The sequence below is a fragment of the Ranitomeya imitator genome, chromosome 2, assembly GCF_032444005.1.
Source record: "Ranitomeya imitator isolate aRanImi1 chromosome 2, aRanImi1.pri, whole genome shotgun sequence".
Classification (NCBI taxonomy): Eukaryota; Metazoa; Chordata; class Amphibia; order Anura; family Dendrobatidae; genus Ranitomeya; species Ranitomeya imitator.
In genome coordinates, this window is record NC_091283.1 from 394,003,337 (window position 1) to 394,106,433 (window position 103,097).

General features: G+C 43.0%; 1 protein-coding gene across 1 annotated transcript; it reads left to right on the forward strand.

Annotated features, from left to right (window-relative positions):
• Nucleotides 1-10,428: 10,428 nt before the first annotated feature.
• LOC138666659 (zinc finger protein 208-like) lies at nt 10,429-92,609 on the forward strand. Its single transcript, XM_069754849.1, has 14 exons — nt 10,429-11,397; nt 14,762-14,841; nt 29,190-29,266; nt 38,373-38,424; nt 38,508-38,605; nt 39,548-39,638; nt 48,605-49,691; nt 53,355-53,461; nt 53,849-54,009; nt 54,131-55,162; nt 80,307-80,418; nt 80,502-80,599; nt 90,161-90,251; nt 91,170-92,609. Exons 1-14 carry the CDS (start codon nt 10,574-10,576, stop codon nt 92,423-92,425), a joined length of 5,166 nt encoding a protein of 1,721 aa, XP_069610950.1. The 5' UTR covers nt 10,429-10,573; the 3' UTR covers nt 92,426-92,609.
• Nucleotides 92,610-103,097: the final 10,488 nt, after the last annotated feature.

A 103,097-nucleotide genomic window follows, 5' to 3' on the forward strand; every position in this document is an offset into this window, starting at 1 on the left:
TGCCCATTACAAGTTGAATCTGACATGGAGTGCACTGATGCCAAGCCACAGCCAGACTACTATGCTGGTCCTTTGACTCAGACCACAACATTGCCCTCGCAGGGTACTGATCCAGAATCAGACCCTGATGAGACTATGTTGCCCCATCACGAGCGCTCTACCACCGACTTACACGGTGACACAGACGAAGTTGCGCACGAGCTAGAAGAGGAGGTTATAGATGACCCAGTTGTTGACCCCGATTGGCAGCCATTGGGGGAACAGGGTGCAGGCAGCAGTAGTTCTGAAGCGGAGGAGGAGGGGCCGCAGCAGGCATCAACATCGCAACAGGTTCCATCTGCCGGGCCCGTATCTGGCCCAAAACGCGTGGCAAAGCCAAAACCTGTTGGAGGACAGCGTGTCCATCCGGTTAAAGCTCAGTCTGCAATGGCTGAAAAGGGATCCGAGGCTCGAAAGAGTGCAGTCTGGCATTTTTTTAAACAACATCCAATTGATCCGCACAAAGTCATCTGTCAAAAATGTTCAACTAGCTTAAGCAGAGGTCAGAATCTGAAAAGTCTCAATACAAGTTGTATGCATAGACATTTAACCACCATGCATTTGCAAGCCTGGACTAACTAACAAACGTCCCTTAAGGTTGCAGCACCCTCGGCCAATGAAGCTAGTCAGCAACGCTACATCCCTTCCGTCACTGTAAGGCCACCATTTTCTGCACCACCAGCAGTATCTGTGCAGGTTTCTTTGCCAGCCCAAAGCAGTCAGGGTCAGAGAATCACCAGTTTCGTAGGAGGAAATACTGCATCTAGGGCACCGGCGGAAACAATACCGTCTCTAACCGTCTCTCAGTCTGCCATGTCCACCGGCACACCCGCTAGTTCCACGATCTCCACCTCTCCAGTCCAGCTCACCCTACATGAGACTCTGGTTAGAAAAAGGAAGTACTTATCCTCGCATCCACGTACACAGGGTTTTAACGCCCACATAGCTAGACTAATCTCGTTAGAGATGATGCCCTACCGGTTAGTTGAAAGCGAAGCTTTCAAAGCCCTGATGGAGTACGCTGAACCACGCTACGAGCTACCCAGTCGACACTTCTTTTCGAGAAAAGCCATCCCAGCCCTGCACCAGCATGTTAAACAGCGCATCGTCCATGCACTCAGGCAATCTGTGAGTACAAAGGTGCACCTGACTACAGATGCATGGACCAGTAGGCATGGCCAGGGACGTTACGTGTCCATCACGGCACACTGGGTGAATGTGGTGGATGCAGGGTCCACAGGGGACATCAATTTCGGGACAGTTGTGCCTAGCCCACGGTCTAGGAAACAGTTGGCTGTAGGCGTTCGCACCCCCTCCTCCTCCTCGTCCTCCTGCCGAAGCGAGAGCTCTTCCACAGACCGCAGTCGCCCAACCACTCCATCGGCAGCTGTCACTGTTGCACACCAGTTGTCCCATTATGGCCCAGCTACTGGCAAGCGTCAGCAGGCTGTATTGGCTATGAAGTGTTTGGGCGACAACAGACACACCGCGGAAGTTCTGTCCGAGTTCTTGCAGCAAGAAACGCAGTCGTGGCTGGGCACAGTAGATCTTGAGGCAGGCAAGGTAGTGAGTGATAACGGAAGGAATTTCATGGCTGCCATCTCTCTTTCCCAACTGAAACACATTCCTTGCCTGGCTCACACCTTAAACCTGGTGGTGCAGTGCTTATTGAAAACTTATCCTGGGTTCTCCGACCTGCTCCTCAAAGTGCGTGGACTTTGCTCACATATCCGCCGTTCGCCTGTACACTCCAGCCGTATGCAGACCTATCAGCGGTCTTTGAACCTTCCCCAGCATCGCCTAATCATAGACGTTGCAACAAGGTGGAACTCAACACTGCACATGCTTCAGAGACTGTGCGAACAGAGGCGGGCTGTTATGTTTTTGTGGGAGGATACACATACATGGGCAGGCAGTAGGATGGTAGACATGGAGTTGTCAGGTGTGCAGTGGTCGAAGATACAAGACGTGTCAAGTCCTTCAGTGTTTTGAGGAATGCACACGGCTGGTTCGTGCAGACAACGCCATAATAAGCATGAGCATCCCCCTAATGTGTCTGCTGATGCAAAGTTTGACGCACATAAAGGATCAGGCGTCTGCACCAGAGGAAGAGGAAAGCCTTGTTGACAGTCAGCCATTGTCTGGTCAGGGCAGTGTACAGGACGAGGTAGCGGGCGAAGAGGAGGTGGAGGACGAAGAGGATGATGGGGATGAGTATATTTTTAATGAGGAAGCTTTCCCGGGGGCACTGGAAATTGGTGGCGTGGCAAGGCCGGGTTCTGGTTTTTTGAGGGACACAAGTGACGTAGATTTGCCTGAAACTGCCCCTCAACCAATCACAACCGCAGATTTGACAACTGGAACTTTGGCCCACATGGCGGATTATGCCTTACGTATCCTCAAAAGGGACACACGCATTACTAAAATGATGAACGATGACGATTACTGGTTGGCCTGCCTCCTTGATCCTCGCTATAAAGGCAAATTGCAAAATATTATGCCACATGAGAACTTGGAACTAATATTAGCAACCAAACAATCAACTCTTGTTGACCGTTTGCTTCAGGCATTCCCAGCACACAGCGCCCGTGATCGTTCTCACACGAGCTGCAGGGGGCAGCAGACCAGGAGTGTTAGGGGTGCACACATCAGAAGTGGCGTTGGACCAGTGGCGTATCTAGGGGGGGGCAGCCGGGGCATGTGCCCCGGGCGCAGCTGGCAGGGGGGCGCAGTTGGGCCGCCAAATGTCTCCCCTGGCAGCTGCATTCTGCCGCCCCTGCACTCGGAGTCAGCTGTTCTCTGTGTCGGACTGTCAAGCTGACATCCGGCACAGAGACGCTGCAGCGCGCGGCTCCCAGTGTTCAATTGTACTCGTATCTTACGGACATGAGTACAATTGAACATCTGACTGCAGGGCCTGTCTAGAATGGAGCTGAGGTAAGATGTCACCGGAAGGGGCGGGGCCTCCTTCAGTCCAGTGAAGACAGATAGCAGGAACCAGGAAGCTGCTGGAGTCGTGAGGAGGACTGAGGGTCTGCAGCATGCAGCCATGTGAGGAGATTACCGAGGTGTGTGGGGATAATGGAGGGATAATGATGAGGGGCTGTGTAGTGGATGATGAGAAGCTGTGGGGATTGGAGGGATAATGATGAGGGGCTGTGTAGTGGATGATGAGAAGCTGTGGGGATTGGAGGGATAATGATGAGGGGCTGTGTAGTGGAGGATGAGAAGCTGTGGGGATTGGAGGGATAATGATGAGGGGCTGTGTAGTGGATGATGAGACGCTGTGGGGATTGGAGGGATAATGATGAGGGGCTGTGTAGTGGATGATGAGACTCTGTGGGGATTGGAGGGATAATGATGAGGGGCTGTGTAGTGGATGATGAGAAGCTGTGGGGATTGGAGGGATAATGATGAGGGGCTGTGTAGTGGATGATGAGACGCTGTGGGGATTGGAGGGATAATGATGAGGGGCTGTGTAGTGGATGATGAGAGGCTGTGGGGATTGGAGGGATAATGATGAGGGGCTGTGTAGTGGATGATGAGACGCTGTGGGGATTGGAGGGATAATGATGAGGGGCTGTGTAGTGGATGATGAGAAGCTGTGGGGATTGGAGGGATAATGATGAGGGGCTGTGTAGTGGATGATGAGACGCTGTGGGGATTGGAGGGATAATGATGAGGGGCTGTGTAGTGGATGATGAGACGCTGTGGGGAATGGAGGGATAATGATGAGGGGCTGTGTAGTGGATGATGAGACGCTGTGGGGAATGGAGGGATAATGATGAGGGGCTGTGTAGTGGATGATGAGACGCTGTGGGGAATGGAGGGATAATGATGAGGGGCTGTGTAGTGGATGATGAGAGGCTGTGGGGAATGGAGGGATAATGATGAGGGGCTGTGTAGTGGATGATGAGACGCTGTGGGGAATGGAGGGATAATGATGAGGGGCTGTGTAGTGGATGATGAGACGCTGTGGGGAATGGAGGGATAATGATGAGGGGCTGTGTAGTGGATGATGAGACGCTGTGGGGAATGGAGGGATAATGATGAGGGGCTGTGTAGTGGATGATGAGACGCTGTGGGGAATGGAGGGATAATGATGAGGGGCTGTGTAGTGGATGATGAGAGGCTGTGGGGAATGGAGGGATAATGATGAGGGGCTGTGTAGTGGATGATGAGAAGCTGTGTGGGGAATGATGATGGGCTGTGAAGTGGATGATGAGGGGCTGTGTGGGGAATGGAGCATGATGAGGGGCAGTGTGGAAAAAGAAGGAATGATGAGGGGCTGTGTGGGAGAAGGGGGGTGATGAGGGGCTTTGGGGGAGAAGGGGGGTGATGAGGGGCTGTATGGGGGTGATGGGCTGTGTGTGGAATGGGGGATGAGAGGCTGTGTGGGTGATAATGAGGGCCTGTGGGGAATGGGGGGATGATGAGGGGCTCTGTGGAGAAGCGGGGTGATGAGGGCCTTTTTGGGGAATGATGAGGGCCTGTGGGGAATGGGAGGATGATGAGGGACTGTGTAGGGGTGATGAGGGGGAGATGGGGTTGATGAGGGGCTGTGTGGGGGATCAGGAGATGGGGGTGATGAGGGGCTGTGTGGGTAATGGGGGGATTTATTGTGTGGGGTTGAATTGGAGTGGAGATGGGAGATTTGAGGACACAAAATGAACAGCAAAGGGGGTGATGGGGCACAGAATAGAAACTGAGTAGTGGGTTCGTAGCATGGGGGCAGTGTAAGGGCACAGCCAGGAGGGGACAGTATACCAAGGAGGGGGAGTGTGATGAGAGAGTACAGTATAAATACTGGGCCCTATATGGGGGACACAGTGTGAGAGGACAGTGTGAAGAGGGGACCGGTATGGAAAGGAGAGGTCAGTGTGAAGAGCATGTACCATAAGAGGGACAGTGTGGGGGTCATATTTTGTGAAGACAATATAGTGAGGGGCAATTTTTCATTCAGGAGCATTATAATGACACTTGTATCTTTAAGGGCATCGTGAAGATGAAGAAAAGAAGAACGACTCCAGAGACGACATCATCTATAAGGTACCTGGATGTAAATGTTAATTGTGATACTGACTAACTCTCATGTTTTTATTTATGTTAGGAGCATTTAAGGGGATGTCCAGGTTTGTAATGAGTCTGCAGTCATTCTTCGTGACTGCAGACTTCTGAGTTCTCACAGTGCTCATTGCACGCTGTCAGGATTCTCTCGTGCTGGCAATTTACATACATGTGGTCACGTGCTGACTAGACATGTGTGGCCTCCGTCTATGAAAATGAACTGAGCGAGGCCGGGCACGTCTAGTCGGAATGTGTTCAGAATTATACAAATCACATGCTTGTACTGACATGACCGTCCACCAGCAAGGGAGAATCCTAAAAGTGTCCAGTGCATTCGTTGTGAGAATTCAGAAGTCTGCGATGTCAGGATTCAGGTCAGCAGGTTCCAGTAGTCGTCACATGGACACCTCACTCATATGTGACTTTCACACTTATGGTCTGGTGACAACGAGCTTTTCTTCTGCTTCTCAGTTTTTCACTGAACATTGAGAGCATTAGGGAGAGGAGCTTGTGGGTACATGACTAAGTGCGCAAATCGCATATGTGCTGGGGGGGGGGGCGCGCCAAAATGAATTCTTGCCCCGGGTGCCAGAAACCCTAGATACGCCTCTGCGTTGGACAGAGGGGTTTTCTGACCAGGTTGTGGAGTGATTTTGCTATGACCGCAGACAGGACAGGTACTGCTGCATCAATTCAAAGTGGCAGGAGACAACATTTGTCCAGTATGGTTACAAACTATTTTTCATCCCTTATCGATGTTCTCCCTCAACCGTCATTCCCATTTGATTACTGGGCATCCAAATTAGACACCTGGCCAGAATTGGCAGAATATGCATTGCAGGAGCTTGCTTGCCCGGCAGCTAGTGTCCTATCAGAAAGAGTATTCAGTGCTGCAGGTTCAATATTAACCGAAAAAAGGACTCGTCTGGCTACCCAAAATGTTGATGATCTAACATTCATTAAAATGAACCACAACTGGATTTCGAATTCTTTTGCCCCACCTTGCCCAGCCGACACCTAGCTTTCCTATGAAAAGCTCTTGCCTGTGGACTACTGTGAATTACTTTTCTAATGTCTTAATTTGCTGCAGCTGATTGTCCAGCATACGACATGTTTAGACCTCCCTAAATGGCCAAACTCCCCACACGGGGGCGTGGTATTGCGACTTGGCGCAAGCACCCGTGAGAGTGCTGTTTGTCTGAAGAGTTGGGTGTGCCCGCTTTTGGTCGACAGCACTGCCACAGGGTCCCTCATAGTACAATAAAATGTCTCTGGCGGTGGTGGTGCGCACCCAACGTCAGACACACTGTTGTAACATGAGGGGCCCTGGGCCTGTACCGCCGGCCACAAGAGAGTTCACCCAACCCCAGGTCAAACATTGCTCTACCACTTCCACAATTATCTCTCACACTTCCACCAATGTTTAGTCTATGCGCTGACATCCTTCCATTCCTGCCACTGACAATACCATTGTGTTGACATGTATGATGGTACTTAACATAGGGGCAGTGTCCTCTCTTTACCCAAGTAAATACTTTGCGCCAAATTAGTAGGTCTGAAACTACGCAGAGGATCCCACCCCTGTACCTAATGATTGCACCCTTTAGTGTTTTCGTTTTGTTTTAATGCGAGACATTCACATTTATGTATTGTTTTGGACTACTAACTGGCAGACACTCATTACAATCGGCCTCCGCTGACCAGACCACTGCTGCCCGTGTACCCCTGGAACCAATTGTAAAGTGCCTACAGCCAGCCCAATTTTATTATGTTAGGCCTTCGAAGCCTGTCTGCGGCCCGTTCTTTCTACTACTCCTACACTGACCAGACCACTGCTGCCCGTGTACCCCTGGAACCTATTAAAAAGTGCCTACAGCCCAATATTTTTTTATGTTAGGCCTTCGAAGCCTGTCTGCGGCCCATTCTTTCTACTACTCCTACACTGACCAGACCACTGCTGCCCGTGTACCCCTGGAACCTATTTAAAAGTGCCTACAGCCCAATTTTATCATGTTAGGCCTTCGAAGCCTATCTGCGGCCCGTTCTTTCTACTACTCCTACACTGACCAGACCACTGCTGCCCGTGTACCCCTGGAACCTATTTAAAAGTGCCTACAGCCCAATATTTTATTATGTTAGACCTTCGAAGCCTGTCTGCGGCCCGTTCTTTCTTCTACTCCTCCACTGACCAGACCACTGCTGCCCGTGTACCCCTGGAACCTATTTAAAAGTGCCTACAGCCCAATTTTATTATGTTAGGCCTTCGAAGCCTGTCTGCGGCCCGTTCTTTCTACTACTCCTACACTGACCACACCACTGCTGCCCGTGTACCCCTGGAACCTATTTAAAAGTGCCTACAGCCCAATTTTATTATGTTAGGCCTTCGAAAGCCTGTCTGCGGCCCGTTCTTTCTACTACTCCTCCACTGACCAGACCACTGCTGCCCGTGTACCCCTGGAACCTATTTAAAAGTGCCTACAGCCCAATTTTATTATGTTAGGCCTTCGAAGCCTGTCTGCGGCCCGTTCTTTCTACTACTCCTACACTGATCAGACCACTGCTGCCCGTGTACCCCTGGAACCTATTTAAAAGTGCCTACAGCCCAATATTTTTTTATGTTAGGCCTTCGAAGCCTGTCTGCGGCCCGTTCTTTCTACTACCCCTCCACTGACCAGACCACTGCTGCCCGTGTACCCCTGGAACCTATTTAAAAGTGCCTACAGCCCAATTTTATTATGTTAGGCCTTCGAAGCCTGTCTGCGGCCCGTTCTTTCTACTACTCCTACACTGACCAGACTACTGCTACCCGTGTACCCCTGGAACCTATTTAAAAGTGCCTACAGCCCAATATTTTATTATGTTAGGCCTTCGAAGCCTGTCTGCGGCCCGTTCTTTCTACTACTCCTCCACTGACCAGACCACTGCTGCCCGTGTACCCCTGGAACCTATTTAAAAGTGCCTACAGCCCAAATTTATTATGTTAGGCCTTCGAAGCCTGTCTGCGGCCCGTTCTTTCTACTACTCCTACACTGACCACACCACTGCTGCCCGTGGACCCCTGGAACCTATTTTTAATTGCATAGAGCATCCTTTTTTTAATAGTAGGCGTACAAAGTCTGTATGCGGTCCACTATTGAAATTGTCCTCCACTGCCCAGAGCAATGCTGCCTGTGTACCCCTGTAACCTTTTTTAAACTGCAGTGAGCCACATTTTTGGTTTAAGGCCTACTACCTGTGTCTGTCTGCGCCACTCAATACAGCTGTGTTCCTATGAAAAAAGCTGAGCGTCAATAGTCTTGTTTTCAGCCTCTAGGAATTTTAAAACTGCATTGGGGCTACAACTTTGGTAGGGCCTACTAACGGTGTCTGCCGCCCCAAGGTGTGCCCCAGGTTTCGTCCACATTGCTTCGATCTTCCTACTCTCGTTTAGTAGTTGTTGCAAACTACACTGCATTAGGCCTACAAATTTGGTATGGGGTGTAGAGAGATGGTGTGTTACACTCCAAGGTGTTCCCCAGGTTTCGTCCACATTGCTTCGATCTTCCTACTCTCGTTTAGTAGTTGTTGCAAACTACACTGCATTAGGCCTACAAATTTGGTATGGGGTGTAGAGAGACGGTGTGTTACACTCCAAGGTGTTCCCCAGGTTTCGTCCACATTGCTTCGATCTTCCTACTCTCGTTTAGTAGTTGGTGAAAACTACACTGCATTAGGCCTACAAATTGGGTATGGGGTGTAGAGACGGTGTGTTCCACTCCAAGGTGTTCCCCAGGTTTCCTCGCCATTGCTTCGGTCTTCCGACTCTCGTTTAGTAGTTGTTGGAAACTACACTGCATTAGGCCTACAAATTGGGTATGGGGTGTAGAGACGGTGTCTTCCGCTCCAAGGTGTTCTCCAGGTTGCCTTTCCTGAGCTTCTATCTTCAGGCTCTTGTTAAATAGTGGTTAAATGGAACAACTGCATTTGGCGTACTAGTTGGTTTGGGGCCTACTAACAGTGTCTGCCGCTCCTTGCTGTTCTCCTGGTTTCCTGTCCTGAAATTCCATTTTCAGGCTCTCGTTAAGTAGTTGTTAATGTTAGACTGCATTTGGCCTACTAGTTGGGTTGGGGCCTACTATCGGTGTCTGCCACTCCTTGCTGTTCTCCTCCACTGAACAAAGCTGTGCCGCCTGTTTACTACTGTGTTACCAATTTTCCAGTTGTCCTCCACTGCAATGCCCCCTGGTTACTCCTGTGTTACCAATTTTGAACTGCATTTAGCCCACTTTATTCTTTGGGCCTATATCTGTGTTTCCTCCTCATCCTGCCCATTGCCCAGCCAGTGATAGATGAGTCTGCTGGTACATTGACCCATAACGCAACATTTCCCGTGCACGCTACACTGCAAGATTGTGACCCTGCTGAAAGTCAGGTCCCCCTTCCCGCATACCATACCACCTTACACGGGGACAAAGAGGAAGGTGCAGATGAAAGTGTAGGTTCCTTCATCAGGTGGGGGGAGGAATACTAGTTGGCGACGTCACTGGCACAGGGCCTCTCATAGTACGCAAAAGTGTTGCTGCCGGTGGGAGGCGCCCCCGCCGTGCAAACACACCGCTGTACTTTGAGGGGCCCTGTGCCAGTGCCAATGCCAACGAGTGGGCCCCCCCTGCTTGCTCAGGATCACAGCACTTGCAAAGTTGAAATACTTACCTCTCCCTGCTCCACTGCCGTGACATGGTCCAGATTTCCTGGGCCCACTAATTACTTGAACCAGCCCTACCCCCCACAACTTTAGCCAAATGACCCCCAATTTCAAATACCTTCCAATTATTATAAGCTAAATTACGATTGACAAGCTTCTGTAACAAGAATTGATGTTTTTGCCATTAAAATGGGCAGTGTAGGTGTTTTCCTGGCCTCCACTCACTGCCGACTATGCTCCCCCATTGACTTGCATTGGGTTTCGTGTTTCGGTCGATACCCGACTTTTCGCGATAATCGGCCGATTCCACTCGACTCGACTTCTAAGATAGTCGGGTTTCGCGAAACACGGCTCGACTCTAAAAAGGTCAAGGTCGCTCAACCCTAGTGAAGATGAATCGAACAGAGAAGTGAAAAACTGAAATAGCACAATCTGGAAACCTAATGTCAAAATCCAATAATCACTGCTTTGTGCTCTGCTCTATTATGCATTAGTAATTTATTTATATTACAATTTGTATTAATTTTGTTTTATAAAATATATAATATTCGTATGATTTTAGCATAATATTATTGGAAAATAAAATCATTTTTATTCTTAACAGATGACTGTACCAGGAGCTCAGTGGGACATCTGCTGCTTTCAGATTTCGTAACAGATGATCATAATATTACACCAGATAAACATGAAGAACATGCCATTATCCCAGATACACCTCAATCCCTTCTCAGAAAAAGTCTTTCAGCCATTCATTTTCAACAAGTCCTTTCTTCTGCTTCATCAATGACTGATATTCAAAACAAAAGTCATAGGAGGACCAATGAACATGAAATAGCTCTTAAAGAGGCAAAACCATTTTCGTGCTCTGAATGTGGGAAATGTTTTAATAGGAAAATGAATCTTGTTACACATCAGAGAATTCACACAGGGGAAAAGTCACTTTCATGTTCAGAATGTGGGAAATGTTTTATGTGGAAATCACAGCTCATTATACATCAGAGAATTCACACTGGGGAGAAGCCATATTCATGTTTAGAATGTGGGAAATGTTTTATAGAGAAATCACATCTAGTTAGACATAATAGAACTCACACAGCAGAGAATGTATTTTTTTGTAAGGAATGTGGGAAATGTTTTAATAGGAAAATGAATCTCATTACACATCAGAGAATTCACACAGGGGAAAAGTCACTTTCATGTGCAGAATGTGGGAAATGTTTTATATGGGAATCACATCTTGTTATACATCAGAGAATTCACACAGGGGAGAAGCCATATTCATGTTTAGAATGTGGGAAATGTTTTATAGAGAAAGCACATCTTGTTAGACATCAGAGAACTCACACACAGGAGAAGCGATATTCGTGTTCAGAATGTGGGAAATGTTTTAATGAAAAATCACATCTCATTGAACATCAGAGAATTCACACAGGAGAGAAGCCATTTTCATGTTCAGAATGTGGGAAATGTTTTTCAAAGAAATCACATCTTGTTTTACATCAGAGAATTCACACAGGGGAGAAGCCATTTTCTTGTTCAGAATGTGGGAAACGTTTTACAGTGAAAGCATCTCTTGTTGGTCATCAAAGGACACACACAGGAAAGTAGTGATTGTCTTTTTTAATAATTTTATTCATAACATGATTGTTATTGAAAAGCAATTAGTATTCATATACGCCTATGTATGAATCACATATACATGTATAAAATATTTTAAATTTACATAAACAAGTTGTCTAATGCTGTTCTCTTCTGTTTGATGTGACATTAGCATTGGATAGATTCTGCTATAGATCAGAACAGTTGCCAACCAACAGCTAGCCTGTCCGTTAACAATTTAACGACCACTGATACATATTAAAATGGCAGCCATATAGCGGTGAGAGGAAAGTAAATAGTGCCCCAGTTGGCAAATATCTCACAACGGTGACAGCTGTATATGACCTCTGTATCTGACATCTGATTAACCCGTCAAATGCCACTGTCAATCATGACTGCGGCATCTTAAGTGTTTAAAAGGTGGTTAAAAAGATATAGAGTGCTCTCAGTGCAGGTACGGACTGGGGCTGAAATTCGGCCCTGGCATTTGAAATCACACAGGCCCATGCTGTCCCCATCCCCAAGAACCAGATGGGATATATTACTAATATTACCCTGGATGGAGGAAAGGGAGATTTACTAAAAGACCAATATTTTTAATGATACCCATGGCAACCTGGGGTAAGTGACCGAGTCTTGAGAACACCGATTCTGTTGCTAATGTAGAAGACAAGGCAGCCTATGACCAGACAGGCCCTTCTGGCATTTGCCAGAATTGCCAGATGGCCAGTCCGGCCCTGTCTCAGTGGGAGAAAGAAAATAGGAATCTTGTGGGTGTGATACCTTTTAATGGCTAACAAAATATAGTGAATGATGTTACAAAGCAAGCTTTCGAGACTGCTTACGTCTCTTCATCAGGCTGATATGACAAGATATTTGAGGAAACCCAATAATATACAGTAAAGAGCACAGGCATGGTGTGATACATGGGCATTTAAATAAACAAACACTGATCTTAAAGAGAGAATCCTTAATTAGGTAAGATTAGATAAGTGGTGTGAAAGTTTCATGGACCCCATATGCATGTAGGATCAAAGGGCTGGTGGTACCTTCATTGTTTTTGGAGGAAATTGCTCAGATTTGGTAGTGGGCCATAAATCCTCCTGACAAATCGAGTCCTGTGTGAACAGACTCAAAGATGGTAATGAATTTGTATTCCCAGACCCTGCGATGTTTCTGTGATTTGAAATTGCCTTTCAAAATCACAACTTTCATATTGTCTATGTTGTGTCCTTGACCACAGAAGTGTTTGGCCACAGGTAAATGGTTTTTTTTTGTCTGTAATTGTATGACGCTGAGACCTCATCCTTGCTCTCAGTCTCTGTCCTGTTTCTCCAACATAGAGGCCCCCACAGGACATACAGTATATTGCATAGAATTAAATACACCACCTTTGAATAGAAACATGTGAATGTCCCGGTGAATGTCATGTAAAGACATGTGAATGGCTAAGGCTAGGTTCACATTACGTTATTGGCGTCCGTTAGACGGACCACGTTACACCGCAGCATAACGCGGTGTAACGCAGTCCATTAACGCTGCCATTATATCCTATGTCGGACGCATCGCTAGCGCGTGCCCACAATGGGCGTGCGCTAGTGATGTGCCTTCATTGAGTGATGGACCCTGGGACGCGGCCTGCAGCGTTTCCGGGTCCGTCACTGCTAGCGCAGATAGAGCATCTGCTAGCTCTATCTGCGCTAGCGCAATGACATATCGGCACTTGCGTTAACAGAAGCCCTTTAACGCATGTGTTGAACGGGCTGCTGTTAATGCAATGTGAACCTAGCCTAACACGGTACCAAACCACTTTTTTTTGTTTAACTAAAAGGTGGTTAAAACGCATATTATATGTAAAGAAGTAGAAAGAAAAAACACACAAACGCACACAGAAATCATGAAAACCCATTTTGCCACTGAAAATGCAGCCTTTGCATTACAACTAAAAAAACTTCACATAATTGGTATCGCCAGATTGGGAACGACCTGCACTATAAAACGGTCTCCTTATTTATACCGTACGGCGAGCAAGGTAAAAAGTGTAATAAAAAGCACTTCAAGAATGTATTTTTTTTGCCATACTGACAAACAAAAAATGTCATGTAAAAAAAAAAATATAGAAAATTGTTCTGCAAAAAACAACATTCGATAAATAAATAAAAGCTTTACATGTCTCAGAATATGCTACACAAAACAAATTAATGTAAAATATTTTTTCTGGTGTGTAAAAGTAGCAAATCATAAAAAAATGTATATAAATCAGGTATCGCTATAATCGTACTGACCCAAAGAATTAAAATATTTAATTGTTCTTATCTCTTTTACTGCACGTTAAATCACACACACACACACACACACACACAAAAAAACAATAGCTGAGTTTTTCGTGTTTGTCCATTCTCCATCTGAAAAATTGTAAGAAAAAGTGATAACAAATGTTATATGGCCCAAAATGGTACCAAAAAATCAAATTGCTGCACAGAAAATAAGCTGTCATACAGCTTTGTTTGCTAAAAAAAAGTCAAAATTTACTACCGTATATACTCGAGTATAAGCCGACCCGAGTATAAGCCGAGACCCCTAATTTTGCCACAAAAAACTGGGAAAACTTAATGACTCGAGTATAAGCCTAGGGTGGGAAATGCAGCAGCTACTGGTAAATTTCAAAAATAAAAAGAGATACCAATAAAAGTTAAAATCAATTGAGACATCAGTAGGTTGTGTTTTTGAATATCCATATTGAATCAGGAGCCCCATATAATGCTACATACAGTTCATGATGGCTCCATAAGAAGCTCCACATTAAAACATGCTCCATATAATGCTGCACAAAGGTTAATAATGGCCCCATAAGATGCTCCATAGAAACATTTGCCCCATAAAATGCTGTATAAAGGTTGATTATGGCCCCATAAAATGCTCCATAGATTATGCCCCATACAATGCTGTATAAAGGTGGATGGCCCCTTAAGATGCTCCATAGATTATGCCCCATACAATTTGGCATAAAAGTTGATGGCCCCATAAAGTGCTCCATAGATTATGCCCCATACAATTCGGCATAAAGGTTGATGGCCCCATAAGATGCTCCATAGATTATGCCCCATAAAATGCTCCATAGATTATGTCCCATAAGATGCTCCATAGATTATGCCCCATAAAATGCTCCATAGATTATGTTCCATAAGATGCTCCATAGATTATGCCCCATAAAATGCTCCATAGATTATGCCCCATAAAATGCTCCATAGCTTATGCCCTATAACATGCTCCATAGATTATGCCCCATATTACTGCTCCCATGTGCTTCAAAACTCCTTGAGCAGCATCTCAATTTTCCTCCCACCTCTCATCTAACTCTCTCCTTAACAGCCTCCAATCTGGTTTCCGCCCCCACCACTCCACCGAAACTGCCCTGACAAAAATTACTAATGATTTACAGCCAAAGCGAGGTAATTCATCCTTATGTTTATAGTCCTTTCACTAGGCACTGCTCCTAATAGCCAGTTTCCTACTCCACACTGATGAGGGGCAAATACCCCGAAACAGCTGTCTGTGGAAGGATACCATGTTTTGGCATAGGTGGTCTTCCTTTCTTGGATGCTGCCCTTCCTGTGGTTGTTCCTTCCCGGTGAAAGACCTGGCTATTCATTGCTTGCGTTGAGAAACACGTGATGGTGTCTCCGTGGCTTTTTTACATGCATTTACAGCCAAAGCTAACAGACCGTTCTCCATCCTCCTCCTACTCGACCTGTCTGCCTTCGACACAGTCGACCACTGCCTACTGCTACAGATTCTTTCTTCCCTTGGCATCAAAGACCTTGCCCTGTCCTGGATTGCCTCATACCTTTCCGACCGCACATTTAGCGTTTCCTACTTCCACACTACCTCCTCATCCCGCCCTCTCTCTGTTGGAGTCCCTCAAGGCTCTGTCCTGGGGCCCCTACTTTTTTCCATCTATACCCTTGGCCTAGGGCAACTCATAAAGTCTCATGGCTTCCAGTACCACCTGTATGCGGACGACACTCAGATCTACCTCTCTGGCCCAGATGTCACCTCTCTGCTGTCCAGAATGCTGGAGTGTTTTTCAACCATATCCTCCTTCACCTCTCACTACCTAAAACTCCATGTAGACAAAAAACGAACTCATCTTCTTTCCCCCATCTCGCGTATCCCCCCTACCTGATCTATCTAGTATGGTAAACGGCATCACACTCTCTTGCACCTGAAATCCGCTGCCTCGGGGTAACTCTCAACTCTGCCCTGTCTTTAAACCGCACATCCAGAGTCTTGCCACCCCCTGTCGCCTCCAACTCAAATATTGCCAGAATCCATTCCTTCCTCAGCCCACAGTCTACCAAAACTCTTGTGCATGCCCTCATCATCTCCCGCCTTGATTACTGCAACACCTTCCTCTGCTGCCTCCCCGCTAACTCTCTTGCACCGCTACAGTCTGTCCTCAGCGCTGCTGCCCGGCTAATCCACCTCTCCCTCGCTACTCCCCTGCTTCTCCCCTCTGCAAATCCCTCGACTGGCTCCCAATTCCCCAAGGAATCCAGTTCAAACTACTAACACTGATCTACAAAGCCATCCACAACCTGTCCCCTCCCTATATCTCTGAACTAATCTCCCAATATCTTCCCTCACATAATCTCTGATCCTCCCAAGACCTCCTACTCTCCTCCACACTTATTCGTTCCTGACACAACCGCCTCCAAGATTTCTCCCGAATATCCCCCATCCTCTGGAATTCCACGCCTCAACACGTTCGATTATCCACCACCCTCGGATCCTTCAGACCGAACCTGAAAACCCATCTCTTCAAGAAAGCCTACAGCCTGGAATAATTATTCTGCCACCTCACCACCACCCGAGCTGCTGCCTCACCACCACCCGAGCTGCCGCACCCCGACCTTCTGTCTATTCCCCATTATCATACATAGAATGTAAGTCCGCAAGGACAGGGTCCTCTCTCCTCTGTACCAGTCTGTCATTGTAAATTTGTTTACTGTAAACAATATCTATAACTCTGTATGTAACCCCTTTCTCATGTACAGCACCATGGAATTAATGGTGCTATATAAATAAATAATAATACTGTGAGACTTTGAGAGACTAGTTTGAATTCCAGGAATGCCTACTGCCTTTCATCAGACTGATGTGACTCACCCTTTTCTCTGATGCATTTCTTTTCTTTACTGACTATGCTCTGCATTGGTTTGCTCCTGCCTGCATTATGTATGGTTTCCATTGGATTGTAGTAACCTCATAATTGCAAGCACCAAATGCAAGCACCACACCTCAAATCAACTCCAGGCCTTTTATCTGCTAAATTGAGAATGACATAACGAAGGGATTGCCCACACCTGTCCATGAAATAGTCTTGTAGTCAATTGTCCAATTACATTTGGTCCCTTTAAAAAACAGAGTGGCACATGTTAAGGAGCTGAAACTCCTAAACCCTTCATCCAATTTTAATGTGGATGCCCTCAAATGAAAGCTGAAAGTCTGAACTTCACCTGTATCTGAATTGTTTTGTTTAAAATTCATTGTGGTAATGTCTATAACCAAAATTAGAAAAATGTTGGCTCTGTCCAAATATATATGGACTTAACTGTATATACAATATACACACACTTCCTTTTTCTTAACTATGTATCTACAGACATTGCATCTACTGCCTCCACATCTACAGATATCCCACCTACAACCTTCACACCTACAGACATCACACCTACTACCTCCACACCTACAGACATCACACCTACTACTTCTGCACCTACACACATTGCACCTACCACCTCCACACCTACAGACATACAGTACCTCCTACTACCTCCACACCTACAGACATCACACCTACTACCTCAACACCTACAGACCACATCTACTACCTTGACACCTACCGACATCACACCTACTACCTCTACACCCACAGACATTGCATCCACTACCTCCACACCTAGACATCGCACCTACTACCTCCACACCTACAGATATCCCACCTACTACCTCCACACCTACAGGCATCACACATACTACCTTCTCACCTACAAACATCCCACCCACAACCTTCACACCTACAGACATCACACCTACTACCATCACACCTAAAGACATCCCACCTACTACCTCCACACCTACAGACATTGCACATACTACCTCCACATCTACAGACATCACATTACCTCCACACCTACAAACATTGCACCAACAACCTTCACACCTACAGACATCACACCTACTACCACACCTACAGACATTCCACCTACAGACATCACACCTACTACCTCCACACCTACAGACATCCCTCCTTCTACCTCCACAACTACAGACATCCCTCCTACTACCTCCACTCCTACAGACATCACACTTACTACCTCCACACCTACAGACATCGCACTTACTACCTCCACACCTACCAACATCGCACCTACTACCTCCACACCTACAGACATCTCATCTACTACCTCCACATCTACAGACATCACACCTACTACCTCCACACTTTTATACATCACACCTACTACCTCCCACACCTACTACCTCCACACCTACAGACATCACATCTACTACCTCCACATCTACGGACATCACACCTACAGACATCGCACCTAATATCTCCACGCCTATAACATACTTTTTGATTGAACCATGTTTTTTCAGAGACAAAGTGACAGCCTGTGTGAACTATTTCTTTGAAGATGTCATTTTGGTGTAAAACTGGTAAATATTTGGATACAATGTTGCTTACTGTATTAATCATGGTGAATATCTTACTTTTTTTAATGGAAGTGTCATAAAGATGATTTGACATGTTAAGTAATGTGGATGTGCTGTTCTCCCTTACTAAATATACAAATTTATTACAGGCTTCTTGCCAGTTATGCTATACCAGAGGGCATGGCACAATAATTCTTATAAAAAATATAGCGGTTTATTAAATTCTCTTTGTAAAGTAGTTATTTTAGAAAAATACAAAATATGTGTAGAAGTTACAACAAAATAGTTCATTTATCCTTAGTAAGTCCATTAAATTGGTAGAAGGTTGTATCTCATCCATCTTTTCTCCATATCCTGAATGGAAGGGTTGTTTCAGCAGTTTGTACCTGTGGAAGTCAGAGTCCAAGTGCCACAGAGGCCTAGTGGCAGCCCCCGAGTCTAGAGAAGAGTGAACCCGAACTGTTAAGTTCGGAGTTTGTACCGAACACCAAACACAGACTTTTTGCGGGATGTCCAGTTTAGTGTTTGGAATCAGATGCCCAATAAAGTTTGTTTAAAGGCTGTAGAGCAGCCAATAAACAAACTTTTAGGCTGACAATAATTGGCATGGCTCTGATTATCCAGCGCACCACATGACCCAGCCTGTATAAATGCAGGATCACAAGTGCCGCCACTATTCTGCTCTGATTTGTGTAGGGAAAGGACGCAGTTGGAGTGAGGGACAGAATTAGACTGTCTGCAATAAAGCCTCTTTGTGTACTCTGCCCATGTCTCAGTGAGACTAATATGCCAAAAAGCCGATTTATGTACTGCACCGATATATGTGGGAGTACTATGCCAAAAATCTGATGCGTGAACTCTGCACCCTCGCCTGTGGGAGTACTGTGCCTTTAAGCCTCTGTGTGTACTCTCCAACCCTATATGTGGGAGTACTGTGCCTTTAAGCCTCTGTGTTTACTCTGCAACCCCGCCTGTGGGAGTACTGTGCCTATAAGCCTCTGTGTGTATCCTGCACCTTTTCTTGTGGGAGTACTGTTTCAAAGAGCCCTTGTTTAATCTGCTGCTCTGTCTATATGAGTAGTGTGCCTAAAACATAATTCTACTGTGCTGCCATCTCTTTTGTTATGATAATGTAATTCAGTACCACAATGGACATAGAGGTCAGAGCACATACCTGACAATAACCCAAAAACATAGAACGAGCTCTGAGACGTGGGAACTCTGCTGACCGCAATCCCTAATCCTCTCCAACCACACTAGAGGCAGCCGTGGATTGCGCCTAACGCTCCCTATGCAACTCGGCACAGCCTGAGAAACTAGCTAGCCTGAAGATAGAAAATAAGCCTACCTTGCCTCAGAGAAATACCCCAAAGGAAAAGGCAGCCCCCACATATAATGACTGTGAGTTAAGATGAAAAGAAACGTAGAGATGAAATAGATTTAGCAAAGTGAGGCCCGACTTTCTGAACAGAGCGAGGATAGGAAAGGTAACTTTGCGGTCAACACAAAACCCTACAAAAACCACGCAAAGGGGGCAAAAAGACCCTCCGTACCGAACTAACGGCACGGAGGTAGATCCTCTGCGTCCCAGAGCTTCCAGCAAGCAGGAAAAAACAAATAGACAAGCTGGACAGAAAAAAACAGCAAACAAAATAGCAAAGCGGAACTTAGCTATGCAGAGCAGCAGGCCACAGGAACGATCCAGGAGGAAACAGGTCCAATACTAGAACATTGACTGAAGGCCAGGATCAAAGCACTAGGTGGAGTTAAATAGAGCAGCACCTAACGACTTCACCACATCACCTGAGGAAGGAAACTCAGAAGCCGCAGTACCACTTTCCTCCACCAACGGAAGCTCACAGAGAGAATCAGGCGAAGTACCACTTGTGACCACAGGAGGGAGCTCTGCCACAGAATTCACAACAGTACCCCCCTCTTGAGGAGGGGTCACCGAACCCTCACCAGAGCCCCCAGGACGACCAGGATGAGCCATATGAAAGGCACGAACAAGATCGGGAGCATGGACATCAGAGGCAAAGACCCAGGAATTATCTTCCTGAGCATAACCCTTCCACTTAACCATATACTGGAGTTTCCGTCTTGAAACACGAGAATCCAAAATCTTCTCCATAATATACTCCAACTCCCCCTCCACCAAAACCGGGGCAGGAGGGTCAACAGATGGAACCATAGGTGCCACGTATCTCCGCAACAATGACCTATGGAATACGTTATGTATGGAAAAAGAATCTGGGAGGGTCAGACGAAAAGACACAGGATTAAGAACCTCAGAAATCCTATACAGACCAATGAAACGAGGTTTAAACTTAGGAGAGGAAACCTTCATAGGAATATGACGAGAAGATAACCAAACCAAATCCCCAACACGAAGTCGGGGACCCACACAGCGTCTGCGATTAGCGAAACGTTGAGCCTTCGCCTGGGACCAGGTCAAATTGTCCACTACATGAGTCCAAATCTGCTGCAACCTGTCCACCACAGTATCCACACCAGGACAGTCCGAAGACTCAACCTGCCCTGAAGAGAAACGAGGATGGAACCCAGAGTTGCAGAATAACGGCGAAACCAAGGTAGCCGAGCTGGCCCGATTATTAAGGGCGAACTCAGCCAAAGGCAAAAAGGACACCCAGTCATCCTGATCAGCAGAAACAAAGCATCTCAGATATGTTTCCAAGGTCTGATTGGTTCGTTCGGTCTGGCCATTAGTCTGAGGATGGAAAGCCGAGGAAAAAGACAAGTCAATGCCCATCCTACCACAAAAGGCTCGCCAAAACCTCGAAACAAACTGGGAACCTCTGTCAGAAACGATATTCTCTGGAATGCCATGTAAACGAACCACATGCTGGAAGAACAATGGCACCAAATCAGAGGAGGAAGGTAATTTAGACAAGGGTACCAAATGGACCATCTTAGAGAAGCGATCACAGACCACCCAAATGACTGACATCTTTTGAGAGACGGGAAGATCTGAAATAAAATCCATAGAGATATGTGTCCAAGGCCTCTTCGGGACCGGCAAGGGCAAAAGCAACCCACTGGCACGAGAACAGCAGGGCTTAGCCCGAGCACAAATCCCACAGGACTGCACAAAAGTACGCACATCCCGCGACAGAGATGGCCACCAAAAGGATCTAGCCACTAACTTTCTGGTACCAAAGATTCCAGGATGACCAGCCAAAACCGAACAATGAACCTCAGAGATAACTTTATTCGTCCACCTATCAGGGACAAACAGTTTCTCCGCTGGGCAACGATCAGGTTTATTAGCCTGAAATTTTTGCAGCACCCGCCGCAAATCAGGGGAGATGGCAGACACAATTACTCCCTCTTTGAGGATACCCGCCGGCTCAGATAAACCCGGAGAGTCGGGTACAAAACTCCTAGACAGAGCATCCGCCTTCACATTTTTAGAGCCCGGAAGGTACGAAATCACAAAGTCAAAACGGGCAAAAAACAACGACCAACGAGCCTGTCTAGGATTCAACCGCTTGGCGGACTCGAGATAAGTCAAGTTCTTATGATCAGTCAAGACCACCACGCGATGCTTAGCTCCTTCAAGCCAATGACGCCACTCCTCGAATGCCCACTTCATGGCCAGCAACTCTCGATTGCCCACATCATAATTTCGCTCAGCAGGCGAAAACTTCCTGGAAAAGAAGGCGCATGGTTTCATCACCGAGCAATCAGAACTTCTCTGCGACAAAACAGCCCCTGCTCCAATCTCAGAAGCATCAACCTCGACCTGGAATGGAAGCGAAACATCTGGTTGACACAACACAGGGGCAGAAGAAAAACGACGCTTCAACTCTTGAAAAGCTTCCACAGCAGCAGAAGACCAATTGACCACATCAGCACCCTTCTTGGTCAAATCGGTCAATGGTTTAGCAATACTAGAAAAATTGCAGATGAAGCGACGATAAAAATTAGCAAAGCCCAGGAACTTTTGCAGACTTTTCAGAGATGTCGGCTGAGTCCAATCATGGATGGCTTGGACCTTAACAGGGTCCATCTCGATAGTAGAAGGGGAAAAGATGAACCCCAAAAATGAAACCTTCTGAACACCAAAGAGACACTTTGATCCCTTCACAAACAAAGAATTAGCACGCAGGACCTGAAACACCGTTCTGACCTGCTTCACATGAGACTCCCAATCATCCAAGAAGATCAAAATGTCATCCAAGTACACAATCAGGAATTTATCCAGGTACTCTCGGAAGATGTCATGCATAAAGGACTGAAACACTGATGGAGCATTGGCAAGTCCGAATGGCATTACTAGATACTCAAAATGGCCCTCGGGCGTATTAAATGCAGTTTTCCATTCATCGCCTCGCTTAATACGCACAAGATTATACGCACCACGAAGATCTATCTTGGTGAACCAACTAGCCCCCTTAATCCGAGCAAACAAATCAGATAACAACGGCAAGGGGTACTGAAATTTAACCGTGATCTTATTTAGAAGGAGGTAATCTATACAAGGTCTCAGTGAACCATCCTTCTTGGCCACAAAAAAGAACCCTGCTCCTAATGGCGACGATGACGGGCGAATATGCCCCTTCTCCAAGGTCTCCTTCACATAACTCCGCATAGCGGCGTGCTCAGGCACAGATAAATTAAACAGTCCGCTCCGGGGACTCCTATCTTCTTACGATGACGTCCTCTTCTTGTCTTTAGGCTGCAGATCCGGCGCAGGCGTACTTTGTCTGCCCTGTTGAGGACAGAGCAAAGTACTGCAAAGTACTTCAGTGCGCAGGTGCCGTGAAAGGTCAGAGAGGCCCGACACCTGCGCACTGCAGTACTTTGCTCTGCCCTCAACAGGGCAGACAAATTAGCCTGTGCCAGAGCCGCAGCGTGAAGACAAGAAGAGGATGTCATTGTAAGAAGATGGGAGGCCCTGGACCGGACCGCAACGCCCATCGGACCAGAACAGAACCGGGACCGCCCCTGGGTGAGTATAATCTAACCTCTTTTTCTCATCTTTCAGGATACATCAGAGGCTTATCTACAGCATTACAGAATGCTGTAGATAAGCCCCTGATGCTGGTGGGCTTAGCTCACCTTCGATTTTGGGGGTGACAGCTTCCCTTTAAGGAAGCTCTGCATCACCAAATTCAGCAGATGCGAGAGGCAAAGGATGTGTGTAAAACCGGCTAGGCCCAGAGCTGTTACGAGATTTTGCCCATTATTGCACACTACCAGGCCAGGCTTGAGGTTTAGCAGCGCCAACAACACATTTGTTTGTTCTTTGATCCTGATCCACAGATCTAGATTTTTTTCCACAAATAGATGAGTTTCAGAATAGCCTACTGTAGTTTATAGAATCATAGAATGTTAGAGTTGTAAGGAACCTAAAGGGTCCTTGTGTCCAACACACTGCTCAATGCAGCACAGGATTCACTAAACCACCTAGTCTGTCCAGCCTGTGTTTGAAGACTTCCATTGAAGAAGAACTCACCACCTCTTGTGGTAGCCTGTTCCACTGACTGATCACCCTCACTGTCAAAGTTTTTTCTAATATCTAATCTGTATCTTCTCCCTTTCAGTTTCATTCCATTGCTTCTCATTTTTCCATGTGCAAATAAGAATAAAGATGATCCCTCTACATTGTGACATCACTTCAGATCTTTGAAGACCGCTATTAAGTCTGCTCTCAACCTTCTTTTTTGCAAGCTAAATATTCCCAGATCTTTTAACTGGTCCTCGTAGGACATATTTTGCCATCTGCTCACCATCCTGGTAGCTCTTCTCTAAGCTTGCTTAAGGTTTTCAATGCCTTTTTTAAAATGTGGAGCCCCTGTATTCCAGATGAGGCCTGACCAAGGAGGAGTAGAGTAGGAAAATTATTTCACGTGATCTAGGCTCTATGCTTCTCTTAATAGATGCTAGAACTGTTTGCCTTTTTTGCTGCTGCATCACACTGTTGACTCATGTGCAGTCTGTGATCTATTAGTATATGCATGTCTTTTTCACACGTGCTGTTGCTTATTCTTTTTCCTCCCATTCTGTAAATGTAATTTTTGTTTTTCTTGCCCAGATGTAGAAACTTGCATTTCTCCCTGTTAAATAACATTCCATTAGTCACTACCCATTGTTCAAGCTTATCTAGATCCTTCTGAATTCTTTCTCTGTCTTCTCTAGTGTTAGCTATCCCTCCTTGCTTTGCATCATCTGTAAATTTGATGAGTTTACCTTTAGTTTGTTTATCTAGATCATTTATAAAAATGTTGAACAACACTGGGGCCAGGACTTAGCCTTGTGGTACCCCACTTGAAACACTCATCCAATTGAATGTGCAACCATTCATTACCACTCTTTGAGCACGACGATCACTAAGCCAGTTATGAATCCACATAACTTTACCCTTGTCAATCCCATACTTGGTCATTTTTTCAATAAGGATAGTATGAGATACTTTATCAAATGCTTTGCTGAAGTCGAGATATACTATATCTAACGCATTTCCTTGATCCTTGATGTATTCTTATCCAAGCATTTACAAATGTGCTGTTTAATAATTTGTTCAAGGATCTTTCCTGTTATAGAAGTTAGTCTCACTTTGTTTTTTTTTAAGATAGGGGCAACATTTGACCTTTTCCAATCTTCTGGTACATCTCCTGTTCTCCAGGATTTTTCAAACAATCTCGCTAGGGGTTCTGCAATTTCCTCTGCTAATTCTTTCAGTATCCTAAGATGTACTTTATCTGGACCAGGAGATTTAAATTAGCTAAGTGTTCTCTCACCATCTCTCTGTTTATAGATAGTGTGGATTATTTTATACCATTGATGACACTGTGAAGATCAGTGGATGTTACAATTGCTTTCGCAGAGACCACAGATGCATTGCAGACATCTGACATGCAGGGAGGAGGCGTGTCAGCTTGTGCTCTGGTCTCGTGGTCATCTTTGGGCCCGGGGTCACTATGGAGACCGTTAATGCGATTGCATAGCTTTGTGCCGATGGGCTCACAGAGGGAGCTTCTTCCCTCTGCTTTGACTCGCGACGTCGTTGTCACTTTTTTACAGCGATACCACAGGGGTAAAACACCCGTGATAAGTGCTAGCACTGATTATGGGCGTCGCTGCAGGGTATCAGCTCTCACATTTCCTTTGGTGGTTTGGAATCGAGGTATCGCTACTTAAATAATAATCAACAGCCATTAACCCCATTTTGGGCTCTATATTAGAGTAAAGCGAATTTACATCTAAAGTAAAGAACAGGGATTCAGTTGGAATGTGGAGTTCACTAAGTTCCGTAACCAGTTGGGATGAATCCCTAATAAAACATGGCAACTCAATCACATACTTTTGAAGAAAGAGGTCTATGTAGTGAGATAAATTCACTGTGATAGACAGAGTCCCCATCAATGTCCACCAATGTATTTTGGCCTCTTACTCTATATAGTGATTATCCTTATTGTTGTTTATTAGTATGGTTATAACTTAATAACCTGGGGGTTCCTTCCAACAAGATGACATAGAGATGAGTGACATACAGTATATACCTGGAAGGGGACCAGGATTGGGGACATTTCTACATAATGGGGGACGGAGGCAATTCGCATGTCCTTATAGTAATTGTAGTTATGATACCTTTTAATGGCTAACAAAAATAAAATAAATGATGCTACAAAGCAAGTTTTTGAGACTTCTTATAGGTCTCTTTCTCAAGCATGGTATAACAAAGTTTCTAAAGAAACACAAATATATGCTCACAAAAAAAACACAACAGAGGCATGAAATAATAAATGGACATTTAAATAAACAAACTGAGCTCAAATAATAAATCCTTAATTTGAATAGATTAGTGGTGTGAAAGTTTTATAGTCTCAATATCCAAGTAAGATCAGAAGCTTGGTGTCCTCACTGTCTCTGGAGCAGATTCCTCATTTTCTGTAGTGAGTCAAAATCCTCATGACAGATTTAGTTCTGTGTGGAGTAAATCAAACACTGTAATAAGTTTATATTTTCAAACCCCATAGTGACTGAGCCAATTTTGACCTTAATCACCAAGCCAATTTTTACAATTCTGACCACTGTCACTTTATGAGGTTATAGCTCTGGAACGCTTCAACGGATTACACTGATTCTGACATTGTTTTTCATGACATATTGTACTTCATGTTAGTGGTAAAATTTATTCGATATGATTTGCGTTTATTTATGAAAAAAATAAAAATTTGGCAAATATTTTGAAAATTTTGCAATTTTCAAACTTTTAATTTTTGTGCCCTTAAATCAGAGAGTAGTGTCACACAAAATATTTAATAAATAACATTTCCCACATGTCTACTTTACATCAGCCAATTTTGGAAACTTTTTTTTGTTAGGACGTTATATGGGTTAAAAGTTGACCAGCGATTTCTCATTTTTCAAACAAAACCATCACAAAACCATTTTTTAAGGACCACCTCACATTTGAAGTGAGTTTTGGGGGTCAATATGACAGAAAATTCCCAAAAGTGACACCATTCTAAAAACTGCACCCCTCAAATTGCTTAAAACCACATTCAAGCAATGTCGAAAGAAAAAAAACGAACATTTTTACTTTTTTCACAAAAAATTTACTTTAGACCCGAACTTTTTTATTTCCACAAGGAACTTTTTTATTTCCACAAGGGTAACGGAAGAAAATGGACTGCAAAATTTGCTGTGCAATTTCTCTAGAGTACGCCGATACCTTGTATATGGGGGAAAGCCACTGTTTGAACGCATGGCAGGGCTCAGTAGGGAGGGAGCAACGTTTGACATTTTGAATGCAAAATTGTCTGGAATCAATGGGGGGGGTGCCATTTTGCGTTTGGAGACCCCCTGATGTACCTAAACAGTGGAAACCCCCCAATTCTAACTCCAACACTAACACAGCCCTACCCCTAATCCAACCCTAACCCTAATCCTAACCCTAAGCATACCCCTAACCACAACCCTAACGTTAACACCACCCTAACTCCAACACGCCAACCGTAACCCCAACACAACCATAACCCAAACACTACAACTGTAACCCCAACACAATCCTAACCCTAGCCGAAACCCTAAAATCCTAGCCCCATCCCTAACCCTAACTGCAAAAAATGAAGAAAAAAAAATTATTTTACCTAACTAAGAGGTTGACAAAGGGAGGTTTGATTTACTATTTTCTTTTATTTTTATCACTGTGATAGGGTATATCACAGTGATCAAAATGAATCAATAGGAAAAATCTCCTATTGTTGCCGGGTACTGGCCAGCAGATCTTGGCGGGTGCACTGCGCATGCGCTGCCATTTTCTTCTATAAAGAAGATGCAGGGTGACAGAGAAGGAGGGTCCAGGGATGGCAGAGGTACCAGAGGTGGCTCGGGGTACCCCATTTCTCTCTCCTCTGGTACGCTAGATCATATCAGAGGAGAGAGAAATTAATGGGAAATCAAACTTTTTTTGCGATCACCGTTATTCGGTGAATAACGGCAATCACAAAACTGGGGACGGTAAAAACCGACCTGAATCATGTTCTCCGAGGTCTCAGCTACCCCTGGTAGCCGAGAACCTGGAGATTTTCCAACGTTGGGGAGCGCTATACCCTTATTTATTTTTTCAGCACCATTAAAAAGAGGTGCTGAGGAATAAACCCTTTAACTGCCACCATTAGTGTTGAGCATTCCTATACCGCAAGTATCGGGTATCGGCCGATACTTGCGGTATCGGAATTCCGATACCGAGTTCCGATATTTTTGTGATATCGGGAATCGGTATCGGATCCATATTAAGGTGTAAAATAAAGAATTAAAATAAAAAATATTGATATACTTACCTCTCCGGAGACCCCTGGACATCACCGCTGGTAACTGGCAGCCTTCTTTGTTTAAAATGAGCGCGTTTAGGGACTTCCATGACGTCACGGCTTCTGATTGGTCGCGTGCCGCTCATGTGACCACCACGCGACCAATCAGAAGCCGCGACGTCATTCTCAGGCCCTAAACTCATTCTAGGAATTTAGGACCTGAGAATGACGTCGCGGCTTCTGATTGGTCGCGTGGCGGTCACATGAGCGGCACGCGACCAATCAGAAGCCGCGACGTCATTCTCAGGTCCTAAACGCGCTCATTTTAAGCAAAGAAGGCTGCCAGTTACCAGCGGTGATGTCCAGGGGCCTCCGGAGAGGTGAGCATATCAATATTTTTTATTTTAATTCTTTATTGTACACATTAATATAGATCCCAGGGCCTGAAGGAGAGTTTCCTCTCCTTCAGACCCTGGGAACCATCAGGATACCTTCCTATACTTGGTGTCCCATTGACTTGTATTGGTATCGGATATCGGTATCGGCGATATCCGATACTTTTCGGGTATCGGCCGATACTATCCGATACCGATACTTTCAAGTATCGGACGGTATCGCTCAACACTAGCCACCATTAAAGGCCTATCGATGGTTGTTAAGGGGTTAAACTTGCATTTTAATATGACAACTTTCATATTGTTAATGTTGTGTCCTGGAGCACAGAAATGTTTGGGCACTGGTAAATGGTGCTTTTTATCTGTAGACCTCATCCTTGCTCTCAGTTTTTATCCTGTTTCCCCCACATCGAGATCCTCAATAGGACATAATAGTGCACAGAATTAAGTACACCACATTGGAAGAAGAACCTGTGAATGCCCCGGAAATCTTATTGTGTTTTGGGGATCTGTATCTTGTTTTTGGTCTCTACATGAGTGTAGGTTTTGCAGCTCTTCACATTGAGTTCCTCTTGGAGCATCCAAGGGCATTGAACTTCGGATCAAGATGTTTCTTAAATTTTGAGGGTGCCTGTAGCATGAGGGTCTTTAAATATTGTCTTCAGCTGGTCATTCTGGATGTGGGGAAGATTTGTATCAGTTTTTCCCAGTACCTCAAGCTGTAGGTTGTAGGTCACCACAAGAGGTACACGATTGTTTTCCTTTTTCTCTGTATTGAGGTAATTGACTTCTAGGGATCCTTGTGGCTCTAATGATCTGATCATCAATGGAGGTGGGGTGGTATATTTAGTTTAAATATGTATTTTTAACATGGGTTATATGTCCTTCGGTCTGGATCAGATACGATTATATCTAAGGGCCTAGCTGTGGACGATGGACTTTTTAATGTTTTTCATGTGGAAGATGTCCCATCTGAGGTATGTAGGACGGTCAATCGGTCTTATACACCGATGTCTGGGTTCAACCATTTAGAATTTTTATGGTGGTATCCAGAAAGTAGATATCCGTTTTTGAGCGGTCCAATGTTAAATTTATGGTGGAATAAAATGTATTGAATTTGTCATGGAATTGTATAAGTTCTTGTTCATCCCAGGTTATTAAGATGTCATCAATGCAACAGAAACAGACCAATGGTTTGTAAGATGTCATCGATGTAACAGAAATAGGGTTTGTATAGTTTTGAGACCTATAAGAAGTCTTGAAAATTTGCTTTGTAACATCATTTATTTTATTTTTGTTAGCCATTAAAAGGTATCATAACTTCAAGATTATTATTGTGTTTTCCCACGGAGAGCAATGTTTTTTCAACTGGATAACACAGTACCAAACCCTTTTTTCTTTTGACTTATAATATCAATTAAAACACTACAGGGGTCCATACATCTGATCAACTTGCAGGTGGAAGGCCCAGGCCCAAACTTTGCACCAGAACCCATCAGTCTCTAGTTTTTTTTTATTCAAATAAATTTTTATTAAGAATAACAAGATAAATGACATGTTACATTCTTATTTTCAATGCAAAGCTTTTTCCCCCCCTTCAAACATTCCCCTTCAATCCCACCACCCCCAACCCCACCCAACAAAGCAGCTCGCCTTGCTTAGCATTTCCATCATTAGACAAATATACTATCTAATCCCTCGGCCAATAATATAAGCCACATTTAACATTACCATTAATTAGGAACCTTAATTAACTCTCCCTCTATAATACCCCTATCCCATAGCAATCCACGGAGACCACATTTTATTGAACATTTCGATTTTCCCTCTTTTTTTATAAAAACCCCTTTTCCAGTGTCAGGCCCTGCTTCACATACTGGAGGAACTCTCCTCTTGACGGCGGTTCTTCCCTAATCCAATTTCGAGCTATTACCTTCCTAGCCATGTATAACAATCTGGCAATAGCTATCTTTAGGTTGTTATCCACTCCAATCTCATCCACACATCCCAACAAGCACACTATAGGATCCCTTGGCACCTTACATCCATACGCACCTTCCATACGACTCAAAACTACCACCCAAAAAGCAGCCAATCTCGGACACGTCCACATCATATGGAGTATATCAGCATCTGCAGTTTTACACCTCGGGCATTCAGAATCATCACGCAAACCAGCCTTATATCCATCAGTCTCTAGTTACGCCAGAGTGCACAGCCCTATTGAATAACATGAGTTGGTGTGCTGTCTGTGTGCTATTTGATTAATACCACGTTCAGTTTTTGGTCAGTATTTTACTTCAGTATTTATAAGCCAAAACCAGGAGTGGAACAATCAGAGGAAAAGTATAATAGAGACATGTCACCACTTCTGTATTTATCACCCACTCCTGATTTTGGCTTACAAATACTGATGTAAAATACTGAACGTGAGAACATGGCCTTAAAATCTGATAGAACACGTCCAATTTAAGAGCTTGTATGTATGAGCCTTAAAGGGACACTGTCACCTGGATTTGGAGGGAACAATCTTCAGCCATGGAGGCGGGGTTTTGGGGTTTTTGATTCACCCTTTCCTTACCCGCTGGCTGCATGCTGGCTGCAATAATGGATTGAAGTTCATTCTCTGTCCTCCGTAGTACATGCCTGCACAAGGTGCAATCTTGCCTTGCGCAGGCGTGTACTATGGAGGACAGAGAATGAACTTCAATTCAATATTGCAGCCAGCATGCAGCCAGCGGGTAAGGAAAGGGTGGATCAAAAACCCCAAAACCCCGCCTCCATGGATGAAGATTGTTCCCTCCAAATCCAGGTGACAGTGTCCCTTTAAAGATGTGCAATATATTGTATAGAAAATAATCACTATCACATAAGACAAAGCTTATATTACACCATGTATAATGGCAGGATATAACATAGTAACATAGTAACATAGTTAGTAACATAGTTAGTAAGGCCGAAAAAAGACATTTGTCCATCCAGTTCAGCCTATATTCCATTATAATAAATCCCCAGATCTACGTCCTTCTACAGAACCTAATAATTGTATGTTACAATATTGTTCTGCTCCAGGAAGACATCCAGGCCTCTCTTGAACCCCTCGACTGAGTTCGCCATCACCACCTCCTCAGGCAAGCAATTCCAGATTCTCACTGCCCTAACAGTAAAGAATCCTCTTCTTCTATGTTGGTGGAAAAACCTTCTCTCCTCCAGACGCAAAGAATGCCCCCTTGTGCCCGTCACCTTCCTTGGTATACACAGATCCTCAGCGAGATATTTGTATTGTCCCCTTAGATACTTATACATGGTTATTAGATCACCCCTCAGTCGTCTTTTTTCTAGACTAAATAATCCTAATTTCGCTAATCTATCTGGGTATTGTAGTTCTCCCATCCCCTTTATTAATTTTGTTGCCCTCCTTTGTACTCTCTCTAGTTCCATTATATCCTTCCTGAGCACCGGTGCCCAAAACTGGACACAGTACTCCATGTGCGGTCTAACTAGGGATTTGTACAGAGGCAGTATAATGCTCTCATCATGTGTATCCAGACCTCTTTTAATGCACCCCATGATCCTGTTTGCCTTGGCAGCTGCTGCCTGGCACTGGCTGCTCCAGGTAAGTTTATCATTAACTAGGATCCCCAAGTCCTTCTCCCTGTCAGATTTACCCAGTGGTTTCCCGTTCAGTGTGTAATGGTGATATTGATTCCTTCTTCCCATGTGTATAACCTTACATTTATCATTGTTAAACCTCATCTGCCACCTTTCAGCCCAAGTTTCCAACTTATCCAGATCCATCTGTAGCAGAATACTATCTTCTCTTGTATTAACCGCTTTACATAGTTTTGTATCATCTGCAAATATCGATATTTTACTGTGTAAACCTTCTACCAGATCATTAATGAATATGTTGAAGAGAACAGGTCCCAATACCGACCCCTGTGGTACCCCACTGGTCACAGCGACCCAGTTAGAGACTATACCAATTGTAACCACCCTCTGCTTTCTATCACTAAGCCAGTTACTAACCCATTTACACACATTTTTCCCCAGACCAAGCATTCTCATTTTGTGTACCAACCTCTTGTGCGGCACGGTATCAAACGCTTTGGAAAAATCGAGATATACCACGTCCAATGACTCACCATGGTCCAGCCTATAGTTTACCTCTTCATAAAAACTGATTAGATTGGTTTGACAGGAGCGATTTCTCATAAACCCATGCTGATATGGAGTTAAACAGTTATTCTCATTGAGATAATCCAGAATAACATCCCTCAGAAACCCTTCAAATATTTTACCAACAATAGAGGTTAGACTTACTGGCCTATAATTTCCAGGTTCACTTTTAGAGCCCTTTTTGAATATTGGCACCACATTTGCTATGCGCCAGTCATGCGGAACAGACCCCGTCGCTATAGAGTCCCTAAAAATAAGAAATAATGGTTTATCTATTACATTACTTAGTTCTCTTAGTACTCATGGGTGAATGCCATCCGGACCCGGAGATTTATCTATTTTAATCTTATTTAGCCGGTTTCGCACCTCTTCTTGGGTTAGATTGGTGACCCTTAATATAGGGTTTTCATTGTTTCTTGGGATTTCACCTAGCATTTCATTTTCCACCGTGAATACCGTGGAGAAGAAGGTGTTTAATATGTTAGCTTTTTCCTCGTCATCTACAACCATTCTTTCCTCACTATTTTTTAAGGGGCCTACATTTTCAGGTTTTTATTCTTTTACTATTGATATAGTTGAAGAACAGTTTGGGATTAGTTTTACTCTCCTTAGCAATGTGCTTCTCTGTTTCCTTTTTGGCAGCTTTAATTAGTTTTTTAGATAAAGTATTTTTCTCCCTCTAGTTTTTTAGAGCTTCAATGGTGCCATCCTGCTTTAGTAGTGCAAATGCTTTCTTTTTACTATTAATTGCCTATCTTACTTCTTTGTTTAGCCACATTGGGTTTTTCCTCTTTCTAGTCCTTTTATTCCCACAAGGTATAAACCTCTTACAGTGCCTATTTAGGATGTTCTTAAACATTTTCCATTTATTATCTGTATTCTTATTTATGAGGATATTGTCCCAGTCTACCAGATTAAGGGCATCTCTAAGCTGGTCAAACTTTGCCTTCCTAAAGTTCAGTGTTTTTGTGACTCCATGACAAGTCCCCCTAGTGAAAGACAGGTGAAACTGTACAATATTGTGGTCGCTATTTCCTAGATGCCCAACCACCTGCAGATTTGTTATTCTGTCAGGTCTATTAGATAGTATTAGGTCTAAAAGTGCTGCTCCTCTGGTTGGATTCTGCACCAATTGTGAAAGATAATTTTTCTTGGTTATTAGCAGAAATCTGTTGCCTTTATGGGTTTCACAGGTTTCTGTTTCCCAGTTAATATCCGGGTAGTTAAAGTCCCCCATAACCAGGACCTCATTATGGGTTGCAGCTTCATCTATCTGCTTTAGAATTAGACTTTCCATGGTTTCTGTTATATTTGGGGGTTTGTAACAGACCCCAATGAGAATTTTGTTACCATTTTTCCCTCCATGAATTTCGACCCATATGGACTCGACATCCTCATTCCCTTCGCTAATATCCTCCCTTAAAGTGGACTTTAGACAAGACTTTACATAGAGACAAACCCCTCCTCCTCTCCGATTTTTACGATCCTTTCTAAACAGACTGTAACCCTGTAAGTTAACTGCCCAGTCATAGCTTTCATCTAACCATTAGGGTTGAGCAACCTTGACTTTTTTAGGGTCGAGCCGGGTTTCGTGAAACCCGACTATCTCAAAAGTCGAGTCGAGTGAAATCGGCCGATTATGGCGAAAAGTCGAGGATCGACCGAAACACGAAACCCAATGCAAATCCAATGGGAATTTTTTTTTTCCTCCTCCTCCTCCTCCTCTCTCTCTCGTCCCTGAACTGAAAAGCTGGTGTTACACAGTGCAAATCGCTACAGCGCACAAGCGACAACATGGCGATAGGCGTCCACGCCCCTAAGACCTATGTCATCACTCTGCCCACGCCCCTTCATTGGCTGAAAAAAATGGCGCCAAGCACGTCATACGAAACGCGACTTTGGCACGAAAGTCGCGTACCGCATGGCCGACCCCACACAGGGATCGGGTCGGGTTTCATGAAACCCGACTTTGCCAAAAGTCGGCGACTTTTGAAAATGAACGATCCGTTTCGCTCAACCCTACTAACCATGTCTCGGTTATTCCCACTATGTCAAAGTTACCTGTAGATATTTCTGCTTCTAGTTCTTCCATCTTGTTTGTCAGGCTTCTGGCGTTTGCGAGCATGCAGTTTAGAGGATTTTGTTTTGTTCCAATCTCCTCGCTGTGGATTGTTTTAGAAATGTTCTTACCTCCCTTCTGAGTATGTTTTCCTGGGTCTTCTTTGTTTGAGTCTAATGTTTTTCTTCCCGTCCCCTCTTCTTCTCGTTTAACGCCCTCCTGATGAGTGTAGCGAGTCTTCTGGCGAATGTGTGTTTCCCAGGTTTGTTGAGGTGTAGTCCGTCTCTGGCGAGGAGTCCATCGTACAAGTAATTCACACCGTGGTCCAGGAATCCGAATCCTTGTTGTCTGCACCATCGTCTTAGCCAGTTGTTCGCATCAAGGATCCTGTTCCATCTCCTGGTGCCATGCCCGTCTACTGGAAGGATAGAAGAAAAAACTACCTGTGCATCCAGTTCCTTTACTTTCTTCCCCAACTCTTCAAAGTCCTTGCAGATTGTCGGTAGGTCCTTCCTTGCCGCGTCATTGGTGCCAACATGTATCAAAAGAAATGGGTGGATGTCCTTGGAGCTGAAGAGCTTTGGTATCCTATCGGTCACATCCTTCATCATCGCACCTGGAAGGCAGCATACTTCTCTTGCGGTTATGTCCGGTCTGCAGATGGCTGCTTCTGTGCCTCTCAGTAGTGAGTCTCCCACCACCACCACTCTTCGTTGCTTCTTGGCTGTACTTTTTGCTGTCACTTGTTGCTGTGTGCCCTTTTCTTTTTTGCTTGCTGGTATTGCTTCATCCTTAGGTGTGCCATCTTCATCCTCTACAAAGATTTGATATCGGTTCTTCAGTTGTGTGGTTGGTGATTTCTCCATGGTCTTCTTGCTTCTTTTGGTCACATGCTTCCACTCATCTGCTTTTAGAGGTTCTCTGACACTTTTTTCACCTTCTGTGACCAGTAGAGATGCTTCTGTTCTGTCTAGGAAGTCTTCATTCTCTTTGATGAGTTTCAAAGTTGCTATTCTTTCTTCGAGACCCCGCACCTTTTCTTCTAAAAGGGCCACTAGTCTACACTTCTGACAGGTGAAATTGGATTCTTCTACTGGTCGATCTGTGAACATGTAGCACATGCTGCAGCTCACCATGTAGGTTGTCACATCTGCCATGTTGCTCCTAGATCCTGCTGACTTGCTGTGTGTTTTCCTTCTTGTGTAATCTACTCAGCCAAGCTTTCTTGCAATAATGTCCTACGGCGCTCGGTTTGGTGATGCTTTCCAAGCAGCTGGTCCCGGCTGTACCCAACGATCTTCTTGCTGAGGGAGACTCTTCGCTTTTCCCAGAAGGCACCTGGAATATGCAAATTATCCTCCTCAAGCTTGAATCCCAGGTTTGGTGATGCTTTCCAAGCAGCTGGTCCCGGCTGTACCCAACGATCTTCTTGCTGAGGGAGACTCTTCGCTTTTCCCAGAAGGCACCTGGAATATGCAAATTATCCTCCTCAAGCTTGAATCCCTGGTTTGGTGATGCTTTCCAAGCAGCTGGTCCCGGCTGTACCCAAGTGATATAAATACACCGTTCTGCTACATACACATCGTTCACACACAGGACTGCTACATAAACGTCTTACACTCTGCTTGCAGCATTTCCTGATTCCCGGCTCCTGCTCCACACTGGTTCTCCTTGACATGAAAGAGAGTTTCCAATTTACGTTATTGCTCTACTGGGTTTCTGCCTACCTGCACCCGCAAAAAATGTCCTTGACAATGACCGTACCAGGTCGAAACGTTAGACAAAATCTTTGACTCCTTACCGTAGGGGTGAGGAACCTCAGGCCCCAGGGCCATTTACGGCCCTCGATGACCTTTTATCAGGCCCCTGAGCAGATTCTCAGGGACCGCATTCTTGGGCAGGAAGGTATATTTTGATAACAACCAGCTCATTAATTTCTTCTTTCTCTGTTAGCACACACATGCAGTGTTCGCTACTGAACACTGAAGGGCATGCAATGAAAGATTACGTCCTGACACCAGTGCCAGAGTCAGGATGCACTTTGTGGGCGGAGTTTGTACGACCCCCAAAGGATGGTATAAATATCCAAATGGCCCTTGGCAGAAAAAAGATTCCCCACCCCTGCCATACCGGATCAAAATTAATTTACACTTCTGTAAGACCTACAGTCTCATTTCATTTTCTTTTGTGCTGCTGAGGTTCCAACTTCAATTAGTCTGGACTACGAGTCCCTTCCTCAAGCACACAATTCTTTCAAAACGACAGTGTGTCTCCTTCTAATCTGCTACATACACATCATACACACATGGCTCTGCATCATACACATCATACACACACAGCTCTGCCACATACACATTATAAACACACGGCTCTGCTACATACACATCATACACACACATAGCTCTGCTACATACACACATGGCTCTGCTACATACACATCATACAAACATGGCTCTGCTACATACATATCATACACACACAGCTCTGCTACATACAAATCATATGCAGACGGCTTTACTACATACACATCATACACACAAAGCTCTGCCACATACACATCATACACACACACAGCTCTGCTACATACATATCATACGCAGACGGCTCTGCTACATACACACATGGCTCTGCTACATACACATCATACACACACAGCTCTGCCACATACATATACACACATGGCTCTACTATATACACTTCGTACAAACACAACTGTGCTTTATACTTATCATATACACACAGCTCTGCTACATACACATTATACACACACAGCTCCACTCCGTACACCTCGTACACACACGGCTCTGCTACATCCACCCTGTAGACCCCTCCTGACCCCACACATAAACTTCCCCTCATCCAGCACCATGACAACCAGCACAGCAGAGTCCTGCAGACACTGAGGCCCCTGATCATGTGACCCCTGACTCCTCCCCTCCTGTGACCTCATCACAGGTCCTGTGCGCACAGAACAGCCATATATGTGGTGTGCGGCTCTGCAGGTGGAGGTAGGTGCTGGAGATTCCCCATTACTGGGCGCAGGGGACATTAACCCCCTCAGTGTTGAGCCTGTGATAAACCTCTGTATGTGGCTATAATGGGACTGTGTGTTATACCGGGGGCAGGACGGGGCCATGACTGGATGTAGTGATCATGTGACGCCGGTAACAGCTCCGGAGATTTCTTACATGGGATCTTTATTCTGTTACAGCGTCATCTTCTCCCCATTCAGGTCCCTACAATATCGGATCCTCTCAGTGGAGATCTTCTATATAAGAGAATTCTCCTGAGTGACCCTACAAGGATGGATAGGGACAGGGACAAGATGGCGGAGAGGATATTACACCTCACCCTAGAGATCATCTTCCGGCTTACTGGAGAGGTGAGAGATTCTGATGACGTCACATTACATCATTCTTATCTATGGGAATAACAGATGGACAGAACTGGAGAGGTGAAGACTCTGGAAATGTCTGTAGTGAGATTTATTAATGTGTCTCTCCATAACCAGGATTACACAGTAGTGAAGAAGACCTCTAGTGAGCGCTGTCAGGCCCCTGTGTCTGAGGGATGGGAAAGACCCCTGAGCCCAATCACGAGGCCTCCACCTCACCCCCTGATACATGAGGACATCAATGACCAGAAGATCCTAGAACTCATCTACAAGATGATTGAGCTGCTGACTGGAGAGGTGACACTGCTGGGAATGCTGGGACATTATACAGTAACGCTATGGAGGGATCGGGGGATGACGGTATCATTGTATGTGTCAGGTTCCTATAAGGTGTCAGGATGTCGCCGTCTATTTCTCCATGGAGGAGTGGGAGTATTTAGAAGGACACAAAGACCTGTACAAGGACGTCATGATGGAGGTTCCCCAGCCCCTCACATCACCAGGTAATAGACAGGACTAAATACACACGGCCTATAATTATCTGTATATAAAGAATGAATTCAGTCCCTGTATGTGTTTCCTCCAGTTCTATCCAGTGAGAGGACAACACCAGAGAGATGTCCCCGTCCTCTTCTTCCACAGGACTGTAAACAAGAAGATCCCAATGTTCCTCAGGATCATCAGGTAGATGGAGAGAAGGTGTCATGAGATCTCCCCTATGATGTAAATATGGTCTTGTGTTCAGTCTTGTTTTATCCACCAGTATTATACACTGAGTTGACAATGTGTTAGAGACACCGGCCCTTTCCAGATTTGATTCATAGTGTGGAGTGAGAGCTGTGACCCTGGAATGTAATACAAAATGAAGTGATGAGTTATCAGCCAGAATTCACTTTGAAATAGGAAGAGTGAGTGATCTGAGCAACTTCAAACACGGGCATTGATGCTACATTAGTCAGAACCAGTATTTAAAAACTACCGACCTTGTGGGGATTTTCCTTAGTATCAAGGCTATATGGAGATTATTGTGATCAAGGAAAAACATCCAACATCAACATTTAAGGCTGGTGGAGGTGGATTAATAATATGGGAATATTTTCTTGGCGTATCCTCGTATCTCTGATATCTGTAGATGGAGGTTTGGACACTAGAGATTACATAAGTATTGTGACTAACCAAATTCATCTCTTCATGGCAGCTGTTTATCTTATGGTAGAAGAATCTACAAGGTTCAAATAGTTAGGGGGCAGCGTGAGGGGGACACTTTGAAAAGGGGGCAGCATGAGGCATGAAATGTGTGGAGATCATGGTCAGGTCGATATTACTCTAATGTGTATGAGGCTATTACTACCTAATAAAGGGTACATGCACATGATGTCTTTTAGACATTGGCAAACCTGTTTTTCAGATGAGTTCCAGGCAGGATCCACGTGGAAATGACGTTGTGTGCACACACCCTTAGTCTGACTTACCAGTAGGGGGCGTGACCATTTAAATTGCCTAATGCACTATGAACGCCAAATACGGTGTCATTTTTGGTCGACATGTTCATTTACTATTTCTGTTTTTTAAATCTGTTTATACAACGTCCCCATCTGTCTGTGACTTTTACCTTATTTCTTCCAGGGTAAAGATCTGACCCATATTGATACTCCAGGGACATATGTGATGGGTGATGAGCGGTGTAAGGAGGAGATTCCTACAGAAAACCGCACAGGTGAGTAGTGACCACTGAAGTCACAGGTTCTAATCAGTCACTGAATGGTATAATTACCGTATGTTTGCATTATGTTAGGTTTTAGGGGTTGTTGCACTGATTTTTTTATGTGGATTTTACACATAAGAATTTCTCGCAAAAACAAAACAAAAAAACCTTTTCACACTATTTTATATAGTTATCTCTCTGCTTTAGGAGGGAGTCTTCTGTGTTCAGAGTCCTGTCTAACACCGGACACTGTTCTCGGTGGATGTCTGTAAATTTACTTTTGACACTTGTCAGTGTTGGGGATTTGAACTCGGGACCCCAATATGGAAGGCAGAAATATAACTAGTGAGCCACAAGCTGACTTTATGTACAAGATAAATTTCTTTACAAGCATAATATTCCAGTATATAAATGGCGCAAGTGTTGTTGGAACGGTAAAAACAATCTCATGATGCAGAACTTTCCATTCTTAAAAAATATCGTAACCCAGACAGATTCCATAATAAATGAGACCACTCTGCTCCTGATTGCATTGGTTGTACAACACATCCGTTTTGAACATAAAACCTGTTTGCTTATTCTTAAAATGGAACAGAAACAAGAAAACTCCCAAACAAAAGTGTAAACTCAGCCCGAGGCTGTCATCCTAAGAATGGAGACGTCTGATTTTCATTTGATTTGTAGAGGAAACTTTCCCGTTCAAGTGATTGTGTCTGTGAGAAAACTGGTAACACTCCGATGTCATCTGTGTTGTCATCTGAGTGCTGTGTATTCTTCACTGAGCAGTTGCTATTAGAGGCTTTGACAAACAAAAAAACTGGATATCACACAGATTGTAAAAACGGACACCGGGACCAAAAATAGAACCAACATATTGTAACAAAAATTGTATTTTAACTTGTTAAAAAACAAACAAAAAACTGATTGTGGCTGATTGAGGCCCAACTCTATATTCACAATGTGAAGAGCGCACTGTCAGGGGGTTACGTCTTTATATACTACAGTAAATTAGTGTGGAACTGTGCCCCTGCCGTGTCCATCAACCCCTTAAGGACGTACCCATTTTCGGTATTGAAGACAAAGTTTTTCATTTTTTTTACTTGTTCCGTTTCATGGTATTTTTATTTTTATGAATTTTGGGGTACATGTAACTTTATTAACTCTTTATAGGGAGAAATTGAGAAAAAACCCCCACTTCTGTTGGTTTTTAACTTTTTCATTTTTTCGCTATTCGTGTGCTGCGAGGTTAACTTTATTTTGTGCATGACACCCTTAATCTGGAAGCACAGAACATTTCATATGAATGTGAGGAGGTGGCCTTAGGGAGATTATTTTACAAATAACGGAATTACAACAAGTTGTATATTACAGATACAGAATTATATTTACATCCAGTGACTTAGCGCTCCTGTCTCATCTGATTAGAGACATGTTCTGTTGTTTCTTCTCCATCTGGTCAGACCTTCATGTCGACATCTCCCAGCCAACACTTGACTTGTCACTCTGATCACCGCAGCCCTGAAAATAACAAGGTCACATCAATTTTATATATACATTTATCTCCTAAATAAAAAATCTCCCACTGCGCTCCTGAATACAAATATGTACCCCACCATTAATATAATATTAGCCGCACACCATTAAATATGTACATTGGTAATTGGAAGCAGGAATCTCCTCCCATACATCAGGACTTATTACATAGAATTAATGATATTCGATGGATGGAACATATGACGGCTCTTCTGAATGCTAGAGTGGAGAATTTTGATTCCGTATAGGCCCCTTGGGATTACTATTGAGCTCAGAGGAACGTTTAGGTCACCTCTTCTCCCCCTTCCTTCCCTTCCTTCTTGTGGGTGTCCTGTCCTCTTTCCGTATATATGAGGATTTTCTCATGATAATCCCCTTTTGTTTTGTTTTTTTATTTTTCTATGTATGCTTTTTGTTGTAACTTTCTAATTAAGGTATAATGGGGAATTCTTGGTATCGGGACTCACTCGAGATTATGGGTATGATTGACCCATTTTATGTTCATTATATAAGCGTCTTATTGTACTAGGGAGTTTCTACATCTATGGTGTCCCACACTGCATTGTCAATGTAACCTTTCTACTTCATATACCTTTGATTGTAATTGTGTGTTTGGACTTATGTCCATTTGTTAAAATTTGTAAAATTCTAATAAAAATGTACAGTTAAAAAAAAAAGTACATTGGTAAGCTAGCATTGTGCCCCCATTAGCTATTGCTTCCGCCACCCAATAAATATAAACTAATCAGTCTCTATGCCTAAGGCCGGGATCACACATGCGAGAAACACGTCCTTTTCTCGCATGTGAAATCCCTCCTCTGGTGCCGGCACTCCAGAGCGGAGCGTGCGGCCGCATAGCAACACATGGAGCCGCACGCTCCGCTCTGGAGTGCCGGCGCCAGAGCTTGGATTTCACATGCGAGACACGGACGTGTTTCTCGCATGTGTGATCCTGGCCTAACACCCCAACTCATTTTAGGGCTATGGGCACACATTGCATTTTTGAGGCTTTTTTTTTATGTATTGCAGAAAAAGCGCAAAGTTTTATAGTATAAGCAAAGTGAATGAGACTCCTGAAGTCTCATGCACACACTGCTTATTTATTCCTTGCACATATGCAGAAGATTAAAATCTGGAGCATGTCTATTCTTGTATCATTTTTGCAGTGTATTTCACCCATTCTAAGAAGTGGGGAAAATTCCGCCAAAACCTCCAAAGTGTTTTTCCAGCCTTTTGAATTTTCTGCTGCAAATACTGAACGTGAGCATCTAAACTTAGTCCCCATCCTGTTTCCACCCCATCCTGCATTCATTATACAGGTGCTTCTCACACAATTAGAATATCATCAAAAAATTAATTCATTTCAGTTCTTCAATACAAAAAATGAAACTCATATATAGCGTGAGAGACACCAGACCCTACAATGCAGACAAGCTGAAGGCTGCTATCAAAACAACCTGGAAACTGTAGGAGAAATCGGCGCAAATAGGGTCTTATCCGAGAAATATAGTTAGTTTAGCACTCAGATTAAACTCACCTGTTCAATTTGCTAAAGACGCATATGATGTAGAAAATCAGCCGCAGCGGATCCACGGGTCAGCAAGTGACCATCAGATTGTAGAGGAAGTTAGTGGACATTATTCCGCGCCACTGACAGAATGGAGACGTATATCCCAGTGTGGGTCAGTAAAGTGGTGGTTTATTTCAACGCGTTTCGAAGTCTATAACTTCTTCTTCAGGAAAAACCACATGCACGACGAGACAGAAGGAGTATCATTTAAATAGGTTAACACTTTGAATGTGGGCGCCAAAAAAACTGAACTCACATGACTATATGTCAGGGTTCAGTTCGGTACCACATGGTTGGACACATGATATATATAAAAATTAACCTATATAGAAATCTGTTTTTATGGAACCGCAAATGGAAGCTTGAGATAAAATACCCAAAAAATGATTTTACAATGTATTCACCTGGAAAATAAAATTCAAGAAATGCCCATGTGTGACGGACCCTGAGGACAACTGCATAACTAAAAGAGCGTCACTGGAGGCACATTGATTAGGGACACTCTTTTAGTTATACAGTTTATAGTCAGGTTAGCAGGAGTTAAATCTTAGATGGACTCAGCTTGTTTATTGCTTGTCATCCCATGCAGGGAAAACCAGCCATGTCTGCTCTTTCCCAATTTAAACTGGCTTCACTGTTCAGATAATGATTCAAAACAAAGTCCTAATTAGGGGGAGGCACTTCATACAATGTATAACAACAAAAAACCCATATGAACATAAATATGGGGAAATGAAGAGATCCACTAATAATATTAAGATATTCAAATTTTATTAAAGATAACTAAAAACACAATGTAAAAAAGCACACAATATAAAGCAGTAATACCGTAGGGGACGCTGGGTAGAACAAGAGGCAGAAAAATATATTATATATATGAGGAAAGTATAGGAAGGATACTGATGTATCAAAAAGAATACACAGCAGTATGGCAATTCCCATCCTTACAAATTAACCTCAATGCCCAAATTGCCACTTTATGGTGACTGGGAGGCAGACCAGGAAAAAATAACAAAGGTAATATCTACCATCTGTTGACATGTTAATGGTTAAATGCGGCAATAACCGCTAAACTAATCCTATTAGTCAGACATAAAACAGAGTAAGTAACAATAATCATTGCCTGAGTGGTGCAGATAGATGTCTAGGCGTCCACTCACCCCGACACACGTTTTGCCACCAGCTTCCTACGGGGGTGCCCAGCATCCCCTACGGTATTACTGCTTTAGATTGTGTGATTTTTTTACATTGTTTTTATTTAACTTTCATAAAATTTAAATATTTTAATAGTATTAGTGGATCTCTTCCTCTCTCCAAATTTATGTTCATATGGGTTTTTGCTGTTGTTCAGATGCCAGCAATAGTTCTGTATCCTGGTCTGAAGATGTGGACACGTTCTGGTAATTAGTGGGTTTTTCTAAAGTTGTTTTGAGTGGTGTTTGGTTAAGCGCTTCCATTTTCCCTTGATATCTTTATATTACTTTGTTGCCTCTTGGGCTGTACACTTTATATTTCTCTGTGTATTTTCTGAGAGAGTGTTGTGTGATTGTGTTTCTCTTTCTGACCTGTCTGTTTTAGTATGCATTTCCCCATGCACAATACAGACTAGTGCTACTTAGGAGCATAGGCAGAAATGAGGCTCCGGTATCTCCACCTTCAGGGGAAATCCTGGGATAGAGATTGGCTGAGACCCGTAGCATGAGGGTCAGTATGGGAGTATGGGTGCACATCAATTATCTCACAGTCACACTGGGACACATTGTCTCCTATGGGATGTGCATTAACCACTCCCGGTGTCTCCTATGTGATGTATATGCATCACTCTCGGTGTCTCCTGTGTGATAAAGTATACATTCAGAAGCCATTATCTCTTATTTGAATATGTGTGTGTGTGTGTATATATATATATATATATATATATATATATATATATATATATATATATATATATATACATACAGTACAGACCAAAAGTTTGGACACACCTTCAGATTTTTCTGTATTTTCATGACCATGAAAATTGTACATTCGCACTGGAGGCATCAAAACTATGAATTAACACATGTGGAATTATATACTTAACAAAAAAGTGTGAAACAACTGAAAATATGCCTTATGTTCTAGGTTCTTCAAAGTAGCCACCTTTTGCTTTGATGACTGCTTTGCACACTCTTGGCATTCTCTTGATGAGCTTCAAGAGGTAGTCACCGGGAATGGTCTTCCAACAATCTTGAATTAGTTCCCAAAGATGCTTAGCACTTGTTGGCCCTTTTGCCTTCACTCTGCGGTCTGGCTCACCCCAAACCATCTCAATTGGGTTCAGGTCTGGTGACTGTGGAGGCCAGGTCATTTGGTGTAGCACCCCATCACTCTCCCTCTTGGTCAAATAGCCCTTACACAGCCTGGAGGTGTGTTTGGCGTCATTGTCCTGTTGAAAAATACATGATGGTCCAACTAAACGCAGACCGGATGGAATAGCATGCCACTGCAAGATGCTGTTGTAGCCATGCTGGTTCAGTATGCCTTCAATTTTAAATAAATCTCCAATAGTGTCACCAGCAAAGCACCCCTACACCATCACACCTCCTCCTCCATGCTTAATGGTGCGAACCAGGCATGTAGAGTCCATTTGTTCACCTTTTCTGCATCGCACAAAGACACGGTGGTTGGAACAAAAGATCTCAAATTTGGACTCATCAGACCAAAGCACAGATTTCCACTGGTCTAATGTCCATTTCTTGTGTTCTTTAGCCCAAACAGGTCTCTTCTGCTTGTTGCCTGTCCTTAGCAGAGGTTTCCTAGCAGCTATTTTACCATGAAGGCCTACTGCACAAAGTCTCCTCTTAACAGTTGTTGTAGAGATGTGTCTGCTGCTAGAACTCTGTGTGGCATTGACCTGGTCTCTAATCTGAGCTGCTGTTAACCTGCGATTTCTGAGGCTGGTGACTCGGATAAACTTATCCTCAGAAGCAGAGGTGACTCTTGGTCTTCCTTTCCTGGGGTGGTCCTCATGTGAGCCAGTTTCTTTGTAGCGCTTGATGGTTTTTGAAACTGCACTTGGGGACACTTTCAAAGTTTTCCCAATTTTTCGGACTGACTGACCTTCATTTCTTAAAGTAATGATGGCCACTTGTTTTTCTTTACTTAGCTGCTTTTTTCTTGCCATAATACATATTCTAACAGTCTATTCAGTAGGACTATCAGCTGTGTATCCACCAGACTTCTGCACAAGTTGTTTCACACTTTTTTGTTAATTATATAATTCCATATGTGTTAATTCATAGTTTTGATGCCTTCAGTGTGAATGTACAATTTTCATAGTCATGAAAATACAGAAGAATCTTTAAATGAGAAGGTGTGTCCAAACTTTTGGTCTGTACTGTGTATATATATATATATATAGCAAAGCTTCTTTTCTAATGGAGGAGGCTAATGGACTGGTCTTCTGGTTAGATGCAGCTCCAACAGCAGTCATTGAACATCAAAAATAATGTGAATTCGCTGTGTAAGAGATGTGCTATACAAGACAAGAGATCATACTATGTAATAATGGTCAGCGCTGTACATACAGGACGCTATATAATAACTCGCCAGAATGGAATATGGAACTGTGCTATAAATAATAAAAATAGAAACTATGTAATTAAAAACAGCGCTGTATATAACAAGAATGTACACTGAATTATACGTGACTGCGTTATACATAATAAGGCTACATTCCGGTATCCATGTGAAGTTTCAGTGTGCTGCCAGATTTCTTTTTCTTGGGCACCACACAAACCTATTGAGAATGTCCTTGAAATCGAATCAGAAATTGACATGCTTTGAGCATGTGGCCTAAGGGAGGTTGTGAAAATAGCCTTAGTCCCGGTCTTGTGTCCTATCCCCCCACACACATTTATTGTAAGTCTGTGCTCCAGACTGACGCAAACCTGCAAAAGCAGTTGCGAGTAGCAATATCACTAATACCACTGAACATCACTCGCCTCACCAAAGACAAGCCGCTCCAGCCATCACATAAGGGGTGAGTTAATGGAATGTTTGGCTAAATAAAGCAGTGTAATTTTCAGCTTTGCACGGTCCCCAAATGATGGTATAAATATTCCAATGGAATTGGCAAGAAAAAGATTCCCACTCCTAATATAACTGATAAAGATTGGTGACAGGCGAAGTGAAACTTGAACCTAAGGAGAACATGAATCCTACAGAGAAGTGAAAAATTGGAACAGCACAACCTGCAGGCCTAACATCATAATCCAATAGTCACTGCTTTGTTCTCTACTTTCTTAGTCAATTGGTAAATTACCGTATATACTCGAGTATAAGCCGACCCCCCTAATTTTGCCACAAAAAACTGGGAAAACTTATTGACTCGAGTATAAGCCTAGGGTAGGAAATGCAGCAGCTACCGGTGAATTTCAAAAATAAAAATAGATGCTCCATACCGTTCATTATTGCCCCATAAGATGCTCCATATAAAGCTGTGCCACATATAATGCTCCATACTGTTCATTATTGCCCCATAGATGTGCCATATAAAGCTGTGCCATATAGTGCTCTGCACCGTTCATTATTGCCCCATAGATGTGCCATATAGTGCTCTGCACCATTCATTACTGCCCCATAGTTGTGCCATATAGTGCTCTGCGCCGTTCATTATTGCCCCATAGATGTGCCATATAGTGCTCTGCACCGTTCATTATTGCCCCATAGCTGTGCCATATAGTGCTCTGCACCATTCATTATTGCCCCATAGCTGTGCCATATAGTGCTCTGCGCCGTTCATTATTGCCCCATAGCTGTGCCATATAGTGCTCTGCGCCGTTCATTATTGCCCCATAGCTGCCATATAGTGCTCTGCGCCGTTCAGTATTGCCCCATAGCTGTGCCATATAGTGCTCTGTGCCGTTCATTATTGCCCCATAGCTGTGCCATATAGTGCTCTGCGTCGTTCAGTATTGCCCCATAGCTGCCATATAGTGCTCTGCGCCGTTCAGTATTGCCCCATAGCTGCCATATAGTGCTCTGCGCCGTTCATTATTGCCCCATAGCTGCCATATAGTGCTCTGCGCCGTTCAGTATTGCCCCATAGCTGTGCCATATAGTGCTCTGCGCCGTTCAGTATTGCCCCATAGCTATGCCATAGAAAGCTCTGCCATTGCTGCTGCTGCTGATAAAATAAAAAAACGCCATACTCACCTCTCTTGCTTGCAGCTCCCAGCGTCCGGTCCCGGCATCTCTCCGCTCTGACTGATCAGGCAGAGGGCGCCGCGCACACTATATGCGTCATCGCGCCCTCTGACCTGCACAGTCAGAGCGGAGAGACGCCTGAAAGATGGAGCGGCGCCCGGCGTGTGGAACGGGGACAGGTGAATATGACATACTTACCTGCTCCCGGCGTCCCGCTCCCTCTGCCTGTCACACGATCTTCGGTGCCGCAGCCTCTTCCTCTATCAGCGGTCACCGTTACCGCTGATTAGAGAAATGAATATGCGGCTCCACCCCTATGGGAGGTGGAGCCGTGTATTCATTTCTCTAATGAGCGGTCGCACGTGACCGCTGAAGAGGAGAAGAGCTGCAGCACCGAAGACCGTGGGACGGCAGGGGGAGCGTCAGGACCGCCGGGACTAGGTGAGTATGCCTCAGTGCCCTCTCCCCCTCACCCGCCGACCCTGCCGCCCACCGTGACTCGAGTGTAAGCCGAGAGGGGCACTTTCAGCCCAAAATTTTGGGCTGAAAATCTCAGCTTATACTCGAGTATATACGGTATTTGTATTACAATTTGCATTAAAAATGTATAAAATATATACTATTTATATGATTTTGGTGTCATAGTATTATTGGAAAATAATAAAATAATTGTTATTCTTGACAGATGACTGTACCAGGAGCTCAGTGGGTCATGTGATGCTTTCAGATTTCGCAACAGATGATCATGGTCTTACAACAGCTACATATGAAGAACATACTATTATCCCCGATACACCTCAATCCCTTCTCAGAAAAGGTCTTTCATCTGGTCGTTTTCAACAGGTCATGTCTTCTGCTTCATCAATGACCGATATGCCAAACAAAATTCATAGGAGGACTAATGAACATGAAATAGCTCTTAAAGAGAAGAAACCGTTTTCATGTTCAGAATGTGGGAAATGTTTTAATAGGAAAATGAATCTCATTACACATCAGAGAATTCACACAGGGGAGAAGTCACTTTCATGTTCAGAATGTGGGAAATGTTTTGTACGGAAATCACATCTTGTTAGACATCAGAGAATTCACAAAAGGGAGAATTTATTTTTATGTAAGGAATGTGGGAAATGTTTTACAGTGAAAGCACATCTTGTTAGACATCACAGAACTCACACAGGGGAGAAGCCATATTCATGTTCAGAATGTGGGAAATGTTTTTATGAGAAATCACATGTCATTGAACATCAGAGAATTCATACAGGGGAGAAGCCATTTTTATGTTCAGAATGTGGGAAACGTTTTAATAGAAAAATGACTCTTGTTACACATCAGAGAATTCACACAGGGGAGAAGTCGTCACTTTCATGTTCAGAATGTGGGAAATGTTTTGTACGGAAATCACATCTTGTTAGACATCAGAGAATTCACACAGGGGAGAATTTATTTTTATGCAAAGAATGTGGGAAATGTTTTACAGTGAAAGCACATCTTGTTAGACATCAGAGAACTCACACACGGGAGAAGCCATATTCATGTTCAGAATGTGGGAAATGTTTTAATGAGAAATCACATGTCATTGAACATCAGAGAATTCACACAGGAGAGAAGCCATTTTCATGTTCAGAATGTGGGAAATGTTTTACAAAAAAATCAACTCTTGTTGCACATCAGAGAATTCACACAGGGGAGAAACCATTTTCATGTTCAGAATGTGGGAAATATTTTACAGTGAAATCAACTCTTGTTGGTCATCTATGGACACACACAAGAAAGTAGCAAATATATTTTCTTATTTTATTGAAAATATAAAAAAAAATACAAGTTACAAAAATCACACATCTACAAGAAAGAAGGAAAACAATTTGGAGCATTAAATGATTACTAGAAAATGTATCCAGTTATCAATGATTGTTAGTAAAAAGCAATTAGTATTCATATAATACACCTATGTATGAATCATATCCAGTGCTGCTCACCATTATTGGCACCCCTTTTCAGAGACTGTACAATATCTTCAGAAATAAATGTACCAAAGTTACTGTATATCCTCAGGATTATTTAATTAGTGGTCCAAAGTAATACAACAATAAAACATTGTTTTTCAACTTACATGCTGCAATTTCATAGAAAAAACAGAATAAACAGCATGTGTAGCAATAAAGGCACCCCTAATTAATACTTGGTTGCACACCCTCTGGAATCAATGACCGCCTCTAAACATTTCTTGTAGCCATCTACAAGCTTCTTGCACTTGTCAGCTGGTATTTTCTCCCACTCTTCCTTTGCAGTTTATTCAAGCTGAATGTTTGCAGCTTTCTTTTTTCCCAGTGGCAGATTTTAGCTCACTCCAAAGATTTTCAATGGGATAGTGGTCAGGACTCCTTGATGGCCATTTTAAAACTGTCCATTTTTTGTTTTGGATGTGTACTTTTTGGTTTGTCAAGGCACTCTTTGGCAAAGATTAGTTGTTCCTTTTAATTTCTTTTCTTCAGCAATGGTTTCTTCCTTGGCCTTCGTCCATAAAGCTCTGCTTGGTTTAGTGTGCAACATATGGTACTGTGAAGGAGAGAATGGCTAATGAAATCAATTATTAAACCTTATATAAGTCAGTTCAGATATGGTAAAAAACATACCAGGAACACAATAAATGAACTATTGTGATCCGCAAAAGTGCAGCAACAATATATTAAAAACATATTCTTTTATTAACAATAAATACAATACATAACATACATAAAATATTAAGGTGCCTCTATACAACCTAAACCACAAGAGGCGGACAGCTAGAGTAAGACACTAAAAATAAAGAGCAAAACAAATGGGCACACGGGCATATGTAGATCTTACAAAACAAATATCACAATTCACAGGAGCAAAAAATAATAATGATTTAGTAATATATCCAAATGACTACGTAATTTGCATATCATGCGCACCGCTTACAATAGAACCGCGGCTTAAATTAGCCCGCATTTGCCAAAGTGCAATGTCCGCTGTAGCTGGCTGCTACTATATGTATCTAACAAACCAGCGCAATAAACTTGTGATCTAATACATATTACCTGTACAAGCTGCCATGCGCCTTCACAAATGAAGCCATAAAAAGCCCCCTGTCCCACACATATTACCTGCTCCGTGTCTCCTCGTGGAATCCCTAGCCAGAGTGGCGTGCTGCCTCTGCCTGCCCCGACGCGCGTTTCGCGTGATGCTTCTTCCTGGGGGTGTGTCTAAGGCGGTGAGTCTCACAGGTCTTATACCGGCAACATCCAATCAGATGGTAATAGGCAGGACTATCTCATACTCGCTACACTACACCTGGCCTCCGGTCTCAAAATATCGGCCGTATAATGAATCCTAATGATTAATTTAATTACTATCGTGAACATTCCCGATATCCCTCCAAGAAATCACTGCTATTACAATACTAAAAAATCCTTCCAGAAAGCTAAGATAAATCTATGTAACTGCATACATCATCTCTAATCCAAATACCTCCAGCCAAAGACTATATTTTTCAAAGAGGAACGCTGGCTGCGATAATGCCTAAATAAAATAATTAGTGAAGTTAAAAAGTGACTAAAAATAAATTATAAAGTGAGAGATAATGAAAGGAAAAATTCTGTAGATAAAAATGCACCAAATAAGTATATGCCGTGCAACAATAAAGGATGTCGATATAAGAACCCACAGCCTTGAGTGTCTATAAAAGATTAATTTGTGACCTATATAACCATATAGGACCATGTGCTTGTTTATAAAGTGATACGGTTCACATATTGATGCAATATACATATCTATTATACTGGTTACAATGTTCCAGGTGCGATATAGGGCAAACCCCGCCCCTCCTGCAGATAGGGGACGGGCCATGCCACCACCAGCCACCATTGGAACACAGCCAGAAAAGTGCACCCAGTTATATTAAAGTGCAAACCTATCTGTTACCCGTGAGAGTGACAAAATCCTAAAACATCTAAATAAGACGCTATATAAGCAGTTAATATCCCGAAAGGTGACCAACCCCTCCATATATTTGATATATCTGATATTCACATTATCTACAATCTAATTAAAACGTAAAACATACAAAAAAAAAAAAAAAAAGGCATAATATAGAATGCAGTCACTACTCCGCACAAAATCTTCTATCATGACATTATACCTCTCCAATCTATAGAGTGGGAGATATATACATCTCTTCAAAATATGAAGTCCAAAATAGTCCATAGATGTCACTCTTCTTCGTACATAGTCCTGTCCCCATATTTTCCATAGATAGATCTATTGTAAGCGGTGCGCATGATATGCAAGCGCACTGCTGTATCAGGGGCACATAGTAATTTTTTATCTATATCGATTAGTATAGGAGGATATATGTCATAAATTTATTGCGCTGGTTTGTCAGACATATACAGTAGCATTCAGCTACAGCGGACATTGCACTTTGGCAAATTGCGGGCTAATTCAAGCCGCGGTTCTATTGTAAGCGGTGCGTATGTTATGTAAGCGCACTGCCCTGTCAGAGGCATATAGCAACTGTTATCTATATCGATTATTACAAGAGGATAAAAGTCGGTGATTTAGAGTGATCCAGCTGAAATACAGGGGATATTATCCTGCCAGCTATGCATATGGAATTAAGTGTATATTACGGTGACATCTACACTGAATATGGAATTATCGGCATGGCTGGGTAGTTTTTTCAACTGGACATTACGTAGTCATTTGGATATATTACTAAATCATTATTATTTTTTGCTCCTGTGAATTGTGATATTTGTTTTGTAAGATCTACATATGCCCGTGTGCCCATTTGTTTTGCTCTTTATTTTTAGTGTCTTACTCTAGCTGTCCGCCTCTTGTGGTTTAGGTTGTATAGAGGCACCTTAATATTTTATGTATGTTATGTATTGTATTTATTGTTAATAAAAGAATATGTTTTTAATATATTGTTGCTGCACTTTTGCGGATCACAATAGTTCATTTATTGTGTTCCTGGTATGTTTTTGATCTATATAAAGTGTTGCCTACTCCCCTTGTTTAGGGGTTATAGGATTGGGCGTTATGCTTACAGTTTGTGTTTCTGTCTTCAGACAGTTGGCCCACGTTACTAGAATGGACTTTTCCGCCAGAGAATCCTCATGGCGACAAAAAGCGTCGGATATGTTTCGTGCAGGTGCCTCACAACCTTCAATGGATGCTACACACACAGAGAGAGATCTAATGAAACAATATAAGAACTTTGTACATAAGAAAACAAAGATTTGGTGGACTAAAACTGCATTGGAAAATTATGTTAGCCAAAAGATTATTCCTAGGGGTTTGAGGGTGCAATTATTTCCAACCTTTGATCTTGGGGAACAAGGATTGATAGATCGCTGGACTAGGGCTGCCACCGTGTGTTCGCTTGAATTTCTCCAAATAATTATTGATAGCAATACCACATCTATCAAAAATATTGAGGAGGAGCTAAAAAAATTGGAAGATACGTTCAAGAAGGATATGAAAAAAGAGAATGTTGATGCTTTCCTCAAAGATGTTGGTAATGATTTGGAAAAATGGGAAAAAGATATATGCTCTATTAAAAGTAAAAAATATCAAAGAGATGTCTCAGATTATGAGAATAATAGAGTATATAAATGGCAAGGACTTAAAATAGGTGATGCAGACAAACTATCTAGAAGTGCCTCTTTCAGCTCAGTATCGTCTATGTCAGACGTTGGGCCATCAAAACATACAGGGGAAATGACATCTTGGAATGGACGTACCAGACATGGAGGCAATCCCAAAGCCAATGACTTCTTTAAAAAGAAAACATCTAAAAGAAATGATCAATATAAGGTGATTAATTTGTCATCACATATATTATCGGAACAACAGATTGGTATTCTTGAAAAGGGTCTTACTTTTTGTCCTTCATATTCCCCAGACAAATTTACATTGATTAAGGACTTACACCTCTTTTCACGAAAATTAATCTTGAAGAAACTTCATTACAAAGGTCAAGGTGATGATGAGTTTACTACTGTTGAGGAGAAGGAAGCCTTGGCCGATTTGGAGGCTTTGATTTTAGAAAATAATCTTGGCAAGGTAAGCAATTTCCCTAACCATTTAATAGGTAAAATCAAAAAAATTTCCATCTTTAAATATCTGCCCAGCGGTAGATATTTTCACAAAACTAGTGTCTAGGGATATTGAACAAATTTCTCAGAAAGGGTTTGGTCATTCTAACATGACCAAATCAGATAGAGAAGTTTTGGAAACGTTAAAAAGTTGGGATGATGTGGTTTTCAAACCCGCCGATAAGGGTGGTAACCTTGTCGTGTGGCCACATCATTTATATGAGAAACAAGCATATATATTGTTGGACAATAAGGAGTGCTACAAAAAGATGAGTACTAATCCCATCAAAACATTCCAGGATGAATTGTGTGGTATCTTGGAAGAAGCTTTTGCTGATGGGATTATTCCCAAACGATTGGTTGATTTAATTGAAAAAATGCACCCGCGTATGCCAACACTATATTTAATTCCCAAGATTCACAATAATCCAAGTGACCCACCTGGGAGACCCATAGTTTCTGGTAATGGGGGCCTATGTGAGGTCATTACACAGATCTTGGATCATTATCTCAAACCCTTAGTGAGCGAACTCCCATCATATATAAAGGATACCACCGCAGCATTGCGTAGGTTGGACAATTTACATCTGGGCCCCAAAAGTGTCATGGTAACGGCCGATGTGGAGGCCTTGTACACATCCATTAGACACGCGGATGGTATTAAGGCGGTGGCATCATTTCTGGAGTCGAGCAATTTAGCCAGAGATCTTATTCAACTGCTTCTGAAGCTTCTGGAGTTTGTGTTGACCCATAATGTGTTTGTTTTTGGGCGGGGCACGTATCTGCAGATGCAGGGAACCGCCATGGGTGCCTGCTGTGCCCCCTCCTATGCGAACCTGTTTCTGGGGGCATGGGAAAGGGATATTTTCCTCTGTAATCCCATCCCCCAGATGTGTCTCATCCAAGAGTGGATGAGGTATATTGATGACATCTGGTTCGTGTGGGAGGGGGGCGCAGAGGACCTTAATATTATGATGAATAGTCTCAATCAGAACTGTCTTAATATCAAGCTCACATTTGTGAGTGGCAGGATGGTGGATTTCTTGGATTTGCGGATACGTGCCTTGCCCAACGGGGACATCACTACTGATGTCTTCCGTAAAAAGACGGCCACGAATTCTGTATTACACGCACACTCAGCCCATTTACAATTTACTATACAGGGCATCCCTATCGGTCAGTTTCTGCGTGTTAAACGAATTTGTTCAGATACAAATGATTTTGAAAAACAATCCAGGGAACTGACCGATAGATTCAAGGAGCGGGGTTACAGTCACAGAATGATACGGAAAGGGTATATTAGGGCCAAGAATACGCCTAGGAATGTGCTTTTGTATAAAAATCAGATTAAAACTAAGAAGGATAATGACAATCAGATTCGGTATATCACGGGACATCATAATAAATGGTTTGAATTTAGACGTATAATTCAAAAACATTGGTCAGTTTTACATACGGATCCTACTCTGAGACTATGTTTACCTGCTGCCCCATCTATAGTGGCCAAGAGATCTAGAAACCTTGGCGATATTTTGGTGCACAGCCATTATATGGCCAATGGAAAAATGACAAAAAGACAGGACCAAAATATCAGGGGTTTCTTTCCGTGCGGCCTTTGTAAGGCGTGTGCCAATTGTACCAAAGCTAAGACATTTACCAATTTTGATGGGTCTAGAAGCTATGACATTAGAAAGCTTATCACTTGTACAACTAAAGGGGTCATCTACCATCTAACTTGCCCATGTGGCAAGATATATATAGGCCTCACAACCAGGGAACTGAGAATTCGAGTTCGGGAACATCACCTTGATATAGCTAAGGCAAAAACGATAGATGACATTTCCACCCTGAAGACCATTCCTCGACACTATAAGAGGTTTCATGATTCTAATCCCTATCTCATGAAAATAAAGGGTATTGATGTAGTTACATTGGGACCGAGAGGAGGTGACCTGGGCAAAGTCCTTGCCCAGGTCGAAAGTAGATGGATCTACAGATTAGGTACATTGACTCCACAAGGCCTGAACGAGAATCTGGGTTTCAGTGCATTCTTGTGAGGTAGTTCATATACTACTGTGATTTTGTAGGTGTAGTGGATCTCTCTTTGTGTTTGTGTAGCATCGGTTTTACTTGGTACGGTGGGTTTTCCCATAGTAGTTTTATTTTCTTGTTATATGGTGCAATTTTTAATTCTAATTTGTTTATTTAAGGTATGTTTCGGTCATATATACGGTCAACACCGGGTCTGGGCTACACTCCTTGCTTTATTGAGCTGTTGGATGAATCTGGAGAAAAAATAAAGAAAGAAAGAACTAATGACAATAACATCTGACCTATTAAATCCACTATGGCTGAGATGTTGAGGATAAATGTGGAAATTGATGGACATGTTCCTTCAAAAAGCTGACTCCAAGTACTGATCTATCTATGGAAAATATGGGGACAGGACTATGTACGAAGAAGAGTGACATCTATGGACTATTTTGGACTTCATATTTTGAAGAGATGTATATATCTCCCACTCTATAGATTGGAGAGGTATAATGTCATGATAGAAGATTTTGTGCGGAGTAGTGACTGCATTCTATATTATGCCTTTTTTTTTTTTTTTTTTTGTATGTTTTACGTTTTAATTAGATTGTAGATAATGTGAATATCAGATATATCAAATATATGGAGGGGTTGGTCACCTTTCGGGATATTAACTGCTTATATAGCGTCTTATTTAGATGTTTTAGGATTTTGTCACTCTCACGGGTAACAGATAGGTTTGCACTTTAATATAACTGGGTGCACTTTTCTGGCTGTGTTCCAATGGTGGCTGGTGGTGGCATGGCCCGTCCCCTATCTGCAGGAGGGGCGGGGTTTGCCCTATATCGCACCTGGAACATTGTAACCAGTATAATAGATATGTATATTGCATCAATATGTGAACCGTATCACTTTATAAACAAGCACATGGTCCTATATGGTTATATAGGTCACAAATTAATCTTTTATAGACACTCAAGGCTGTGGGTTCTTATATCGACATCCTTTATTGTTGCACGGCATATACTTATTTGGTGCATTTTTATCTACAGAATTTTTCCTTTCATTATCTCTCACTTTATAATTTATTTTTAGTCACTTTTTAACTTCACTAATTATTTTATTTAGGCATTATCGCAGCCAGCGTTCCTCTTTGAAAAATATAGTCTTTGGCTGGAGGTATTTGGATTAGAGATGATGTATGCAGTTACATAGATTTATCTTAGCTTTCTGGAAGGATTTTTTAGTATTGTAATAGCAGTGATTTCTTGGAGGGATATCGGGAATGTTCACGATAGTAATTAAATTAATCATTAGGATTCATTATACGGCCGATATTTTGAGACCGGAGGCCAGGTGTAGTGTAGCGAGTATGAGATAGTCCTGCCTATTACCATCTGATTGGATGTTGCCGGTATAAGACCTGTGAGACTCACCGCCTTAGACACACCCCCAGGAAGAAGCATCACGCGAAACGCGCGTCGGGGCAGGCAGAGGCAGCACGCCACTCTGGCTAGGGATTCCACGAGGAGACACGGAGCAGGTAATATGTGTGGGACAGGGGGCTTTTTATGGCTTCATTTGTGAAGGCGCATGGCAGCTTGTACAGGTAATATGTATTAGATCACAAGTTTATTGCGCTGGTTTGTTAGATACATATAGTAGCAGCCAGCTACAGCGGACATTGCACTTTGGCAAATGCGGGCTAATTTAAGCCGCGGTTCTATTGTAAGCGGTGCGCATGATATGCAAGCGCACTGCTGTATCAGGGGCACATAGTAATTTTTTATCTATATCGATTAGTATAGGAGGATATATGTCATAAATTTATTGCGCTGGTTTGTCAGACATATACAGTAGCATTCAGCTACAGCGGACATTGCACTTTGGCAAATTGCGGGCTAATTCAAGCCGCGGTTCTATTGTAAGCGGTGCGTATGTTATGTAAGCGCACTGCCCTGTCAGAGGCATATAGCAACTGTTATCTATATCGATTATTACAAGAGGATAAAAGTCGGTGATTTAGAGTGATCCAGCTGAAATACAGGGGATATTATCCTGCCAGCTATGCATATGGAATTAAGTGTATATTACGGTGACATCTACACTGAATATGGAATTATCGGCATGGCTGGGTAGTTTTTTCAACTGGACATTACGTAGTCATTTGGATATATTACTAAATCATTATTATTTTTTGCTCCTGTGAATTGTGATATTTGTTTTGTAAGATCTACATATGCCCGTGTGCCCATTTGTTTTGCTCTTTATTTTTAGTGTCTTACTCTAGCTGTCCGCCTCTTGTGGTTTAGGTTGTATAGAGGCACCTTAATATTTTATGTATGTTATGTATTGTATTTATTGTTAATAAAAGAATATGTTTTTAATATATTGTTGCTGCACTTTTGCGGATCACAATAGTTATTGTGTTCCTGGTATGTTTTTGATCTATATAAAGTGTTGCCTACTCCCCTTGTTTAGGGGTTATAGGATTGGGCGTTATGCTTACAGTTCAGATATGGTGTAGCAAGATGGAGTCTATTTCCTGATCAGCAGCACACTGGAAGGAATTTTTGGAATGTGAAGAAGTCACTGGACATTGGACGCTGGACATTGGACTGAATACCATATATAGAAATGAAGTTGGAATGAACCAATCAGAGTGACACTAACTATTCAGAAGTTGTTCAACCCCCCATTTCAGGCTTCTAGTATCTTCCTTTGTTCAGAGAATAAAGCAGTTGTGTGTAAACCTTTGCTGAGAGAGGAAGTGTGTATCTGTCTCTGTGTATCTGATACATTCTTAGCCTCTAAGCGCGCACTCAGCTTATATTTGGTCAGGTTCAAGCAATCATAAAGATCTCACTTTAAGGGATCACCCTCACAGTAATTGTTGAAACCATAACGCCAGACTGTTCTTGGTTGGCCATCAGGTCTGTGGGTGTTTGACGTGGTGTTTTTTTCTATCATTCGCACCAACCTTTGAAGACATCTATTGTCAATTTTTCTCTTTCCATCACGTCCAGGGAGGTTCTTGACAGTTCCACGCTTGGCAAATTTCTTAATAACATTGCGCACTGTTGAAACATGGATACCAAGGTCTTTGGAGGTGGCCTTTGTAGGGATCTGTACTCGGCTGCTGTTGAGGTAGGCACAGGAAGTGATATTGTGGAAATGTTCAAGCCAGTTTATTAAAATTGCATAAATCGCTCTGGATATAAAAAAAAAAAGGTACAGCCTTTTCCGGCACAAGGTGAAAAGCAAACCGGGACAAATAAACAGTCTGGATAACAATGCGGGTCCGCCAGCTCTGACCAGTGTCTTTAGCACACACACACATGGGAGGTCTCCACACCTCCAGCCACAGACACTGAATGAGGCAATAGGCCTCCATTTTATAGGCTGTAACCACACCCAGAGGTGAGGTATGTGTGTAGCTAGACCCTCCCATCTCTCATAGCTACCCGCAACCCGGGCCTAGGTGACCAAACACCACAGTGCTTATGTGCACTAAAGAAATACTCCAGGTTACATCACAGAGATCAGCTATCTCTGTGACACATACCTCCCATTAATTACGCTGCCATTAGTATTCACCTGGAAAATAAAATTCAAGAAATGCCCATGTGTGACGGACCCTGAGGACAACTGCATAACTAAAAGAGTGTCACTGGAGGCACATTGATAAGGGACACTCTTTTAGTTATACAGTTTATATTCAGGTTAGCAGGAGTTAAATCTTGAATGGGCTCAGCTTGGTTATTGCTTGTCATCACATGCAGGGAAAACCAGCCATGTCTGCTCTTTCCCAATTTAAACTGGCTTCACTGTTCAGATAATGATTCAAAACAAAGTCCTAAGTAGGGCGAGGCACTTCATACAATGTATAACAACAAAAAACCCATATGAACATAAATATGGGGAAAGGAAGAGATCCACTAATAATTTGAAGATATTCAAATTTTATTAAAGATAAATAAAAACACAATGTAAAAAAGCACAAAATATAAAGCAGTAATACCGTAGGGGATGTTGGGCAGAATAAGAGGCAGAAAAATATATTATATATATAAGGAGAGTATAGGAAGGATACTGATGTATCAAAAAGAATACACAGCAGAATGGCAATTCCCATCCTTACAAATTAACCTCAATGCCCTAATTGCCACTTTATGGTGACTGGGAGGCAGAACAGTAAAAAATAACAAAGGTAATATCTACCATCTGCTGACATGTTAATGGGTAAATGCGGCAATAACCGCTAAACTAATCCTATTAGTCAGACATAAGACGGAGTAAGTAACAAGCATGCCCAGCATCCCCTACGGTATTACTGCTTTAGATTGTGTGATTTTTTACATTGTTTTTATTTAACATTCATAAAATTTAAATATTTTATTAGTATTAGTGGATCTCTTCCTCTCTCCAAATTTATGTTCATATGGGTTTTTGCTGTTGTTCAGATGCCAGCAATAGTTCTCTATCCTGGTCTGAAGATTTGGACACGTTCTGGTTATTCATGGGTTTTTCTAAAGTTGTTTTGAGTGGTGTTTGGTTAAGCGCTTCCATTTTCCCTAGATATCTTTATATTACTTTGTTGCCTCTTGGGCTGTACACTTTATATTCCTCTTTGTATTTTCTGAGAGAGTGTTGTGTGATTGTGTTTCTCTTTCTGACCTGTCTGTTTTAGTATGCATTTCCCCATGCACAATACAGACTAGTGCTACTTAGGAGCATAGGTAGAAATGAGGCTCCTGTATCTCCACCTTCAGGGGAAATCCTGGGATAGAGATTCGCTGAGACCCGTAGCATGAGGGTCAGTATGGGTGCACATCAATTATCTCACAGTCACACTGGGACACATTGTCTCCTATGGGATATGCATTAACCATTCCCGGTGTCTCCTATGTGATGTATATGCACCAGTCTCGGTGTCTCCTGTGTGATAAAGTATATATTCAGAAGTCATTATCTCTTATTTGAATATGTGTGTGTATATATATATATATATATACATATATATATATATATATATATTTATACAGTACAGACCAAAAGTTTGGACACAACTTCAGATGACTATTAAAATTGTACATTCACACTGGAGGCATCAAAACTATGAATTAACACATGTGGAATTATATACTTAACAAAAAAGTGTGAAACAACTGAAAATATGCCTTATATTCTAGGTTCTTCAAAGTAGCCACCTTTTGCTTTGATGACTGCTTTGCACACTCTTGGCATTCTCTTTATGAGCTTCAAGAGGTAGTCACCGGGAATGGTCTTCCGACAATCTTGAATTAGTTCCCAGAGATGCTTAGCACTTGTTGGCCCTTTTGCCTTCACTCTGCAGTCCAGCTCACCCCAAACCATCTCAATTGGGTTCAGGTCTGGTGACTGTGGAGGCCAGGTCATTTGGTGTAGCACCCCATCGCTCTCCCTCTTGGTCAAATAGCCCTTACACAGCCTGGAGGTGTGTTTGGCGTCATTGTCCTGTTGAAAAATAAATGATGGTCCAACTAAACGCAGACCGGATGGAATAGCATGCCAATGCAAGATGCTGTTGTAGCCATGCTGGTTCAGTATGCCTTCAATTTTCAATAAATCCCCAATAGTGTCACCAGCAAAGCACCCCCACACCATTACACCTCCTCCTCCATGCTTCATGGTGGGAACAGGCATGTAGAGTCCATTTGTTCACCTTTTCTGCATCGCACAAAGACACGGTGGTTGGAATGGTTGGAACAAAAGATCTCAAATTTGGACTCATCAGACCAAAGCACAGATTTCCACTGGTCTAATGTCCATTCCTTGTGTTCTTGAGCCCAATCATGTCTCTTCTGCTTGTTGCCTGTCCTTAGCAGAGGTTTCCTAGCAGCTATTTTACCATGAAGGCCTGCTGCACAAAGTCTCCTCTTAACAGTTGTTGTAGAGATGTGTCTGCTTCTAGAACTCTGTGTGGCATTGACCTGGTCTCTAATCTGAGCTGCTGTTAACCTGCGATTTCTGAGGCTGGTGACTCGGATAAACTTATCCTCAGAAGCAGAGGTGACTCTTGGTCTTCCTTTCCTGGGGCGGTCCTCATGTGAGCCAGTTTCTTTGTAGCTCTTGATGGTTTTTGCAACTGCACTTGGAGACGCTTTCAAAGTTTTCCCAATTTTTCGGACTGACTGACCTTCATTTCTTAAAGTAATGATGGCCACTTGTTTTTCTTAACTTAGCTGCTTTTTTCTTGCCATAATACAAATTCTAACAGTCTATTCAGTAGGACTATCAGCTGTGTATCCACCAGACTTCTGCACAACACAACTGATGGTCCCAACACCATTTATAAGGCAAGAAATCCCACTTATTAAACCTGACAGGGCACACCTGTGAAGTGAAAACCATTTCCGGTGACTACCTTTCGAAGCTCATCAAGAGAATGCCAAGAGTGTGCAAAGCAGTCATCAAAGCAAAAGGTGGCTGCTTTGAAGAACCTAGAATATAAGACATAATTTAAGTTGTTTCACACTTTTTTGTTAAGTATATAATTCCACATGTGTTAATTCATAGTTTTGATGCCTTCAGTGTGAATGTACAATTTTCATAGTCATGAAAATATAGAAGAATCTTTAAATGAGATGGTGTGTCCAAACTTTTGGTCTGTACTGTGTGTGTATATATATATATAATGGACTGGTCTTCTGGTTAGATGCAGCTCCAACAGCAGTCATTGAATATCAAAAATAATGTGAATTCGCTGTGTAAAAGATGTGCTATACAAGACAAAAGATCATACTATATAATAATGGACAGCGCTATGAGTGACAAAAATAATGCGAATTCGCTGTGTAAGAGATGTGCTATACAAGACAACAGATCATACTATGTAATAATGGTCAGCGCTGTACATACAGGACGCTATATAATAACTCGCCAGAATGGAATATGGAACTGTGCTATAAATAATAAAAATAGAAACTATGTAATTAAAAACAGTGCTGTATATAACAAGAATGTACACTGAATTATACGTGACTGCGTTATACATAATAAGGCTACATTCCGGTATCCATGTGAAGTTTCAGTGTGCTGCCAGATTTTTTTTTCTTGGGCACCACACAAACCTATTGAGAATGTCCTTGAAATCGAATCAGAAATAGACATGCTGTGAGCATGTGGCCTAAGGGAGGTTGTGAAAATAGCCTTAGTCCCGGTCTTGTGTCCTATCCCAACACACATTTATTATAAGTCTGTGCTCCAGACCGACGCAAACCTGGAAAAGCAGTTGCGAGTAGCAATATCACTAATACCACTGAACATCACTCACCTCACCAAAGACAAGCGGCTCCAGCCATCACATATAAAGTATCAAAGTACCATCAAGTATAAAAAAATGTAAATCTGGTATCGCTATAATCGTACTGACCCGAAGAATGAATTGTTCTCTTTTACTGAACCGTAAAACAACTAAAAAGATATAATAAAAACAATAACTGAATTTTGCATTTTTGCCGATTCTCTGTCTGAAAAATTGTAAGAAAAGTGATAAAAAAATGTTATGTACCTCAAACTGGTACAAAAAAAAGTCAAATTGTTGGGCAGAAAATAAGCCCTCATACAGAATTGTTTGCAAGAAATATTAAAACGTTACAGGTTTCAGAATATGGCAACGAAAAAAAAAAAAAAAATATATATATATATACTAGATTGTGGCCCGATTCTAACGCATCGGGTATTCTAGAATATGCATGTCCCCGTAGTATATGGACAATGATGATTCCAGAATTCACGGCAGACTGTGCCCGTCGCTGATTGGTCGAGGCAACCTTTATGACATCATCGTCGCCATGGCAACCATTATGACATCATCGTCGCTGTGCCCGTTGCTGATTGGTCGAGGCCTGGCGGCCTCGACCAATCAGACGCGGGATGTCTACGTCCTTTATGACATCATCGTCGCTGTGCCCGTTGCTGATTGGTCGAGGCCTGGCGGCCTCGACCAATCAGAGACGCGGGATTTCCAGGACAGACAGACAGACAGACAGAAAAACCCTTAGACAATTATATATATAGATATATATATATATATTTTTTTTTTAAAGCAAAACTTAAAGAAATTGTATAAATCTGGTATCGCTGTAAGCTCAAAATAATCCAAATCCGTCTTATAACTTGCACCGCATAAAAAAGTGGCATAAAAATAAGAACTATTGTTGTACTGCTGTATATTTGTTTATCCTACCGCTTAAAAAAAGGAATTAGGCTTGGATCACATTTATCCTCTGCTCTCCGCTGAGCGCTTACATCATCGTCTCTGTATAGACCGCTGTTCAGAAAACCCCCCAAAGAAACCACACAATATAATCAGGCAGATGGAGTCACTTTGGTCTCCGTCTGGTCCTTGTTCTGGAGGTGTCCCATCATTTTAGGTGTCTTTTACGCACACAAGTGTGGGCGACCACAGTTCTGTGCCTAAGAAGATGGATACCACTGGAACAGACACCAAAGTCCTAACTCTAAGGCCGGGGTCAGACCTAACGTATAAAAATATGGTCCGTTTTTTACAGCCGAGATCCACAGAAAAGTTCCTGAACAGTGATCAGTATTAAATGCGAGGATGCGATTTTTTTTCTCCAAAAAGTATCCGTGTGTCATCCGTATAGCATCCGTACAGCGAGATTTTCTCACCGGCTTGCAAAATGGACATAAAATGGATCCATGGACTCAAATATTTGTGAAAACATACTGTATATAATGTCTATATATGTGTCAGTGAGACACATATAAATATATATTTATATTTAATACAGAGCTAGATAGCATAAAATCCGGTAATTCAATTGCCTGCTTTTGCTAACTCCTTACCAAACCCGACAGGATATGACACATGGTTTACATACAGTAAACCATTTCATATCCGTTATATTTTTACATATTCCTCACTAATAATGTCAATAATAATTAGTTAGTAGTGTGTGTGCATAATTTGGGAGCTCTAGGTGTTAAAATAAAGAGTTAAATCACTAAAAAAAGCTGGCGTGGGCTCCCGCGCAATTTTCTCCACCAGAGTGGGAAAGCCAGTGTCTGAGGGCACATATTAATAGCCTAGAATACCATGGTTATTTGCCCCCCCTGGCTAAAAACATCTGCCCCCAGCCACCCCAGAAAAGGGACATCTGGAAGATGCGCCTATTCTGGCACTTAACCACTCTCTTCCCACTCTCGTGTAGTGGTGGGATATGGGGTAATAAGCGGTTAATGCCACCTTGCTAATGTATTGTGACATTAAGACTGGTTAATAATGGGGAGATGTCAATAAGACACCTATCCATTATTAATCCAATAGTAGTAAAGGGTTAAAAATACACACACATTATGAATAAAGTATTTTAATGAAATAAACACATGGGGTTTTAATATCTTTATTGTATGCTCAATCCACCTGAAGACCCTCGTTCTTCTGAAAAAAAAGAAAAATAAAAAAGCAACAAGATCCCACACCTGTCCGCTGTACAGTCATGTCCCACTATGTAATTCCATCTGAAGGGGTTAAATACAGTTACAACATGGAGCGGTGCTAATGCGACTGCTCCTGGCTGTAAGAGACTGGGGAATGAATTAAATGAAGGTAACGTTGCTTCGGGTACTAGTGGTGCTGTCACCGAAGCTGCGCCCCCTGGTGGCATAAACTAATTTGAACTGTAGCGTGGGAATTTTTCTGAATATTTTCTCACGCTACACTTCATATGAGTTTATGCCACAAGGGGGAGCAGGGGAATGAATGGAATGCAGGGAAGCTTCGGTGACTTGCAGTGCTGTCACCGAAGCTTCCCTGCATTCCATTCATTCCCCAGTCTTTTACAGCCATGAGAGGCTGCATTTGCAGGCTCCTGGTTGTAAATGTATTACCCCATATCCCACCGCTACAGGGGAGTGGGAAGAGAGTGGCTAAGTGCCAGAATAGTTGCATCTTACAGATGTGCCTTTTCTGGGGTGGCTGGAGGCAGATGTTGTTAGTCAGGGGGGCAATAACCATGCTCCCTCTCTAGGCTATTAATATCTGCCATCAGTCACTGACTTTCCCAGTCTTGCGGAAAAAATTGCGCAGGAGCCTGCGCCAGTTTTTTTTTGTGATTTAACCCTTTATTTTAACACCTACAGCTCCCAAATTTTGCACACACAAATTACTAACATTATTATTGAGGAACTAGATGGTGGCCCGATTCTAATGCATCGGGTATTCTAGAATATGCATGTCCACGTAGTATATTTCCCAGCCACGTAGTATATTGCCCAGTGACGTAGTATATTGCCCAGCCACGTAGTATATTGCCCAGCTACGTAGTATATTGCCCAGTGATGTAGTATATTGCACAGTGACGTAGTATACAGCACAGAGCCACATAGTATATTGCCCAGCTATGTAGTATATTGCCCAGCCACGTAGTATATTGCCCAGCCACGTAGTATATTGCCCAGTGACGTAGTATATTACACAGCCACGTACTATACAGCACAGAGCCATGTAGTATATTGCCCAGCCACGAAGTATATTGCCCAGCCACGAAGTATATTGCCCAGCCACGTAGTATATTGCCCAGCCACGTAGTATATTGCCCAGTCACGTAGTATATTGCACAGCGACGTAGTATATTGCCCAGCCACGTAGTATATTGCCCAGCTACGTAGTATATTACACGGCGGCGTAGTATACAGCACAGAGCCACGTAGTATATTGCCCAGTGACGTAGTATATTGCACAGCCGTGTAGTATATTGCCCAGCCACGTAGTATATTGCCCAGTCACGTAGAATATTGCCCAGCCATGTAGCATATTGCCCAGTCACGTAGTATATTGCCCAGTGACGTAGTATACAGCACAGAGCCACATAGTATATTGCCCAGTCACGTAGTATATTGCACAGCGACGTAGTATATTGCGCAGTGACGTAGTATATTGCACAGCGACGTAGTATATTGCCCAGCCACGTAGTATATTGCCCAGCTACGTAGTATATTACACAGCGGCGTAGTATACAGCACAGAGCCACGTAGTATATTGCCCAGTGACGTAGTATATTGCACAGCCGTGTAGTATATTGCCCAGCCACGTAGTATATTGCCCAGTCACGTAGAATATTGCCCAGCCATGTAGTATATTGCCCAGTCACGTAGTATATTGCCCAGTGACGTAGTATACAGCACAGAGCCACATAGTATATTGCCCAGCCACGTAGTATATTGCACAGCGACGTAGTATATTGCCCAGTGACGTAGTATATTGCACAGCGATGTAGTATATTGCCCAGTCAAGTAGTATATTGCCCTGTCACATAGTATGTTGCCCAGCTACGTAGTATATTGCCCAGTCACGTAGTATGTTGCCCAGCTACGTAGTATATTGCCCAGCCACGTAGTATATTGCCCAGCCACGTAGTATATTGCCCAGCCACGTATGTCACAGGTTAAAAAATAAACATACTCACCTTCGGATCTGAGGGCCCCTTGTAGCGCGCAGCTGCCGCCATCTTCCGTTCCCAGGATGCATTGCAAAATTACCCAGATGACTTAGCGGTCTCGCGAGGCCGCTAAGTCTTCTGGGTAATTTCGCAATGCATCGCCGGGAACGGAAGATGGCGGCCGGCTCTGCGGACAACGGAGGGTGAGTATAGCAGGTTTTTTGTTTTTTTATTATTTTTAACATTACATTTTTTACTATTGATGCCACATAGGCAGCATCAATAGTAAAAAGTTGGGGACACACAGGGTTAATAGCGGCAGTAACGGAGTGCGTTACCCGCGGCATAACGTGGTCCGTTACCGCCGTCATTAACCCTGTGTTAGCGTTGGCTGGAGGGGAGTATGCGGGCGCCGGGCAGTGACTGCGGGGAGTAAGGAGCGGCCATTTTCTTCCAGACTGTGCCCATCGCTGATTGGTCGTGGCTGTTTTGCCGCGACCAATCAGCGACTTGGATTTCCTTGACAGCCAGAGGCCACGACCAATGAATATCCGTGACAGAAAGAAGGAAAGACAGAAAGACGGAAGTGACCCTTAGACAATTATATAGTAGATATATAAAAATATAACGGATATGAAATAGTTTACTGTCGGTTTGATAAGGAGACAGCAAAAGCCGGCAATTAAATTACTGGCTTTTATGCTATCTAGCTCTGTATTAAATAAATATATATTTTTATTTATATGTGTGTCTCACTAACCTGTCAGTGTGATTTTACTGTACACCGCCCTGAATTACGGACTTTTCTACACGACACTGGTGCGTGTTTCTCACAAGGCAGACGTGTGGTCCGTGTGTAATCCGTATTTTTCTCGCCCCCATAGACATTCACTGGTGTATTTTTGGAGGAATATGTTGACAATCACAGCATGCTGCTATTTTCTCAGCCCGTAAAATACGGCTGAGAAATATATGGCTGATGGAAGCTGCCCCATAAAAAACATTGGTCCGTGTGCAATGCGTTGTTTTTTCGACCCTCTCCCTCGTCCGCATTTCTAATGTGACGCCGGCCTAAGGGTATGTGCACACGTAATGGATTCCATTTCGGATTTTTCCACGCAGATTCTGCAGATTTTGTGCGGATTTCATCTGTTTTTACACATGCGGATTCCTATAATGGAATAGGTGTAAAACGCTGTGGTGTGAGGCTGTGACCCCTGTTACAGTTAGGGGACGCTGTTTTTGCTCCCCAGAATGGGCACGGAGGCGTATGAAGGCCATAGGTGTGCATGACAGTCGCAGGTGTAGCTGTGATTGCAATGTGTGGCAGTGACTCATGTCACAGGTAGGGGGTCTGTTGTGAATTCAGGGGCTAAGCTCCCTCCTGTGGTCGAGAGTGGTACTTCGGCTGGTTCTGTCTATGAGCTTCCTTTGGTGGATGAGAGTGGTACTGCGGCTTCTGAGTTTCCTTCCTCAGGTGATGAGGTTAGGTCGTTAGGTGCTGCTCTATTTAACTCCACCTGGTGCTTTGATCCTGGCCTCCAGTCAATGTTCTAGTATTGGTCTTGCTTCCTCCTGGATCGTTCCTGTGGCCTGTCTATCCTGCATAATCTAAGTTTTGCTTGTGTTATTTTTGCTATTTTTTCTGTCCAGCTTGCTATATTGGTTTTTCTTGCTTGCTGGAAGCTCTGAGACGCAGAGGGAGCACCTCCGTACCGTTAGTCGGTGCGGAGGGTCTTTTTGCCCCTCTGCGTGGTTGTTTGTAGGTTTTTGTGTTGACCGCAAAGCTATCTTTCCTATCCTCGGTCTATTCAGTAAGTCGGGCCTCACTTTGCTAAATCTATTTCATCTCTGTGTTTGTATTTCATCTTACTCACAGTCATTATATGTGGGGGGCTGCCTTTTCCTTTGGGGAATTTCTCTGAGGCAAGGTAGGCTTATTTTTCTATCTTCAGGGCTAGTTAGTTTCTCAGGCTGTGCCGAGTTGCATAGGGAGCGTTAGGCGCAATCCACGGCTACCTCTAGTGTGGTGTGTTAGGATTAGGGATTGCGGTCAGCAGAGTTCCCACGTCTCAGAGCTCGTCCTTTGTTTTTGTTAATTGTCAGGTCACTTTGTGTGCTCTGAACTTCAATGTCCATTGTGGTTCTGAATTACCTGTTCATAACAGGGGTCGCTGTGTGTTCTCCCCAGGTTGTGCATGCAGATGGATGAAGTCCATAGGTGTGCATGAGAGTCACGGATTTCCAGTCCGGGTTTTCCATGTGGTTGAAGGCCACAGGTTTGTGTGTGTTTAAAAGTCCTGCAGTAAGGGGTATGGGTGTGTCAGGTGCACATCAGTGTCAGTCTGGTGTGTGCTGGTGTGCAGAGCAGAGGCCTGCAGAGCGCTGGCTGAGTGCATGGAGGCACAGGCCAGTGTAGCCAGCGCCCATGGCAGCTGAATAGCCTGGCACCCGCAGTGTATACAGCGATACAAGTCATCCATGGTACTGGTCTCGGATGTGGACAGTCCTGTGCCTGGAGGTGGATGTTCTGTGCCCGAAGCAGTCGGATGTGGACAGTCCTGTGCCCAGAGGTGGATGTCCTGTGCCCAAAAGAGACGGATGTGGACAGTCCTGTGCCCGGAGGTGGATGTCCTGTGCCCGAAAGAGGACTAGCATGTGTAACTATTGCAAACAGGTGGATATTGCGCCCGGCTGCCATCCGGAGGATATCCTGGGCTGTGTACGGCTGCGTGAGTAAAGAGACTGTGATACAGCGATGCAGGACACCCACGGGAACTAGTCAGAGGAGGGCTGGCATGTGTAGTGTCTGCAACATATGAGGCTGTGTATATGGAGACTGTAATATGGCGTGCGGTCACCCAGGGAAACTGGACAAGGGAAGTCTGGCCTGTTTAGGGACCGCAAATCTAACCCTAATGGTTGAGACTGTGGTCCCAGCTGTCTTCAGGTCATTGACCAGGTCCTCCTGTGTAGTTCTGGGCTGATTCCTAACCTTTCCCAGAATCATCCTTACCTCATGAGGTGAGATCTTGTATGGAGCCCCAGACTGAGGAAGATTGACAGTCATCTTGTGTTTCTTCCATTTTCTAATAATTGTGTGAACAGTTGTTGCCTTCTCACCAAGCTGCTTGCCTATTCTCCTATAAGAAGAGGTGTGGAAACCACATAAAACGACCAAAACTGGTAATTCAATTGTATAAATAGTTTTATTGAACATATAGGACTAGGGTTTATTATTGTTCTATGCCCCATACCCTTGTGATTGATATCTGTACTCTGGAGTCCTCTCCTCTATATGGCCATTCTTTATTATTAGGAGTCTGTGTCTTTCCATCCGCTGACACAATTACACCTTTGTGCGGTGTCTCGCACCATGGTCCCACTTTGTACCATTTATGTCCTGATTTTTTCTATGTGTAATACTCTATATGTTCAATAAAACTATTTATAGAATTGAATTACCAGTTTTGGTCGTTTTATGTGGTTTCCACACCTCTTCTTATATGCTGCTTTACGGCTTGGTTTGAATTTAATCCCCTATAGAAGCAACAGATTTATATAGACTTTGTTTCAGTGATGTTGCTATTGAATACCCGTATTCTTGTATTGCCTATTCTCCTGTAGCCCATCCCAGCCGCTTTGTGCAGGTCTACAATTTTGTACCTGGTGTCCTTAGACAGCTCTATGGTCTTGGCCATGGTGGAGATGTTGGAGTGTGATTGATTATGTGGACAGGTGTCTTTTATACAAGTAATGAGTTCAAACAGGTGCAATAACTACAGGTAATGAGTGCAGAGTAGGAGGTGGGAAAACTTGCAAAAATGTCAGTGTATCAAATACTGGTTTTCCCCACTGTATATTACACCATGTATAACTGCAGAATATATGTGATAGAGACACACAGCTCTGCCACATACACATTATATACACAGCTCTGCTACATACACATCGCACACACACACAGCTCTGCTTCATACAGACACAGCCCTGCTATATGCACAATATACAAACACAGCTCTGCTACTTACACATCGTACACACACACACACAGCTCTGCTATGTAAACATTGTACACACAGCTGTGCTACATTATAATAATAATAATTTTTATTTATATAGCGACAACATATTCCGCAGCATTTTACAATTAAGCGGGTACATGTACAGACAATAAATTCAGTATAAGTTAAGACAATTTAAACAGTGACATTAGGGGTGAGGTCCCTGCTCGCAAGCTTACCATCTACAAGGAAATGGGGGGACACAATGGGTGAAAAGTGCTTATTTCAGGTCTGACAATTATAATAAATAGGGATTTTCATATAAAGCTGCTTGATCGGTCATCAGCCCGTGTGTTTAAGTGCAATAGTCGAGTATCAAGTGCAGTTATGTGCATGGATGGTGTGGAGGCAGATGAATAGTAGGGTGCAGATTCACATGCAGATAATATTTGGAAGGAGGGAACAGGGCAAAGTTAGTTTACCGAGTAGTTGATGTGGTAGGCTTGTTTGAAGAGATGGGTTTTTAAAGCGTGCTTGAATAGGTCGGGGCTAGGTACTGTTGTAAGTTCTGTTGTCGGGCTCCCTCCTGTGGTCATGAATGGTACTTCGGCTGGTTCTGTCTATGGACTTTCTCTGGTGGCTGTGGGTGTTTCTGAGTTTCCTTCCTCAGGTGACGAGGTTAATTCGTTAGCTGGCTGCTCTATTTAACTCCACTTAGATCTTTGCTCCAGGCCACCTGTCAATTTTCCAGTATTGGTCTAGTTCACTCCTGGATCGTTCTTGTGACCTGTCTTCCCAGCTGAAGCTAAGTAACTGCTTGTTTTTCTCTGGTTTGCTATTTTTCTGTCCAGCTTGCTATTTCGATTGTTCTTGCTTGCTGGAAGCTCTGGGACGCAGAGGGAGCGCCTCCGCATCGTGAGTCGGTGGGGAGGGTCTTTTTGCGCCCTCTGCGTGGTCTTTTTGTAGGTTTTTGTGCTGACCGCAAAGTAACCTTTCCTATCCTCGGTCTGTTCAGTAAGTCGGACCTCACTTTGCTTAATCTATTTCATCTCTGTGTTTGTATTTTCATCTTTACTCACAGTCATTATATGTGGGGGGCTGCCTTTTCCTTTGGGGAATTTTTCTGAGGCAAGGTAGGCTTTATTTTTCTATCTTCAGGGCTAGCTAGTTTCTTAGGCTGTGCCGAGTTGCATAGGGAGCGTTAGGCGCAATCCACGGCTATTTCTAGTGTGGTTGATAGGATTAGGGATTGCGGTCAGCAGAGTTCCCACGTCCCAGAGCTCATCCTATATTATCAGTAACTATCAGGTCATTCCGTGTGCTCTTATCCACCAGGTCCATTATTGTCCTGACCACCAGGTCATAACAGTACAGGTGGCCCAAAGTACTAATGCATCTCAATAGAGGGATAAGAGAAGTTCTGAGACCATTTTTTTTTCTTTGTAGTGTGTTTTGTCTCTCTTTTCCCCTTTACATCTGGGTGGTTCAGAACACAGGTGTAGACATGGACATTCAAGGTCTGTCCTCTTTGATGGATAATCTCACTATAAGTGTACAAAACATTCAAGATTTAGTGGTTCAGAATCCGATGTCAGAGCCTAGGATTCCAATTCCTGATTTGTTTTTTGGTGATAGATCTAAGTTCTTGAATTTCAAAAATAATTGTAAATTGTTTCTTGCCTTGAAACCTCGCTCCTCAGGTGACCCTGTTCAACAAGTAAAGATCATTATTTCTTTGTTACGCGGTGACCCTCAAGACTGGGCATTTTCCCTTGCGCCAGGAGATCCGGCATTGCGTGATGTTGATGCGTTTTTCCTGGCGCTTGGATTGCTTTATGACGAACTTAATTCAGTGGATCAGGCAGAGAAAATCTTGCTGGCTCTGTGTCAGGGTCAGGATGAAGCGGAGATATATTGTCAGAAGTTTAGAAAGTGGTCTGTGCTCACTCAGTGGAATGAATGTGCCCTGGCAGCAATCTTCAGAAAGGGTCTCTCTGAAGCCCTTAAGGATGTCATGGTGGGATTTCCCATGCCTGCTGGTCTGAATGAGTCTATGTCTTTGGCCATTCAGATTGATCGACGCTTGCGTGAGCGTAAAGCTGTGCACCATTTGGCGGTACTATCTGAGCATGGACCTGAGCCTTTGCAATGTGATAGGACTTTGACCAGAGCTGAACGGCAAGAACACAGACGTTGGAATGGGCTATGTTTTTACTGTGGTGATGCCACTCATGCTATCTCCAATTGTCCTAAGCGCACTAAGCGGTTCGCTAGGTCTGACACCATTGGTACTGTACAGTCTAAATTTCTATTGTCCGTTACTCTGATTTGTTCTTTGTCATCCTATTCTGTTATGGCATTTGTGGATTCAGGTGCTGCCCTGAATTTGATGGACTTGGAGTATGCTAGGCGCTGTGGTTTTTTCTTGGAGCCCTTGCAGTATCCCATTCCATTGAGAGGAATTGATGCTACGCCTTTGGCCAAGAATAAGCCTCAGTACTGGACCCAATTGACCATGTGCATGGCTCCTGCACATCAGGAGGATATCCGCTTTCTGGTGTTGCATAATCTGCATGATGTGGTCGTTTTGGGGTTGCAATGGCTACAGGTTCATAATCCAGTATTGGACTGGAAATCTATGTCTGTGTCCAGCTGGGGTTGCCAGGGAGTACATGGTGATGTTCCATTTTTGTCTATTTCGTCTTCCACTCCTTCTGAAGTTCCAGAGTTTTTGTCGGATTATCGGGATGTATTTGATGAGCCCAAAGCCAGTGCCCTACCTCCTCATAGGGATTGCGATTGTGCAATTAATTTGATTCCTGGTAGTAAGTTTCCTAAGGGCCGATTGTTCAATTTATCTGTGCCAGAACATGCCGCTATGCGGAGTTATATAAAGGAATCCTTGGAGAAGGGTCATATTCGCCCGTCGTCGTCACCATTGGGAGCAGGGTTCTTTTTTTGTGGCCAAGAAGGATGGTTCTTTGAGACCTTGTATTGATTGCCGCCTTCTCAATAAAATTACAGTCAAATTTCAGTATCCTTTGCCGTTGCTGTCTGATTTGTTTGCTCGTATTAAAGGGGCTAGTTGGTTCACCAAGATAGATTTTCGAGGGGCGTATAATCTTGTGCGTATTAAACAAGGCGATGAATGGAAAACAGCATTTAATACGCCCGAGGGCCATTTTGAGTACCTGGTTATGCCATTCGGGCTTTCCAATGCTCCATCAGTATTTCAGTCCTTTATGTATGACATCTTCCGAGAGTACCTGGATAAATTCCTGATTGTATATTTGGATGACATTTTGGTCTTTTCGGATGATTGGGAGTCTCATGTGAAGCAGGTCAGAATGGTGTTCCAGGTCCTTCGTGCGAATTCCTTGTTTGTGAAGGGGTCAAAGTGTCTCTTTGGAGTTCAGAAGGTTTCATTTTTGGGGTTCATTTTTTCCCCTTCTACTATCGAGATGGACCCTGTTAAAGTCCAAGCCATTTACGATTGGACTCAGCCGACATCTGTGAAGAGCCTGCAAAAGTTCCTGGGCTTTGCTAATTTTTATTGGCGCTTCATCACTAATTTTTCTACTGTTGCTAAACCGTTGACTGATTTGACCAAGAAGGGTGCTGATGTGGTCAATTGGTCTTCTGCAGCTGTAGAGGGTTTTCAGGAGTTGAAGCGTCGTTTTTCTTCTGCCCCTGTGCTGTGCCAGCCAGATGTTTCGCTCCCGTTTCAGGTTGAGGTTGATGCTTCTGAGATTGGAGCTGGGGTTGTTTTGTCGCAAAGAAGTTCTGATGGCTCGGTGATGAAACCATGTGCTTTCTTTTCTAGAAAGTTTTCGCCTGCTGAGCGCAATTATGATGTTGGTAATCGAGAGTTGTTGGCCATGAAGTAGGCATTCGAGGAGTGGCGTCATTGGCTTGAAGGAGCCAAGCATCGCGTGGTGGTCTTGACAGATCACAAGAATTTGACTTATCTTGAGTCTGCCAAACGGTTGAATCCGAGACAGGCTCGATGGTCGTTATTTTTCTCCCGTTTTGATTTTGTGGTTTCGTACCTTCCGGGCTCTAAGAATGTGAAGGCTGATGCCCTGTCAAGGAGTTTTGTGCCTGACTCTCCGGGTGTTCCTGAGCCGGCGGGTATTCTCAAAGAGGGGGTAATTTTGTCTGCCATCTCCCCTGATTTGCGGCGGGTGCTGCAAAAATTTCAGGCTGATAGACCTGACCGTTGCCCAGCAGAGAAACTGTTTGTCCCTGATAGATGGACTAGTAGAGTTATCTCTGAGATTCATTGTTCAGTGTTGGCTGGGCATGCTGGAATCTTTGGTACCAGAGATTTGGTGGCTAGATCCTTTTGGTGGCCGTCTTTGTCACGGGATGTGCGTTCTTTTGTGCAGTCCTGTGGGACTTGTGCTCGGGCTAAGCCCTGCTGTTCTCGTGCCAGTGGGTTGCTTTTGCCCTTGCCGGTCCCGAAGAGGCCCTGGACGCATATTTCTATGGATTTTATTTCGGATCTCCCCGTCTCTCAAAAGATGTCGGTCATTTGGGTGGTTTGTGATCGCTTTTCTAAGATGGTCCATTTGGTACCCTTGTCTAAATTGCCTTCCTCCTCTGATTTGGTGCCACTATTTTTCCAGCATGTGGTTCGTTTACATGGTATCCCGGAGAACATCGTTTCTGACAGAGGTTCCCAGTTTGTTTCGAGGTTTTGGCGATCTTTTTGTGCTAGGATGGGCATTGATTTGTCTTTTTCCTCGGCTTTCCATCCTCAGACAAATGGCCAAACCGAACGAACTAATCAGACTTTGGAAACATATCTGAGATGCTTTGTTTCTGCTGATCAGGATGATTGGGTGTCCTTTTTGCCGTTGGCTGAGTTCAACCTTAATAATCGGGCCAGCTCGGCTACTTTGGTTTCGACGTTTTTCTGCAATTCTGGTTTCCATCCGCGTTTCTCTTCAGGGCAGGTTGAGTCTTCGGACTGTCCTGGTGTAGATACTGTGGTGGATAGGTTGCAGCAGATTTGGACTCATGTGGTGGACAATTTGACATTGTCCCAGGAGAAGGCTCAACATTTCGCTAACCGCCGGCGTTGTGTGGGTCCCCGACTTCGTGTTGGGGATTTGGTTTGGTTGTCGTCTCGTTATGTTCCTATGAAGGTTTCCTCTCCTAAGTTTAAGCTTCGTTTCATTGGTCCGTATAAGATTTCTGAGGTTATCAATCCTGTGCCATTTCGTTTGGCCCTTCCTGCTTCTTTTGCCATCCATAATGTGTTCCATAGGTCATTGTTGCGGAGATACGTGGCGCCTGTGGTTCCATTCGTTGATCCTCCTGCCCCGGTGTTGGTTGAGGGGGAGTTGGAGTATGTGGTGGAGAAGATTTTGGATTCTCGTATTTCGAGACGGAAACTCCAGTACCTGGTCAAGTGGAAGGGTTATGGTCAGGAAGATAATTCCTGGGTTTTTGCCTCTGATGTTCATGCTGCCGATCTGGTTCGTGCCTTTTATTTGGCTCGTCCTGGTCGGCCTGGGGGCTCTGGTGAGGGTTCGGTGACCCCTCCTTAAGGGGGGGGTACTGTTGTGAGTTCTGTTGTCGGGCTCCCTCCTGTGGTCATGAATGGTACTTCGGCTGGTTCTGTCCATGGACTTTCTCTGGTGGCTGTGGGTGTTTCTGAGTTTCCTTCCTCAGGTGACGAGGTTAATTCGTTAGCTGGCTGCTCTATTTAACTCCACTTAGATCTTTGCTCCAGGCCACCTGTCAATGTTCCAGTATTGGTCTAGTTCACTCCTGGATCGTTCTTGTGACCTGTCTTTCCAGCTGAAGCTAAGTAACTGCTTGTTTTTCTCTGGTTTGCTATTTTTCTGTCCAGCTTGCTATTTCGATTGTTCTTGCTTGCTGGAAGCTCTGGGACGCAGAGGGAGCGCCTCCGCACCGTGAGTCGGTGCGGAGGGTCTTTTTGCGCCCTCTGCGTGGTCTTTTTGTAGGTTTTTGTGCTGACCGCAAAGTAACCTTTCCTATCCTCGGTCTGTTCATTAAGTCGGGCCTCACTTTGCTTAATCGATTTCATCTCTGTGTTTGTATTTTCATCTTTACTCACAGTCATTATATGTGGGGGGCTGCCTTTTCCTTTGGGGAATTTCTCTGAGGCAAGGTAGGCTTTATTTTTCTATCTTCAGGGCTAGCTAGTTTCTTAGGCTGTGCCGAGTTGCATAGGGAGCGTTAGGCGCAATCCACGGCTATTTCTAGTGTGGTTGATAGGATTAGGGATTGCGGTCAGCAGAGTTCCCACGTCCCAGAGCTCGTCCTATATTATCAGTAACTATCAGGTCATTCCGTGTGCTCTTATCCACCAGGTCCATTATTGTCCTGACCACCAGGTCATAACAAGGTACATTCACATTATATACACACAGCTCTGCTACATACACATCATTGCTCTGCTATATACACATCATACACATACGGCTCTACTACATCCATATCATACACACACGAATCTGCTATATACACATTACTCACACACACGGCTCCGCTCCGTACACCTCGTACACACACACACACACGGCTCTGCTACATAGATACTATAAACCTCTCCTGACCCCACACAGAAACTTCCCCTCATCCAGCACCATGACAACCAGCACAGCAGAGTCCTGCATACACTGAGGCCCCTGATCATGTGACCCCTGACTCCTCCCCTCCTGTGACCTCATCACAGGTCCTGTGCGCATAGAACAGCCATATATGTGGTGTGCGGCTCTGCAGGTGGAGGTAGGTGCTGGAGATTCCCCATTACTGGGCGGGGGCAGGGGACATTAACCCCCTCAGTGCTGAGCCTATGGTAAATCTCTGTATGTGGCTATAATGGGACTGTGCCCAGACGTCACCACTCTGCTGTCCAGAATCCCAGAGTGCCTATCAGCCATTTCCTCCTTCTTCTCCTCTCGCTTCCTCAAACTCAATGTGGACAAATCTGAACTCATCATCTTTCCTCCATCCCATAGATCTTTCATACCTGATCTATCTATCACAATCAATGGCATCATGCTTTCCCCCGTACCAGAAGTCCGCTGCCTCGGAGTAACCTTCGACTCTGCCCTGTCCTTCAAACCACACATCCAAGCTCTTTCCACCTCCTGTCTCCTCCAGCTTAAAAATATCTCCAGAATCCGTCCTTTCCTCAACCGTCAATCTACTAAAATGCTTGTGCATGCCCTCATCATCTCCCGCCTTGACTACTGCAACATCCTTTTCTGTGGCCTCCCAGCTAACACCCTTGCACCTCTCCAGTCCATCTTTAACTCTGCTGCCCGACTAATTTATCTCTCTCCTCGCTACTCCTCTGCTTCCCCCCTCTGCAAATCTCTTCACTGGCTCCCATTTCCTCAGCGCATCCAGTTCAAATGACTAATACTAACCTACAAAGCCATCCACAACCTGTCTCCTCCATATATCTCTGAACTAATCTCCCGATATCTTCCCTCATGTGATCTCCGGTCCTCCCAAGACCTCCTTCTCTCCTCCACACTTATTCGCTCCTCATCCAACCGCCTCCAAGACTTCTCCAGAATATCCCCCATCCTCTGGAATTCTTTGCCCCAACACGTCCGACTATCAACCTCATCACTACCGAAGCTACCGCATCACCAACACCGGAGCTGCCGCAACCCCCAACCTACTGTCTCCTTCCCCATAATCCTGTAGAATGTAAGCCCGCAAGGGCAGGGTCCTCGCTCCTCTGTATCAGTCTGTAATTGTTAGTTTGTTTACTGTAAGTGAAATCTGTAATTTGTATGTAACCCCTTCTCATGTACAGCACCATGGAATGAATAGTGCTATATAAATAAATAATAATATTACCCCATATCCCACTGCTACAGGGGAGTGGGAAGAGAGGGGTTAAGTGCCGGAATTGGCGCATCTTACAGATGCGCCATTTCTGGGGCGGCTGGGGGCTGATATTTGTAGTCAGCGGTCATCACCCATCTGTATCAGTCTGTAGTTGTTAGTTTGCTTACTGTAAGTGATATCTGTAATTTGTATGTAACCCCGTCTCATGTACAGCACCATGGAATTAATGGTTCTATATAAATAAATAATACTAATAATAATAATACCGGGGGCAGGACGGGGCCATGACTGGATGCAGTGATCATGTGATTGTGATGTCGGTAACAACTCCGGAGATTTCTTACATGGGATCCTTATGATGTTACATCGTCATCTTCTCCCATTCAGGTCCCTACAATATCGGATCCTCTCAGTGGAGATCTTCTATATAAGAGAATTCTCCTGAGTGACCCTACAAGGATGGATAGGGACAGGGACAAGATGGCGGAGAGGATATTACACCTCACACTAGAGATCCTCTTCCGGCTTACTGGAGAGGTGAGAGATTCTGATGACGTCACATTACATCATTCTTAGCTATGGGAATAACAGTTGGACAGAACTGGAGAGGTGAGGACTCTGGAAATGTCTGTAGTGAGATTTATTAATGTGTCTCTCCATAACCAGGATTACACAGTAGTGAAGAAGACCTCTAGTGAGCGCTGTCAGGCCCCTGTGTCTGAGGGATGGGAAAGACCCCGGAGCCCAATCATGGGGCTTCCACCTCACCCCCTGATACATGAGGACATCAATGACCAGAAGATCCTAGAACTCACCTACAAGATGATTGAGCTGCTGACTGGAGAGGTGACGCTGCTGGGAATGCTGGGACATTATACAGTAACGCTATGGAGGGATCGGGGGGATGACGGTATCATTGTATGTGTCAGGTTCCTATAAGGTGTCAGGATGTCACCGTCTATTTCTCCATGGAGGAGTGGGAGTATTTAGAAGGACACAAAGATCTGTACAAGGACGTCATGATGGAGGTTCCCCAGCCCCTCACATCACCAGGTAATAGACAGGACTAAATACACACGGCCTATAATTATCTGTATGTAAAGAATGAATTCAGTCCCTGTATGTATTTCCTCCAGTTCTATCCAGTGAGATGACAACACCAGAGAGATGTCCTCATCCTCTTCTTCCACAGGACTGTAAACAAGAAGATCCCAATGTTCCTCAGGATCATCAGGTAGATGGAGAGAAGGTGTCATGAGATCTCCCCTAAGATGTGTAGAAGGCTGTGACGTTCTTGTGTTTAGTCTTATCCCCCAATTTTATACACTGAATGGTCAATTTTTCAGAGACACCGGTCTTTTACCAGTTGTAGCCTTACAGGATGGCATTAGACCAGTGACCCCTTAATCCAGTATAATTGAAGTGATGAGTTATCAACTGGAATCCACATTTAAATTGGAAGTGTGCGTGACTTCAAACACAGGCATTAGTGCTAGATTAAACAGAACCAGTATTTCATAAACTACCAACCTTGTGGGGATTTTCCTTGCAATGGTATCAAGGCTATACTGAGAATGTTGTGATCAAGGAAAAATATTCAACATTTCAGGTTGGTGGAGGTGGATTAATGTGGTAATGTTTTCTTGGCACATCCTGGTACCTGTACACTAGAGCTTACATACAGCTTTTTATACTATAGTAGAAGAACTCGCAATGGTCAAATAGTCAGGGTGCAGCGTAGGGGGGGCAATTTTGAAAGGTGGTTCAATATGGATTAGGGGCTGCTTGAGGTGGCACTTTGAAGAGGGGTCAGCATAAGGCATGGATAATGTGGTCATCATAGTTCATACGTGAGGAAGGAGTGATAGACATAATTCATAAGGGAGGACAGTGTTGCGATTGCAGAGACGAGCTGTGGATGTGAAAAGTCATTGTGGTGTCAGAACGAGATGACTAAGAAAGGAATACGAACAACTCCAATCAGAGTAGATGTCACCTAGAAGTTACCTGGGTGTTAGGATGTATTGACAATGGATGATCACAACCATTATACGACCACCGACCCGTTATATGATGCCGATCAGCAGTCAGATAATAACCTGTAGATTGGCCGACCTCACTTATGTGTGCACAGAACAATTGTTAACATAATCGCTCTGTGGGCATAGACTCACCCTTTGCTTCAAAGCTGTGATATTTAATGCAAGACTAAAAATTAATTCACCCAACGAACAAACGTTTTGCTTGTGCATCTGATGATTTACAGTTTGTTTTAAATAGAATATTATTTGGTTGTTGATTATCGACCAGTGTAAATGCGCATTAGAGAGTTACTAAACTTTTTGGAGCTTTTTATACATTTTTAGTCCCTTTAGTTCTTAAGAATGCTTAAAACAACTCTTAGAGATGCTCCTATATGGAGCGCACACACAGCGCAGAGCGGAAGCAGGAGAGAATCATAAGCTCCTGTATCCAGAATTGTGCACTTCTTAAGGCTGTGTGCACACGTTGCGGATTTGATTGTGGATCCGCAGCATTTTTTGCCGTGCAGAATTGCATCAAATCCGCAGTGTAGTGCACAACCAGTGTAAGTCTATGGGAACCGCAGACTTGATGTGCACATGCTGCGGAAAAATCTGCACCGAAACGCAGCTTTTATTTTCCACAAGTCACTTCTTTTTGGGCGGAACTGCCGCGTTTCTGCACCCATTGACTTCCATTGTATCAGGCACATCGGCAGCAAAACCGCAGATGTAAAAAAGATCTGCAGTTTTGCTGCGCATGTGAGTGCGAGAAACGCTGCGGTTCCGGAGGAGGGAAGTGGGTGGATGGTGACTGTGTGCGTGTATGTGTGCGCGGGGTCTGTGGGCTGTCCAAGGGTCTGCCGGGGCATCTGCGGGGCTGTCTGGGGGGTCTACGGGCTGTGCAGTGGTGTGCGGGGCTGTCTGGGTGTGTGCGGCTGTCCGGTGTATGCGGGGGGTTTTGTGTGTGTGTGTGTGTGTGTGCAGGCATCGTCCGATAGGACTACAAGTCCCATTGGGCTATGCCTGCTACAATGACAGTGACTGACAATTAGCCAATGATGGGACAGTAATAGTCCCATCATCCGGCTAATGTGTTGAATGTAAAAAAAACAAAAACACAAATACAGTGCATACATATAGACATATAGTACATACAACATACGGAACATACAGTACATACAACATATAGTACATATAACATGCAACATACAGTACATACAACATATAGAACATGCAACATACTGTATAACATACAGTACATACAACATATAACATACAGAACATACAACATGCAACATACAGTACATAGAACATGCAACATACAGCATGGAACATACAGTACATACAACATGCAACATACAGTACATGCAACATATAACATACAGTACATACAACATGCAACATACACCATGCAACATATAACATACAGTACATACAACATGCAACATACACCATGCAACATATAACATACAGTACATGCAACTTGCAGTACATACAACATGCAACATGCAGTTCATACAACATATAATATACAGTGCATGCAACATACAACCTGCAACATGCAACATACAGTACTTACAACATGCAGCATACAACATGCAACATACAGTACATGCAACATACAGTACATGCAATATACAGTACATACAACATACAGTACATACATACAGTACATACAACACATACATATAGACATACAGAACATATACACAACACATACAGTACATACAACATAGAGTACATACTCACCAATCACCTTGATCCCCGAAGCCATTGATCACCTGTAATAAATTTTAAAATAATAAACAAACAATATACTCCCTGATCCGCAGATATCCATTTAAAACGAGTGTCCCACGTCGAACTCCCATAGAGAGCTGCAACATCAGCTGATGTGCCCGCTCTCCAGGGGCTCCGGCAATACAATGATGGAAGGTATCCTTCCGCACTGTATCCCTCGGCCGCTGTGAGAAATACTTCCTACTCTCACTTGTGGCATTGCTGTGTGGGAAAATTCCCACCCAGCTTTGCTATAAAGTGAGACGCTGAACTCAGGTAACCTCTTCAGTGATGCACTGCAGGAGCCATTGTCTTCTGTCAGTGTGTCACTGGAGGCCCTATAGAGCAGTGACATCTCCTGATGTCACTGTTCTATAGGGGAGATTGTTGTGGGACACTCGTTATTAATTTGACTATGGCGGAAAGGGAGTTTATGGTTGGTTTATTATTTTAAATTTTTTGCAGGCGATCGAGAGCGTCGCAGGAATTAGGCGTGCTTGTAAGTATGGTGAAATTAAGAATATTAAAATACTTTTTTTCTGGCCGTGTCTTTATTTTTTTAGGTCAGGGCTCTTAGAAGACCACTTCAGAATAGTCCAATGTTTTCCTCTTAGCCATTCTTGGGTGTTTTTAGCTGTGTTTTTTGGGTCATTACCCTATTGCAAGACCCATGACCTGCACTTGTGACCAAGCTTTCTGACACTGGGCAGCACATTCCTCTCTAGAATCTCTTGATAGTCTTGAGATTTCATTGTACCCTGCACAGATTCTAGACACCCTGTGCCAGATGCAGCAAAGCAGCCCCAGAACATAACAGAGCTTCATCCATGTTTCACAGTAGGAACAGTGGTTTTTTTTTTATTTGCTTCATTTTTCCGTCTGTGAACATAGAGCTGATGTGCCTTGCCAAAAAGCTCCATTTTTATTTCATCTGTCCATAGGACATTCTCCCAGAAGCTTTGTGGCTTGTCAACATGTAATTTGGCAAATTCCAGTCTGGCTTTTTTATGACTTTTTTTCAACAATGGTGTTCTTCTTGGTCGTCTCACATGAAGTTCACTTTGGCTCACACAACAACGGATAGTGCGATATGACACTGATATTGCATGAGCTTGAAGTACACCTTTAATCTGTTTCGTATCATCCGTCTCTTTGATTTGTCATCAATTTTCCTCCTGCAGCCACATCCAGGGAGGTTGGCTACAGTCCCATGGATCTTACATTTCTGAATAATATTTGCAACTGTAGTGAGAGGAACACCAAGCTGCTTGGAGATGGTCTTATAACTTTTACCTTTAACATGTTTGTCTATAATTTTCTTTCTAATCTCCCGAGACAACTCTTTCCTTCGCCTCCTCCGGTCCATAAATATAGTGTTTGGGGTTGTGATTCCTATGCATCCTCTGGTTTGTGTCTTGGGTTTTGTGGACGGGGTTGCTGAAGATTCAAACGTAAGGTTGGCACTTAAAAGAATGTTATATCAAACCAGCACACTGGTTGGACAGGGTGCCACCTACGTTTAGGGAATTTATGGAAAAAATGAATCTTCTGCAACGTCTGAAAGAAGGCGTATATCAAAAGAGGAGAGCCCTGCATAAATTCTGTAAAATATATGAGGACTGGAAAATTCACCAAGGCTTGGATATTCTGTCCTTACTTGGGGATGCAGGGTAATATTATTACTGGTGTCGAGCGAGATATGTCTGATTAAGGTCCTTGGAGTGATGCATATAAAATCTGTTTTCATAATGTCCTTCCTATTTCAAGTGAACGCTAAAGATCTTGGAGACTTGGGACTTATTTTTCATAATGTTTGTTTGCACATGAGTGTACAGATTGCCGTATTCAGCTTATATACGGTATGTTGATTAATATAATAAGATAATTGCTAATTGCTACATGGTCCGGAACAAGGCGGGGGTTTGGATTGGTGCTGTCTTTTGTTGTATGTTGAAAAATTCAGCAAAAATGTATCTGATTAAAAAAAAATGTGTGTATGTGATGCAGTGTGAGTGTATTAATATACTTAATGATATATAGCAGACATCTCAATGATATTTCATTCTGTATGGTTTCATTGATTAGACCATGGATTAGAGGGGGGATTTGGATAAGAGAAAGGAATCTGAATGGACCTTTAGGATCCAATCATTAAGCCTCAAGGGGCTCAATAAACAAATTCTATATAGCGTATTTTTCAGATTATAAGATGCCCTTTTTCCCCCCAAATTTGGGGGGAAAATGGGGGTGCGTCTTATAATGGAGATATACCTTACCGGAACCGTTGCTGCATGCCGCAGGCTGGGATGAGGAGGGGTGTCCGGTGGTGCTGCGGGGGTGTCCGGCGCTGCGGGGTGCCCGGCGGTGATGCAGGGGTCTCCGGTGCTGCTGCCGGTGTCTCTGGAGCTGGGAGGGTCTCTGCCAACATTTTGGGGAAGGCCAGAGACCCCTGCAGTTCCATGGTTTCCTGTGCGGTGGACTGGGAAAATCGCCGCCAGGGCGGCGAATGCGCAGATGAAGATCTTGGCACCAAGATCTCGGGAGATGAGATCTCAGCACTGAAATCTTCCCCACCGCACAGGAAACCATGGAACTTCGAGGGGCTCTGGCCTTTCACAAAATGTCGGCAGAGCCCCCCGCAGCAATGGAGACCCCGGCAGCAGCGCCGGACACCCCTGGAGCACCGCCGGGCATCCCTCAGCGCCGGACACACCAGCAGCATAACTTGACAACCACAGCAGCGCGCCGCATATCGAAACACCCCCTAATCTCATCCTGCGGCCTGCAGCATCACCCCACTCTTGTCTCCTCCAGCAGCGACCCTGGGACCCCGCTTCACCGCAGCCACCACCCCCGGTAAGCAATAAGACGCATGGATTTTAAGAAGCACCACCATTTTATTAAAAACATTTTTTTATATTTTTCTCCTCCAAATTTGGGGTGCGTCTTATAATCCAAAAAATATGATGCGTGTTTTCTGTTATATTTCACCTCTGTTGTGCCAACTACATGTTGTATCTGGTCCATCTCTTATGAAGTTGGTATGCATCACTTATCTGTTATCTTCATCTAAATAACTTACACTAATCAGTGGTATCACTAGGAGTCATTATTATGGTTACTCTCTATCTCCAAATGTCCTCACACTGATAATAATATGTAGTTGGTCTGCCAATATAGATGCATCTATTGAGATACCCCACCTGTATGCATATTTATGAAGACACAAAAGAGAATAGTAAAACCAAAAACACTCAGTTTGAAAAAATGTTGCAGTAATCCGCAAGTGCTAGTAAAAGATGTAAAAAACAGGGTATTTGGTTGATACGTTTTTTGCAAAAAATGTATACTAAGCTGCTCTACCAATCTTCACGGTATACCCTTATCAGAGCAGTCCTAACTAATGTATGCAATTCCTATCTGATGTATTTAAAAACCTGATCATCTGTATATAACCTGAGTGAACAGGGTTCAGAGAGGAAAAATCCATGTGTGCATACAGGGCAGAACAGCTTTTGTGCAGATAGCCCAAGAGGAGTGGTGGAACTCCCCAGTCTTGTAGACACAAGAGAACAATTATGGAAACAGGAACACATGGGCTACTTGCACAGTGAACAAGTCTGTATGATCATGTTCACACACCACCAAGAAACCTGAAGACACAAAAGAGAATAGTAAAACCAAAAACACTCAGTTTGAAAAAATGTTGCAGTAATCCGCAAGTGCTAGTAAAAGATGTAAAAAACAGGGTATTTGGTTGATACGTTTTTTGCAAAAAATGTATACTAAGCTGCTCTACCAATCTTCACGGTATACCCTTATCAGAGCAGTCCTAACTAATGTATGCAATTCCTATCTGATGTATTTAAAAACCTGATCATCTGTATATAACCTGTGTGAACAGGGTTCAGAGAGGAAAAATCCATGTGTGCATACAGGGCAGAACAGCTTTTGTGCAGATAGCCCAAGAGGAGTGGTGGAACTCCCCAGTCTTGTAGACACAAGAGAACAATTATGGAAACAGGAACACATGGGCTACTTGCACAGTGAACAAGTCTGTATGATCATGTTCACACACCACCAAGAAACCTGAAGACACAAAAGAGAATAGTAAAACCAAAAACACTCAGTTTGAAAAAATGTTGCAGTAATCCGCAAGTGCTAGTAAAAGATGTAAAAAACAGGGTATTTGGTTGATACGTTTTTTGCAAAAAATGTATACTAAGCTGCTCTACCAATCTTCACGGTATACCCTTATCAGAGCAGTCCTAACTAATGTATGCAATTCCTATCTGATGTATTTAAAAACCTGATCATCTGTATATAACCTGTGTGAACAGGGTTCAGAGAGGAAAAATCCATGTGTGCATACAGGGCAGAACAGCTTTTGTGCAGATAGCCCAAGAGGAGTGGTGGAACTCCCCAGTCTTGTAGACACAAGAGAACAATTATGGAAACAGGAACACATGGGCTACTTGCACAGTGAACAAGTCTGTATGATCATGTTCACACACCACCAAGAAACCTGAAGACACAAAAGAGAATAGTAAAACCAAAAACACTCAGTTTGAAAAAATGTTGCAGTAATCCGCAAGTGCTAGTAAAAGATGTAAAAAACAGGGTATTTGGTTGATACGTTTTTTGCAAAAAATGTATACTAAGCTGCTCTACCAATCTTCACGGTATACCCTTATCAGAGCAGTCCTAACTAATGTATGCAATTCCTATCTGATGTATTTAAAAACCTGATCATCTGTATATAACCTGTGTGAACAGGGTTCAGAGAGGAAAAATCCATGTGTGCATACAGGGCAGAACAGCTTTTGTGCAGATAGCCCAAGAGGAGTGGTGGAACTCCCCAGTCTTGTAGACACAAGAGAACAATTATGGAAACAGGAACACATGGGCTACTTGCACAGTGAACAAGTCTGTATGATCATGTTCACACACCACCAAGAAACCTGAAGACACAAAAGAGAATAGTAAAACCAAAAACACTCAGTTTGAAAAAATGTTGCAGTAATCCGCAAGTGCTAGTAAAAGATGTAAAAAACAGGGTATTTGGTTGATACGTTTTTTGCAAAAAATGTATACTAAGCTGCTCTACCAATCTTCACGGTATACCCTTATCAGAGCAGTCCTAACTAATGTATGCAATTCCTATCTGATGTATTTAAAAACCTGATCATCTGTATATAACCTGTGTGAACAGGGTTCAGAGAGGAAAAATCCATGTGTGCATACAGGGCAGAACAGCTTTTGTGCAGATAGCCCAAGAGGAGTGGTGGAACTCCCCAGTCTTGTAGACACAAGAGAACAATTATGGAAACAGGAACACATGGGCTACTTGCACAGTGAACAAGTCTGTATGATCATGTTCACACACCACCAAGAAACCTGAAGACACAAAAGAGAATAGTAAAACCAAAAACACTCAGTTTGAAAAAATGTTGCAGTAATCCGCAAGTGCTAGTAAAAGATGTAAAAAACAGGGTATTTGGTTGATACGTTTTTTGCAAAAAATGTATACTAAGCTGCTCTACCAATCTTCACGGTATACCCTTATCAGAGCAGTCCTAACTAATGTATGCAATTCCTATCTGATGTATTTAAAAACCTGATCATCTGTATATAACCTGTGTGAACAGGGTTCAGAGAGGAAAAATCCATGTGTGCATACAGGGCAGAACAGCTTTTGTGCAGATAGCCCAAGAGGAGTGGTGGAACTCCCCAGTCTTGTAGACACAAGAGAACAATTATGGAAACAGGAACACATGGGTTACTTGCACAGTGAACAAGTCTGTATGATCATGTTCACACACCACCAAGAAACCTGAAGACACAAAAGACTTGTTCACTGTGTAAGTAGCCCATGTGTTCCTGTTCCTGTATGCATATTTATGTATGAAGTGCTTCCTATTTTGGATTCTGAACATCATTGCAAAAATGGCCATTCTGACAGCGCTCCGGTGTAACATCCAATTCTTGTTGAACGTAGCCAGGGATACAATGTCATTTGGGCCTCTTCTGTTCGGCATCTCCATGAGGCGCCTGTGCACTTGGTAGGCGTGCGCTCCAGGGAGTAGCACATGTACTTCTGGTGTCCTTTTAACACTTATGGCATCTGTATGATCTGCATGTGCAGTTGGTATGCATGCGTTCCAATGTGGAACGCAAGCACTTCCTATGCCCAGCAGACTTATCGTGCTATTGCATACCCGGGACGGGGGTTTTGCAACAGCGAGCGCATACAGTAAGCATGAGTGATTTTTATATTGGCAGGTAGGATCAGCTTGACAACAGGAGAGATTGTGACTATCGGGGATTCTGGGGTCATCTGATGATATGCTGTCATTTTACCTTACACTCACCCTCCCCTACCTCTGTGTCCTATGAATGTGGATTTTTTTCGGTTTTGATTGGGAGCCTATCAGGCTGCACAGTGGGTGTACACATTGCTGTGGAGACATATTTAAAAGCTCAGCATGCTTTGCCCAGGCACACCACAATGGGCTTTGATCATCTGACAGCATCTGTACCTCTTATGAACACCTTTTGGTCTCCTGATGAGCCATCTAAGGAGAAATGCATCGCGGCACAGGCAAAGAAGGAATGACTATTGAAAAACATCATAGTGATAAGTAATCGTTGCCATATTATACATCATTTGTGTCCGGTATTCCTACACCTCCTTTAGTATGGTTGTTGACTGTTTAGTCTAAGTTCCCTATATATATATCTGCTATTATAGGGCATGTGAGGAGGAGCCGCCACGGAGCGGGGGGGGTGAAACATCATATCTAGGGCGCCAACCATCGCTGGTAGGCAGGGATGATTTAACGGACACCTTAGGGCTTCTTAGGCCAGGATAAACGCCAAGGAGGGAGGTGCCATTTTTAGTCGCCATGTTCATTTACTAGTGTTTCTTTTTTTTTAAATCATTTAACACGACCTCTCCATCTGTCTGTGACTTTTACACAATTTTTTTTCAGGGTGAAGATCTACCCCATATTAATACTATAGAGACATATGTGAGGGCCGATGAGCGGTGTAAGAAGGAGATTCCTACAGATAACCGCACAGGTGAGTAGTGACCCCTAAATGCAGAGAAGTCACAGGTTATAATCAGACACTGGCTTGCAGAGTAACTTTTTTTATTTTTACATCCACATAGCCGTACGAGGGCTTGCTTTTTGCAGTCCACCTTAAACTTTTGAATGTCATTATTCATTGTATCATGTGATGCACTGGAAATTTCGAAAAAAATCCAAGTGCGTTAAATTTTCAGAAAAAGTGCAATTCTACAATTGTTTTTTAAATTTACGATATTCACTATATGGTAAAACTGACACTTGCCTTGCGCAGGCTTGTACTACGGAGAACAGAGAATGAACTTTAATCCAATATTGCAGCCAGCATGCAGCCAGCGGGTAAGGAAAGGGTGAATCAAACACCCAAAAACCCCGCCTCCATGGCTGAAGATTGTTCCCTCCAAATTCAGGTGACAGTGTCCCTTTAATGGCACTTGAAGCCATCATGAGCGGGGAAAGACATGGGTTCGATGTTCGAGCCCGCATCAAAGAGAAGCAGCTCCAGCTGTTACATTAGGGTTAAGTTAATTAAATGTTTGACCAAAGGATAAGTTTCAAGTTGATAATTTTGTGCAACCCCCAAATGATGGTATAAATATCCACTTCGCTTTCGCAGAAAAGAGGATCCGCACCCCTGATATAACTGGTAATTATTAATGACCGGCATAGTGAGACATGAACCTATGTAGGAGACGATTAATCCAACAGAGAAGTGAAAAATTGAAACAGATCAACCTGGAGGCCTAACATAATCTAATAGTCCCTGATTTGTGCTCTACTCTCTAAGTTAGTTGATAATTACCTTAATTTGTATTACAAGTTTGCATTAAAATGTACAAAATATATAATATTGATAGGATTTAAATGTAGTGTTATTGAAAAATAATAAAATCAGTTTTATTCTTGGCAGATGACTCTACCAGAAGCTCCGAGGGGCATCTGATATTTTCAGATTTTGCAGCAAATGATCATGGTATTACAACAGACACATATGAAGAACATGTCATTATCCCAGTTACACCTCAAGCCCTTCTCAGAAAAAATCTTTCATCCAATCATTTTCAACAGGTCCTTTCTTCTGCTTCGCCAATAATTGATATGGAAAACAAAAGTCATAGAAAGACTAATGAACATGAACTAGCTCTTAAAGAGAAGAAACTATTTCCATGCTCTGAATGTGGGAAATGCTTTAAACAGAAATCATATCTTCTTAAACATCAGAGAATTCACACAGGGAAGAAGCCATTTTCATGTTCAGAATGTGGGAAGTGTTTTATAAAGAAGTCATATCTTGTTGTACATCAGAGAGTTCACTCAGGAGAAAAGCCTTTTTCATGTCCAGAATGTGGGAAATGTTTTACAGATAGATCAAATTTTGTCAGACATCAAAGAATTCATACAGGGGAGAAGCCGTTTTTATGTACAGAATGTGGGAAATATTTTACTAGCAAATCAGATTTTCTTCAGCATCAGAGAATTCACACAGGGGAGAAGCCATTTTCATGTTCAGAATGTGGGAAATGTTTTACAGATCAATCAAATTTTGTCAGACATCAAAGAATTCATACAGAGGATAAACCATTTTTATGTACAGTATGTGGGAAATATTTTACAAACAAATCAGATTTTCTTAAACATCAGAGAATTCACACAGGGGAGAAGCCATTTTCATGTCCAGATTGTGGGAAATGTTTTACAGATAGATCAAATTTTGTCAGACATCTAAGAATTCATACAGGGGAGAAGCCGTTTTTATGTACAGAGTGTGGAAAATATTTTACTAACAAATCAGATTGTCTTAAGCATCAGAGAATTCACACAGGGGAGAAACCATTTTCTTGTCCAGATTGTGATAAATGTTTTACAGATAGATCAAATTTTGTCAGACATCTAAGAATTCATACAGGGGAGAAGCCGTTTTTATGTACAGAATGTGGGAAATATTTTACTAACAAATCAGATTGTCTTAAGCATCAGAGATTTCACACAGGGGAGAAACCATTTTTGTGCTCAGAATGTGGGAAATGTTTTAGCCTTAAATCATATCTTGTTATACATCAGAGAACTCACACAGGGGTAAAGCCATATTCATGTTCAGAATGTGGGAAATGTTTTACAGGGAAAGCATGTTCTGTTAAACATGTAAGGACACATACAGGGAATTAGCTATTTTCTTTTTTTATCAATTTATTGAAAACGTAAGCAAAAATAGAAGTTATGGTAAAGCAACACATATACAAGAAAAAGGAAAACAATTTGGTGCATTAGATGATTATTAGAAAATGTATACAGTTACCAATGATTATTTGTTATTGACAAACAGTATCTGTATAATACACCTTTGTATGAGCCACATATAAAGTAATGATAATCAATACTAAACACAATGAATATAGTAAAAAAAAAATTATTTTTCTACGTAGTCTCCTAACAAGTCTATACATTTAGTCCATCTCTTTTCTATACTTAGAATACCCTTCGAAAAAAATTATTGATCTTGACCCTCAAAAAAATCCCCAACAGCGGTTATCACGTCGCTATTGTTGTCAAATTTCTTGCCCCGGAGGTGTTCCTTGAGTCAAGGAAAGAGAAAGAAGTCACTGGGGGCTAGATCTGGTGAATAGGGGGGTGTCCCACCAGTTCAAAGCCCGCTTCTTGAATGGTAGCCATGGCAACTGCAGCTTTGTGAGCCGGCGCGTTATCTTGGTGAAACAGCACTCCAGCCCGCAGTTTGCCACGTCTTTTCTCCTTGATAGCCTCCCGCAATCTTCTTATTTGTTCTGCGTAGTAGGAGCCCGTACTAGTGGCTCCCTTTTCCAAATAGTCCATCATAATAATTCCTTCAGCATCCCAAAAAATGGACGCCATAACCTTCCCTGCTGAGCTTGACACTTTGAATTTCTTCGGCATCGGTTCGTCGGCTCGTTTCCATGTCATCGATTGTCGTTTAGTTTCGGGATCAAAGTGGTGGATCCAGGTCTCGTCCATGGTCAAAAAACGTGACAAAAAATTTTCCTTGTCTGCTTGGAACTTTTCGAGATTTGCTATTGAAATGTCAACTCGTTTCTTCTTTTGCTCGTCGGTTGACATTTTTGGCACCCAACGCGCGGAGACAATGCAATTCTTTTGCAAGGATTCTTTGAATACTGCCATATGAGATCCCTGTGACCTCAGCTACATGCCTGATAGTCACTCTTCGATCTGCCAATACAACTTCTTCAACTTTTTTCACATTTTCTTCATTGAGGGATGTGGATGGGCGTCCTTCACGATGTTCATCTTCCTTCGATGTTCTTCCCAGCTTAAATTCCTTGGCCCAGCGTGCAACTGTGGAATATGGAGGAGAAGAGTCCCCCAATGTTTCCACCAAGTCGCTGTGTATGTCTTTGGTAGTGATTTTTTTCAAGCAGAGGTATTTTATGATAGCTCTGAGCTCGTTTTTTTCCATTTTGATGTTCACTCCTCGGCAGTTCATATTCAAATGAATGTAGCTCCCGGGAATCATGGTCTATTTAAGTGATTTTGTTTTCCTGGACTAGTGGGTACATAAGAGAGAAGAAAACATTTTATTTTAATTTCTGTGTGCAATAGAAATAACCGATTATCATTACTTTTGGATCGCCCCTCGTATATACAAAATACTTAACATTTACATAAACAAGTTGTTTGATGCCGCTCTCGTCTGTTCAATGTGTCATCGGCAATGGAGAGTTACTGCCATACATGATCAGGACAGCTGCCATCAAACATCCAGCCTGTCTGTTAACCCCTTAGTGACTGAGCCAATTTTGACCTTAATCACCTGGTCAAATGTTTTAAATGTGGTAATAACTCTCAAATACTTAAATATCTCCCAGTGATAGAGATTTTTTTTGTGACACATTATACTTCATATTAGTGGTAAATTTAGGTTAATATGCTTTGCGTTTATTTGTGAAAATATTGGAATTTTGTTGAAAATTTTGAAAAATTCACAATTTTCAAACTTTTCAATTTTTATATTTTTCAATGTCTACTTTACTACTGCATAATTTTTCAAATACCATTTTACTTTGGTAGAATGTTAGAAGGGTTAAAAGTTTAGCAGCAATTTTTCATTTTTTCAATACATTTACAAAACCTGATTCTTTAGGGACCTATACAGATTTAAATAGACTTTGAAGGGCCTATATATTGAAAACTCCTCAAATTGATACCATCTTAACCCCTTTCTGCCATTAGACGTACTATTGCGTCCATGTGGGGTGGGCTTTACTTCCCAAGGATGCAATAGTACGTCATATGCGATCGGCAGCGCTCACGGGGGGAGCGCCGCCGATCGCGGCCGGGTGTCAGCTGTTTATCGCAGCTGACATCCGGCACTATGTGCCAGGAGCGGTCACGGACCGCCCCCGGCACATTAACCCCCGGCACACCGTGATCAAAGATGATCGCGATGTGCCGGCGGTACAGGGAAGCACCGCGCAGGGAGGGGGCTCCCTGCGGGCTTCCCTGAGCCCCCCGCAGCAACGCGATGTGATCGCGTTGCTGCGAGGGTCTCACCTCCCTCCCTGCTCCCTCCAGCCCCGGATCCAAGATGGCCGCGGATCCGGGTCCTGCAGGGAGGGAGGTGGCTTCACAGAGCCTGCTCAGAGCAGGCACTGTGAAGGCTGCAGCGCTGCATGTCAGATCAGTGATCTGACAGAGTGCTGTGCAAACTGTCAGATCACTGATCTGTGATGTCCCCCCCTGGGACAAAGTAAAAAAGTAAAAAAAAAAAATTTCAAATGTGTAAAAAAAAATAAAAAAAAATATTCCAAAATAATGAAAAAAAAAAAATATTATTCCCATAAATACATTTCTTTATCTAAATAAAAAAAAAAAAACAATAAAAGTACACATATTTAGTATCGCCGCGTCCGTAACGGCCCGACCTATAAAACTGGCCCACTAGTTAACCCCTTCAGTAAACACCGTAAGAAAAAAAAAAAAAAAACGAGGCAAAAAACAACGCTTTATTATCATACCGCCGAACAAAAAGTGGAATAACACGCGATCAAAAAGACAGATATAACTAACCATGGTACCGCTGAAAGCGTCATATTGTCCCGCAAAAAACTAGCCGCCATACAGCATCATCAGCAAAAAAATAAAAAAGTTATAGTCCTGAGAATAAAGCGATGCAAAAATAATTATTTTTTCTATAAAATAGTTTTTATCGTATAAAAGCGCCAAAACATAAAAAAATGATATAAATGAGGTGTTGCTGTAATCGTACTGACCCGAAGAATAAAACTGCTTTATCAATTTTACCAAACGCGGAACGGTATAAACGCCTCCCCCAAAAGAAATTCATGAATAGCTGGTTTTTGGTCATTCTGCCTCACAAAAATCGGAATAAAAAGCGATCAAAAAATGTCACGTGCCCGAAAATGTTACCAATAAAAACATCAACTCGTCCCGCAAAAAACAAGACCTCACATGACTCTGTGGACCAAAATATAGAAAAATTATAGCTCTCAAAATGTGGTAACGCAAAAAATATTTTTTGCAATAAAAAGCGTCTTTCAGTGTGTGACGGCTGCCAATCATAAAAATCCGCTAAAAAACCCGCTATAAAAGTAAATCAAACCCCCCTTCATCACCCCCTTAGTTAGGGAAAAATTAAAAAAATGTATTTATTTCCATTTTCCCATTAGGGCTAGGGTTAGAGTTAGGGCTAGGGTTAGGGCTAGGGTTAGGGCTAGGGCTAGGGCTAGGTTTAGGGCTAGGGTTAGGGCTAGGGTTAGGGCTAGGGTTAGGGTTAGGGCTAGGGTTAGGGCTAGGGTTAGGGCTAGGGTTAGGGTTAGGGCTAGGGTTAGGGCTAGGGTTAGGGCTAGGGATAGGGTTAGGGCTAGGGTTAGGGTTAGGATTAGGGTTAGGGCTAGGGTTAGGGCTAGGGCTACAGTTTGGGTTGGGGCTAAAGTTACAGTTAGGGTTTAGATTACATTTACGGTTGGGAATAGGGTTGGGATTAGGGTTAGGGGTGTGTCAGGGTTAGAGGTGTGGTTAGGGTTACTGTTGGGATTAGGGTTAGGGATGTGTTTGGATTAGGGTTTCAGTTATAATTGGGGGGTTTCCACTGTTTAGGCACATCAGGGGCTCTCCAAATGCGACATGGAGTCCGATCTCAATTCCAGCCAATTCTGCGTTGAAAAAGTAAAACAGTGCTTCTTCCCTTCCGAGCTCTCCCGTGTGCCCAAACAGGGGTTTACCCCAACATATGGGGTATCAGCGTACTCAGGACAAATAGGACAACAACTTTTGGGGTCCAATTTCTCCTGCTACCCTTGGGAAAATACAAAACTCGGGGCTAAAACATATTTTTTGTGGGAAAAAAAAAGATTTTTTATTTTCACGGCTCTGCGTTATAAACTGTAGTGAAACACTTGGGGGTTCAAAGTTCTCACAACACATCTAGATTAGTTCCCTGGGGGGTCTAGTTTCCAATATGCGGTCACTTGTGGGGGGTTTCTACTGTTTAGGTACATTAGGGGTTCTGCAAACGCAATGTGACGTCTGCAGACCATTCCATCTAAGTCTGCATTCCAAATGGCGCTCCTTCCCTTCCGAGCTCTGCCATGCGCTCAAACGGTGGTTTCCCCCAACATACGGGGTTTCAGCGTACTCAGGACAAATTGGACAACAACTTTTGGGGTCGAATTTCTCCTCTTACCCTCGGGAAAATACAAAACTGGGGGCTAAAAAATAATTTTGGGGGGAAAGATTTTTTTTTTTAATTTTCACGGCTCTGCGTTACAAACTGTAGTGAAACACTTGGGGGTTCAAAGCTATCACAACACATCTAGATGAGTTCCTTAGGGGGTCTAGTTTCCAAAATGGTGTCACTTGTGGGAGGTTTCTACTGTTTAGGTACATTAGGGGCTCTGCAAATGCAATGTGACACCTGCAGACCATTCCATCTAAGTCCTCATTCCAAATGGAGCTCCTTCCCTTCCGAGCCCTCCCATGCGCCCAAACAGTGGTTCCCCCCCACATATGGGGTATCAGCGCACTCAGGACAAATTGGACAACAAATTGTGGGGTCGAATTTCTCCTGTTACCCTCGGGAAAATACAAAACTGGGGGCTAAAAAATAATTTTTGTGGGAAAAAATTTTTGTTTTATTTTTACGGCTCTCCATTATAAACTTCGGTGAAGCCCTTGGTGGGTCAAAGCGCTCAGCACACATCTAGATAAGTTCCTAAGGGGGTCTACTTTCCAAAATGGTGTCACTTGTGGGGGGTTTCTACTGTTTAGGTACATTAGGGGCTCTGCAAACGCAATGTGACACCTGCAGACCATTCCATCTAAGTCTGCATTCAAATGGCACTCCTTCCCTTCTGAGCCCTCCCATGTGCCCAAACAGTGGTTCCCCCCACATATGGTGTATCATCGCACTCAGGACAAATTGGGCAACAAATTTTGGGGTCCAATTTCTCCTGTTACCCTCAGGAAAATACAAAACTGGGGGCTAAAAAAATAATTTTTGTGGGAAAAAAATTTTGTTTTATTTTTACGGCTCTGCATTATAAACTTCTGTGAAGCACTTGGTGGGTCAAAGTGCTCACCACACCTCTAGATAAGTTCCTTAGGGGGTCTACTTTCCAAAATGGTGTCACTTGTGGGGGGTTTCAATGTTTAGGCACATCAGTGGCTCTTCAAACGCAACATGACGTCCCATCTCAATTCCTGTCAATTTTGCATTGAAAAGTCAAACGGCGCTCCTTCCCTTCTGAGCTCTCCCATCCGCCCAAACAGTGGTTTACCCCCACATATGGGCTATCAGCGTACTCAGGACAAATTGTACAACAACTTTTGAGGTCCAATTTCTTCTCTTACCCTTGGGAAAATAAAAAATTGGGGGCAAAAAGATAATTTTTGTGAAAAAATATGATTTTTTATTTTTACGGTTCTACATTATAAACTTCTGTGAAGCACTTGGTGGGTCAAAGTGCTCACCACACCTCTAGATAAGTTCCTTAGGGGGTCTACTTTCCAAAATGGTGTCACTTGTGGGGGGTTTCAATGTTTAGGCACATCAGTGGCTCTTCAAACGCAACATGACGTCCCATCTCAATTCCTGTCAATTTTGCATTGAAAAGTCAAACGGCGCTCCTTCCCTTCCGAGCTCTCCCATCCGCCCAAACAGTGGTTTACCCCCACATATGGGCTATCAGCGTACTCAGGACAAATTGTACAACAACTTTTGTGGTCCAATTTCTTCTCTTACCCTTGGGAAAATAAAAAATTGGGGGCGAAAAGATAATTTTTGTGAAAAAATATGATTTTTTATTTTTACGGTTCTACATTATAAACTTCTGTGAAGCACTTGTTGGGTCAAAGTGCTCACCACACCTCTAGATAAGCTCCTTAGGGGGTCTACTTTCCAAAATGGTGTCACTTGTGGGGGGTTTCAATGTTTAGCCACATCAGGGGCTCTCCAAACGAAACATGGCGTCCCATCTCAATTCCAGTCAATTTTGCATTGAAAAGTCAAATGGCACTCCTTCGCTTCCGAGCTCTGCCATGCGCCCAAACAGTGGTTTACCCCCACATGTGGGGTATTGGCATAATCAGGACAAATTGTACAACAATGTTTGGGGTCCATTTTCTCCTGTTACCCTTGGTAAAATAAAACAAATTGGAGCTGAATTAAATTTTTTGTGAAAAAAAGTTAAATGTTCATTTTTATTTAAACATTCAAAAAATTCCTGTGAAGCACCAGAAGGGTTAATAAACTTCTTGAATATGGTTTTGAGCACCTTGAGGGGTGTAGTTTTTAGAATGGTGTCACACTTGGGTATTTTCTATCATATAGACCCCTCAAAATGACTTCAAATGAGATGTGGTCCCTAAAATAAAATGGTGTTGTAGAAATGAGAAATTGCTGGTCAACTTTTAACCCTTATAACTCCCTAACAAAAAAAAATTTTGGTTCCAAAATTGTGCTGATGTAAAGTAGACATGTGGGAAATGTTACTTATTAAGTATTTTGTGTGACATATCTCTGTGATTTAATTGCATAAAAATTCAAAGTTGGAAAATTGCAAAATTTTCATAATTTTCGCCAAATTTCCGTTTTTTTCACAAATAAACGCAGGTACTATCAAATAATTTTTACCATTGTCATGAAGTACAATATGTCATGAGAAAACAATGTCAGAATCACCAGGATCCATTGAAGCGTTCCAGAGTTATAACCTCATAAAGGGACAGTGGTCAGAATTGTAAAAATTGGCCCGGTCATTAACGTGCAAACCACCCTTGGGGGTAAAGGGGTTAAAAAACACATCCTTCAAATACTTCAAAACTGTCAGGATTTAAAAAAAAAAAAACCTTTAGGTTCTGCACAAGAATTAATGCAAAGTGGAATGAAAAAAAATATTGCTCTAATGTCCTCTAAAATGTTGCTTTAGCCTCAATTTGTTTAACTTTTTCAAATAATAGAAGAAGATAGTTGACCCCAAACCTTGTGGTCAGAAACCTCTAATAGGACAAACGGCAGGGCTCGGAAGGGAAGGAGCACCATTTTAATTTTGGGACCCAAATTTGGCTAAAATAGACTATGTCGCATTTGCAGGGCCCCTAAAGTGCCTAACCAACAGAAACTTACAACATGTGGCCCCATTTTGGAATCTACATCCCTCAAAGATTTTATCCAGGGGTATAGTGAGCATTTTGAATCTATAGGGGTATACACAGAATTTGATACTGGGTCGTCATATTGAAAATATTCTTTTTTTTTTTTTCTCAAAAATGTTGCTTTAGCAACAAATGTTTCATTTTTGCAAGAGGAAATGAAAAAGTGAACCTTACACTTTGTTAACCACTTTCTTCTGAGCATGGCTATACCCCACATATAGTCAAAAAGTTCTGTTTTTACACATGGCAGGGCTTGGAAAAGAAATAACATTTGGTATTTAGAATGTAGATTTGGCTGTAATGGATTGCAGACACCATGTCTCATTTACAGAGCTCCGAAGGTATTAAACCAGCAGAAACCCCCACAAGTGACCCCATTTTGGAAACTAGAGACATCAAGGCATTCATGTGGAGATGTGTTTAGCATGTTGAACACACAGTTGCTTCACAGAATTTTTTAACATGAAAATGAAATTTTTGACGCTGAAATGTTGGTTTTTGCTCCAAATTTGTAATTTTCACAATGGATAGTAGGAGAAACAGACTCCATAATTTGTTATGCAATTTATGTGGTAAATAACTGTGGGCACATGTCAGGGCTCGGAAAGAGCGTTATTTGATTTTTGGAGCTTAAATTTGTCTGGAATAGATTTTGAATGCCATATCGCAGTTGCAGAGCACCTAGTATGCCAAAAAGGCATAAGCCCCTCCACCACCCTTCCCTCGAAACTGCCCCAATTTTAGAAACTATACCCCTCATGGAATTCATCAAGTGGTCTACTGAGCACTTTTAACCTACATGAAATTTTAGAACATTTAGATGTGAAACAAAAAATTACCTTTTTTCCACTAAAATACAGTATGGCACCTAATTTATAATTTCTGGGAGGGGTAATAGGATAAAATGGACCCAAAAATTTGTTTTGCAATTCTCATCTAACGTAGCAGTACCCCATATGTGTTTGTACACAATTGTTTGCGCACAGAGCAAGGATCGGATGGAAAGGAGCGCTACTTGACTTTTAAAACACAGATTCTGTTTGAATAGGTTGTGAGTGCCAGAGCAGAGTCCCTGAGGTGCCAGATCAGGAGAAATCCCCACAAGTGATACACCAAAAAAGAGCATGAACCGCGCCTCCAAAAATCATATGTTGCTCGAAAGCCACTAGGCAAAAATTTATATATAACTGAGGTTATTAGTTTAACATTATGATCAGACTGTATTAAGCCCACTGCCACTTCACGGCGAACCTCTTAGTGAGTACCTATCGCCTTAACAGAGTGGAGCTGTGCGCCGACCACCGCCACAGCGGCAATGCATCGGCTGTGCAGATGGCCCGTTGTCTCCAGACCGCACCGCTCCACCAGCACAAAATGACAGCAACAATGGTCACCACACAGCACCAACACCAAATGAAAGGCGTCTGTATTGCCCTAACAGTGGAGCCGTGCACCGACCTCCACCACAGCGGCACTGCAAAGGCAGGGCAAATGGCCTGGTGCCTCACGGCACTCATGATGCAAGACTGAGTCCCCATGACTCCAGACCACGCTGCTCCACCAGCACAAAACCTCTGTTAAGGGAACAGGACTGTGGCCTTCCATTTCCATCATATTGAATGTGAAATGTTCTTCTAGCTGCTGTTCACCTACATTATTCTCTTTCATCAGTTTAATTGTACTTATTATGTTTGAAGAATTATCAGTTACAAAGCAAGAACCTGCTCTTTTTTGAGTTCATAATCTAGCAGAACTTTTTCCACTAAGGCCTGGAGAAACTGGCTGCTGTGATGAGCTTTATTATCTTTTACTGCCTGCGTCTTAGTAACAATTTTTTGTTGTCACAAACATATTGAATGTTGATAGCAAAATAGTTCACTCTGTGATGTGTGCAGGCATCCAAGAAGAAACACAAAGCATCTCTTGAGAGACTTTTTAAGATCTTCCTTTTGATTGAGCTTTTTCAATCACTAATTTTCTAATAGTTTCTCTTTCCAGAGAAACACCAAGTTTGTGGGCCGTTTCTCCATTAAGAGTTGTAAAAGCTAGTCACACAAATAATGATAATGGTACACTGTACTTCACAACAAGCTCGATGAACTGTCTTTTAAACACATTTGCTGTCATTGTTACAGTAACTTTGTCACTTACAAAATTTCTTGTAACTGATGTTTGAGACTCTCTTTCCTCCTCCTTTGCCTGGCAGGTAGTACTGGTCTCTGGTTTCTTGGTGCTGCTGTGATCTTTTTCAATCACAGCTTTGTTAACCTCTTGGTGGCAGTGTTGTAGATGTCTTTTTAGATTGGAAGCTCGTGAAGGAGCATTTTTACGACTGCCTGAGTATGCACTGATTTTGACATCACAGCATTTGTTTTAATCTGGATCACTTACAGTATACACTGACACACAAAGTGTTTTTTATCTTGAGTCACTGTGAAATGCTCAAATACAGCTGACTTCACAAGATGCTACTTAGACATTTTGCAATTATGTAAATTCTGCGAATGCGACTGACTATCTTCAACTTATTGACTTGGATCCTATCCAGTTCAGCCAGCACCCCCCACCAATAGCTGAGTGCGCATCCTTACTATTGTCTACTCTAGATATCCTCTTCAGTGAATATCATAAAAAAGTGGCAAAAAACCTATGCTTTTTCATCATACAGCCAAACAAAATGTGAAACAAAACACGATCAAAAAGTCGAATGTAAATAAAAATGGTATCACTGAGAACATCATCTTGTCCCATAAAAAAAGATGCCAAACAGCTCCATCAGCAGAGAAATAGAAAACCTATAGCTCTCAGAATAAAGCGATGCAAAACTAATTATTTTTTTCTGTAAAATAGTTTTTATTGTGTAAAAGCAGCAAAACAAAGAAAAATTCTATGAATGTGGTATCACTGTAATTGTACTGACCCAAAGAATAAAGCTGTTCTATCATTTTTGCCACACATAAAAGCATAAAAAACAATTCCTGAATTTCTGTTTTTGTTCATTCTGCCTCCAAAGATTTGGAATAGAAAGTGATCAAAATGTTATGTGCCCAAAAATTGTATGAATAAAAACATCAATGCATCCCACAAAAACAATATCTCACATGATTCTTTTTGTCAGAAATATATAAGAATTACAGTTTTCAAAATATGGCGATGCAAAAAAAAAAGCGTCTTT

What these genes read in the sequence shown, in the direction of transcription:
- LOC138666659 (XM_069754849.1), top strand. Translation starts at nt 10,574, where the DNA reads ATGACTGATATTCAAAACAAAAGTCATAGGAGGACCAATGAACATGAA. An exon ending in TGGAAGATGTCCCATCTGAG is followed by an intron (nt 29,267 to 38,372) that starts GTATGTAGGACG and finishes GAAGGACACAAA; the next exon opens with GACCTGTACAAGGACGTCAT. An exon ending in TAGAAAATAATCTTGGCAAG is followed by an intron (nt 54,010 to 54,130) that starts GTAAGCAATTTC and finishes CAAATTTCTCAG; the next exon opens with AAAGGGTTTGGTCATTCTAA.